General features: G+C 41.6%; 2 protein-coding genes across 3 annotated transcripts; both read right to left on the bottom strand.

The window, feature by feature from the left end:
- Window positions 1-364: 364 nt before the first annotated feature.
- On the bottom strand, window positions 365-21009 carry LOC117156810 (LIM/homeobox protein Lhx9). The gene is made up of 7 exons (XM_033334178.2): window positions 20722-21009; window positions 19885-20059; window positions 17445-17755; window positions 11965-12138; window positions 10633-10865; window positions 4005-4240; window positions 365-3343 (listed from the first exon to the last, which is right to left on the bottom strand). Exons 3-7 carry the CDS (start codon window positions 17720-17722, stop codon window positions 3089-3091), a joined length of 1176 nt encoding a protein of 391 aa, XP_033190069.1. The 5' UTR covers window positions 17723-17755; window positions 19885-20059; window positions 20722-21009; the 3' UTR covers window positions 365-3088.
- A 58676-nt stretch (window positions 21010-79685) lies between these two features.
- On the bottom strand, window positions 79686-134109 carry LOC117156812 (protein apterous-like). 2 transcript variants are annotated; one of them, XM_033334181.2, is made up of 6 exons: window positions 133098-134109; window positions 118347-118638; window positions 117492-117879; window positions 90679-91208; window positions 86256-86473; window positions 79686-81437 (listed from the first exon to the last, which is right to left on the bottom strand). In XM_033334181.2, the coding sequence occupies exons 1-6, from the start codon at window positions 133143-133145 to the stop codon at window positions 81222-81224; spliced, it is 1692 nt and encodes a 563-aa protein (XP_033190072.1). In that variant the 5' UTR covers window positions 133146-134109; the 3' UTR covers window positions 79686-81221. The 2 variants fall into 2 exon arrangements, with proteins under 2 accessions (XP_033190072.1, XP_033190073.1); XM_033334182.2 differs by having other exon boundaries at window positions 118347-118635.
- Between the last annotated feature and the right edge of the window lie 10070 nt (window positions 134110-144179).

The following is a 144179-nucleotide window of genomic DNA, read 5'->3' as shown; positions in this document are numbered from 1 at the left end:
TCCGATTGGGGGTGATTTTGGTAACTTCGTTTTTCGCCCGGGTTCTTCTTTCTCGAATTTCTGATGGTTTCTTTTATTTACTTTGTCTTGAATTAGTGGGAAAATAACGTTGACTCTTGTCTATGCGAAGATAGAGAGTTTTTGAATTACCATCCTTTAAATGTAAGACAAATAGGCTGAAAGAGGAAATTAAAAATAGAAGTAGGAACAATAATCGATTTCGCATTCACAAAATTAACATTACTTTCCGATCAGCTCAACGGGATAAAGAAAATATAATAAATTGAGGAAAGCGGAGGAAATTATGGATAATATAAAACAGGAAATGAGCAACAGCATTTTTAAAGTCCAGATGTACGTAACTATTTATTATACGATAATAGTCGCACTCGAATGCTGCACATTAATTTCATCTATACAGTTTTACATAATTGGTTCACCCATATGCGTATGTGTGTGTGTGTCTGTTTTATTTTTCTTGTTTCGATTTTAAGACGCTGACGTACATTAAATCATCGCTATGCTACACATGCCTAACATGCGACTGCCGCCACTTTGCCGACTATGCAGACTATTCCCGACTCGACGGGTGTTGTGTGGCAAAATGTGGAAAGATGTTAGAAAAACCGCTGTGGTCGGCGGTCCATCGCGATAATTGACGAGATGTTATCCGCGGGGCAAGGAAGGAAATTTTCATTTCGGTAAAAGGAATCACGGGATTTAGAATTCCATCAGAACGATCATTTATCATCGAAACGTCTTGTCGCTTGCAGTCGATAAATATCATTTTCTAATTACGACGTATATATATAAAAATTATAAGTTCTCGATTGTTACAAATAAATTTCTTCTTCTCATCATAGGAATCCTCGTTTCTATCTTTTTTTTTCTTTTCTGTCCTTTTTTAACGTCATGTCGAAAATGTGACGCACGCGTGTGTCACGCGATGAAAGTCCGCATCGATAATTCGTTTCTCTCTTTTTTTTTTCTTTTTACTCTGGTTCTCTTCTTTCTCGGTTCTCAACGTCCATCACTTTGCTACACGTTGATGATCGCACTTAGGATACTCGATAATCCCAAGCGTTTTACTATGTTGCTTACGCCTGGCTAAAGACTTTGCGATCTGTTCGCTAATTTTCATTATCTATAATATACATACCGTGTCGTCAGTGGTCGAATGAGTGTATTTCGTGTCGATCGAATCCAAAGATCGTAGATCCATTTGACTAGATGAAGAATCCTTTCGTTTCTACGATCCTTCCTTCTTTTCTTAACTTCTTCATTTTTCGCAATGATAAGCGATCAATTGTAAAATACGAAGATATCACGCTTATTCGAGATTAATTGGAAAAGAAAAATAATAATTTTATTTGAAAAATCTTGCAATTACCTTGGATTCGCTTGACACCGTACAAAAAGAACTCGTATCTTAGCTACTCGTATGTACGTACGTTTTTGGCACGAGGAGAGGAACGCCGTTTTACCACACCTGTCGTTCGCGATTCTCTAGCCCGTAAATCGCCGTTATCAAAAAGTGTCTTCGTGACACGGTTTTTGGCTAAAAAGGAGGAGTGAAGCAGCGCGCAAAGTCGGATCAGGATGCCACAGAAGAGGAACACTATCGAGATATCGATACAATTTTGGGCTATATCGATCCGTCACGATCATTTCACATTTACAAACCATCGAGCACAAAACTAAAACGCAAGATGCTGTATGAGCAAGATTTTTTTTCACGATTTAATTAATCAATGCATTCTGCAAAGTAATAACAAATTAAAGATAAGAAATGCCAGATATGTCGCCGTTTCTTTACACCGATATACCGCGCGGCGAAATAACAATTAAATAAAATAGAAATCGTTAGTGTGAAACCGCTCCAAGAATCAATTGCACGAAATAGCCATTTAAAGACTCAAAGCCGGACCAGTTGGAACAAATGAAATAATCCTGCGGTATAATATAATTACACGCTGGAGGAGAGCTACGCCCATTCTGTCGGAACCCTCCTTAGCCTTTCGATTCAAAGAACGCCATGGGACAGTTTTATCGCTGTGGAACAAGGCCGTTTCTTCCCCCTATTTCGACGAATCCTTCGATGGTACCTCAACCTTCAGCACCCAAACCCGATTCACGCTTTCGCTAGCGAGACAAACTATCGCCTAGTACCTTTGGTAATTCGGATGTGCATGGAACTATGATTATTATCACTGATTACTTAAACATAATCCGTTTCAGCTAAAACGCTGTTGGCGTAACTTTATCTGCCTTCTATCGCGAACCCTGACCATTTCTTGGTGAGCAGTGGTGAACCGATTGTATGTTTTTAGATAGATCCAAAAATTGTTTGATTCGATTCGTTTATGAAGCGATCTATGGGCAGTTGATGAATCGATAGATCGTTTTTAGCGCGTGGCTCGCCACGTAAATTCAGGTTGGTGATCGATGAACGACCGTTTGTTACGTGTAATTGACGTTTGCAGATTGTTCAAGTATAATCATTGAAAGGCGTTTAATAGTCGGTTTTGCTTGAACGAATGCGATAATTGCGGGGATTTGACAAGCTCGTAGGCAGAAACTGTTCGCAACCCATTAGCGATTGTAAACGTCTTCATTCACCACGTGTCGCTTATTAATTAAGAAACGTTGGCTTTCTAACAAACAAGTTTAATCGGGATCGTTAAACAGATCAGTATCTTTAGTATACAAATAAATCTAAGCTTACCAACTGGAAAACATTGGGATTTATTACTCACCAGGAAATTCGTCAAAGGTTCAGCGATAAATCTCATCGCCCAGAATTCGATTCTTCCGCTATTCAGAGGAGGAATCGCGTGAAACGCTAACAGAAATGCATCCTTCTATGCATCTTTATGGAACCAGAATGTGGTTCGTCCGTTGGTCAACGATCAACGTCGAAAATCTCGAGCAGAAATGGAGATGAAAATCGAATCGATTCCGGAGGAGCACGTTTTTCCTCTGAAATTGAACGCGGCGAAAATCGATCCCAAAAGAAAGACGCGGCGATCCTTCATCCAAGATGGCTGGAAAGGCTGCTGTAGCTGTCTTCCTCCATCTCAAGCCGTCGTCAGTAAAGATCGGAGAACGAGACCTGAGAGGAAACGCCGGAATGTAGGTGATGAAGAGCGTGGAGCTCCTCCATCGAGGTCGACGGCATGCTGTTGCTGTCCCCTAGGATGCTGGCTGCCGGTCCTACGTTCGGCGAGCCGGCCGTGTTCGACGGCACAGGCGTACCTGGACACCCCACGTTGCTCGTTGTCGTGTTGCCCTCCTGCCTCATCATGTTCCGTCGCCATTTCGCGCGGGCATTTTGGAACCAAACCTGCACGAACCGAGAATCTTACTCAGGACTCGTTATTCCTTCGCTTCGAGCACATTCTTAGACAGTTTTTCTATTGAATGTAGTATGATGAAAAAGAATGGTAACAAAAATGATAGAAGTAGCTAATGGATATTGTATGATAGTAATTTAAGTTTGGAAAATATGTGTCGATTTTTTGAAATTAGGAATGATCCTACGCGAATATAGGCGATGGGAATATATAATATCGAATAAAAATTCAATTATTGCATATATTATACAATTAAAGTTACTGTGCTAATTTCTTTGCTGTGTCGTGCCAATTATCTCAAGTTTTCCTCCATGATATTGTATTTCTTTTGAATATACTTAAATATAATTAAAAATAACTGTATATGAATATACCTAACGAAGAAAATGCAATATTGAAGAAAAATTAAATTATTGCATACTCTTTTTAAATTAATTATCAAACTCATTTCTATTATACGTTACGAAAAGATGCTCAACCTGTTAAAATCTTATTAAATATATAAGCGATGCTCTCTAGAATTATATGCATCTAATAAAACGAAAAAGGATATCATATCGCTAATTATTTTTCGCATAGGAGTTTCAACATGACATCGATTTAAAATTGGATTCGAGACGAAGGAAACCAAGGCTGAAATTTATTTCCTACCTGAAGCACCCTCTTCGAGAGCCCCGTCTTCTGCGCCAGTTGCTTGAGGTCCTTCGCGTCGGGGTTCTGATTTATAGCAAAATAATTCTTCATCGTCCGCAACTGATGGTGCTTGAAGCTCGTTCTCATCCGCTTCGTTCGCTGGCTCTGATGCACCGGCCCGGGAGAACCGACAGACGCTTCGTACGCCGCCAAAGATTCCATGGACGAGGACAGTTCGGTTGGGTGAAGCAGCTCTGCAACCAAATTACCTTCCTTTATTCGATATTTCAATCCCTTCCTCCGGTTTATACTGTTGGATATTTAATTGGACGGCTTGAAATTTAGGGAATATTAAATTCCTTGATATTTCTTCGAAAGCTTGATTTATTCGATTCACTGCTGCATATGAAAAAGCTATCGTAGAATATAATATAAAATGAAAGTAGTACTGGCCATGATCTATTTAAGAGCTTAACAAACCAACAAAAAGTCTCACTCTCGGTTCAAATGTTTTTCTCTGTATTCGTGCGATGATTAAAATACCAATATGAAGATCTAAAGAGCATATTCGATGTGAAGATCATTTTTTATAGTATAGAAGAGATCTAACGTGGAATAAAAGACGCTTGAATTCTAACTTTTCCATCTCTTTTTATATTTATGCAATAGCTATAGAATCAAGATAAAAGTTTATGTATCATATGTAATGCTTGGTGCACTGAAGAAATTTAATGCGAAATAAACAATGGTTGAATTTTAACTTCTTCAAGAAAATTAACGACCGATGAGTGTACTGCGCTAATAAATCATCAAACGAAACTAAATGGCCGTACACACGAGTATAGAGTTCAAGAGTGTCGAGCATCTGTTACAAAGATTTTTTAGTCCTGTCGGCTTATCGGATACGCGAAAGAAGTTCAGTCATGTTTGATGTAAAAAGATTGGACAGCAAAGCTGGAGAAAAAAGCAGACGACGATCGAACGACACAGAACGGCCGATGCTAAATGAGAAGATTCCAGTCTGATCGTTACAGAACGCTCGTGATCCATCAATCGGTACTAGGCGACTATCTGACCTATCTATCGAACGATTTGTTCTTCTGTTTGGCGACAATCGTCAAACAGCGATCTTCAAAAAAGGTCATATTTTTTTCAGGACGATAAAAGATGGTTGATCACTATTGACAAAGAAAGTTTAGAAACAGATCAACAAATTAGATACGACTCATCTTATCTTCATCTCTTTTTGAAATTCCTGATTTTTTACAAAACGCACTTTTAACCTTCTAATTAAATCTTTATATGTCAGATTGAAACGAGAAATAACGTTATATCAAGAATAATTCTTTTAAATAATATCTCTATCATTTTTCTTACGAATTACAAGGAATCCCGTTTCTTCGGCTTGTTTAAATAATTCTTTTATATTTTCCTCAAACTAAAATAATTCGTTAAAAACAGAGAAAATCTCGACTGAATTTTGCCCTACAATTAGGAAAAAAAATTACACGCTGTTAAACAGAATTATCTAAAGATGACCATCTAGTTATTTCTTTCAATCCTGATGAATCCAAGATATTTCACATGCAATTTAATGTTATTCAAAGATCGTTTATTTCGAAGTTCTCCATCTTATCGACCCTATATACGACATTTTGCCACGAAGAAAGCGAACCGGACATATCAAGAACAATCGCTCAAGACCAAATCCCAACTTTACTCGTTCCATCTATAATCCAACCCCCGCTCGTCTTATCTCAAAGCTAGCCAAAACTCTGGCCACCGATTCTTCAGCGTCAGCATGTTCGCGAACCATCTAAATCTTTCCACAAGATCGACCGATCGATCTTCGTTCTCTTCTCTTCCTCCAACCCCTGTCCACGGAAAGCCGGCGGTACATCTGTGTGCACGCGAAACGAATTTCCGCGCACGTAAGCGCTGTTGCAGCTCGGGCAACAGCAGCGTCGTCGTGCCCGTGGATAAAAGCAGCGCGAGAGCATCGAAAGAGGGACGACATCGGTGTGCAACCGTTCAGTGCCGTTGCAAGTTGCAGTTGTTGCGCGCCGGCGGAGCGAAGGAACGCATCCAATAAATAAGACGACGAGGGTAACCATTGAATTCAATCGGAGAGAAAGAACGGGTTCCAGGCGACGTTCGTGGACAGGCGAGCGCGCGCAAGGGGGATGGGGCGACGGGGGGGAACACCCGACCAGAAGTAAATCCCCGAGCACGTATCCGCCATTACTGTTTATTGTCCCGAACTTCCATTCCCTACGGACGCGACGAGCTGTTCTCCGCGTTCTGGCTCGCGATCCAGAAAAGAGAAGAACCGCTCTCGCGGACGGCCACACCGCCAGTGGAATTTGTTTTGTTCGCCGGGGTGAACGACATCGATTTTTGTTTCGATATAAGTTGGCATCGTGTTTGGAAAAGTCGTGATTCGATAGGGATTGTATAATACTTTGGGGAATTTCTTGTTAGGGAGAGGTTGAGAATCCGTAACTGAGTGCCGATGGATTGATTATAAAGTTGATTTTGTTGAGGGTAGTATGCGGTATTGGTTGCTGATGAAGCAATAATTTCTTTCGTTCCTCGTATGGCATGGCTTTTTAGTGTTATTCGAGAAATAGGCTTGATTCGGTAGGAAGATATAGAGGTAGTTTACTGGAGTATTGCAAGAAACTGGAATAGGACATGCTAAGGGTTGATGTTGATGAAATACTTTCATATTGGTGAATTTTCTATGGGTTGAACGAACATGAAGTAACGATTCTTTGTGTTTTTGATCTAGATAGGTTTATTTTGAATTGACTTGATATGTCTATGCTTGACATGATTTGCAGAGAAGAGATGGGACGATAATAACAAACATCATTTCAAAAAATGACATGACGCAACAAACTATCATTGCAATCTATGGAAGCATCGCTTATTTCTCAACAATTTCACGCTAAACTTAATGAAATATCCTACACTCTGACTCGTTACGTTGAATCACATCCAGCCCAAAAAAACCCAGTTTTCCTCCAATCTTTCGTTCCATTATCCACAAAAAAGGTTAAAGAAAATTGTGGTTCTCGGTGACTCCGTTCAATTCCCAAATGGATCGCTTTCCCTAGAACCAACTCTATCAATAAACTCGAGCGAACGGCCCTGCAAAAGGAATACGCAAGTTTTTTCATCGAACTGGCCTGGTTCCCAAGCCGAGTCTCCCTGCGTGGCGGGAGGACGAGGGGTAAACGGGAGTTAGAGGTAGGGGAATAGAGGATATGGGGTGTCGAGGACGGTTTTCGTGGTTCAAGAATGAGATTACAATTTGTCAGGTCCGGGCTAGAGGCCGAAATCACGCGGATGGCACGGATGGTCGACGACGAGGGCCGTCTTCGAGTCGGCAAGAAACTCACGCAGGCGGCATTATAGTGTTCCGCCGGCCATTCTGCTGGCTGCGGCCACGTATTGGCCACGGCAGCATTCTTTTCCTGCCAGATCGGCCAATCGATGCATCTCGCCACCGATACCCATCTGTCACTGTCCGCGGAGCCTAGCCTTTTCTCCGTTCGCGCGACCGGCGTGCCTCGAGTTCGAATCCCCCGACGAACGGTGAAATCGGCCGTACCAACGCCCGTGTTAACTCTTCTTCCGGTATTTGGGGAAATTTTCAGCGACGTCTGAGAGTCCCTTTATGGTTATTTTGATGGAAAAAGGTATTATCGGAGGATGATATCCGGGAGGAATCATAACAGTCGATTTGAACTGTGTTGTATCATTAGATATTGTACGTCATTTGAGATGAAAAATAAAAAATTAAATTAACAATGTTGTTAGTAAAAAAAGAGAGCTAGTTATTATTATTACACACACTTCTTTGTAAGAAACTTGGATATACCGTTTATTATCTTTTTTTATCTTCTATTACATCGTTCTATTGAAACTGTGGGTATCTCATATTTTCTCGCGTGTTATGTATATTCCGTACACTTAAATTCCCCATAAATGGGTAAACGTTCACAGTTTACGTACAACACGAACTTTACTCCTTCAACTTTCTCTAAAACGATTACTAAATCGCTTTAAATAAACCTCTTAAGGACAATCTTCCAACAAAAACGCACGGATCCTGTAGAAAATATACTTCGCGAAATGACCGCTCTGCCTGTTGGACAAACAGAAACGAAGTCTCTGAAGGGAGCTAATTTTTCAGCGCCGCAAGAACCGTAACCGCGGTGGACAAAGGTATTTTCGGTGGCGGAGAAACGACGGCCTTATCGTGGTCGCAATTCCAGCGATTCATCGAACGCGCCTGCCGACGTCCAGACGGAATAGTTCGAGGGATCCGGTGGATCGCCCGGCAAAAAGTGTCCCAATTATATATAAAGACAATAAAACGCGAACCAGTCGGTCGGTTCCCACCCCGTCCAAGGCTGCGCGTCGCTCAAACTGGACTCTTCATGGCCGATTTTATGGCTGTTGATCGTAAATTCCGACCCCGGTAGCCCGAAAGTGATTCTCTGTGATCGCGCGTCGATTATAAAATAACCGGGGACGATGGCGAGCGAGGCCTCGAAACGTCGTAAACATCGTGAAACAAACGAGACGCGGGGATATCGCGAACGAAAACGTTGTCGCACCGACAAACGAGCCTGTTCCACGAGGGCATTAAACGAATTTACCGCGGTGGTGATTTTTGGGGGATCGCGCCGTGCGATCTTGCTTCCGGGGGTAGTAAATGTCTCGGTGAATTAACCCTTGCATGGCACAATAAAGCGGAGAAGAATTCAAAATGAAAGGTTTAGAGAATAATTGTTTCTTTGTCGTCAAAATTTATTGCACTTTTAATATCAAACGCGGCGAACACGTACTCGTATTTCTTCGAACCTATTTGTTCACGGACAATAAATTTTAATTACCTTGTGTATAATAATGTTTGAAACTTGAAATTTATTTTTGAAACCAAGCGAGATTGCTGCGATATGCTTAGCTTCTTGTTATCAGAAACAGCCTGCATACGAATTTAAGGATTTATTACGTTACTCGTAATAAATGTCAGAATGACATAAAATGAGAACAGCCGTTTAACATCCACAAATCTTCACAAACGGTCTACTTCTTCACCTTTTTTTCGATTCTTCGTTTCTTCGTTCTCATCGGTAAAGGGGCCAGCGAAACGTTTTCCGGCGTATCGAGCAGGCCAATTTAAGCATCGAGTCCAATTGGAAGCAGCCGCGACGACCAAATGCGTGGACACATTGGCGAACGAGTGGCTGGCCGTTTGTTCGATTGGTTCTCGAAAAGGAAAACCGTTCGACCGGCTGGCACATGTCCGACACGCGAAACAAAGAGTGCGCTTCGGCCGTGTCGTGTCTCGTGCACTCGCACACTTGGATCATGGATCAATTAGACAGCCGGTGGAAATTCCGTCGAAGAATTCCGCTTGTATGTCGATGAGAGAACGCCTAACGAGGCGAGCGAGAACAATCTCCGGCCGATTCGCGGTCCGCGATCCTCGAAAGCTCGGGCAAATGTTTGCACACCGAAGGAACCAGCCATTATACTCATTGCTCGGCAAATAATGCAACTCCCCCGACTCACTTGCTCGATTCGAGGGATGGAGAGCAGAGAAACAGAAAGCTGGTACTACTAGGTGGTTTCGAAAGAGAGAAAGAGGAAAAGAGTTTCGCGCGTACACATATTGAACGGAGAGAAAAAGAGAGATGAAAGAAAACGAGATCACGAACGAGAGTACCACGTGTTCCCATGGTTTTAAGACCTACGTTTGAAAGCACACCCCCGTTTACCATCCGGCCCAATTATCCCTCTGGCAACCCCTTCCATCCCTCTTTTACGTTCTCGCGTTGTTTCACCACTGCCAATTACACGTATTTGCGTCCTCAGGCCGCCAGCCCAGCCGAGACTGGATTCTTGTGAATTCTTTATTGTTTCGACTATACGACGGGAGGAACAAAGGGCCCCGGGGCCGACGTTTTTCTTCGTCCCTTGCCTATTTCTCTTTGCCCTCTGTCGCCCGCGCGATTAATCGATCCGCGGTACGATGGCGCAGACGTCGCGTCCTTCCGATCGAACCCAGGGATCGATATTTCTCAGGAATTTCCCATTGCTTTCTCAACGATGAAACTGTATGTTTTTTGCAACTCGTTCTCCAGATCAAGTAATATTCCTCTGCCGTTCTTACGTTTAATTAAATCATTTTTATCTAAGGAGAAAATGTTACTGTCGTTAAATAAATTCATATATTGAATAAATGCTCAGCTGATGTGGTGCAGTGATAAATAAACAACAAATACACTGCGAATATTTATGAATTTATAGGGAATCTTAATGTGTGATAATATACAGGCTGCATGTAACATGCGAAAATATAAGCACAGAATACAGGAACAAAACAAGTCTGTATTTAAATTCTCCGTATTTCATTAATTATAATCGCAAGAATACTTTGCATTAAAAATCTCGCCTAACGCCTGGTCTTACATTGTAAAAATATTCTTATCGTCGATTTGGTCCACACAACGTCAATTGAGAGTCAGTTAAACAATCTTCAAAAATTCGACGAAAGGAAAATATATAACAGAAAAACAATAATCGGAAAATGATAAAAAATTGAAAAGAAAAGTAAAATGTGACTCACCAAGGGCTCCAGCGGCCAGCCTCATCGTGACAGGTAACTCGGATCCGGTGACTTCCGACAACTTCCTCTTTCTGGGGCGACCTTTCTGCACGGTACCGGATGAGGTGATCGGGCTCTGCTCCGCGGCGCTGTAATAAGCCGGAAGCGGCGACACTCCCGGCGAGCCGATGTCCTCGATATTGCTGGCTGCGCTCCCGTAATCCCCCGCGCAGCACAGCAACTCGTAGTGAGGTCTTGGGACCGACCAGCTCGTCATTCGTGAACCTTGCTGTCGAGTATTTCAGTGGCGACCCTGCGTTATCCTCCGAGTTCGATGAACGCGCGAACGCGATCACGCTCGCGAGAGGAGATAGACGAACGGCAAGACCGCTTCCCGCCCACAATCGAATCGATGGATCGACGAATCCAGCGTTTTATCATAGATCCTTTTGCAACCCTCCATTCCGTTAATCCTTAATTTTGTTTAAATAGATCACGCGATTTTCAACCTTACGCCGTTTTTTTTTTTTGTTTTTTCGACGAGTAACTTTCGTTTCGAAATTTTTCAAACTTCGTACCAGAGGAAATCATCTACTTCTATAGTTTTTAACCGCTCTTTCATTCCTACCCTTCGCACGAGAAATATGTAAATACATCCCCATTTAGCGCTTTCCACAGACATAAAGTAAAACAACTTTCAGGTAAATAAAATGTACATGCTATTGACTCTCGCGTCAAAATCTTTTTTGTATGGAACTTTAAGCTTCTTAACAACAAAGCTCGTTTCTAAATTTCCCAATTCCTTTTCCAGCCTCACTGTTTGCGCGTTGCGCGTTACATCTACTCGATATCTCTTTCCTTAGACATAAACAGTCTTAGACATAAACATAAGCATCTTGAGAGATCACTCTGTCAATCAGAGGCCCTGTAATAAACTTCTCCTACTGACTTCCAGCTTCCTATTGACGATTATTCGCGTGAAATCCTTGCCGATGGATCCTGAACGCGGATCGATACGCAATACGCACGAGCAGCGTTGATAAGCCGGCGAGAGTGGCGGTCGAATCGATCTCGCGGAGCGGCAAGCGGCACCGCGACGTCTTTCTCTTTACGAGAGCGCGCGTCGAGCTCGACTCTCTGTCTCTCTCCGTTTATTTCTCTCTTTCGATCCTGTTTCTGAGAATAGAAAAAACCGGATTCACCCGCGCCGGAGGGCTGTCATTAGGCGAGCAGCGAACGATAATAAGTGTCCTACGTCGACGCGCCTCGTGTTTCTGTCACTCTCGTCATCAAACTCGTTGATAACAAAGAGACGGCCTTTGGAGGATGGTAATTCGGGCTCGTATTTCTCACCTACAGTAGACCAGGCCATCCCTCTGCCCGAAATGATCGCCCTTGTTCAGCGGGGTGCCGCACGAGGCGCATGTAAAGCAGGCCACGTGGTAGACCAAGTCCCTCGCGCGCATCACCAGCTCCGTCGCGAAGATGCCCGCCCGACATCGCGAACATCTCGAAACGGCGAACAACCTACGGATTAAAATTACAAATCTTTTCGATTGACGTATTCTTTTATAGATAATTATTATTATAACGATCAGACGTTTATGAATTTGCATACAACCTAACCCTTCGCGCTCGGCATATCTTTTTGGTAGCATTATTAATTTGACAATAGTCGAAGCAATAAATATTTGCCACCGCCATGGTGGTGCCACCTGACTTCGAAGACAATTTTTTTTTTTGAAGGAGCAGAAGGATACAGGATACGTGTAAGATATGAAAATATGTAAAATATTCAAAGTGAAGTATGGTAAATAGTGGTGATATAAAAATACTGTTGAATTAATTCTACCTATGTTACGCTTCTTTAGTTGAGTTTATAAAAATATGCGATTCGACCAACATCCACTTTCTAATAATGGGTATCATCCTCGTTTTATACTGCTTCATAGAGAAAGTAATGAGGAAACGGAGTACAACGTGATTGCCGTTAACTACTACAGTGGCTGCAAGAAGTTTCCGACCAAAGTTTAATTTTGTTATTTTGTTGGGATAAAGTGTTTTTGAAAATAAAAGATCTACCATCCAAGTATAACATGTACTGTGTCTTACTGTATCTGGCTTCGATGTTGCTATCGATATCACGTCATTTTCGTAGGCAACGAATGTAATCCACTGTAAATATACAAACAAATAAATCAGGCCATTGAGCACGCCGCGCTGACTACAAATTTTTATAATTGAACGAGTTCCAGTACAATAACGTATAGTTAATGCAATTTACGATTGCAACATTTTCCGTTTTGTTCGATCGGAGAAATTCTAACGTGGATTACATTTTCATCCGCATCGAAGTAGAGTAATGCCCGTGCCTGGTCAGCCGCTAGTCGATATTATCTCAAGAATGTCTGCTCGTGAATATTGTTGCGATAAGTTTAAGCGTTACATGTGCTACGTCAATACTATTAATTGTTGTGCAACAATACACAAATAATTCATCATTATTTTTAAATTTCAATCACAGTGTCACTGAAAATATCCGTATACTTACCATAGAAATTGTTTACGATTATATGTCTGTATTATGTACGTTATACGAAACTTTCTGGAAGTTTATAACACTGCAACGATACGATTATCATTATTGACAGAAGATTTGTACAAGCCAAATATTTTCGTAAGCAAATTTTGTATACATTAAATTTTCCAAAGTTGCGTTTCATCTGAAAACTCAAATAATTCTTGAGTACAAGAGTGTACAAGCTACGTAGGCTAATTATCCATTTATTCGACAAAACCTGTATTTCATTTTTAATAAACTCACAAAAACGCTGTCATAGGGACACGAGTAGGAGCTACAAGAATATTCCTCTGCGATGAAAATCCTGCAAGATCCCCTTACCTATCCCATATCCAGCCATGAATACAATGACTCAACTATATCCTATCGGTATCTGTCTACCAATCAACCCTCTTAATACAACGGAACCGTTTCGATTCACCGGTAGCAACCGGCTTTCTAAGAGCGTCGCCGTTGTTCCGGGTTCCTTCGAACAGCCTCGAGCTCTCGATCACGCGTTCTTCGTAGAATCCCCTAATTACAAAATCAACGATCCCGATCGTCGCTCGAATTCATCGATCCTTGCCACTGTTCCCCGTTCGCGCGCGCACGTGACCTCCCGTTGTTCGTGACTATCGGCTCGAACCAAAATCGGAGAACAATGCAGTTCCCCCTCTGGTTACGTTTTTCTTCCACTAATACACCATAACGTCCGCGAAGGGAGGCGGCCAGAGGGGAGTTAGAGAGGGTGGAGTGAAGACAGAGTAGGGAGGTGGGGGTTTCCTCGCCAAGGCTCTCATATCGGTTGTCGACGATCGAGGCGAAGTTACAGTTTTCGAAGCGCGAAAACCAAATAGAGACAAAGGGGTTGGCCTGGATATGGATCGTTGCATATTGCATGGGAGCCGGCTGTATTCTTCTCTAACGAACCGGCAGCATGGAGTTCCAGCCTGCAGGAACACCGGCCTACGGCGTGTTCCACCCTCGTCTGGAATCTCTGAAACTCGAGGATCGCTGTGATGGCAAGGATAAAGGATGTGGCTTATGGGTGTGAGCAGGTTATACGAGGAATTGCGTTTTAACAGTTCGCTTGAGTATTTTTCTTCCAACGTGTGATATTTTGAGACATTGCTGATTAGATGTATGATTATAAATCAGGTTGTATTCCTTTGAATAAAATATGTCTAGCATGTAATGGTTATCGGTTATAATCGCTTGTAATTATTTTAAATTGCAATAGTTTTGAGCTAACACTGCTTTTTAAATTTAGCTAAGAATTTATCGTTATTGAGAATTAAATGTTAATATTTATCTAATGACATTATTCTCATGCTAATATTACAAATATGAAACGCGAGATATTTCGTCATCCATTCATAATACGTTAAATAACTTCATATCTTTTTTATAGTATACATCATGACTGATTTGCCAATACTCTAATATCTAGAGAGGTTCTTTAAAAATACGATTCTCATCTCCGAAAGAGGATGGATTCTTTGACGAGTCGTTTTGCTTGCGGAATATCATATTTCACTGGAAAAAGCCTCGTAAAGAGAAGCTTACGGCTAAAGCCGCAGCGAAATGTTGCATTCGTTATTCCGACTGTCTTTAGCTCGGCAAAGAAACGTTTCAGTTTTCTGGCTGTAACAACGTGTTCGTTGAAAAATCTTCCTCGTCAGACCTGAACTCGTTTTGTTCCCTTTAATTATTCCGTTTCACCGGGGCTCGTGCGGCCTACGTATCACTGATTAGACAATGATTACAGGACCGAAATGGGGAAGCTTGTAACATAATCACCCTTTCCTCTCATTACAAAAATAACAAGGAAACGATGCTTGAAGATAATAATATAGAAAATATCATTGAATCTTATGATTCTTATGTTTCGTTCTTTTCACAATATTTCCCCCTCCATTTTCCTTAATATCAATTAATAGAAATAAATATTTTATTTTTCTAACCACGAACTTGTAGCTTTGTTCATTAATTTATTCATACATAAGACAGTATAGAAAAGAACATTGGATTCTGTGATTCTCCACAGAATTTTTTTTTCGTTCACTCAACGATACTTCTCCCTCGCCTCTAAGATCGCTGAAAAAAAGATACATATTGGGAAATCATGTAAATTCTTTATTCTTTTCTAAGAGCAATCTTTAGCTTTGTTAATTAATTCATGCATAGAACGAAGTATTGGAGAAGTTCCACTGATATTATTCGTTGGTCAAGAATACTTTAGCAGTGAATAATTCATAGGGGATTGAATATTTAACGCTGGTTTCTCGTCGAAGCTCTCGTCAATTTAACAGTTTCAATCCGCTTAACGCCAAAAGGAAAGAACGAACAGTGGATGAGGAAGGGGAAAACCCCGAAACGAAAAAGAGAAGAAACGATTCTCACGCTTTCCAGAACTACAGGAATTATGCAACGCGTGCTTCTCCGTCGCCGTCCGTTAACTGCACTCGGAAATTCAACGAGAACACCCGTTTTCATAGGCAAAAACACAATAACAGATTCCCAACATCTAATTACCATCTCCACAATAACCACGTTTAATGTAATTAATTTCATTCATCGAGACTTTGCATTTTAATATCTTAATCTGCACCGCCCTGACGAGCTTCTGCGTTCAAATGCGTGCTTACAGAACAATGGAACATGCTATTGAAATTTTTATATTATTAATCGGAGCGCAAGGTAATGCGCATTTAAGTTTAGAATAAAATATTACATCATACATATAAATATAATAAATATAAATAATATACCTAATAAAACAAAATATATATATCTGCTTAACGAGCTACTAAAAATTACCAAATATAGGATTTACTAATCGTCTTTATTTATATGAAGAATTATTTCAAATTCATTTTCTTACAATTACTAAAGACATGTAGATAGTTTTCGCAAAATTGACCTCGACTTTTATTAAGATTGAGAAACAAGCTTTTATCCATATATTTTACAAAAAATTATTCGAATCCCCCAAAATACTCTATTAAATTTATGAGAAACGTTACGGTTTCCATAGAGGAGCTTTCTATAGAATTAATAAAATTTCTATGAAAATTAAAAGATAAAATCAACAAATTTATAAATTTCTGAATTCTTGTGCCAGAATTTAGAAAGTAGAAAACGAAGGGATGTGTATGTGTGTGCGGTACTCGTTCAAAAGACCAAAACCAATAATTCAGCATGCGTTTGATCGATTGAAACTGCACAGTGGCGTACCCACGCGAAGAAAAACGAAGTGTCATTCGATGGCGGAAAGAGGTTGTTCGCTGGAAATCGTGACCGCGTGTTTTTATCACGGTGAACGTATCACAACAACGGAATTTCAGGACCAGGTTAGGCCTACCTAGGACAAGCACGGTTTAGAGCTGGCCATTAGTAGACATTTTGTGTGGTCCTGGCGAAGTTTTGAGCGGGGTGGACGCTCCTATGCAAATTCGCGAATACCCCAATAAATACTGAAACGGGAAGCCGGCCCCGGGCAACCGACGCTCGGGGATCTTGCATTAATTTCGCGCGTCATCCCGGTAATTCGACGTAAAATACCACGATGAATGGTTGGATCCGCTTTGTGTCGTAAAACGTATGGTGAAATATCGAAAAAGGAGAGAACCGAACACGAAGAACATTTTCAATTATTACTTCGATTTAACGAAAGAATACAACAAACTAATTTCCATTCATTTTTGAAGAAATAATTCTACAAATAATAAGAGATATAAATTTTAAAGGCAAAAGCAATTCCACGTGATACAAAATCGGTGGAAATAGAAGGTAGGTAATTCAAGCTAATCTTGTAGATAGTTGAATCGTATCTAATAATCAAAAAATTGAAGAACTTGCAACAATAAGGGATTGTTTATCGAGAGTTTATCCTTTTATCGAGATTGAAATATGATAATCTTTACTGTTATCGTACCATACTTATTTAAATACAAGTATGATATTCAAATATCTACACATTAAAGGATGTTGTCTATCATAGTGTCCAATATTTCCAATATCTTACAAAATTAGAATATTTCAAACTCAATGCACTCGATACAAATACAAGCCACTTTGTCCACTAAACTAATGAAAACGCCAGTTATAAAAGAACCAGCTTGGGCAATGCTTGAAACAACTGAGTGGTGTAATCCACAAATAAAATTCCCTAGGATGGGGGTAGCTGGCGCAGTTTCGCGGACCGGATCACGTTCTAAGATTCCCTTCAGCGTCGCCCGACCCTAATCCTCTTACAACTACTTCTACCAACCTATAATAATCCTCTTTGCAGTAGATGTTGCCGTCCCTGGCGAAGCACGTCAACTCGGCGGCGAGAGGCACACGGCAATGGCAGCAACGAAGGCAGCCGCAGTGCCACGCGCGATCCGCAGCCTTTAGGTACCATCGTTCGGCTATCTCCCTGCCGCAACCCCCGCAACCGAGGCCACCATCGGTGTTGTTGTTCTCACCGGTACCGATCTGCCGATTGCTGATGGCACCATCCCCTGGCGGGGGTGTGCTGCTCCCACAGCCCACTTCCTTCAGCATCTCGAGGAGAATCGCCGCGACCACCGGCGCATTCTGGGACAAGCGTAGTTGCTTCTTCAGTTCGGAGCATGGAATTATTGCAATTTCAGGTATATCGATAAGTAAAATTCGATTATATTCAATAGAATGAAGCTGTACTTAACACTTGTTGGGTTGATCTTAAGTAGACTGAATCTATTTATATAATTTTCTTACTTTTATGATACTTGATATAATACTTTAAATAATACTTTTATATTATATGTAATGCTTATACATAATACTTATACATAATAATACTTGTGTGTGTGTGTGTGTATGCATCGAAAAGCTTCTTGAGATGAATGATTCATCAGCTTGTACTAATGCTTTACTACTACTATTGTCGAATAATGTTATGCTATTAATTTTTATACTGTTGATACCTGACCTAATTATCACGATCATTTAACAGTTTAATAACAAAATTCTTCTTTGATTTCATTACTCCTCATATAAATTACGTGTTATCTAAGGAGCTCTCCAGGCAACACTTTCGATATCATAACAATGTACATACATATTCTCTACTGTTGGTTAATATTATTAAATTGCTTAGAAAATTCACATTTGAGGATATCATATACTCGTATGAAATTACCACTAGTTACAGATTCTATTTTCAACCCTCGTTTCCCCACCATCCATAAAACAACCTTCAAAACGATTTCCAATTTTCACGCAATCTCCACATACAATTTTCAGCCGTCATAAAATGAACAGCGGTACAATGGAACATCGATAAATAAAAACGTTTACACTTTAATCGCGTACCGGCCACTGGCCCATGAATTTTCCTCTGGTAGTTTCTGCCGCCGCAATTGTATTTGGCGGGCTGACACTCGAGGCTGGTCGAGCCACTCGTCCTCGATTTCACGCGGGTGAAAATTCACAGGCGACACGAACCGGAACTTTTTTCCACGTCGTCATCACGATGACGAGAAAGAGCACCGTGGCCGAAGGACTCGGAGCCTCCTCCTCCTCCTCTTGGAGGCGGCGGTGGAGGAGGAGGAGGCAGGCGGAGGAGGAAGATGGAGAGGCGGCCCCGCATTCATTCAGGACACTTCTCGGCGGCGGCGCACGCAAGAACCGATGAATGAAAACAATTCGTGACTGCTGTCCCGTTAATGAATGACTCCCGGGGCAGTGGCTCTCTCGGTTTCGAATCGGCCGCGAGCTAATTAGTAGAAGCTTGCGGATCGCCACAATAACTCAACGTCCTTTACGAGCGCGGGCCGCACGTGATTTCCGTAAGTTAAATGGAAGGTGACGTCGCCTGGAATCACCGTACACCTCGTTCCTACACAAGGTGACGCCGTTTTGCTGCCGCTTGTCACCGACGTATTAGACCGAACGTGTGCTCCTTGATTTACAACTGTTCTACTCGCGCTCCTCTTGTTCTTTTGTTCTTTCCTTTAACTGTGTTTCTGCTTCTTTGATTTTCATATTCCGATTCGGATTTTGCTTTATTATTTGTCGTGGAGTTCGGGTGTTTCATTTGATTGCAGGATGATCGTACATGTATATTATGGGTGTTGGGGAAGTAGGTTGGGTAATTTTGGTTGATGATAAGATAGAATGAAGTACACTTTCTAGATATATTCTTAGAAAAATTCTCGTTTGATGATGCATATACGCAAGGTTATGCTTTAATAAGTTACTAATCAGCGCTGAACGGCATTGGAATTTATTTTCCATAAAAGTAGTTCCAATTTCAATACATTATATCTTCGTTATAAAGAGGAATATGTTTCACTAAAGAAAATATGCTTCTAGTATTAATAATTGATGAAAGAAAAATCTTTTCCTGTAGCAAAAAAAAGATCTATATTAAAAAGGGTTAAAAAGCTTTAATACGAATGAAAAGTACTTAACAACAATATTCTTATATTAAAGACATAATCTCATCTGTTTTGTTCAATCATTGCACATCTACACAGTAACACTAATTTAACACACAGTGAAACCAATTATCTAAATATGATCCCTATATTACCGTCAAGTAGATGCAAAGGTCTTAAATTGCAATAAAGATCATCTCAATTATCCTGCCAATCTCAGTCATTAAATCAACACCAGCCTTCGTTCTAACCTCGCTTGAAATTCTGTTTCTATGCTCCAATTCATCTTGAATCCATACTTACATGATTGTTAGTTTAACCAGCTGTAAACACGACGGTGAATTTCACCGACGCTACCGACGTCTTTGACGCTTCCTCTGTCTGCTCGTTGTCTGCCGTCGCTTCCTGTCCCAACGTTCCCACAACGCTGAATTTATTCCACGAACCTGGCTATTTCCATCTGAATGGCAGCGTCGACCTTGAATCACGAGTAGGAAGGTTTTTCAGGTTCAGTGTCGATGATCGAGAGTCGAATGTCGACGTTTTCGAGGTCCGTCGGAAGCGGTCGCGGCAGTCGTGAGGTGAGAAAGTCGAGGCAGAGCGTTGGACGATTGAAAATGCTGCGTTGGAAAGCCGAACAGCGTGAAATAGGTGTCATGCAATTCTTTCGAATCGACTAATTACTTATTATTTAATTTTCCTGCTTCAAAAATGGCAATCGCATCGGAATTCATAGAAATGGAATCTATTAAAATCAGATTAGAATCTATCGAACAATTCCCTAGGTTCTAGCGATAGAACTGAACTAAATTGTTATGTCAGTAAAGGACGCTAAAAGCCCAGCTTGTTACGTTAGTACCAAAGCATTTAAAAATTTACCAAAATCATTTATCAAACATAATACGTTTAAACTTCGCACATCATCCAAGACATCACTCACGTCGTGATGTCACTACCTATACCCAACGCGTCCACGAAACCATCCTAACATCCACACGATTCCACGAACAAATCCACGAACAACTTCACAAGGACCACTATAATTCCATGCAACATCCAATATTTCTGATCTTGCTTCAATCGTCCAACTTCCCCGGTGCTCAACCACCATCAACCACCTCAACCCTTGGATTCCTCTACCTGCTTCCCCGTATTTAGTCTCGTTCCTCTCGTCGATCCTCTCCTCTCACACTCGAGAACTTGCTCTATCACCTTTGCCCGCAGATCATCACCAGGGGTCGGGACTCGTGTCGCAGCCACGTTCTCGCGTGTCTCGCCGTTTCGTTTCGGCGACGGAACCGAGCCGGAAAACGCCACTTTCCCGTCCGACCGAGAGACGCCGCTCCTCTTTTTGCCCGGCGAGGGAAAATCGTGCGCGTCGCGGATAAGGTCGGCAGTCGAGTTGGCCGCGAGGGAAGCTGTTCCCCGTCGGCGTAATAGTACGATCCTGGGGCTGGCCAGCCAGGGCCAGGGGCGGACGTCGGCATGGCAGAATAGAGGGGCTGGCCCCCGCGTGCACCGATGTCGCAGCCACGGGGTGGGGTTTTCGGTGGCTACCCCGACGGGGTAGAGGCGTCGGGACGCCTGGCGTTTGCGCGTTCCGCGATCTCTCTCTGTCTTCGTTTACGTTACATCCGACCGTGTATGGCGTCCTCATCCACGACGCGTCGACGTAGCCGGCATCTAGTCGACCTCCGTGCCGGATGACAAGAATCACTTCGAACAACTCGCTTCGCGGGCGTCAATTATGTCATCGGGTTTGTGGGATGTCGAAGGTTCTTGGGTGCTTTGCTTTGGGTGGCTGAGAAGGATGGATGCATTGGGTTTTGGAGCGGTAGGTTCGGAAGAGTTTCACTGTGCACATCCCAGTGCGGAAAAAGAATGGAGGATGGTATTGCAGTTTCTGTATCGGATAGGTGTAATACGTGAGCTTCTGAGTCAAAAGTAATCGAACTGAGTTTTTGTAGATTTTGGAGAATCAAAGTGACTTTCAAGGAATTTAGTCTCCTTGATCCAATTCTGGAAACGATATTGGAAATCTTTAAAACCATCTTTTGCCTTTCGAATGTCTTTAATTCTATGTGAAATGTATTCTCAGCCTTTCAAATATATTTACGTGTATGTGAAAAGAACCTTCAAATCCCAGAATTTTAATAAATAGTACATTCCATCTTCTTCCCTCTGAAAGTATTTTGATCCGCCAAATAAAGAAGAATCCCATTTAATTCCGTAAATACGATATCGATATTCCATTTCCTACAGATAAATGAAAAACGAAGTTCAAGTTTAAAATACGGATGAGAAAACAAATAGTCGGTGACGAGAAGAACATCGAACGACGAGAGGCGGCGGAGTACTCGAGCGAGCGAGCGAGCGAGCGACCGGCAGGCACACGAGACCGGCGCGCGTACGTTCCAGAGTATCTCGTCGCAGGCCGCGTGACAAACGGTCAGCGATATTAAAATCGTCGCGGGAACACGTTTTTCGTCCGGCCGCGGCGAACTGGAACATTGCTGCTGGCCCGTTCGGAGCATACGCAATTTGTAGCTGTATGCGTGAGTGACGCGTGACTAACCATTCGCGTGTCATGTCATTTCTCTTTGATAGTAGTGGAACCGCGCTCTTCCCATTCAATGCGGTCCCACCTCCTCCTGCACCCTCTTCTCCTCCTAACCTCTCGCCCCCACCTGGCACGATTACAAATTAATTGAGAGTGAAACGCGAACGCACCGGTAAACGCTTTGAAAACGACGTCGACGGGAGCTAGAGGCGCTAATCATGAATAATGAATGCCGTGCCGGCCCGCCGCAGAACCCGCTTAGAAACGCGCTGCCCAACACGCGGATTTCGTACGATAATCCCGCTAAAGCCAAGGGATTTTCCGAATGTTAAATCGACCGACCAGCCACGCGCGCGTCCTCGCGAGATTAATCGCGACGAATGTCGAAACACGGTGCTAAAGCTTTTTGAGTTTTGACGAAAATGGTCATTACCTTATTTCCGCGAGAGAAAATAATTGATATTAGAATTGTGAAATTTCTTCGAGTGAGAAACTTCAGATATTTTATTACAATACGACAGTTAACGATTCTAAATGAGATCCGACGATTGGGGAAGGTTACAAACAATGACAACGCAAGAAAGACGGAGCTTATCCTCGAACCCTTCTTCACTTCTTTCCACTCAGCCCACAATCTTCAAGTTTCTGTTTGAAACAATCTCATAGAAACTTCATACTTCATAAAATCGAATTAGAAAAGGTCGTACTTCGTAACTTCGAATCGCAAGAAAGTCAAACAATTCCACTAAATAGGACGAAACGAATGGAAAGTGCGAACGGGTAATGTTGCACGAGACGTGAGCGCGTGCACCTGTTTCGTCAACGCTAGATTTTCTCTTACACGGTTTAATTGTAATCGAATCACGGTGACAGTTAGACGTATTGTCCTCGGCGGCCAGTTCTGGATTCGTTGGCCTGAAAACGGCTGACTATATTTGGCCACGAAACCGGTGGCCGCACGCGTATTCGACTGAACACGACGGAAATTCATCGCTCACCGTGCGCGACGGAATCGTGTCTCTAGAGTGCCGTATGCTCTCTTTTTCTCTTCCCCTCTTTCCTCCCCTTCTCTCTCCTTCGCCAAGCACATATATCCCATTAAGTTCGTTAACCGAGGCACAATCGTACACGGTCCCCACGAATCGAGCCTCGCCGATTTTATGCGCCGTTACCACCGATCGACAGCTTCTTCTCGCGTTTCGAGTTTTTGAGCCGCGTTTCACGGCAATTACGTTCCATGACTTTCCTCGAATTCGTCGCGCAGTCCGTTTACGGAAGGCGGAACAATAGAGAACCAACGACACGAGTCTGATCGACGGCTGTTTCTACTGTGATTGATTGCTGACCGACGCCACTTTCGATCCTCCACTAATATCGTGTATGTCTATGCCGAAGAGAAAGAGAGTGGATCGTACTTAACGAGATTCATAGGTTAACCTCGTATGGAATTGGTACATGGAATAAATATCGTTAACGATCAGATTCGCCCTAAAATTCGTTCGCCAGAGAACGAGACGAGATATCAACCTACTTTGGAAACACGGCGCTCTCGAGTCGCGATCGCAGCCACCCTCATCCCAGATGTCCCGAGTCGACTCGAAAATTCAATCCACTCGAACGAGAAGACGCGACAGAGGTCGCAACCCCGTTTCCCTCCAATGAGCATCTACGAAAGAGAGCAAAAAAAGAAGGAAAGGAAAAGTCCCACCGATCCGAGTACTCTCAATCAACGGAAGCTTCTCCGTCTCGCAATCTTTGGAGATTACGAGCACAGAGAGAAACGTAAGACGGCTTGAAGTAACCCCCATGACGCGAAGGAAGGGTGCACGAGGTCTGTCCCGCTCCAAGACTCCGGGGATGCGACGTCATATCGATCAGGGACTTTCGGAACGGCCTAGCAGAGGGAAGGCTGAAAGCAATATTAACGAAGAAGAAGACGAGCACTAGGTCTATCTCCTCTTCCACCCCTCTACAACCACTTCTTCTCTTTCTTTCCCTCTCCCTCTCTCTTCTCTCTCATTCTCTCTTGCCCGTACTCTGGTGTCCTTGTCCGATCTGCTGGAGGGGAAAACGAAGGTACACTAACCCCAGATCCGAAGCAGCAACCTCTCTCTGCTAGGCGCGGCCTTCTGACGCCCGCTCGATAGAAACCCGACCGGTTCCAGCCAATGGGAGGAACGTACGAAGATAAAGCAGTCGTCCGATTGGTCGACGTGCTATTCAGACTGACACCGTGCTGATGGGAAACGGGCGAGCCACCGAGCCGCGTGGAGATGGAACTGGTCCCACCAGCATCCACGGACCTGGGGATTCTCCGTGCCGAGAACGAGAGTCATCTGGCGAATGCCGCTGGAGGCCGTTTTCGACGGCTGATTCTACTTACGTCTCCACGAGGATTCCAAGGAAATTGCCACGGGGTTCGAGCGAACGGACCTAGAGTGTCCTAGAGCATCGAATTGGGTCGAGTATCGAAATTTAGGTTCTTTAGGGGTGAAAAATTGTCTTAGCTTGCAGTTAGTATAGACAAAGTAGTTTGACGAGGCATAACGAGTCCCTGATTATTCCTTTTTTAAATTCGTCATTTTTTAATGTGTTTAAGATAATCGCGAAGTTGAAGTGCTATAAGCAAGAATTTTTATAATAAATAAGAAATATCGTTTTAAATGTAATATTTATAATTCGAGTTTTATCTTATCTTTTATTTTAACATTAGCGCATACAACGATTAAGTTTGCATTCAGCATTTTTTTGTTTTCGCTACTTACACCGTTTACTGATTAAAATCTCTCGATTTTTCTAAAACAGATTATAACGATTGTGTTGGAGCAAATGGAAATATTGGTGAAGAGTCGAGGAGTAATAGTTTGATATATTTGCTTTGAGATTGTCATCTGTTTCTTTAATTAAGTTTGCTTCTGAAAATTCAAGGGAAATAGCGCGGTTCAAGTGATGACAGATTCTCGAGTAAGGGACCTTGATCGACATCCTGATATTGCGGTAGAGACGTATTCTAAATTTTGTAAATTGGCAATATTTCAAGCTAGATTTGAGTCGTTCCAAAACTCGTGTCCCGACTGGTTCCATCAATCGTGAGAAAGAGAAATTAATTAGCGTAATTGAACCCGAGTGTAATTTGAAGGCTTCGTTAACACTTTCTTTATGCTAATCTCGAAATACATGTATCTCGACGTCGTGCATAAGTAACTGCAGAGTTATTAGCAATCCTTATCCACTTCCCAACATCGTATCATCCAATTTCAAGGTAATCTAAGATTAACGAAGATTTACTTCATCCGTTAGCTTTGAAGATTAAACGTATCTTTGAAGAAACATAATAACAGTAAAATATTAATAGCAAAGAAATTTCTAGATATTTAATAAAATACTTTATTCTTCGTCTAACTACAATTAAATGATTTTTCAATCTAAATATCTAACTACAGTTTTTTGAAAATTGCAAATGATTAAAAGCAAAGCCACATCGAACCTCTGCTGTTCTTCGATTCATTACATACACATGTTATCTGCCGAAAGTTTGGAATTATAGCAGAAATGTAAAAAAGTATAATTTTTCTCTCCGACTTGCGATTCTTTTATCTTGGTAAATTCTGTAGTCAAAAATCCATCGAGACAAAGAAAATTACCGAAATTAGTAGAACATCCAGTACATGTACAAGTAAAGAAACGGCTGCAAATGTTTGTTTGATATTATCTGTCATACATTACAGCAATTTGTAATCTCTACACCTATCAATAACTATCAAAAATGAACAACCGATAAATCTTGAAGATCTGATCTTCCACTCTTTCCAACATGACAATAAAGAATCTATCCAAGTAATATAACCAGTCTACTCTAAATTCAGCATATCTTGAGACGTTTCATGCTTCACGGTATCTTAAGGTGAGCTTGAAGAGGCAAAGAATCGGTAAAATCGGTAACGGATCCGGGATGCTCGGTTCGGGCCCTTGATTCAGGCAGCGGTGCATCGTCTAAGCTCGGGGGCCGATTGCATTATGTAAAATACGGTGTTTCGCTCGCTACGTTATCTGGCTGGTGTAAGAGTAAATAAGTGCAAAGATATAACGGTTAATTTCCGTGTTAACCGCGTTTTATCGCGACGTCTATCCACAGCGAGCCGCCCAAGCAGCAGGATGCCGACTCTTTTCAGTGTGAATCTGCCGCGGTCGCCTGTTCCACGTGTGTCTACCTTAACGCTCGCACACGGCCAGACACGCACAATAGCCATACCTTTACACACGGACATTCTCTACGTTGTAGAGCCTACAATATTCACGGTGTACATGCACACCTGTCCACCTTTGGGTCTCTCTGATCACGGAACGTGTGTTCCACGCGGTCTCGCGTGTTACCGTGCGCTCGCTACGTTGCTCGGGCTTGCATCTCGCGTTGAACGAGGACGTTGCAGCCAGAACGCGCGGACACGAGCTGAGAAGAGCAGACAGAGAAGGAAAAAGGGGGCGGCGGCGTTGGTGGTGGTGGTGTTCGGAACGAGGACACGGGAGGGAAGAGGGCAAACGGTCTCGGTGCGTGTGCGCGTGCATCAAGTATATTTATGTGCGGCACCGTCACGTGGGGAAGGATCGTAGATTGCGGCCTGGGACATGCCGGTGTTGGTGAATGAGGTTGACGTGGATAAATGGTATGTTTCCCCGCGGGAGACGTATACCCGGTGATCTTCCGGGCCCTGGACTCGCCGTACAACGGCCGATCGGAGTGCCACGGAAACTCCAGGAAGCGCACCGCCTCGATGCTCGTCGTCACAGCCCCTCGATTGCCACCGTGAATGTCACCAACCTTCGACAATCACGCTGGTACCGCCTGGTCGTCGCTGGGAGGTTCTCTCGATGCTCAGATTGAATTGTTAATAACGGAACGACTTAACGATAGTGTCTAAAAGTTCGTGGAAGATCGAGTCCTGAGATCATAGTGGTTTTTCTGATCATCTTCCATGTAGCAACGTAGGAACAATATTCTTCCATCGATTTTACAATATTATTTCCCATAATATTAAAATATTGTTATCCTAACAGCTATGCTTTTAACTTGTACAAAATTTCATCGACAGTATCTTTGTACTTATCAGAGTCTTCTTATATTTAGATTAAATTATTTTATATTAAAATATTTCTTTTTTCCTTAAAAAGAGAAATCGATAAAAATCTACTTATCCTGCATTTTGCCTGTGTTCCTTCACATAGAGCCAAACCTTAAGTCACAATGAGAAGCCAGGAACGCAAGGAAGCGCGTTTCGATGCGTGCCACAACGCACACCGTTAAGACCGACACAAGAAGAAGCCTGGAGCTGAGAGTAGCTCGAGTTTCATTCAACTCGACACGGGTCGAGGCAGAAACGCGGGAAGCTTTCACCGTGGCGGCGTTCGAAATCTAATTAATCCGTCCGCCATTCAGGCAACGGCCAGCCACTTCATAAACACGATCAAGCCCGCGTGCAAGCTTGCGTGGGCGGTGAATCAGATCTGGCGAAGATAACGATCATTCGCGTAGCGTTTCGCGTTCGGTTTCTCCCGCTTTTACGAATCCTGTTAAGTTCGTCTCATTGTTCTGGCCGGCCTGTCAGGCGAAACGGAGGCCGAATGCTTGGCAACGAACCCACATAGACAGAGAAGGAAGGGAGGGAAAAGGTAGTGGATGACGGCGAAACAGGAGGTGGAGGACGGGTAGGAGGAATAAGAAAGCAAGGCAGGTCAGGCAAAGGCAGTAGAGGGTTATCTGATCGCGAGCGCGCGAATATCTTCTCGGCTTCCGGCGCCCAACCCGTGATTACCGCGTCGATTGTCTGCAAATGGAAGCTGAAAAAATGCATCTCACACTCTATAAGAAAAGCATAGTTCCCCTCGTGGCGAGAGCGAGCTGCGTGTTCGCGCCGGCGATATCTCGGTTAGCATCGTCCCACCTGCTTGGACGCGTTTAAGAATCCAGCATCGATGCGCCGGATCTTCCTCCGGATTATTTCGATCTATATTTCGCCGTCTTTTTTTATGATCTTAACGTATTATGTTAACTATTGTCAATTACGAATATTCGGACGCATATTTGCAATATATGTAGACATCGAAAAATTTTAATTTGTATTTAATCCTTTGCGATATCGGTGAATAGATTTGTAATATAATTGTTAAGTGTTAATAGCACTAAAAAATATTCGATTTGTATGAAATAGGTGTTAGATTTTGTGTAGACACGGTAGATATCTTAATTATCTAAATGTTGAGCAATTAAAAGTTAATCACATATTCCGACACATTGTGTACTAGAATCAGGAAATGTTCAGAAAATGAATTTGTTCGGTTAAACTTTAAATTAGATGTTGCATTTTGTGTACATTAATTGGTCTTCTTACGGATTCTAGCCAAATTAATGCAATAAAAAATAATATTTTGATAGGTAACCAACAGTGAAAAAGTAGATAAATATATTATTCTCGAGTCATATCCTAGCACAGCAAATTTGAAATTAAAAGCAACAATGCATCAGAGAATCTAAGGAAGGTTTTAAAGAACACGCATGCACATCAGAGAAATGGAATATCTAGATTCTAGATACATAAATCCGCGCTTCGAACGAGCCGCGTTCTCCTATCGCATAAATATGGATTATTCTCGACCGATACCAGAGTTACAGTTCGTGAGCATGTTGAGTTGGAGCAAAAATGAGGCGTTCCAAGGGGAGAGAAGAAAAGAGTACACGTGAAAAATAAATTTAAACGATAAGCGGAAAAATGAGACGAAATAGTGGCTGTCTCTGGTTACAGGAATCATTAACATCGCACGTATAATACATGTATATCGAATAACTTGTCTTATACGATATATATGATATACGATATACGATTATATATGATATTTCCAATATTTCATATCGTTATTTGGATCTATAGGTTTGCCATGAATAAAGAAGTATCTCTCCTTATCTCTAATTGTCAAAATAGCGATTTATTTGAAACATCGAATAATTTGTTTGAAACATTTATGCGTAAAACATTTTCATCAAAATCCTTCCAAGCTTACTACCTTGATAAATAGGTATTTTATTGAAATTTTCGAAAATACCGGCGCAGTATTTGGCCCTGATTTCTTCGTCGCTCGTTATTCACGATAGAAATTCCAGGAAATTTCGGTAGATTAATGATCACGCTGCAAAATCGAACGTGTACAATTAATTCCGCGAAAATTCCACTCGCTGAAGCATCTAATGATCTAATATTTCTCTCTCGCGATCAATTAAGCTGGCCAAATCTGCTATTTTGAAATGGACCTTGCTCGATTTAAAATATACAATACTTATTGGAAATAATCATGAAATTTTCAATCCCATCGTGGCGACTGGAGAAACGAATAAATCCCCCATCGACCGATGTACAGCGCTATCAAATCGAGCATCTGATCGCAAAGGTCCACTCCAATTACTCCCCTCCACAGGAAGGGAAGAGAAACGCAAAATCATTGGATAACACTGTGGCGTCGTAACAACGGCGGAACCGTCGTCAAACCGGAAGTAGACCGGCAAATGAAATTATAAAAGTTCCATAAGAGGCGTGATGTTTTTTCCCTGGGATATAACAATGTTTCTATGCCGTTAACTGGCGGCCATTTATCACGGGCAACACGATACGCATTTCCTACTGCCCCGTGTAAGGAAATCGACCAACCCTCGCTCTTGCGTTTTTTCTTTTTCTCTCTTTGTCTCTTTCTTTCTCGCTCCCTGCCCCACCCAAACGAACGTTTTCCCCCAATAACAAATGTGGAAATACAGGAACTGGACGGCGAAGAAAATAAAAGGGACGAAGACGAAGATGAGAATGAAACTCAATCGGAACTCAACACATCCAAATGCCAGTGTTCCACAACATTATTCCATAGAAATGGAGACAAAGACGAATAAAAAGATAGAAGAGAGTCAAAGAAGAAATACGAACGAAGTGACACGTAAAGCTTTCCATCGGCCATAAATACGCGTTCTTCCTAGTTCTTTTTCCATCCGGCAGCTTTCCGCCATATTTATGACGGTGAAACGACGCGATCCAACAGCTAGGCGGGGTAACCCCGAAGGAATGAAATCCTCGTTATTCTTCGCGGCCGGTACGTTCGGTGTCTAGCATCCGGCGGCGGCGCGATTTATTTGAGCTTCCGTCTTTATCGTTGGCCAGGATCACCACGGGTGAAAGAGGATATAGACCATAACCACTTCGCGTTGGCTGGCTTCCTTCGCTCGTGGATCCCATATCCTATTATATTGCGCGCGAAAACCGCTGGCAAATGTTGGATGAACGCGAGGAAGAGTAGGGAGAAATAGGCACAGGGTGAGAGAGGGAGAGAGAGGGAGAGAGGAAGAGAAAAAACGAAAAGAGAATAAACGCGAAGACTCATTAAGAGGCTCGATGATAAAGTGAGTTATGGTACTCGCGGGGAATCGAGCCATTCCGCGAACTGTGATTGTAACAGTGTTTCTGGCTTGCTGCACCCGCGCCTTCGTTATTTATGTAAGCTCGTCCCGCGAAAATGTAACCGACTACCCTGAAATGGGAACGCCGTTCTGTTATCGCCCCGCCATACGTAATTCGTGTTTCTTTGGCTCGTCCTAGTTGGAAGAAGGAGAATAGAATTGTCTTATAGGTGTGATTTACAAACCATACGATACCTCCTCCACGAAACTTTCCAATAGTTGATAGTGACTCGTTGATTTTGCGGCAAGCTATATTGTTTATTAACACTTTCACGGCTGCTCATACACTTTGGCGTTTAGACTTCAGTACATGTTAGAAATTACTTTCAGTCTTCGGTTATATCATTTGACTATTTCTTTCGCATAATTATATTGTATAAATACAGCAAGCCCCAGTTAAATAATTTGATATACCGTATCAAGCTTGATTTAAAGTAACAAAGTGTTTCGAGAACACGCACGTACAATAGTATTTTGAAAACGTTTCAATGATAAGAAAAGAATTTCTAATACAGTATGTAATTCCCAATTAGCAATCTAAATGTAACCTTTCTGTTCTAGTCTTTCTTTACATAAAAATATAAATTCTTTTGTAAAAATCCCATTCTCCGGGAGCTTCATACCAACCCAAATCAAAGTGGATCAATTTCAAGCTTGTATTTACACACTGCTTACAACCATTCCACCTCTTTTGCATTATTATCTTATTAAAGCGTTCGCATAAATAATTCCATCGGTGTCGGAAGCTATCAGCGACATCCTCTATCGGCCCTCGTCGTTCCTGGCCGCTGTTTAGTTCACCTGGTCTGGCTCCGGTGTAAGCCGAGTGATAACCGTCGTTAACGGCGTGAAACGGATGGATCGAACGTTTCTCAACGACAGGAATCGACGAGGAAGGCTTGGATAAACAAGTCGACGGCTGCCCCATTCGGCGGGTTGTCAAAGAGGACAAACGAGAATGTCGTATGGCTGAAAGTTGACGCGAGCCAGCGCGAGAAGCGGCTTCCCTCTGATGTCTCTAGCCAAACAATATCGTCGCTTGTATTTTTGGTTGTTCCAATCGGGGTTCGTGTTATTTTTGCGACGAGGGGGAAATCGTTCCGCGGCTTCCTCTATTGGTGCTACTTCCCTGGCGATTGTCTTGCAATTAAGGTTTAATTGCAAGGGTTTGCGATAAGGGCTGAAGTGCAATTAAAAAGTAACCGTTTACGTACGTAATGATTTTATTAAACTTTCGCGAAAGAGTTTATGCAATTTGTTTTAAACGTCAGTTTTGCATCTGTCGTAATTTATTCTAATGAGAAATTACGCGCGTCTCGACGAATCTACTGTCACAGGCGGACCGTAAGCTTCAGCTCTGATGATTCAACGTTTCCCGGCGTCTGATACACTTTCATGAACTTCATTTGTTCTTCTAGTGTAAGAGGACTTGATAAGTTTATAATAATAATATTAAACAGTGTATTTAATTACCAACCAACCTTTCTATTCATTTCAATTCTTCGTTGTTCAAGTAAACCTAAAATCTCAAAGATAATGCGATAAGTGACTGATGATAACAATGTTGTAATTAATTACTCGGCAAATGTCACGAAAATTATATTTAGAAATATCTAATTAGTACCAAAACACCGATATTCGTTTGATTAACTCAAATATTTGGGAATTTCTTTTATGATATTCTTCGACACAACGTCATACTCTATTTGGGATTTAAATCGAACGTATATTCTTTCTATTAATTCCTAGTAAAAATCAAAATTCTACTGTTTATAGATACGAACGTTTATCATAAATTTTGCATAACGACTAGCCTTATTTATGCTCTTCTAACAATTTTCATATGCTTCAAATATTCAAATATTATTCCAGGGAAACATTCCACATTACCAATGGCGTACAGCCTTCATCCCATTCACGTTTATCACTGGTGCATCGCATCATCGATGGCTTGACCGTTTCGCGGTCGCAAATCCAAGGTTTTACCTTTGTGTGTATCGGTTGGCTGGGTCCTCGTACATAATCGTGACCGCAGAATGGTTCCGGAGCGTCATATCCTTCGGCACGATTAAAGAACCGACGACTTTAATCCCGGACGAGTGTCCACGGGAACGCTGGGAATACGATTCCAGCATAAAGCGACGACTTTATGGTTATTCGACGTACGATTCGCTGACGGGTTCACTTTGTGGAAGACAACGGGGCTGGAAGGAAGAGGAACAGGGAGGCGGAGGAAGACGATGACGAGGAGGAGAACGAGGACGACTCACGAAGGACGACAAAACGCAGCAGCCACGCCGGTTTTGCTACCTGAACGCTTGCTCCCAGCGAGAGCTTTCTTTCATCTAACGGGTGACGCGTTGTGAATTGAAATATTTGACATTTTAAAGTAAGAAGCAATTCGCTTCGTTTTTCATTTTTCGACAACAATTCATATTCAGTTCTGCCACTTCAAGAATTTTTCAATTTCGGTGTTTTACTATTTGGAAAATCAGATTTGACGTGGTACAGAACTTTCGGTTTATTGAATCTGTTTGTGTTCGATTAGTTAATTTTGTTTGTTCGTGTCGATAACTTTCTCGATATTACTCGGCTTGTTTTTTCTTCCTTGTTCAGTTAATCTTTAGAATCGAATGCAACAAAATTTCTTTTTTTATTTTATCGTTAATAATAGAACCTTATCTTTCCTGATGTTTGCCTAAAGAAGACATTACTGTACAATGTAAAGTAGATAGATTTCTTTTTAAACAATATTTTTTTACTGCTTTCTTAAAATAGTATGTCTCTAATTTATTCAGTTAATGTGGTAAATTTATAGTAATTATACTTCATAGTACTCTTATTTTTGAACTGCATTAGCGGACAAATTCCTCTTTGGGCTAATCCATTTGTTATTTCGCTAAAGATAGAGATGGTTACTGTAAGGGAATTTGCTGTATCCAGAGGCTTTCCATGGAATCCCTCCTTGATTGCGTGAACTGACTGTTAACGTAGCGCAGAAATAGCGGAGAAACATTTCAGAAATAAACTGTGAACTTCACCGTCAGGTGTAGCCATGAATCAAGCCGAACTTCGCCGTTTCTCATTCCTAAAACGAAGTCCTCCGCCTATCCAATGATCCAATCGTTTCCTCTCTCTTACTGAACCCGATATTATGGTACCAGCACATACTGTTATTTTGCGATTTAGTTTCACGATACTTCTGCGTGCCTTTAAATACATTTTTAGTATCTCTATAAGGCGAATAAAAATTTGTACAAATAATTAACGCAGCGTGAAATATCTAGGTACTACATTCATCGTGTTTATCCTCATTAATTCTCCTTGCCTTGTGCGTTCGTTTTAAACTTATCTTCGATTACGGACACATTTATTACAGTATTTAAATCTCTCCCAGCGCACCACTTACCTTTAGGCATAAAATATTTCATAAAATCACTCGTTAATATTTTTGTATCACGATCTTTTTGTTGTTCTTTTTCCTTTTTATTGTTCCTTTTATATTTGTTATGCAGAGCGGTTTAAATTTTCTAAGAGGAGGAAAAGGAAATTTTTGTAAGATTGAAAGAGGGTAGCTTAATATTAATTTTATCAAATAACCAACTCTTTTCTCCTTCTTCCTCGGTCAAATTTGGTAGAATTCTGCTCTTATTTCAAAGAAACGATATTCCTATATTTTATTCGACGAAATATACCTTCCTCAAATCTTACTTAAATTTGTCTAAGAATTTTCTGAACAACCTTATACGTTAGTTTAAATTTCCTTCAATTTTTAAATTCACAAACTTTCGGTGAAAGAACCAAAGAACGAAACAGAGACTAATTCGATTTCCAATCGTCCGCGAATGCTCTTCTCCAGTAAAGGGAAACCTTAATCGCGATTCGACGCGCGTATCGGAGGAGGAACCTGAAGACGACGGCAGTACACCCTATAGAGAGACAACAGAAGGGTCCTGCGCGCGAGAGGCGTAGACCACAGAGAAAACGCGGCGTGCTGGGAGTTGATGTGTGGCCATTGTGACGGAATTTTGATAACGACAGGGAACGCCACGGGGTATCCCGCGGCGCTACCCGCGATTCGGACGTCGGACATAATTCTCGTAAAATTCTCGGCTTTATGGTAATGTCCCTGTCTCTGTATTGCCATGGCAGGCCGCGTCAGCTTCGAATTTTCTCCCCGAACCGGCTCGATGATTTTTTTCTTATCACGATCGGCCAAGAGCTGCCAGATGATTCTCTGACCGACCAGTAATGTCCCTCTTAACTCTGGAATCATCGTATAAAACATCGAACGTGGAACTTTTAGTTGTTTCGAAAGATACGAGCGACAGATATTTTCCAGCTTCTTGAATTTTTATTCTTTTCAATCGAACCTTCTCTAAATCGTCTGGATTTAGTGTCGATCGTTCGAGGATGATGTGCTAAGTATCGATATGTTGGCTGCTGGATATGATTTTCAAATATGTCAAAGCGTGCGATAATAAATTTGTCAAACATGTCTACAATTGAATTAAACGAATTTCTAAAATCATCCACTTACGTCGTAATGTAGTGTGGCCTATTCTTGTAATTTAAAAAATCATGGCTATCAGATGTAGCCAGGAAATAGGAGTAATTGACAATTACACGGTAACATAGAAGAAACATATTTTTACTCGACTGGTGCGACGTATGTTAAGATAAAATTCATGAATGATTTTCTCAAAATTTACGACGTTAAAGTAATGTTATCACCTGGACATCAATATGCCATAAAAAATTCCAAACTCTACAAGGTAGCATTCGGATTACAACTTCACTAATGAAAGAAGCTCGAAAGTTTCGGTTGCAGCATTTTCACACGACAGATACACGAGGATTTACCGAATTTCTCACAAGGTCCCGACTGTGGCCGGGGCTGTAACAGATAAGATCTTGCCCGGTTATACATAACGCCGGAAAGTCCGCGTTCCTAGCGTTCATCGTCTTGATTCCTGCTCTAACCGCGAGTATCAACTTCATCTTTATCATCGTCGTTATGGCGTCGCCGCGGGATGTCGACCCTTTCGGGTTCTAACCTCCGAGTCTCCTAGCGATGGGGCAAGCTAAGGAGATAAGCGCAAGCAAGATTAAAGTACGCCACTTTTGTTGTCTGCATTTCCATTTTCCTCAACGAAACAGGGAAACAATAGAAGATTTTTAGCGTTTTTGCGCGAACGCAATTCGTTAGTGACGTTCACTGTTTGGCTAATGTCAGACAGATTGTCGAAGCGTCTAGGATTGATTCGAATTGATAAGTTGAATAACTTTTTCTTTCTTTTTTTATTGGCTAAAAGATTTTTGAGAAAGAAATAATGCATCTTTAATTCTTTATCTATATAGATAACAAGAGTATTGCGTTTATTCAACAAGTGAGATACTAATCTTGCATGAATATCGACGAAATATGCAAAGAATCAGCATTCGAGGATTTTGTAATATTTTAATTAAAAAATTGAAATAATGCTTGGAGAAAATAGCAACAAGTAGCAGGTTATTCAGATATCCATACTAGGGTTAATTATTCTAGAATTCTGAGATTCTGTTTAAGCGTACGTATCTTTAAATCACAGATTATAGATCATCAACTATAATTTTTAATTTCTGCTATGATGAGTGGAAGATTAAGAAGGTTTATAAATTTTAGATGGAATTTAAGTAAGAGATTGCGTCTCTCTTGAGATGAGTCGAGATACCTTGCCTTTATGTTTATTAAGTTTCTTAATATTTCTTGGAGAAATATTCTCCAAACTTCAGTCGTTACACATGCTTTCATCGTCAAATTACGTTCTCATCTACAGTTTGTCAGAAACCTGTTGATCGCAAAGTTAAACTTTCATTGCGTTTTGTTCTTCTTTGTCGTAATATTTTTAATGCTTCTACACAAGCCTGTGCATGTAATTCGATGCACAAAAGTAACTTCAACGAATGGATTTTCAATGAAGACGTTTAAAGGATAATACGATGATTTCTTGCGTTCTAGCCCCGGACCCCGTTGACGTACCAGGTTCAGGACTGCTTTTCCTTTTCCTTCCTTTGTATGGAACGGGAAAAATCACAGGGCTGATTAAAAGGCCGCTTAGTATGCTCGAGGCGGGGCCACTGATAAATAGCTCTGCTTCTTTCGTGTTCGCAAAAAGCTCGCTAGCGCCACGACCCATTCATGCCACATACGAAACCATATGTGGCGTTGTCCTCGCCGTTATACTTACACGGGATTCCAGACTCACAGGAGTCTGTTGCACAGGCAGAATTTACATTCCCTGCAGATCCTCTTTCGACGGAGTTAAATTCCTATTTTGTCTGATTCTCTACTACTCCACGTTTTATATTACTCTTGGGAGTATATCAAATTAAATCATACTGGTTGGTTTTATTCGAAATAGTTACAAAAATTCTATAATCGTACTGGTTGGTTTTATTCAAAATAGTTATAAAAATTCTATAATCGTCCTAACAATTTAATAAATATTTCAATTACTGTTTGAATAGTTATTGTATTACTATATAGTTTATTTAGTAATTTATTTTGTGTATTCAGGCAAATATCACATTTTTATTGTAATTGAAGAGCGCAGAGATAAAATAAGTCGACTTCGTGGGTTTTCTGATTTTTCTTTGATTCCTGTTTTAATTTTCTGATATTTGAATCATCTGATAAAATAAGTGGAGAAAGTGATCAATTTAGAATTTTTCACAAGAATTTTATAAATTTGGAGTTCAAAACCGTTTTTCTACGAGGAACGGGAGACATACCTTTTTTGGCGCGGTCTTGAACCGAAAAGACGTTGAAAAATCCGAATCAGTAACACGGATTCGAAGTTTTCTCGAATACTCTCCATTGAAAGGCGATCCTCTTGTAACCTGATTACAACTCCAAGTGCTTCAAAAAGTCAATTTTCACCGATTGTCAACCTAATAAAAAAAAAGAGCAGAAGAAACTAAAAAATAGAACGGAGCATATTTCGCGTTTTTTCTCAATCGCTCTTACTCATCGTCGACTGGAGTATCAGAAAACAAAACGCGGCGAACAGAAATAGTGCACTTGCCGTGTGTCCGCGTTGAAAGCAACGTGTTTCGCTGCACCGTTTGATGCCGCGTAGAGACGAGTTTCAAAAGCGCCACGGAAAAAGGTGGCTGGAAAGTTGAAACGACTGAAAAATTCGTATAACTCACCGATGGAGCAGCGACAAAGAGGCAGGAACGAAGAAAGAGAAACCCAGCGGCTTCCTTTTCCGCTCGTTTCATCCGCGAAATTGAAACGCGCATCTGCAAATCCTTTCCTTCTTTTTTTTTTTTTTTTTTCAAAGCTTGACCGTCACTCGACTCGACACGCATTGAGGACGAAAAGTGGTAGCTAGTAGCGTGCAAAAAGGGGTGGATGCATCCATGTTGGTTGGCGAGAAGCGTGATCGTTTCGAAAGCAAGTTAAAGTTGGACTACAGGCGCGCGTGGAACCGTGTGTGCGCGCAGTAAAGCTTCCAAGAGGGTTGGCCGTTTCGTCGAGGCCAATAATTAAAATGCATTCAGCCGAGTTATAAAGCCTTAACGACGTGCGTGCGCGACCGATTTTTTGCTACTGTATCCCCAGACTTTACGATACAATTTATTGCTTATTTAATTCTCCCTTCCCGTTCCATCGATTTAGGCTCGTCTGGCTGGCGAATCCTGGCTGGCGGATATCAACGCTGTCGACGATTCTGTCGAGTATTCGTTTCTAACGTGGGCATACGATGCTCTTTGAAAGATAGTGAAAGCTTTGGTTTATTCTTCTGGTGCTAAGAATTTGCGGAATTTGTAAATGGTTGATGAACAAGACGATAAATTCGAAGATCTTAGCTTTTAGTAAAGGATATAGGTAAAGTTCGCCTTTTCTCTTGCATCGTGTCTTTTTCTATATAATATGTTTTTCTTATAAAACAATGAACGATCAAGTTGGCGATCCTTGTAGTAACATCGAGAGACAAAATTATCTTTTCTATTTTTTAAACGTTGGAAAAACCACGTAGGGAAGAATTGGCAAAATTCCTACATCCCTGGATATCAAACGATCGATACCTCGTACAAAGAAACCCTTCGAGGAGCAGGGCAATGTGACAGAAAAGTCCGGAGGAGCTGCAGGAAACCGGATAAACCGCATAACAGAAGCGTCTCGTATTTCCCACCTAATTGGGAAGCGTGGCGGGAAAAAGGGTTGCGTGGCATAACAATGCTTATCTTTCCGTAATCCCTTCTGTTTTCTACCAACGTAGAACGCTCGTATACCGTAAAATACAATTATAATTCTACGAACAAAAAAATGTCCCCAATGGATAAGCCAGGATCGTGGTTCGAGTCATAGATATTTGAAATTCTTTAACGACGCGGATCGACGTACATATGTCCGTCGTAGAACCGGACGATTTCTAGTTAAACGCCGAGGATAATTCGTTCCACGTAGAAATAAAAGTTTAGCGAAATACTTGGCCGGTTGGCCTGGACAGATTTCCAATAACGCAGAGAAGTGCAGCGTCGATAATCTCGTTCGGCGAGTCGTCTTTTTTCCCTGGCCCCACTCTGCGGAACTCTCGTCGCGGCCTCTCGTCGATTTCTTACGGATGCGTCTCGACGATACGATAAATCATCTCGTTTCTCGAACGCAGGTTCGGGACGAGCATTTTTATTTGACAGCGGCAGCCATGCAGCAGACTTTCCAAAGGCTACGTGCACGGTGAATTAAGTATCCGCCAGCATCCGCCCTCGGGAGAGCTTGTCAGGTGTTCCCGATAGAAACGACAGCTTATTAAAAAGCTGTTCCCCTCGAGAGGGACAGAGATGTAGAGAGGAAGAGAAACGAGGTTCGTGGGAAGCGTTTTTCACGTGGAAATTTCGTGAGAATCGTGCTTCCTCGTTCAATCGATCACGCGATGTATCATATGTATGTATTTTCTTTTTCTTTCTCCGAATTCATAGTTTCCCATTCTTGTACGCGTACTAAGGTTGTTATATCATTGTGTAATTGATTTGTCGATGATTAATATGATTTATAAAGAAGCCCTCGGACGATCGATACTTCTATATCGTCAATATTTCTGTTGTCAACGTTGTCGTACGTATAAAGGGATTATCAGACGATCAATATAAATATATTGTTAATACGCGTACAATAATGTTGAGAAGTCTGAAATATTGATAATATACTCGCATATCGATCTCCTGAAGCACTCTCAAAACAGTACTTATTCGAGTTGCAATTTGCTTAACCCTTTCACAGTTTAGCAGGAGAAGGACTACGGCGAGTCGTCAAATATAATCGAAATAAAGAAAATATAACGTTATTACGAGAAACATGGCGAAAAATGTATATCTGGGTTAAAAGTACGATCAATGAACTCAGACCAAATCACAAATCAATCGTAAAGATCCAGTTCGCAGTGTCATCGAGAAATCGATTCTCCAGCTCTCTCACGTAGAAGAAGAAAAAAAGAGAAAGAGAGAAATCAGCGGCTGATGCAGTCGCGTTTCCCTAGCGAGTTCTCGCCCTTTAATTAAACGACCCGAGCCCGCGAGGGGAAGAAAGAGGGCGCTATAGCGGCGCATAAAAGAAAGAAAGAAAAGAAGAAAGAAGATAAAAAGAAAGGAAAGAAAATAGAAAAGAAGCAGGAAGACAGAAAGGGGGAGGCGGTGAAGGGGGTGGCGAGGCGCGAGGAAGGAGAGGCAGCGGAAGGAAAAAAGAGTAGAAGGAAGAGGAGGGGCAGAGCAATAATTACTACTGGGCTCACAGTTTCCAGGCCCGATGCCGTCGAGCAGTCATGTAAAAAAATCTCAACGCCACCCACACCGCGAGTGGAAGGGCCAGAGGTTAGTTATTCATGCGTCAAGGCGCCACCGCTACAAGTTATTCGAACCAGACCGTACGTCTCTAATGTGTGGCTACGAATTTCTAAGCGGTCCTTGTCTCTCGTTCAACCCTTATCCTCTGTCTTCACGCCGCGAGAAAGTACCGACAACTCTTACCGACCAGTTGGAATCTTCCTGATCGTTACACCTTTTGTTTCATAGCAGGGGTTGTTTTTTGAGTTCAGTGAATTCTCGTCGCTTCTTGTCAACGAATGTACGGTTTTTTTCTTTTTGCTGTAATTCATGAAGTATTGAAGGTGTTGGAAGAGGTTGTTGTTTTAATTGTATGGTTTGATTATGAGGAACGGAAGTGGAGTTTTGTTAAAAAGGAAACGAAGTTACGCTTAAATTTTTGGGACACTCACAACCTACTAACGATTCAAGCACGTAACGTTATCTTGCTTAGTAGCCAACAGCTTAGCAGCACCTGAGAAAGTCAATAAAACTCACTGAATGTAGAGAAATATCTTTTTATATATCTTTACAGCGGATTTCTTATACGTTCACAAGGAAAGTACAAAATTGTACGAAATACACCTAATATGAAAAAATATATAAAATATCCAAAATACAGTGTTTGTTGTAATACTATATTTGGTATTTAAAAAAATATTGATTTGCATAAAAATCCGCAGTCTACTAATAACTGAAATACGCGCTTCTACTTTACTTGGCAATCAAAGATCAGAAAAGAGTCAACCAGAATCCCAAACTCCAGCGTATCGCTTCAGTCTCGTTCAAAAGAGATTGGTCGCGCGCGACTGGAGTGACAGTCGCGATAGCGAAGCATCGAAAGGCGGACGATAAAGCATTCAGCACGATGTATCGCGCGGAGCAGTGGTAATAGACGCATCTTCATAAATCACGGGCGTCTCTCCCTTTCGACGGGTCCGAAAACGGATGAAAAAGGAGGAAAAAGGAGGACCCAGATGTAGTGGGACCAAGAGGGCCGCCGGGACACGGGGTAGGATAGTAAATTGAAATAATTCTCGGCCGAAGAGAATAGCCGTCGGCCAGGCGAAGTGGAATCGGTCCGGCTTGGCTGGCGAACGTGTTGAGCCAGCTCACTCTCTCTCCACAGAGGAAAACGATTCCGTAGCTCCGGCTCCGAATAGACCTCGCGACGATGTAGCCGTAAATCGAGGCGAGTTGATGGCGCATTGATTGCCTCGCATCTCATCACGTTCGAAACTTCCACGTTGCCCCGACGATTCCTATTTAGTCGTCCCAGTGCTACTTTTACGACGATGTCGGCCACGAGTTGCCCACTAAGATCTCGAAAAAGAAGCGTTTACGGGGTTAAGGTTTTTAACGTACGACAGAATTTAGTGTCGGTTACTATTGAGTATTGGAAATTTAATTCTCGAATGTACTTGTCTAACTATACTTTCGTACAAGCACATTCTGTAGCGGATTTGCATTTTGTACAAACACATTCTGGCAAACTCGATTTCCATCAAATCACTATAAAAATTACAGCCATGATCTCTCCCATCCTTAAAAATCAACCACCTCTTATGCGTAAAAGCTACGGAATCCCTTAACGCACAAAAGGATAATACGATCATTGAGCCTTTGCAAATGAGCTCATTCCATAAATTAGCGCATCGACGTGATCCAAGCATGTTGCTCCGTGGAGTCTAATCCATGCATAGCCAAACCGGAACCCAGGGGAATCACCGGTTGCAAATTGAAATCTGACCGCGATTCGCAAGCGACTATAGCCAGAATCAACGAACGAACGAACATAACGATTGTAGAGTAGAAGACACCTGTAACCACGATCAGGTTCGTTCGTCAAGAACTCTTTTCTGTGTTCGATTCCTCGGGCTGCATTTGCCCATTCGCCGGTGCGGCGCGTTTAACTGGATCGGGCGGTTCAGTACTCGTGGCCATTAGCCCCGGCCCGTAATTTACGTATTTGTTCTTCGGCTTGTAAATCTTCTTCTACCTCTTGACTCACGGCCGTTTCCCCTTCTTCGTTCCAATCCCGTTCCTTCTGTCCTCCTGGTTCGCCAGCAGGGTTGGAGGCGCCAACGAGCAAGCAGGGCGAGCCAGCCAATATGGATAGGAATGCGTGACGTTACCATAATATTAATAGTTTATTTACCGAGGCCCATACGTCACTATGTCCCACAGTCGGCTTCGTGTATTAGTTAACGTCCGTTGCTTTTGCTCCGGGCGACTATCACTAAATATTCCTGCTCGCGATGATGCTGACAGGGGTTGAGCGTGTACGCGGCTACGTGCACACCGTTTCTACTCTGTGCACACGATAGCAATGTACCGGTATACGTGTGTAGCCCTTTTGGTTCGCGGGGAATAGTCGTATAGAAACGGTACGAATGTACGGACTAGCTTCGAGTGTTCGACGGTTAATATTGATGGCGGGACGCGGGAACGGGCACGGTTAAACGATCCAGAGAAGAATCGGCATGGTAAATAACCTGTTGGGCCTCGTAGGCGATTATTTATGTTCCCGGTGGTAATTCCGATCGGGATTTCGTGCGGCGGCTACGACGTTGCTCCGAGCTTGTCGCGGCTACCAGAGTAGCGTCTGTCGATCGGACCGTAACGTGGAAATCCGTCTAATTCTTAGGTTACATGTGAATGAATTAAAAATGTACCTTAAAAAAGTGAAGTGACTTATCGCAGGGTTACGTTCGCGAATATTCATTTACTCTTTATCAAATAAATGCTCCAAGTATTTGGAAGTATCCAGTGGATCCATATGTATGTGGATCCAAAATGTATTCTCATTTCGTGAATTTTTTGGAAGATGTATAAGAACGAGATTTTGATCATTCCCAAAAATCGACATAACACGAACTAATCGAACGATTTAATAATATACTAAGATATTTGAAACGCATTTAAATGCTTCAAGATTTGTAGTGACATGACAAAATCCCGCCGATATTATACTAATCATGTTAACAAACCCATGTCGCGAGTCACGAATCACGCGAATTCCGGAAACGCTCGATCCGAGAAGCGAAGGAGGCATTTTTAAACGACAAAAGAAACCGTGACCCATATTACAAAATGCCCAGCCAGAGGCCTACAAAGGACTTGGACAATGATGGCAATTCAGTGTCGTCAATTTCACAGCCGCACCCTATTGTTATCCCGCCGACATTGTTACAATCTGCTTCTCTACGTGACTTATTTCGCCTCGAAAAAATATCCTCGAAGCATCAACCATCCTACGTCTCATGTTGGTTTGTTTATCTATCGTAGCGGTGCAGAGCCCCCGAAGCAAGCCGTGTCTCGTTCGAAAATCGTCGTTGCGTGCTTCTGAAACAAAATGGTGGCCCTGTTTCCCGAAAATCCTTTGCCGGCTGTAGGTCTGTTCCTTCAGGTCGCCATGCAGTTTCCCAGAATACGCGATTGATAATTGACGGGGCGCCGTGGTAACGGAGAAGGGGGAAAAAGCAGTCGCCCGATAATGATACACGCCGATACGTTCAATTACAGTGCGGTGCATCGCGTGTGCGCGTCTAATGTGTCGCTGTGGTATACCTATGCGCGTTGCACGATCTTGAAACGCGTGATTTCTAGACTCCTGGTCTTTCTACGTGAAGTTCCTAGGACTCTGAATGAAGTTCAAATTGAATTCCAGTGAATAGAGAAGTCTTCGATACTTATTTACCGAGGCGATTAGAAGCGTGTAAAATATAAATGGCAACCCTTCATTCTGTAAAATGCGCGCTCGATGTGCTGAACCCGTAAATTTACGGATTTCGCGTAGCGTATAATCAATTGCTTGTAAGATTTATTCAGCACTGAGTATCTTTTGTCTTGGAATATATATTCAATATCGAAAGGGTCAAGGTGGTTACCGTGTTTGAAATTATAGACTACAAGAATTTTATGCATTTACGACACTGTGATATACAAAAACAAAATATCTAAAGTATTCGTTGCAACATCTAGAGAATAAGGCAAATCTTTATTTGCATTCCATTGCTGTACTTGCATTCACAAGAGCGTGAATCAACATCCATAATCTAACTGTCAATTTTCTATATAAGCTTTTATTAATTTTATTAAAGATTGATTAGTATCGATCATCAACCACAAATCGATCAGCTTTCCATATCCCCTTCTAACGAATCGAGTCTGAAAATTTTAATAACACGAATAGCATCGTCGAATACTGAATGTCAACGAAGGATTTCGTCAGAGTAGCCACGACGGTGGCAGGACGGTAGGACATACCGATGACTGGTGACCGATTGCCGGTCCGCGGCTAGGAACCTGCGGCCAGAGGAAGGAATTTGCCGAGTAATAGCTTCGAGCCTCCGACTATTAAACTGCCCGGTTACCGTCGACTTTTCTCCGACCGCCCTGTCCCCCCAACCACCACAGCTTCGTCCTTTTCTTTCACACACGAACAGGAACCCATGGCGATGGAGAGGACCATGTCGTTGCCACGAAGCGCCAACCGAGCAGGTAGTCGCGGCCACAATCGCCGTGTGTGCCCTCTCACCTCCTTTCGTGTCACCACGGATTCGAGTGGAGATATTAAAAGGCAGTTTAAGAATGACTGGAAGATGACTCATGACGCTTCTGCCATCGGCGTGGATATTCGTTCTTTTATCATCGTGGAGAGAGACGTCCAACACGGAGACGCAACAGAAACGAAGAGAAGAGGAGGAGGACCTGTACGGTACTCGTTGACATCCTCGCAGGATATGCTAGTCACTCCCGTGGCCGCAGCCGGGACCCGTACGATGACTACGTCGATTCCAGCCAGGCAAAATGCGTCGTGAGAGTGGAATCCTACGTACGGAAGCACCGATTGCCGATTTTTGGCCGCTCCAGAGAGCAGAGATTTGAAGCGAGGGTCTTATCGAAGGTCGAGCCTTTTCGTCTCGCCTCGTTTCTTCCTTTTCGTTGGACGCGACGACTCTTTGGCCACGGTCGAACGAGGGTAGGGTAATAATTTATGTTTGCCCGGTGATGGGATAAATGCTTTTCTGGATTCCCCCCACATCGCGATCCTTTCTTTTTGAACGGTTCCTTGGTGATGCTGCGCCGCGTGACGATGTGTGCTTGGATTAAGTTGAAGCTCGAAGAGTATGTTTTATGAATACGTCTGAGTATTTGGAGAGTAAGATTAAAAATCGTTGGACGAATTGTTAATTACAAATGTATTGAATTATATGCCTATACTTAAGGTGAAAAACATATAGGTATACAAGAGTATAATTACTTAATAATCTAACAATTTATTTCTTTATAAATACACTCCAAAATTACAATTACTCTTTTCTTCCTTCATTTTAAGTTAACACAAAATTCGCCTGTCATTTCTATGAATTCTCACCGAAATCCATTATTTTGCAGTGAAATCGAACATACTTGTAACGATGAAGAGTCATAGTAAAACTATTACTTTAGTATATCGTAAGAAGATCCAAGAGATATGAAAGATTCGGCTCGACTTGAAGAACCAACTATCGCCAATTTAAATCGATCTCAGTGCCAGCAAGTGAGTGTCCATGCGCCGGTAAATGACCGAATCGAAAGGTCCATTTGTAACTCGGCCGGATCGTCTTCGGCCCCTCTGTCCAATGATCCACATCGAGTACCCCTTTCTCCATGGTGAAATCAAAGGAAGCCGACCGTTCTTATCTCGCTGCGGGGTCAAAACGTCCTGGGTGGACCTGGAACGAACCCCCTGCCACGGTACAATGACGGACTATCCATGCTGGCCACCGTGCGCCATTGTTCTTTGTTGCGACCACCGTGAACAGCTTTCTGATCGAACACAGAGAAGACAAACAGCGATCACGATCTTTCAGACTGTCTAGGATAAATCTTGTTCCTTTGTATTTCTATTCGTCGTAATTGTGGGTTAGGTTTGAGTCGAAAGGAACCTGGAAATGGGTCTAAGTGGTTTTAAGGCGATGATTTAACAGCTGGAATCTCTACTTCAGTTTAATTTTTATACATACGAGTCTCAGGTTCATTCAATCATTAGATACTTCATGGTGCTAAATCTAAGTGTAAGTTCAGCGTACAGTATGATGTTTTTCATTTAAACAGAATTTCAAAGGGTACAAAGTTGACTTTGATATTCGATCACTACATGTTGCATAGAACTCAAGGTAGAAGGCAGCTTAGAATTAGCGAATCAGTAAAATTGCGGAAATGATTCATATCTCTGCTATCTTTTCATTCCTAAGCGTATTTTAGAAATTAATTATTTCAAAAAGAAAGCTAACTAATTCCTTCTGTTATGTGCTAACAAATTTGTACCCAAACGGATTAACAATATATCGGATCAGGAAATTATATTCTTTCGTCTCCTACTTATACATCACTTGCTCTATACGATTTCCATTCTTAAAAATCGCACGCCACATCCAATAAAGAAACTTCCTTCCCCAAAGGAGTCCGAAGCCTAACCTCCGATCTAACTCCTATTGCAGCCACTGGAGGCTCCGTTTTATTTTCAACGTGACAGTCGGCGATTACCAACAAACGCCACTGAAACGCCATGGTCCATATTCGGTGAGTAATCATCGTGCACCGAAAGCGTACAGCCAGGCAAGACGAAAGTGACATCGCGCGACACAATCCTCGTTAAAGGCTGATCGGGTCCATGGAGCGGCAAATCGGGTCGCGTTCCTCTCACCGTCCAACAATGTGATTACCTTTCAAACGGAGCACCACCTCTCTGTACGCGATTCGATCGAGCTTGTCGCGTCGTCCTATCGCTGCTCGACCACCGGATATTGGCCCCCGACGATCGATCACGGATGCCGTTCGCGTTCGCTCCACGCATCGTGATTATCGTGATTTCTCAGTGGTCTAGTTTCCTTAGAGCCGCGCTGATTCATTCGAAATCGCGCGCGTCAGGAGAGGCTCGTTCCCTTTTTCCGTTCTTTTGTCGCTCCTGTGAAATTGCACGGTATTTAGAGCGGTCACTAGACGCTTATAGGGACGAGTACGTGACGCTGTCACGCGCGAGAACATGGCTGACGAGTGGAATATACTGCCTCGAAACGTTTACTGCAGAGAAAACGCTGAGTTTCCACGCCGCGAGTAGAATGTCGGTATTGCACGATTGTTCGAGAATCGTTGATTCCAACCATTCCGTCTCTGCATTGAAATAGATCAACTGAATGTGTTGCATGGAGATACGTTTTAGGTTTAGAGAATAATCATCCTCCTTTGCAAAACTGTCCCTTTGTCGTGGTATTTTAAGAATTTGCTTCTGCAAGAATATTTACTCATCGTAGTATTTGAATTTGATGAAATGAGAATGTAGCGAATATAACGTGTATGAATGTAATGAACGTGTCGTATAATGTGGAGTACCTATAATTCTGTTAGATACGTTGTACAAAACCTTGAAGAAATTAAAGATAATCTCGCACAATGTAACAACTGATTCCATCCCTAAAAAGGAACAGCTGGAATAAAATTGGATGAATTCAACGAACGTGCAATCATGCTGTTCGAGACCGAATCTTGACCAAGCAGACGCACAATCGAAGCCCGAGCCATGAGCAAAATAAGAAGCAAGAGAGTGCAACGGTAGTCGGTGAACAGCAAAGCAACAGCGCCGAAATCCAGCGCAACCCTTGGACCTGATCGACAAAAGGTGTCTAACGAACGACACGCCTCCGCTTCCTTAGCTTGCTGCAACCAACACTGTGTACCATGGTATATCGTGTACTCGTGGCACGGAATCGTTAAGGCCATTATGTCGCGGAATTAAGACGTGAGCGGATCCGCCGCAGTAACATTAATCATTTCGGGACGCCGACGATTCTTCCGGCGCGGAGGCAGCCGCCATTGTGCGATCGCGTACCCCTCAATGCTGTGTGATTACGCGGTGCGAAGAAGAGACTAGCTCGCGCGAGTTGAACACACGCTGCTGTCCGTTATTATCGCGGCGAATCGGTTCTACGAAGTTCATCGCGGTCGATTGCGCAACGTGAACCAGCAGGTGGTGCGTACAACAGATCGTACAGACGGTGTGAGTTGTTTTCACCAGTCGATGTCGGACCCAGAAGAGAAAGGAATTACAAAGGAGGCGCAACGGGACGAACGCAGCTTGACACGAAGAAAATCAACGTGCATCTTCTGTTCGTTTCGATGGTACAATAGTAGTCAGCGGGGTGGGACGAAATAATTAAGAATTGTATATGCAGCTATTTCCTAATATCGAAGGAAATTTATTCCTGTTCCAGATTAAACATGCAAATGTTAGTTTGCTGACAAATAAATTTTTGAGGTGTTCTCGTCGCAAAGTTTTTTTGGTTCGAAATAAGGTTTCCGTATCTCTGAATGAAAGCCACCTGAAACATTCCGGGACAATATGAGCTACTATTGGAAAATTAAAGTTATCGAGGTTCTTTGACCAAAATGTTTAACGTGCCTGTAGCAAAGTTTCTTAAAAGAGAATACGAAATCTCAAGTGTATGAAAGAATTACGAAAGTAAGAATGATGAAAGGGAGGATTCCTCTTTAACGCAAGCAAAGAAAAGAAACGGAGCGAGCTTTCTTTGAATGTCATAGGAATCCGGTATATTCTTTCCGTAACTCTTGTCCCTTTGTACTCTGTTTTAGGAATTATTCCAAAAGAATGGTTTGATTTATCAAAGGGGGAATACAGTTTTCCTGCTTGATCAAACGATTAACGTATCCTCCATCCTCTCTGCCAGCAACCCCTTATACCCTATGCTATTTATCTACTCCATCTATATCCGTCTATCGATTCCTTTGTCCACCTGTCCATCTCTACATACGTACGTCTGTCTTTCGATTTCAATCGACCAACTGACGAATTCATAAAATCGTAAAGCCTCGTTAAACCAATCCCATGCATCAAACATATAGACCCTCGCTAGTTCTGTATGATAACTCGACGATTTATTATCGTTCGTGCCAGCTCATTATTTCACCGTAAGCGTTAACGCGATTGTCACTGTAATAAATTACATTACATTATCAACGGTTTCAGAATATCGACACCGGCGAGCATAAACGTTGAAACGGTATAACGAGTGGAAATTGGGCAATTGACGGGTAACGATCGGTCGCCTCGAGACACAACGGCGACGGAATCGTTAATTAGCCGTTCATGAACGCGACGACGCGGCCATAACAACAATATTATTATTCAACTACGTGAGAAGGGCGTGACGTAATCCGAAAAAGGTTCGGCCGGTATGAAAGCCATAGGATGGACGTGGAGCAAGGTAGCCGCGTACCGATGGAAAAGAAATCGTTCCTCTCTCTAGCTGAGATCCGCTTAGACTGATTTATAGCAAAGGAATGATGAGGCATTGCGCGATGTTAAACGCTGCCTTTATGACCCGCTGCTGATCCTCTGACGCTGACTTTGATTGCGCATCATTAATCAGCGGGGTTGCTCTCGTCTTTCGCTTCCTCACCTGCACGCTGGATCCTGCCGCTGTCGAAACGGCCCACTGCACGATACAGTTGCGCCATTTTTCGTTACGGATCCATCGCACGAGGATCGCCAAGAATTTTGCATAGAAGCTTTTTGCAAGTTGATAGTGAAATAAAGTGGGTTAAATATTAGACGCGTGGTATGTGGCATTAAGTACGTGAGTCATACTTAGCAAGCTACTTTCAAAACCTATGCCGTTTTATATTTTAACCTAAGCCTAAAACCGTTTTATATTTTCATATTTCGATAAACTTCTCTTGGAAGATTGTAGAATTTTTAAGAATTATGAAATAATCTCGATTAACGCAAACAAATCAACTAGATATATATAGGTAGTCATTTTTCTCCTTCCATCTTTGAGATACTGATATGTGATATCTCTGTCTAATATGAGATACGAAATTTGCACATTTACTCCGTCAACGTTGACATATTTTTATTAAATTAATTTGTAAAAGAAGAAATTTTATATACGTTAATGTTGGAAAGAATCTAACGAAATAACGTAACAAAACTAAGTCAATGTAAGACAGCAACGAATTGAACACCCAATTTCCATTAAAACCAATCTCATCTAATTATTATCTAAACACTTAAACTTCTCGGCAACTATCGAATGTTTAAATGAACACATCATTCACATAACTCGGATTGGATTCTGTTGGCAGGAAGTGTGATCGACAATAATTAACACGGCAACCACCGCTTAGATCGTACCCGTGCACGTAGCAGCTAACTATCGAGCACACCTGATCGCAACCTGTGCGTTAAGTATCGCGAGCGTTATAACTCGACGTGGTCGACACCTTGCCAGCATCGGTCGACTGCTCCCGTTCCGACGATTATCTCGATTACTCGCGTCCGCTTCTTAAACAAGCCACCCTTCTACGTAGCGTGTTTGCAGTACGGATTAAAATGTGTTTGGCCAAATACTTAGTCGCGCCCGAGTAGTCGTAGAGTTGTTTTCCATGCTTGTAGCACGCGTATATCGCTCGTCGATCTCGTTCCCCATGGTCCGATTTATCAATGAGAAATCGTAAACTGCATCGGTTGTGTTCCGCTTTGTGAATCGCGTTTAATTTAATTCGCCGACGCGACAAAGAGAAATGCAAGAGTCAAATCGCCGAAATTTATTTAACTCTGAAGCTTACGTTCACATTCTTAGGGTACTCGTTACTTTGTTCATAAGCATAGATGATTTATTTTTTAAAAGATAGTTTTTAAATCTTAGTTTCCGGAATAACGGCCATTTTAGTCTATGCATTTAACTGAAATTTTTTCTACGTGTGCTTACTTTACAAAAGTTTCTCGTAGTAGCTTCTTAAACCATTTAAATATTTCTAAAATACAGTATCTTATCTTCCGAATAATCATTACGAGATCTTCTGTGTCACATTGAATTAAATAGGCCTTATAAACACAGAGAAGTATAAAATTTACGTTTCAAGAAATATCAGCTGCCGTTCTTCCCAAGATGCCTTCCATCGTCGAAAAGTCTTGTTATTCCTCAAATCAACACTCCGTCGGCGTTGGTCGTTAACGACGACCCGACATGACGCTTCGCAGCAGGTGTTCCCTGTCGTGTATCCGAATCGTCCTCGTTCCAAGCTGGAGGAAACGACACCTTTCAGGCGAGCGGCACGGAAAAAGAGAAGCAGCTCGCGAATGGAATCTCTCCAGGGAAAACGCGTATAGAAAAAGTGTGCTTCCAAGGAGAACTCCAGGTCTCCGCAATGATAGTGGCGTAAAAACAAGTCGAAGGGAGCAGAGCGCTATAGTTGGGGTGCAGAGGCGCAAGCGATTCGTCACAGATATTATTTGAAGGGGCTGTGTCTTTCTTTTTTTCTTTCTCTCTTCTCGTTTCGGAGCACCGGCACAATACAAGTCAACACGGCTGTCTGCGTAATGAAGTACTTTCAGGAGGGTCGATTCCGCCCAACAGAGTCGAAGAAGAGGCCAGAGGGGAGCTGGTAATTGGGGGGGTAGCCCACTCTACCCGCAACCCTAAGCAGGGGCCACGAGAAAACCCCTAACATATGCTACCCTCGATCGGGGCTATCCTCGTTTCTCCCTGTTCTCCGTCCACGATTATGTCCGTGTATGCTCTAATCCTCATCCTGATCTCGATGTCGAGCCTTGTGTAATAGATAAATAAAGGTTGCGAGTCCCGTGCCCCGAACGGTCGAAATCTGTTCCGCGTCGAGTAGGGAGACCAAGTGAGCAGCAAACGGTGTCAAGGGTTTTCGAGATTTCCACTCGGATTCCATGGGGACTCTCGACAGATTTGGCTGAATTCCATGGATTTGAAGGATGGCGGAAATTTGTATCGCGAAAGACGGATTGATGGGTTGGTCGTTTTCTCGGTTTAGAATTATTTCGGATTCTCCTTAACTCTTGAAAACGTTGGTTTAATTAATATGATAACAGTACAGATTTAAATAATTATTAAGAAATTTCGATTAAAGAATCGTTTCTTCTAAAGACGAATTAGGGATAAAAGTCGACTCTTCCCTGAATTGAAGAACGCTTTGAATAACTCGTTTCCAGCGATCGTTATTTTCACTGAACACTCGACGATTCTGTAAATTCAAAAGTTCGCTAACAAATCCAGAAATCTCGTATCTCAGGATCACGAACGTTATCGATAAACTTTTTCAACGAGGAAATTCACGAAGGATCACGACAGAAGGTTTGTTTATATTTCTATATCGATTCGTGGAATCTCGAATTCAGCAGCGTCACCCCTAGCAATTTATCGTGCCCCAACCCTTCCTGATCGCCAACATATGAAGACATCAAGGGAATTTATGTATACCGCAATCAATTGTCACCCGGCCACCCTGCCTGTTTTTTCTCACCCGCGTGACTTTACCGCGCCGTCTGTCGCGCGTCGTGCTCCTTGACTTCGCCAATTATCGTCTATTGTAAGGCTCGGTTTCACGCTCAATCGCGTGAAAGGATTTGTTCCGCTGGCAGGAATAATTTCTAAGCTTTGGTAAGTATATTTCTTTCCTACGAATTGTTTGTATGAAGTGGCAATAGAAGTAAGAAAATTGTGCGACTACCGCCTGCCACTTTCTAATTTATAGTCCTACTAAGAATCAGAATCTGTGAATTATTATAAATTTCTCCAAATTTTTATATCACTAATACAGTTCGTTTTCTGAGGCTTCTCTGTAAGAAATAGTAATAGGAACAGAAAACGTTACTTCTCACTGTTGCCTGATCCATAATTCTACTTAGATCTACTTGGAACATCGTGGAAGAAAATAGAAGAATCCTCGAGTCATTAGAAACTTCATTAAAATTAAACCACTACTGATTTTGTTCCTTTTCTGAAGTTTATTTACAAATATTAGCTACGGTAGCTTATAATTCATAATTATTATAAACATCAAGATAGGATTAAACAGCTTCCCACTTTATAATTCTACTCGGAATTGCTGAAAATAAATTGAAAAATCTTTGTAAACGTCACCAAATATTCTCGTCTGAACCATCAAATCTTGTAACTCTCTTCGTTCGCCAATTTCAATCTCTCAATCCTCCGAGCGCCAAGTTCAAGAAACATCTATCGAAAGTAGAATCTTCCAGAAAGAAACAGGCAATCGATTGTCAGTTGGGAGGAGCTTTATTAGCCCGGAAACGTGTACACGTACAAAGCTCGCAATGGAAGTCGGTGGCGCTCACCTGTCAGATCCACGTGACCGTCACGACTTTTTCACAACGGGCGAGGAGCGGCATACAACCGTTTCGCCCCCGTTTTCCCTCCGGCTACATCCATGTCGTATTTCCACGTGACTTCCATGTGCTCGTTAGCGTCGGCTTTGGGTGAAATCGAGAGCGTCTACGTCACGGTCGCTCGAAACGGAAAGAGAGAAACGTCTCGTTGGAGGAACAAGGATCCAGGGAAACACGGGGACAGAGGATGCCGTGAGAGGGGAAGGAGAAAGAGAGAGAGAGAGAAACGTGGGCGAGAAGGGTGGAAAGAGGGTGAGAAGAAGAGAGAAGGGAACGTCGGCGAAGTTCCTCCCTAATTGGGGTGGAACTACGACGTCGTCGACGACGACGACGGCTGCTACCCTAGGATAAAATCAGAGCTGGCGTCCTCTTCAACAGCCCAGACCCTCTTCTTCGTGACCGATTGCGCGGCTCGGTGAACGGGATTTTCAATTCTACCATCCGCGTCTCCTGGTTGCGGAAGAACCACTTCGATCTGCGCCAGGATGGAACGCTTGTTTCCAAGATTTGCTCGAGGATCGAACTGACTTCCTGGTTCGCGTTTCGCTCTTCAATTGGGACCGAGTATTTGGGACGCGACGTACCGACCCGGTAACAAAGGCAGTCACGAGGGGAACAGTTATGCCGATGAATACCGCGATGTAAGCCTTCCTTTGCGATTGCTGGACACTATCATGTTTCGAGGATATTTGGGAAATTTGTGATGGGGAAAATTGTTAGTCTTCGTGAGAGGAGATTTGTCTGAACACCTTGATCATATTCTACTTAATATTATTACCAGTGGAGTAAAATGATCGATTCGTACATTTCCATAGAAATTTTAGATCTGCAGATTTACCACGATGGATTTTTTTTGAGGTTTTGAATGTTTGTTGTAAAATGCATAAACAAAAGTTTGTTGTTCTCCTTCCATTACATATATCTATATACTAAATATTATAAATATAAACATATATATTTTTAGGAAAACCTGCGAAAAATCCCAGCTAAAGAGAACGAAGGTTCGTTATCGACTTCACCAGAACGAGCTACTTGTTTGCAATCGTATTAGCGCGTCTCGTTTATAAGGAAAAATAAAATAACCATGGCTATTGGTAGTCTAAAAAACGGTGATTTTTGATTGACACCGGAAGCTGCAAAGCGGCTGCACAAAGTCGCTAGCGATTTACGCTTTGCAGTGAAATGTTTGCACGGCTAGCTAAGCCAACCGTTACGAAAATGAGCATAATATTTGGCCACGTAATCAATCAATTAGTGCGGGCACCGAACATCACCGGCGTGCATTAGTTTACCGCTGACTGGCCACCCCCTTGCGATCAATCGAATAAACAACCCCTCATACGATTCGCTTCACCGCTACCTCGAGCATCGTGCAAACACTTTAGATACTGTTGCCGCTGGAAACCACGCGATCCTTCAACCGAACTGTTGCGAAATAGTTTCACGACGTAAATGAGAAAATTTACTAATATTTAGAAATATACCATAATCAGCGAAGGAAATATGTCTTTTGAGACTTTATACGAGGTTTAAATATCTTCGTATTGACTGAAAATTAATAACAAGTCCTATAAGTATTTTCAACGTTTCGTTCTTCACCATCAAATAATATCTTGAATATCTTCACTGTTTATTTCAATTTGCCAGTATCTTGAAATCATCAGTATCAAGGAAAAGCTTAATCAGATCGAACTTTTCGATTTGCATTAGAATCATTAAGATACATTTGAGTAATCTAATTTAATAATCCAATCGAAATAAAATATATAAAACATACAATATAATCTAATATATTTCTATTTATATTTATTAATCTACAATATAATAAAAATATATTTCATATCCCGTAATATAAAATTTCAATAAAGGATCATTCCTCCATTAATCAACACCATCCTCGAAGCTTCAATTTTTCTCAAAATCATCGTCTAAAAAAAAAATCCATAAAGCCATCGGAATCGTTCATCACCGGAAGTTCATCGTTTTCGTGAAACGTCAACGTGTTTATACTCGGCTGTCGGCTCGATGACCGAGCAATAATTGCGAGCGATTCGGGGCGCAAATCGTCACGGATGACGGAATACGCTCTCACGACCCCTCTGGCGAATTCGACCGCCTATTTATAAACACACGTCGGCCCGCGTTAACCGACGGTACACCTTTTGTGAATAGCCCGCTACACAAAACCAGTGTAATACCTGAATCCTGGACCCGTCTCGTCGTCTGGTCCTGGGGAGCGTGGATTTGCAGCGGTTAACACGTGGACCTAATGCGATCGCTTCCGCCATTTATGTTAAATAAACCTCGCGAATAACGGTGACTGATTTTTTTGTACAGCTTTGAAACCGCGCAGCAAACGAACCGCGACGATCTCTGAATAAGGATGAGTCGCTGCTTCTCTGCCTCCTTTTTTTACACTTCTTTTTCATTTATGTATCGTTTGAGATCGAAAGGCAGATGAATGACGTACTTATTACCTATTGGGATGTAATTACGTTCGAACGAGGAACATTTTCTGTGCGGTTGATTTTTAAAAGATTCGTTTTGTTTTACAATGAGAGATTTTTCGGACAAGGCGTATCTCCGAAGTTGAAAGTATTGCTCAGCGTATTACTTTTTCGGTAGGAAAATTTTCGTTTGGTAAAGAGTGAGTGGAATTCTTGAAAATCGGTACGAGTCCATCTTTATTCAATGATTGACTTATACTACTATTTATGCATCCTTGAGAATAGAATGTCCAATCTGTGATATGTACCTGTGTATTTGATTTGTGAATGATTATAATTACAATAGTATAATGAAAAAATTAAAGTTATATTATAATTACAATGATAGGAATACTTAATTGTTTTATGTGTAGCAATGAATAACAGCCGACAACAATTTTACGAAGGCATCTACGTATTTTTCATAATTGTAAAAAAAGACAAATCTAATATCTACTATTTTGATCATTCTAGTGTTAAATAGAAGTAATAGGTGAGTATTCGTCTTCTTAGGTAATCTCCATAGAATACCTCATGCTGAAACATCGGATCTACAACTCCGAACACCTTCGAACCCTCCCAAAGGATCAGCTCTATTCTCATTCTTTCACCTCATCCTCCTTTTTTCTCTTCAAACTCTCCTCTAAAATGTTAATTCACGGGCGTTTGTTTCTCACGCGCTTCCCTGCGCCACGCTGCGCGCGCAGAGGCCGTATCCTTTGAAATCCTGCGGTTAGGTGTCCCGCTGGGACATAATAAGGCGTATATCTATTCTTTCCACGGCCGATAATCCAGCCAAGCCACCCGCAAAACCTTCGCGACTCGTCGACGACCGAAGTTGCCGGCCCCGCGTACGCCCTCACCCCCTCAAGGCTTTTCCCTTCCATTTTTCTCGCAGTTTGTTATTCTGAAAGTCGCTTTTTAGCCGTAGAAACTCGACACAGCCTGCCAGCCTGGCACCCCTCGCTGCACCCCGCCCCTTCGAGTAACCTCTTTTCTCCTCCTTGCCACCCCATCGCGCCGTCCTCCCTCTCTTTTTAACCCCGCTGTCTTTCAATCGCCCCTCGTCGTCGCTCCACCTCTCTCTTCTTTGCTGTTCCGGTCTACTCTCTCGCCTTGTCGCTTTCTCGTTTCACCCTCTGCCTCGCTACCTCTTCAGATCCACTCACCCCTTTTTCCTGTGTAGATTTCTGCCCCGCTTCTACACCCCTTACCGCCCCCTTGGCACCAGCAGTTCTCACCCTTCGCTCCATAGAGGCTAACCTTCCTTACGAAGAATGAAATTACCTTCGTTACGCGAAACTCCGTTCGCCCCAACCCCCGAACCCGATTCCTACTCCTCTCTTTCCGTCCTTCGGTCTCACCCTCCCACTTTCTGTCTTCCTTCCTCTCTTACCCTTGACTCACCGCCTCTCTACAACCGGTAGCTCCTTCCAGAGCCGAGAGAAACGCTATGTACATACTACCGGCACGGTATATACTGCACCAACACGTAGTAGGACACCCGGTACCTTCTATGTGTACATGGCTGTGTACACGTCAGAGGCACGATTTTATTGCGCCATTTTTCCCACCCCCTTTTCTCTCCGCGGGGCCGAGCTCCTCGGGGATGCTACGAAAGTAATGGCTCCTTCAGAGACCCGCAACTCAACGCCACGTGACACTCGGGATTTATGGTCACTCGCGTGGTGTCTCCGCAGTTTTCTTTCGCTACCTCCTCGTTTCTTTTTTATCCATGATTCTTACCCTCCCTGCTTTGCTCCGCTCTTTGTGCTAGGGTTTTGTTCTAACGTGGATTCTTGCGAGAATCAACGATGATTGTAGAAATAACAAAGCTGAAAGAATAGTTGGAGATTATAGTTTGCGAGTACATGTACGTTTATTTGAATATTTTAATCCTTTAATAGCACAACACAACGGAAGATTCGGAACGAATAATTTAAAAAATGATTATCTTCTTATCGTGAAAGTTTCTCGTATTTCTAGTATCGGGTACAGAACATATATACTGTCGATTCTCTCCTGAAATGATCCTAAATTTTCTCAAAGCGAAGATTACAAAAATTCCTAAGTATCCACTCGTTATTGTAGACATCATGACACATTTCGCGAATACACGGTGAATTATAGCGAAATAAACATCTATGAACTTGCATCCCTCGTATTCGATACACCTGGGGTATCGTGTACCAGAGAAAGAATTATTATCTGTTCCTCGACAAGATGAATGCAGTTCATTGATAGAAGATCAATTGTATATCGAAAGGGATCACGGCGGCATTGTCCGACGGAAGGTACCTTGTCAAATCTGCCGCACGGAGATTTGCTACGCGATGCTTTTCTCGCATGCTGGGGTGAAGTAACGAGCCCTTAGGGGGTGATAATCGTTTCCTACCCGCCGAGTTATATCGACTCACCAGTTGCTCCTCCTTTCCTGCTCGACCATGACACTCATTATTTTCTATATTCTAACTAATGCCAATATTCACGTCCCAAAATCCAATAAAATCAACGATCCACTAAAGATACTTAAAAATACAAAAATAGCTAAAATAGGATATTTCATGCAAGTGAATATTTCACAGAGATCATCAAAGTATTTAAATGATCAGTTATTCATTATACATATTAGCAAGCCATAATATTTAGTGAGATCACCACTGTGTATCCTCTACACTAATTCTGTACTAAGTACATGTTTGCAATCAGTATCATGTAACTTCCACATACATTTCCAGATTAATCTCAAATTTTACCAATATAATCGAGTCATGTCTCGTTATAGTATTAATGATGTTTTAAAAAATTGTCTATGGTAAATGTTTGAATAGTTTCCTGAGCCACTGTAAGTCTCATAAACCTTCCAAGAATCACAGGTTGCGGGGGTGTTCCATTTACAAGACCAGCGTCGATCGTCCAGTGGTACAAGTGCTTTTGAAAATAGCTCGAATTCCGCAACGGATGACCGGGTCTTCCTTCCTTGCACGCGTCATTAGCAGCGCTGCGATGACGATGGAGACCAACAGTGGCAAAGAAGAATAAGAAAACGAGAGAGGACGAAGTAGACGAAAGAGGGAAAAAAAGGGCCGATGGGGGACCTCGTGTTTGAGCTTACGTGGTTCACACCCCTGCAGACGGATCACGTGTCAGCCACGCAACGACGTGGCGCCAGGGCTCATCCCGTTCTACGCGGCTCCCTTTTTCGGGGACCTTTGAGGTCCCGACCGCAAAAATCATCGACTCTCTGTGAAACCCTACGCAGCCAACGCGCGGAACGATCGCACACGTGCTCCTTCGACCCGTTTCGGAGCTCCTTCGGCTCCCTCGATCGACGAGCAACGCGACCGGCGCGGCGTCGACTTTCATTGTTACCAAAGCCAAGACGCCGGGCGTGTCGTCGGCAGACGAGACGACAAGCTGTGGAAAAAAGCTGCAAGAACGCGGGTTTCGGTGTTACTGTCGCCTGTGAAACGGGATCTCGCTTAGAGTCGACTTACTCTGACGAATGGGTCCATCGATGTTTGTGGTTTCGTTACTTTCACGCTTTGTTCTGGGACTTACTTTCCATTTCTCATAGATTAGGCTTACTTCGTTCCTGTGGCAGTGTGAACGTTTGACGTTGATCCGACAGTTATTTTAAAGATGAAAAATATTCATTTTTGCATCTAGATTTCTTTTTTGTTGTGCCGATTGCTTAGATTGTTTTAAATTGTTTAGGTTCGTGCCTTCTATTTGTAATAAAACTTTCACGTTAATTATGAATATTAATTGTGAACTATTGTTGAAATGTTTAATACATTAGCACTTTTATACATTAGCTACTTTCACTTCAAGTGTTTATTTTAATCCTGGAAGTTATTTCATTGTTTATTTTACTTTATTTAACGGCTCCCTGCTGGCTGAAATCGGGTTATTCGAATCTCTCTATTGCTAGACTTGTAGTACACGACGTCTTTTCATTCTTCCGCTATTTAATTTAATTCACTGTATTAAGATAAATGGGAAAACCTCCTTTACGTTAAAATCATACAAAAATATGTGTGGTTACATAGATTCGCAGAGACTTAATATAGCATAATACAAGAAAATGGAAGAAAATACATGAGAATATTAGTATACTATTATTATCAAGATTAAGGCCAATGGTGTCTCATAATACACAAGACGTTTGATTATTCTGTGCAAAATTCAAGATTAAATTTTAAGATACTGAAGTTTATGGCTAGATGATTCAAATCACCCTACCCTACTATACCAGTAACAACCTCATCGCCTAAAATTGTAATTGCTTAAACGTCACCTGCATCGATCGAGGAAGGATACCGTGCTAATGAAAGAGTGCATGCATCGTATCGTTGGTATTAGAATAAATATTTCATCGTAGGAAATCATTAGAACCCGGATACGGATCGATGTCGTGTCGGTTCACTTGATACTCGGCAGACGTACGGTGCCTATAGGCCTGGCCAGCAGCGAATGGATCGTAAAAGCGAAACATAAAAAACGAAGAAACGCCCACCGTACTCGGCTTGCGCCGAGAAACATTTCTTGCGACCATTATTCATAAAATGCTGGATACCTCCGTGCCGTTTACTGCGTTTTCTTCCTACGTCTACCAACCCGTCGACCCCGTCCTCTTCTTTCGCTTCCTCGCTGCCCTTGCACCATCATAAGTAAGTTTCGAAGAATTTTGTCATTTTTCTCCAATGATTTTTTACGTGGCTGCGTGTTACTCTTCTATGGAGTACTTGTATAATTCATTTACTTCCTGTTCGGTTGATAGAGCTTATATAAAAACGTTTTTTTTTTTTCTATCGATAGTATGACTATTTTATATGCGATTGAAATAACTTTGTGGTGTTATTAATAGCAGTAGATACGCTATTCGATTAATTGTCAAAGAAAGTTTTAGTATTTGAATTCAATACTCGCAATTCTGACGATATGTTTAATTGAAATGGTGTTCGATTTCTTCTTTAATGTAACGGGACATTTCTTCCGCAATTGAACAATTAAATTCCTATGGAATAAGAAGCATTTAGTATGAAGATCGCAGAAAGAACGGGACATGTCTAATTTTGTTCATTTTTTCAGTTTGAGTGCTATTTGGTAAATGAAAAGAAGTATTCTAGCATGATACGCGTGATACTTCATGCAGTTGTTCTTTAACGCAAAGAAACTTTCATTGCGGTTACCTTAGAAAATATTGTATATCTGATTTTCTATGATGAATAAGTACTTTCGTGACTAACAACGATCCCTCCTGACAAACAGCGAAAGAACCACATCATACCCAGCTAGCCACGAGTCCCCACAGAAGAAACACTCGTAATTCATTCAAAATCCGCGATGGCTGTTCGCATACATAGCTGTTCGAAAACTATCGTGAAAATCAGTAGAACGGACAGAGGGCACTCTGAGGGGTCACCGATCGAGGAGGGCACAGCAGGTGTTCCAAGCCGATTTTACGACACCCTTTGACCTCGGCTAAGCCGATCGGAATAAGTTTTCCGGTGCAGCCGAGCGATATATTCCTCGGTCACGGCACGCACGCCCGCTATCCGTGGCCTCGCATCTTCTCCTCGAACTTATTCCGGGCCCCGATTTATGTGTGGCCCCGATCAGACGAATAACGATCTGTAAAGAGGTTTGTAACGTTGGCGGGTAGCAAGAACCCCGTGGCGTGGCTAAGCCCTCCCTGTGTGAGATCGGTTTGCCATCGATGTGGGCTCGCGCCTCGTCTGAAACTTTGTTGGGACCCTATTCCTGCCGATTTATTTCGCGCATTATAGTCGAACACATCAGAGACTACTTATACGAAACGAAGTGCTTTGCGGTGTCCTCTTTTTAAAATAAAGCGATGGTTTAATGTGCGAAGGAAGTCGTGGTAGGTGGAACAGTGGTTCAATGTGTAGAAGGTTATAGCTGAAATGGGCTGTCTCTTTAAATGAATTAAGTATTTTTTATTTGAAACTTTGTATAGAATTAATTGGTTTTAGAATGACTCCAATTTGGGGAGCAAAATTGCTGATTGATCTAGTCATTTAACTAAAACGTGAAACATATCGGGATGTTCCGTTAGTGAAGAAACATATTCTCTTTCGAGGAACTGCACATGTATCGTAATATCTATATCAATTTATAAATTATATTATAACAATTTCAGGCTCTTCCACGATCCAATTAGCACGCAGTTCCTAAAACCGAATCTTTTGGATGTATATCATATCCTACTGAAGCGACCAATATGCCATACGATCTATAAAATGGCTAACTGTAACTCTCGCAAAAGTTTGAAATTTTCTCCCCCCGAAAGAATAATTAAAAAATTCTGTAAATCCTAACTCTAATAATTGAAAATTTATAATTTCTTCCTCTGACGAAAATTTTAATCCAAAAGTCATTATTTCGAAAATTGCCTGTGTTTCATAAAATACATAAAAAATTCCAAACCATTAATATTTTCAGTAGTCCACGCAACCAAAATTATAGCACACAGAGAGCCAAGGCCTTCTGAAAACACACGAGTTCTAAAGTTATATTTGTACAAGTTTTAGTCCTTTTGGCTTCCTTCAAACCCGGAACACAGCCAGTCTGGTCGAATCGAGAATACTCGGGTTGTGTGTGGTCCCTTGGCGACGTCGCTCTCGTCTCTTTCTTGCAAATTTCTCCGTAGGAGAGTAGCGCCATGCCGAGTAGTACGCGACGGCCATTCATATTCGCCGGCCCGTGATCGATGATCTACCGTCGCTTTCCGGCGACACAAAGCACTATCGTACTCGATCTGCTTCTTATCACTCCCCGTGCTTCCTACGAGACCCTCGTTTATCGTGTCTGAGCTTCGAGTGGGTGGCAGAGTCGCGAAAAAGAATTTGACGTGGACTTGTAATTGGATGGCCTCTCGTTGACTATTTTTGACAAGGGGATTTACAAAGTTGTGATATTTTTCAAATAATCTGACGACGTGAGAGACGAATGAGGTAAAAATATTGAAAAAAAAGAATATAAAACACGGAGATTAATATAGGAAATATTTAATTATTTGTTTGTAATAGTAAATCTCAAGTGAGTGTTATTGAATAATCTTTCCAACATTTCCATTTTTTTTACTTTGCAATTTTGGAATAGAAGTTGAGAATGTGGCTTCCGAATGTCTAACTAAATTTCCTACATCACAAAGTTATCCTTCTTCGTTTCCTTTATCTCAAAACTGCTAATACACGTTTTGCCTCTTAAGCCAATTATAATCGAAACCTCAAACATAAGTCATACGTCCTGTGCAGCATACATTCAATGAAAAAAAAGACTTCTCAAACCTTCCACCATAATCCTTATGCTAAATATAGCACACAAGACCTGACTTCTTGCCTGACGAACTCTTACAAAAAATACATTTAGTCGAGGATAATAGCGTCTAAATGTCAGCTTTCTAATTTCAACGTTTCGCAATGTACGTGAAGCCTGTCAGGAGACGAACAATCGAAACGCACCCTCACGTCAATTCTTGTTCAGGATGACCGACAGATCATGCGATCGACGTAGATTCCGGCAAGGGCAAACGCGAAGTCGAGCTTCAAAAGTCGTTGGTACCCCTGAGGAACGCGAAGAGGTGCCGGGCCATTTCTGCACACCCACACGACGTGCAGCGTGGGCCCCGAGACAATCGCCACCTACGAGACCATTCTTCCGCGGCGGGCCCGCATGCGCAAGATCGGAGATTTACGATTTTCCTGAGTTATGGCCAATTAATTAAACCGAGACGAAGAAGAATCGGCCGAGTCGCGCCATAATGATCCCCATAGACGGTTTCCAGTGCTCTCCACGGCTCTCGATGACGAGAAACCTTCCCCGTGATCGAACGCTTGCCTGTCTTTCGCAATGTTGGTGGCTCGATTCTTCGACGATATCTATAATAAATAGCTAATTCTTCGAATATTTCCAAAATTATCTGACTTGTTTTTTAATGAGGGAATCGATCGTAAAAGATAGTTTAAAGTTTATTTTGGTTTCTTTTTGTATGTTTTTTGTTTTATTAATATATTATATTTGGAGAGATCCTTTAATTCTGCGAGTCTTGGATCCTTTTTGACACAATCATGCTTTTTTATTATTAAAAATTCCTCGAAGGAAATATGAAAAAATCGTTCTTAACGTGTGTCAATGCTTGTTTCAATTTTATACCAAAGTTTTTCATATCAAGTTTATTTCTTAAAATGAGAGCGACAAGTATAAAAATTAAGTAGCAGGTTATCACGATTTTACTCTTTCAGCAGCTGTTTAGTATTTTTACTCTATGAATGTATTAGGTTGTCCGAAAAGTTTCTTTCGTTTTATAAGGAAATAATAGACGCACAATGGTTTTTGTTTTATATTAGTTTATCGAATTATGCACGAACATAATAATAGAAATATAACGAAATGGATCATATCTAATTCAATAAAATAATACAAAACAGAAATTGTTGTTCATCTATTATCATCTTATGAAACGAAAAAAACTTTTCGGACAACCTAATATTCTAATTATATCCACAAACACGTTTCCAGGAATCTTTCACAAATCAATTGTATTTTCCCTGCAAGGAAAGTGTATGGTGTCTCGAATGACAAGCATACAGCCTGTGTAGCAACTCAATCTTTCAGAAGCAATATGTAATAATACACCACATATGACCAATATACTAAAGATAAATAAGTGATACCGGAATACATTACTAATACTATTTGCAACATTATTATCGTGACATCAAATGCTGTAACACCAAATTTCCTCATTACTGTCATTTGGAAGTATTTCGTTCCAATAAGTGAATAGAAGATAAATGAAGGTCTACCATATATTATCCGCCCTCTCAGCCTGATTATCAGACTCCCAACGCGATCAGTCGGAACATCGTCTCCCTATTCAAACTGGGTGGTCGCCGGAACGCGAGTATTCCTGTAACTTCCTCAATGGAGCGGCTCCTTACGTAGCGGAGCATGTCGCGTTTTCGGGGATCGTCGGATTTCGGATGTGGGCGCGACCACGTCTAACAGCGAAGTGCGAAGGTCCGGTGACGACCTAATGAGCAACAAACCCGTTGCCATCTGGTCACCAGCTTCGCCGTCACTGACGTTGCTCGTGCTTACGGGAAATTAATGTACCTCGAGAATTAATGATCCGGTCGGCTTCCTGGAACGAGAGCACCGGGCCAGATTCGGTCGCTCGTCATTCAGTCTGGACGATAAACTGATTCTTGTTCACTCACTGCTTCGGATCGCTTAGCTTTCTAATTAATGTTTTTGGGTGTCTGTCTTATATTAGGTGCTAAAAAGGTTGAATGGGTTACGAGAGGGAAATATAATATAGATTTTGTTACAGGGTGTTGAGAATATAAAAAATTGAAGAATATAATTTTGGGTGTCGTTTTATAAAATAAAATAATTATCAGATAATTATGAGGAGACGGATTTCATACAAATTTTCCTGTGAGAATCTTCAAATTCAAATATCAAATTTCAATTTCAAATTGTATAAAAAATTGTGTCATCTGTTTAATACGAGGAACAATATATGTATACGTATATTAATCATCAATAAGTGAAATATCTTATAAACAATAAAAAATATTACATTTTCAATTCCAAAATGCAAAAGTACCAAATCCCATATTTATCTCAACAATTAATCATCAATAAGTGGAATATCTTATAAACGATAAAAGATATTACAACATTTTCAATTCCAAAATACAAAAGTACCAAATCCTATATCTATCGCAACAATTCTATCCCTGAAAGAAAACAATCGTCGCGCGAACGAAGAAAAAAAGAAACGAGGTCAAAGGATACCTCCAAAGGGAAAAGGTTAACACTGTCAGTTCAGAACGAAACAATAAACGCGAGCCGGAGAGGTAATAATTTCGTTTATTTTGTTCGATTTTCAGGATCTTCGGTCGGTTTCTCGGGCAACAAATCGCGGCTGACCGTTTTCATATGTATATGTATGCAGTGTGTAACGAGTTTCGCGATGATTTACGTCCCCATGGTCCCGTGGAACTAATCTGTATTTGTTTATTTAGTCAAACACTCTGCGGAGAAGATCACTAGCGTGGTGGGTTCGGCTCTTCTTCTCTTTCTACCTTTATAGAATCCCTTGCTTCGTTCTCTAACCATTTTTTTTTAACCTTGCACAGATCTACGCTGTGATTTAAGGTTTCGAGTTTCGATGCACTCGCCGGTCCGTTGTGTTTACCATTCCGCTGAATTTATTGCCGGAACACGAAGAAGATAGCCGGCGAACGAGCGAGAAAGCAATTGGATTTGCACTCCGATTCCGCGGCGCTACGGCCGAGCTGAACACCCTCGACACGCTTCGTTTCTTAAATTAAACAGTCTCGATATGCGTGACTCTGCCGAACACGGAATCTAAATCTTTTCGTTACAAGTTGACGAGATCGACGTGTATTGGCGGTTGAAGAGATTTCGATTATATAAAACAACTAATCTTAAGAGTTTTCCTTCGTAGAGGCATTGAGCAAAGATTTCCATTGTTTTATTTTGCGAGAAATAGATATTAAACAAACAGAGATGCAAAATTATTTTTTATTTTATAAATTTTATCTTTTATTTTCTTATTCTACAAAAGTGGATATTTTAGAGCCGCACGATCATTTTACACATCATGAAGGCTTTTCGCATTGAATAGACATCTTGCAAACGTTCTTATCTCTTTTATTTTATTAAGAAATAAATATTTCAACATTTTCTTTTATTTTACGATATATTTGTTTCGTAAGAAGTAAAAGATTTAAAAAGCAAGAATTTTTTCTATTTCCTGCATTCCTTCTGCATTTTTCTACAAAAATCCTTACTTTGTTATTATTTGTACACGATTCACAAGTCTTTCTCTGTATCAGATGTATTCAATTGGTATATACTCGTCATCAAATAGTTGCAGATGAAGAAACCCAAAGGGTTTGACAACTCCAAGAATATATACAGCTCAATGATTATCAAGCACCATTCGGATCTGTAATAATGCGACACTCTCTACATAATTACCAAATATCAAATTATTTTTCTTTTAACTCTCGACTCATTTTTGTGACACTAAGCCAGACAGTGCTTCACGATTGTCGATACCTTTTCTAGGGTGCATTGGTTGACTTCAACTGAAGCGTGAAGAAATATGTACGATTTTATACAATATTTTCTCCTATCAAAAGCATAAACTTATAAATGTACAGATATAAACACAAATTACATCTGAATCGAACACAATGCAAAGAGATAACAAAATCCGTAACTACCCCGTGCCTACACCAATTTCATATTTCTATCATATACAGGGTGGTTGGTAACTGGTGGTACAAGCGAAAAAATATAGAAAATATAGAATAAAAATTTTTTTTTTTATTTTTTTTTTTAATTTTCCCATCGAAACAACGATCTACAGTGAGATCCGTTATAACGTACCGCACGCGTACCGAGCGAAAATTCAAAGTCGATTTTCTCGAAAACAAAGCCTCGAATGGAAAATTTTTATTGCATATTTTCGACTTCTTTTTTCCCGTAGAATCACCCCTTTCCGCTTGTACCACCAGTTACCAACCATCCTGTATATATGTATGTTGAGTTACGACATAAATTTCTCCTTTTCTTATACACACATTATAAATATTGCTTTTATATTTCGTTGTCTTTCTTTCGCAAACGTGCCTTTTACAACAGTGTTTTACAACCTTCATAGAAACGTGAAACCAAGTCCGTGAAATGTCGCGGTGTTTATCTCAACAGAAGAAAATAGATCGTACGTAATTCGGCAAAATAATATAAAACAAAAAACCTAATACATATATTGTACAAGATGAATTTCTGTTGCAACCCAATACATACGTAGTACACCAATTATACATTCCTCATCATCCACATCCATCAACTATGCCATTCCGTTGAAACCACCACTGGTCACTGGTCGAAAGAAAATCACCTGATTCATAATCTCTTCATTACGATCACCATCGCTGGAATCGCGTCGAATGGAAAAGGTTGCGATACGCGATAGAAAAGGAGCGACGAGACGAGAGGGTGGGATTATGTCATTAAAGCGGTCACGGTTCACCGAACTGTCATCCAGGATCGAGCAGCTTGTGTGTACAACGCGTGACAGCCTCTGGTTGTTGCACCTGTGTCGCTGTTGTTATCCCCGCTTTGTTGCATCGTGTGCCCGGACCCGGTCGACTGAAATAACACATCCGAAAACACGTGCGGCCGCGCACGCATACGATCCGCGTGCACCCGCGTTACTACGCGTCGCTAACGAGCCTCGCTCATCTATAAGCTGCCAATTAACAGGCTATGAGTCGCGGACCAGATTGGCTATCAATTAATTTACATTCTGCTCCCCTGTCGATTCATCCACCCTCTTCAAAGCCTGTGTCCACGTCTACGTCGTGTTCTACCCTACTGTCGATCGAAGGACAATCGCAGGTGGCCATGCATTTAGATGCATTCGTGTCTCATCGATGAGTATCGTTCGCTGCTTAGATTGTTCGATGTTCATGCAGGTGGTTGTTTGGAGGGCGAACATGCGAGGGAGAGCTCGAGTCGACGATTCCGATGGCTCTCGTTAGAGAGAATTCCACGGTCGTTTTGTTATCATTTTACTCTCCACTGAATATTAGCTGTGATACACAGCACTATTGATAATTACTCAAACGATACATCACGTATGATTCGAGAAGTTCTACTGGAACAGCAGATACTGGTTTGATCGTATTATCCATTAGAAATTGTATGTCTCAAATTTAAATTAACGAAGTAGTGTCCATCACGAATTAAAGTTAAAGTGTGACCCGACAAAGGAAGAGTTAAGCAAGAACATTTAGTTCCCTGTATTAGATGCCTCGCACACGCAATATTAGATACATTTTTTAAATAAATATACCAAACACATAAAGTTTCTGACAGCCAAGAATAGAACTAAGGATAGAAAAGAAGCCTTAACTTTTGAAAAAGTTCGAACACATAATGCTTCAGTCGTACAATTTGCATAGCATAAAAGGACCATAACTACGAACAAAGTATGAGAATCATCCCCTATATGAAAGAGTTAAAGTATCGAAAGGAACGCCGGTACTAAAGACACCGTTTATTTCCCAACTTTACCACCCATCAATCATCCGGTACAAAACAGCCATCCGCCATTCTCCTCGCCCACGATTCCTCCCCGCGTACATCGTGAAACGAGATGGAATATTTAACCGGTTACGTCGTCGGAATTATCGGGAGGTCACCGTTGTCGTGGTCACGCACGAACGAATGAAAAGAACGGTCTCGCCTTACCGGCGACAGTCGGCCAAGATCCTCGCAATAATGCATTTCAATTAATTAGCTAATAAGCCGCCTCGTTAAAGATAAATGGCCGCGGCGTTGGTGGCGCTCGATTGCGTCGCATGCATCAATCTTCGCTGGTCCCGGATCGGAAAGGCGAACGCGTTCGACCGTTTCCGTACCAGATACTTGACAGGATACCGTTACTTTAAATACTGTTACTTGCATGTCCATACGATAATTGAAACGTTTGACGTACGAATTTTGCGCTGACAAATTTTATCGAATAATGGAAAAGCATTTAAACTACAGATTTTCTCTCCCTGAAAAGCACACTCCTTAATTTCAATTTTTTAGAGATCATATATATTTAATGAAGCTTTTTTACATTTTACTGAAATAGCGGTGCAAGATGTCCTACAAACGATACCCACTCTTGTAAATTATATAATTCCAATTTTTACAGCTTATGATTCACCTAAATTCCAATGTCCAATAATATCCAAACGAATGTACGAATATCTTTATTCGTTTTAGTGCGAGACTACCTGACTGATATCAAAATATTTAACATTAAAAACGACGAACCCCTAATGTGTATTTAAATATTCAGTCTTTTCCAGCATCGAAATACTTCAAGTAGCAGTTTGACAAGCTTGCCCTAATATGTAATTCGGTTATTGAAATCATATACAATTTACTGCTTTATTAATGTTACTAAAGTCTGAAAATATCGCAACGTTCGATATCTAAGTATGACAGTTTCGTTGCTACGACAAACAAACAGGGATATTGAATATCCGTTGGTATAATTCATAAGTAAACAGTCTCAAAAGCGGTTTCGCCGCGCGTTGTCGGCCACTTCATTTTCTCCCTTTGCCGCAATTAACACGTTAATTTGACTGGCAGAGGCGTGCTGAACTCCAGCCCGTGATAAAGGAGAAGCGAACGAGAAGCGACCGCCCCGCTCGTGTTCCTGTTATAATCCCTGTTACGGTATCTCGGGTATCCCAGCGACCGGTTTCTCGACGAATCCATTTCGATTTTCATACGTTTCTATTGCCCCAGGCTTATCAAGGACCGCGACCACTCGTAAAACGCTGTATTTACGTAACGTCCAGCGAATATTATTAATCGTTAATTAAACCGGTACAAAGCGGCTCGATAAGATATCGTTTAAACAGTGGTGCACTCAGAGGGGGTTCTATCTTTCTCTCTCCTTCGAGGAGACACCCGGATTTATGCAAGACGTGGTTGTTAAACGTCGGCGAGTAGCTTTTAATAGACATCGATTTTTCTTCGCTTTTCTCGTTGAACCGATTTTATCAATGGTATGTTGGTTTTCATAACATTCTTTAATTTTTTATTGGGAAGTTAGAGGGTGTAAGAATTTTATTCGTTCTTTTATTTTCGATTTTTTTTTTTTTTTTTGGTTGAATAGATAATGTCAACGATATTATAGTTTCTCTTCTGTATCTGTTTTTCCTTAACGGTAAGTGAAATTTTATTCGTGTTTTTACGCGGACAAGAAAACTTTTACTCGGAAATACGACTTTTAAGCGGAAAGGAAGGCTTACATCTTTTTTGTACGCTACAAACACAATCTGTCGAGTAATTTATAGTTTACTTTATATGTTGCTCTAGGCACTTGGATTAAGTATCTGAATTTCCTTATTGCTGTTTATTTTTTCCGCTAATAAGAAGTGGAATATAGGAAGTAGGTAGAAGAAATTTAGTCGTGATTTTATTTTGGAAAGAAAAATGCACTCAGAGGAGTAATTCAAGGAACGATGCGTTTAAATCTTCTGTACGATACAAACGAGGCAATACTCTGTTAAAGTAAATTACAATTATACCATATCCGGAAACGTACTTGCACTTCTTACTGGGAGCAACATGTTTCAGCGCGTAGAAGTAAAGCTTCTACTAATAGATGTGCTTTCTTTTCCCTATTCGCAGGAATAAATGTCACTAAAAGCTTCCTTTGAACAGAAAACAGTGGATCAATTAGATAGAAATACTAAGATTCACTACATTCGTTTGTAAAAATATTCGCATAGCTACGTAGTTGACAAATACGCGGAGGATGGAACAAGTGTCACTAGAACATCCAAACTCCGCCTACTAACTTTGTATGGCAACGATGCGTACATCCCCCTACATCCAAAACATCGGTACATCTGTAAGCTACACGAAAATGGCTATTAATAACACTTATCCAATAAAATGTAAAAGATAAATTAAAATAAAATGTCCCAAAATTATATAATCTGAATCACATCTAATCTTAACAAATGTGACCACCCATGATCCAGTGATACCAACTGATGGTTAATATACGTAACTTTCACTTCGAACCATGTGATAACTCTGAACCACTCCATACGAATCTTCGCAACGACACTGACAACCATTGAAACTTCATTCCACAAATTGAAATTCGAAATGCCCTTAATACTCTCCGACGTGTTTCCGTCACCGTAACCACCGTCCACAGATCACTCAAACCGATGCAAATCCCGTTTTGAAGAAGACATCCCTGCCGGTCCATCCACCCTACGTCGCGACTCAACTCATCCAACTAATCGTCCATCCGGCGCGGCGCGTTCCCCGACGCCGCTCGTCGAACCAAAAAGAACACAGATCCACGATGGTGTGCAGCCACGAATTTTGCTCGCACATGTACCATGGCGTGACATCTCGCAGCTATTACTCTGACTCGCGACGGCAGGTGCAACATCGCTCACTGTCCCCCGCCGATATATTCAAATAGCCCGCTCAGCCTGCCATCTTGCCCCGCTTCTTCTATTTTTTCTCTCCGCCCGTACGCTCAACGCGCCATACGGACGTCTTCTTATTCGAATTTTACTTTCTATTCCTTTCTTTCCAGTCTCCTCCTTATCCTCTGTCCTCTCAGAGTACACCGTTCGTCGCGCGTCGTCTCTTTTTCGGCACGCTCGTGAACCGCTAATTAGCGCGGACTTTGCGCGCCGCGTGGATCCGTGGAATCCGTGCAGTTGTTTGTCACCCGCGCCAACCCGTGCAGGAAACTTCCACCCTTTCTCTCGCCTTCCGTCTACATTCTACCATCTGCCTTCTCTCTTCTCCTTTCTTTCTTGTCGCGTTTCTTTTGCTTCCATTAGACGGAGGCTTTCGCCGGAGCTTCGCCTCGCGCGAACTTCCGAGACGAGGAACGATCTCTGTCGTCTGCGATTTTTGGCCATGCGTTCAACCGCAGTTGATGTAATGAATGCGACTAGCAAGGATGTTGTTGTGTACTCGAGATTTCGAGAGCCGGGTTAGTATCAGACGATGCTTGATCAGATGCTTTGTATTGTTGCTCGATGCTTCGGTAGGTACTTTGTTTCAGTCTGGTTCTTTGACGTTATTATTTTCGCTTTACTGGAATTATCATTTTATTCAGATGATTATTAGAATATTATTCTATTATTTGTAGAATTATTATTTCATCGAATCGAATTTTCATTGATTTATGATCTAGATTTCTAGATTATTCTTTATTTCGATGTATACCGCGTCCAACTTTTACAGTACATCTTAATATTTTCACACTTACGCAAGTATCTTTGCGTCTAAATCAAAATTCATAATTTTTCATAGAAACCTTAGTTGCAGTAAAACGTGGATTATTTGAAAGATTCTTGATACTAGAACCACCAATTCTGAATTCGTCATAGAAATTTTATTGATCTACGACAATGCACTTTTGAACAACTCGATGATTTTTATGAAATATATAGATGAAAATACGTTTCAATTTCGCTTACACGTTTTATATACCAATAATCATCATTGATTATATCATTAATTTCTACTTGGAATTCACAAATTTTCGTAAATTAAAAAACACTACATCTACGTATAAAGAACACGAAACGTTCTTCCGGTTTTCGTAGTAACGAGTTCCACGGAAAATTCTTAGTGCGGCCGGGTTCCTCTGAAGGGCGAAGAACGACCTCTTTGAGCGTGGAGGAACGAAAGAGGCAAGGAGAAAACGGGAAACGCTGGTCCGCGTGGCTTTTGATATTCCGTCAGGGTGATCTTCACGCCCGCGCCTTGAAGTTTGAATTATTGGCCACGAAGAGCGGCGCCGCTTGTCGAATGGTATCCGAGCGTGATACAAGCCGTCGAAAGTGCTCAGTGGCAAAGAGAACCCGGTGCCTGAGTAGACTTTAACGCGAAGTCTACGGATGGTTTCGCGTCCTCAGAAGAGATTCCACGGTAGACTCTTGGAAATTGTTCAAGCTACGACGTCAGGTTTATTAGTTGTGTAACTTGCCGGCTATTTTTACCATTGCGAACACTTTGATCTAAATTGTAAATGTGATAAATATGTCATCGATTCCATTGAAATTTCGTTTGTGTACGAGGAAACAAAACTTTTAGACAAAACAAAAATCTTGAGGTATAATTTTAAGTAAAATATCAAGTTGAAAATTAACTTCAAATATAGATGAATTTTTAATTACCTTGAAATTGAATTGCAATTAAAAAAATTGAGAATTAAATTACACTCAAAGTTTAAATAAAATTGTCACAGAAATTCTTTCTTAGATACATTATAAATTTTATATAGATAAAATTGTTATATACGTATATTCTTTGGAGTTTCTATATGTCTCTATATATGTATCATCGAATGACTTGATCTCGACGCGACTCCTTCGCTTCCGGGGCGTACGATCTTCCAAAGCGACTTCTCGTCGCGAGAGCAAAAATGGAAAAGAGAAATAAAAAAAGAAAACGGGAACGAACCGCAGAAGGGAAGAAGCGAACGGGGGCGAAGAGAGCGTGACGAACCGAACGAGGAAAAAGAGAAGAAAAAGCGGGAGAGTAGAAGAAGAAGCGAGGGAAAAAAACCTTCGTCGCCTCCCGAATCCTCTTGTCGAACGGTATTCAAGCGTATCGCGGGGCGTCAAAAGTCCTTCGGCAAAGGGTTGCGGTGCTCGGCCGCGTTCAGAGGAAGCGTTTCTCGGAGAGGAGCCGGCACACAAACGTGAGACGACGACGACAAGTGAGTTCCGACCCGAAGTCTCGTGTATATGTTCAGTCGAGATTCAACGAGAGCAAGAGACGTTGGAGAGGACAGAGAGGAAGGGATATGCATCGGGGCGTGGACAACGAGCCTCCGGAGAACCGCGTAGGCACTAAAAAAATCAAGGAGAGGAGTTTAATGAGCGGGTAGCGGCGAGAAATAATAACGTGACGAGGTTTATATACAAAAAGAAGAAACGACGAGACGATGGCGAAAAGGGGGCGGGTTGGCGGCGGAGGAGAACGGAGGGGTAAAAATCGACGCGCGGAGCACTCGCGTTGTCGCGCTTCATATTTTCGTTTCCGGTGAAAATAAATGCGGCCTCGATAAATTGGGAGCGACGCTCCAGTGGAGCTCGCAAACTCTCCATGTTTCGTTACGTTTCGCACCGGCGCAACTGGAAATAGAGAGAGCACCCACAGTTGGAATTGCCGTCGTCGAGAGGCTCCTTCCCGATCTTCAACCCATCGTGCACACTCGTCCAACCGCGCCTCGAAATGGGAATCGTCGATAGTTTACGTTGGCTGGCTCTTTCGGGTGTCGCGGTTTCCCTGTTTCGATGTGGATGTTGCCTCGGCCTGGTAAAAGAGTACTTTCCTTCGATGTAGATTGAACTGTCGAGCTGTTCCAAGATCTTTCATTTCCCTAGATTTTTCTTTATAATAATTACTGTGATTACCGTGAAAAAAATTGGCGCGTCATTGTATTAATTAGCATTTACGTAGATGCTAATTAATTAAACTAAAGTATATCAAACTTCGTATTATTTAGTTGTGTTTTCATACGAGTACAAAAATTCGATAATATGAAAATGAATTTGCAGAATCCGATAAAAACACTGTTAGATAATAATGTAGCCTCTTCTTTAGAAAACTCTTCGGTTAACTCATCTTTGATAAATTAGACGCACACGGAAAGATCAAAGTCGAATGATCGAGCAGAAAAAAGTTCGACGTCAAAACTGTTTGAAACATTAGCAGATAATTCGTGTAACAACTTATAACATGCAAATTTGTTATCTTTCCACGTATCGAACTTGTTATTTCACATGTTTACACTCATTATAGTCTATTAATTTGTAATTATACATAATTTAGATCTAAACATGCACAAGTTGTTAGTTTCAATTACTTCTCACTGTCCCAATCAAATTGCATGTAATATTCCAAGCATCGATGAAAACAATTTACGTTATAATCTTATATACGTATGTTTAAATCAGGGAACATTGGAGTTAATAAAGCACTGTTCATATTTTTCTTCCATTATTTTAATGAATTCTGCTGACACGTCGATCGTGGATCTATACGTTTAGAAACTCATATATCGGTCAAGTCATTGGCATATTATTTCGAGGGCACATCGAGAAAAATTTAAATTCAATCAGGGATAATCAAGCGACTCGAACCGATCACGAAAATGTGATAACACGAAGAACGTAAATATCTGTCATTTAATTTTTGTCCCATTATCACCCTATCGATATAACACGTTTCTTCTTGAACGTTTCCATAAATTCCTGGGTTGAACTCATATTTTCCGAAATCATAAAAACAATCTTCATCCTTTTTTCAAATGGAAACCTGCTCTAACTTCTACTTTTAACAGATTGATTGGAAAGCGAAACGAAATCCTCGATCGAATCAAAAATCATCATTGTTGTACATTAGCGAATATTTCACTAACCGTGAAGTATGTTCAAAGAAAGTGCAACATACTAGGTTATAAAAGATTGTTTATTATAACATTGCTTCTTCTGCCACAAAAGACAACAACTACAACTAACAAAGAGTAGATTTCTCAATGAAGCAGTTTGAGACAAAATGTTTGAAATAGAAAACTATCAATGTATGTACTTCTCAAGTATGTATGTATGTATCAAGTATGTACTTCTGTCTTGAATGTATACTCTTCTTGGCTGTTCGCTCTTATTCCAACAATTATTTTTCATACTATAACACCCAGCACGATCGCTTGTTTCGCGACATACAGTACACCACCGTCATCGGCGACAAACATCAGAAACGAGTCGTGTAACCGTCAGAACGTTCCCAACTTAACCATCCTCGCGGCTGTATTAATTAAAAACCATCGAAATGGCCGACGTCGGAATTACAAGGCTCCGACGTTCGTTGCAGCGCGACCCATTGATGGGCCAAGGTTAAGCAGCGAATGGAGGCGGAGAGGCGGCGTGGCACCCGAGGAGGAGCAAGGGTTCTCACATTTTCTTCTCACGTTGGAAACAATGCTCGTGGAACCGTGGTGGTTTCATCGGACGATAAAACGAAAACACACGCAACAACGACGAACATGCGCCATTCCGTTCGCATTCGGGGACCGTTCATTCTCCTGTTCGATCAGGCATGATCGAGGGACGAACGAGAGATTCCTAGATCCTCCGGCCCGATGTCCGTGCCTGGCGTCTACCGTGTCCTCTGACCGGTTCGAAGGATCGAGATGTCGATAACGCGAATGATCGATGCCAGGTAACCAACGACACCGAGGAAACGACTGTACGCCCATTGACAGTGTTCCACCGGTGTCGATCCTAGGCTACGTCTCATTTACTTCGTTAAACGCATCACGACTTCTTCGTGCAGCCGATCCCCCGTCCTCCACCGAACTGTCTTCTTCGTTCGTACACGTCACGCCGGGCAAACGTCCAACGTGTCCTCGACTCTGTGGATCGTTTGTTAAACGAGCACTCGCTTTCCGGTATTTTTGGATATTCTCGAAACCTTCCCATCCCCACTGACGAGTATTTTCGGTGGACGGGGAATTGATGTTCTTCTGGAATTTTGATGTTTGATAGGCGGTTCTGGAATATGGCAGGACTGGATCTGTTTGATGGAGAATCTTGAATATCTTTGAGGGAAATTTCGTTAATCCTTAACTAGTACTTTTGGGATTCTGGAACAGCCCAATTGTATCTTCTTGTTATGAATAAATTCATAGAAGCAAGTTACTTAATCTTTTTTTAAGAAATTGAACATTAATTATGCATGTGGACGATGAATTTCAAATGAGATATTTTCTTTTCACCGTAGTAATTAAAGGATTAGTTGTTGAAAAAGTTTCACAAAAATATTTCCAAGTTTCGGTTGACGTTGATTTGAATTCTGCTTTCGATTCTTTTGTTTCTCGTTGGTCCACGATTTTTATCCAATCAGAAATACGTGCAATGAATAATCTCCTTTCGAAATCGCACAGGTCCGTGCGTCAGCCGCTTACTCAGCAACTATAATGCAACTGAATGCATATTGTATGCACCTTCCTATCTTGCATGTTAGTTTTTTGCATTTCCGTTATCCTTCTCTGTGTTGCAGCTTCCTACCGCAAACAGTTAATATTCTCCCAGTGTCGAAAAACTAAATTATACACCTATCAAGCATGTACGCCAAAGCTGTTAAGCTCTAAACCCACATCTAAACGTTACTACTCTCGGGAAATTAAACATTGATTTATGGCGGTGAATATTTTTATAGATTTTTATTAATTCATAATCTACGTAGAAATATTTTCTTAAGTAGGTACATGAACGTCTGTTATTTATAGAATCGATTTGTTTGACGTACCTATAGAGATTTTAATAACAATGGCGTAGACTGTAGCCATTTCTAATATCAGACAACGACGATCTGGATGACTCAATTAATATAATTCGATTCGTTTTTATTCCGTTTCACTGCCTGATTTATCGTTTCGTAATCATCTCTCGCGAGTAATCTGATGTATTTGACATAATGTATATAACTTTATAGCAGAACATAGTCAACGAACAATCAAGATCCTAAAACGGAGTCTCCGTGATCTTAATCCACGAATTCGCTCCAGAATCGATTCCAGAATTCACTAATTTTTCCTAAGAACGTTTCAAAAATCAATCGTCGTCATTGTCATGAGCAACTGGAAAGTTAAATTATATAGAATTACCAGCCTTTGACATAGACCTCGATATTAATTTCTTCCACCCTCGACAGAAGCATTATTCAGAGTAAAAAATTATTCATTACGAACAAATACTTTACTCCACGCATCTTGTAGTCAAATAAAAATCCCCAAAATGGTAGCACGTTAATCTTTTATTCTCAGGCTTCTTTGAAGGGTGCTAAAAACGTTTCAAAAAACCAACGAATCTCACGAATTCATCCATTTCAAACGAACACGCCGTTTGACACACCTCGTTATCAAATTGGAACAAGCAAAACGACGACGCGCGCGTTCAGGCCGCACCGTATCATCGTTTCGAATATCGCGAGCGAGTAGCACGGATGCTATTAAGCCCCATTAGAAAGATTGCGGCGTTGAAGATGTGGAAAAAAAAATGGTAAAAAGAGGCGGCCCTCGACGCAGGCAAAGTTAACGAGAAATTTCTTTTCCCGCGCGTACAAGAGTCGAAGATAATTTGCACGGAATCAGCCTTGCGTAATTCGGATTGACGTGCAACGTGTAATTTTAATTTTAATGTTCGCCACTCACGGGATGCGCACTGCTCCTCTAGTTACGCGTAACAGGGTCGTTAAATCGGTTGCCAGCCTTATAAAACCTCGCCCTCGCCCCGCCAGTAAATTTCAAGCGCAGAAAACGCCTGTGCCGTTGATTCGAATGTTTCCTACTTTTCCCTCGTTTCCCTCCATATACGCATATGCATATATTCCGCACGAACGTTTCGTGAAATCGTGTACTTTTTAAATATGCTTCGTTTTTTCTTTTATAGAGATCAGTTTTGTAGATAAGATTTTACGAAGAAGTTACTTTCCATCGAGCGAAATTTTTGTTTTTACGGAGGATCTTAGACCTTACATTTGCTAGCTAAATAAATAATTTTTTTAAATAAATATTTCCTTTAGTTATTATCTAAGTATTTAGATCTTAACCCTTTCGTCCTTTCTTGAGATACGCAAAGAAATTTTTTTGTCAGCTATCTTGTCAGTCACAGAGATATATTTTCTTATCTCTTTGCGAAGGAATCAATTTAATATTTTAGTTTTTTTGTTTCTCTAAACATCTGAGAGTTGGTATTTTAATACGTAATCGTATTAAAAACTGTGAATTCGATGTTAAGGATAGACAAGGCAAGGGATGTGAAACGGTGGCAGAGGGTTTACAAAGAAAAAGTCGAGAGAGGCAGCGAGTATATTGTCAAAATATATTCAATGAAAAAATCATCTTGTAAAATTAGACAATCGTTCCATTCGTTACAAGGGTATTAATAATAGGAGTGATAATAATAATAATCGACGTCATCATTATTACCTTGCCTAACAGAACCGCTACCGAATGCAATTAGAATCCCTACAACCTATAGCGGTGCCTTAAGAAACTCGAGGAACGTCCTTTATTTACAACAATTATCGTGAAATTTACGCCAAGGATTCGCGATCGGGCGCGACGTGAGCGGCAATTCATTCTATTCCTCATTCTTCTTCGATTTATTCCTTCCTCTTCTCATTCTTTACTTGAGCAATAATTACAGTCACACTCGTTAAATTCACGCTCGACGCGCCCGAATTTATTTATAAATAATATATATATTTATATATTTATATATTCGTATTTATATATACTCGACGTTAAAACCCAACGTTTCGCGCGACACGAAACACACTGGAGTTCTCTGTTTAATTATCAATTTCGATAACTCTTCGTTCACGCGTTTCAACACATGAGTCAATGGTTCGAGACGCGTTGGATCAAGTTAATCGTAACGATACGGAATCCCTCAATCGTAACCCTTCATCATCTTGATTCGCATAACGATAACGATTACGAAATATTATTGTGTACGTACATATAATCGTTTAATGCATTCGTTTATTTAAACACGTAATACCAATAGGAAAGTATTACGTTCATCCTCCTTCTACTAACCCCATGGAAACGTTGGATTTTCACACAGCACTGGTAAGGTTTGTTACCTTTAACTAGGCTTACCTCAAAACGCTTATAACCAATAAATAGACATCGACAACTAATTACAAACGCTTCCGAACCGGGTGTACTACATCGACGTGTCCCATCGAAACGTGCACCCTTCGTGTGTACGTATTTCCGTGTAATCGTTCGTGCACATGTGTCGCGAAATTCACCATAATGTGACAGAAAACTGTAGTAGATCAAGCTCTCTTCGCTTATGCCTCGCTTACAATAAATACACCTTCTATACCGTTTAACTAATCGATTCTTCTTTATTGTACAACCTCCATTCTCCCCCAGATCGAATGCCGCTCGGTCCACATGGAGAACATCCTTGCTAGGAAAATCTTATTTTCACCCTTTCACTCGTCTCACGTTTCTTATTATTGTTACCGTGTTCCGTGTAGGCGTAGCGAGCTACATTGTATTGGATCAATAGATCCACGTGGTTACGGGAAAATCTCGTAAGAAATGATTCGTCAAAAACGAAACAACTTCTTTTTCATTACACAGCTTCCTACCGAACCCTTAAAACGCGAGATACCACTCGTTTCGACGAATAAATTATTCACAGTGTCGTTGTTCGCGCGTTCTTAAGGACAAAGAAAGTCGTGGATTCACGTAATAGAATAAAACAGTTCCTCGTTTCGTTGCGTGGCGTCGAACTCGCGAATTCTCGACCACGTTAACGACGGGCGTTTTACGAATCGTTCGGCTGGCCTGTCCCGGAAATGGAATTTCAGAGATCACGCGCAGTCCAAGGACGCCAAGGACGCTGGACTGTGCGGTCCGCCCAGCATGAATGGAGGACTCATCGGCGGTCCACCGCTTCCGGTGCTGTTCCCATAAAGCTCAAGGTCGCCAAGGGAACCGCCGTCCACGCTGCCGTCGCATTTGTCCGACTTCCCCTCCTGCTTCAGCACCATGCGCCGCCATTTTGCGCGGGCGTTCTGGAACCAGACCTGCGAACACATCGAAACCACACCGTTGAATGTATATACGTATCGCGTACCTTCGCGTATTCGATGCTTCAGCCGCGAATGCTGATCGAAGAGAGAGTGCGCGGAGAGACTCGTGCACCGGATACCCGATGAATGTTACTATTCTTCTATGCTTTCGAGTGAATTTTTCTAGTGTTGTTGATATATTTGTACGTGGATACTTTCGAGTGTTTGCTCCGAGCCTCGTTAGAAAGTCGATGAAATGATATAATAGATTATGGAGAGCTTGCAACTCGCATATTTTAGGTGTATTAGACTGTAGCATGGAGTGTTTGGTTTTGGAGTATCAATTTAACAACGATTTCAGTTCTTAGGAAATATTTTTACTCTCTGTACATCAGTTTTCTTAGATTCATTGAAATGTAAGAATTCCTCTTTTCATGTATAGTCGTAGCTTTTCAGATTTCAGCTGACAGAAAACGCTTCTTTTTGGGCATTTAATCGAATATGTCTGTTTAAAAATCGGACATTAACGCCGGATTAGTGATTGCTTCCGCCATTTACCGCATGTATTTAGATTTGCAAATTGCAAAGTTGGAAGGCGTGTTTTTGACCCTCTACACTTTAAAACCTCCTTTCCTCCATTTTCCTCTGGATGCGTAAGTTCGCCATCCTCGAAAGAACATCGCCTAAAAAGAAGCACACCCCAATTTCTCCCGTGCCTTTACCACGTCTCGTTGCACCTGACGACGAAAAGAAACGCGGGACAAAAGGAGGTGGAGGACAGTCGCAGTGAAGAGAATGGTCGAGGAGGACCAAAAAGCTCGCGCGCCACCAATATATCTTCATCGAGGGGGCGCACTCGGAATACAGTGGGAGAAAGAGCGTGCAATTTAAATGCAACCACACGCGCAGTGGCACGTCAACGGGCCAGGCCCTGGCTAGGATAGCTACATCGTCCATACAATGCAACAATATATAATGCCACGATACACAGCCTCGAGCCTCTCCCTTTCGCCACTCTACCCTCTGTTCCCGATAGATAAAAGACGGCCTCGATACACGGATCCGGCGTCGCCATTTTCAAGAGAGTCTCCTCCCCCGCTAACTGAAAACCAGCAGAGACTTCCAACCGACACAACCTGGGTCTCCCCTTCGTGGTCGAAGCGTGTACGAGTGTTTCTCCCTGTGGCGAACTCGCAAACTCTCTCGCGCGCGCATGTTTGTATTATACATACCTATAACGTGGTTACCACTGTGTATGTTGTGTGCACGTTTGTACATGTGTATGTATGTTTGTACGGAGTTTGAAAGTGTCGGTGGGTTAGGTACGCGCGTTCTCGTGTATTCGCACATGTATACATAGAACGAAGTACGTAGAGAGACGAGAGGAGAGCGGCGACGAACGCAGCCGCGGCGAATGAGCGAGTATTCGTGCGTTTCGCGATCAATATCAAGCAAGATGGCGACCAAGAACCCTACGCCGCACCGAATACAATAGGCCGGCTCTCGCGCCTCCTCCCCTGGCCAACCCGGCGACCCCCAAGCCTTTTCTCTTTCTCTAGATCTTCTGCCGGTTGCTGCCGGCGCCATCGAGTCACCGCGCGCTTCTCTATGTCTGCCTGGATCCACGTGAAGAGGCTGTGCTTCACGGGTGCACAGAGCCGCACAAGGATTTCGAGGATCTCGTTCTTTCGCTAGAATAGAAGGAGTCGCTTCCGCAGAAACGGGTTAACTTTATTGGGTGAAGATCGGGGATGGTGGGGTGGGACATGGTTTTGGTGCGTGCAGAGGAATGTTTCTAAGGGGAACTGGAAATCGTTTTTGTCGTAGATTGAAAGCGATTATAATGCAAATTTTATGGACTATGTAAAAGTAGTTTGAACTTTCATGCTGATTTCTCTGATTGTTTTCGAAGAGCGCTAATTTTAAGGGATGGAAGGAGTTCTTTAATCTTCAACCTCTTTCTGCATTGACGATGTCATTCACGTTTTGGCGATCGATTCCTTTCTTTGTAACGAAGGAAAATAATCTTCAACGGAACGTGACGTGTGATAAATTACATCGTGTTGCAGTAATAAGATCATAAATGAAGCAAAGATCAATATTAAGGAAATCAATTCATTGTCCAATTCGTGTGCAATCTATGGCTCCGACATTTGACGGTTCGATTTGTCGGTTATAACTCAAAAGGGTCGAGATATATGAATTTTCTACGAGTAAAGAACCAGCTTATTTCAAAATCCTATCGCAATAAAAATGTCTCCATACCACCAAAACCCATAAACCCTTCAAATCTTCCTGGAACAATACCAAGCTCCATAAACCATCCTTCTTAAGAGCCTCTTAACCTGAAAACGAATCCGATTAATTCGCCATAAAAACTGCGAAGTAACCACAAAATAACCGGAAATGATTTCGCCCATAATCATACGTTTAGGTCCGAATGTACAGAAGTCAGTCGGGTCTAATCGGCCCGGTGGCAACGATTTACGCTCAGACAAATGCTCGTTCACGACGATCTTTGATTCGGCGGATCGATCGACCGAAGTTTCGGAGGTTGGTCTTAACGCGCTGAGACGTGTGTGTTCACACGTTACACCCGTCCCGATTCACGAAATAGATTCCTGGCCCGTGTAATTTAACAGTAGTGGGTTAACGAGGGCAGAGCGCGGCGCTCGTTACGACAAAACTTGCCCGGCCGGAGATTTTGAGTAGCGGCGGATTGACGGAGGGCCATAATTACGGGGAAAGGCCACAGAGGCTCGTCGACGGAAATATCACCGTGGCCCATGCGGTTCTTTTACCTCAACGCGCCGCCGGCAGCACGCACTAATTGGGAGAAGCGCGCGCGTACGTCTCCACCGCGCGCGGTTCGCCCGCCACGTGAATATTTTTATAGGAGTCCCTGGCAAGCGTGGCGACGACCGAACGCCACGCACAAGGGGTGCAGGGAGAGACGGTGAAAAAAGAGGAAAAACGATCGAACCACCGGCTATCCATCTTCCAACCGCGATTTTTGTCTGCACCTTTTTTACCCGCCTCTGGAAACCTCCGCGACCCTCTCGAAACCGTAGGCCCGGCCTCTTCCCTCCTCGTCTACGGACACCGATAGTTATCTATTCGAAACAACGTCTTTCCGTCGCGACGATTTTTTTACTCCGTTTTTCGTTTTGCTCGCGCTGCTTCGTTTTTTAAGAAAATAATATTAAGGGAAAGAAGAGTTTGTATTGGAAATGGGGGAATTGAAAAGTGAAAGTTTTTTAGTCGACTTTCGACTCCGAATACTGCTGTGTTCTTTGAATCATTTTAGGATCATAATAGAACTTGGATTATTTCACTTTTCAATTCTTATATAATATGTAATCGCTGCTTGCCTATGATCCAACGATACTAATCGATAATTAAATAAAATCGTCATCAACGTATGAGAGGAATTATTTTACAAGAATGAAGAGAGTACGAATTTATCAAGAATCTAGTAAATTGTCGAGCGTATTAAATGCTCAAAAATATGTTCAACCTCCTTTTGATTAATGAACTTATGCAGGTCCAAACGAAGATGAATGGAGAAAGCTACAGACATTTCACCAAAGTAGGAGGATGATCGATACTGAGAAAACAATCAGCCTATTTATCTTTCACGCAAAAATGAATCACCGTCTGGCCTAGATCGAAACGTAGGATCTCAGGGAAACGGTAGGGCGACGATTTTCCCCGGGACCTTCTCTTTTCGCGTACTAACAATCTCTTCTATCTTTAACCTACCGCCGCGTGTTCCACGTTTTCAAGTGCCGCCGAAATAAACGTAACACGGTCGCATAAATTCCAAAGACACCGCGGCTGGATCGAACAACACGAAGAGGGAACGCAACGATACAATCTGTCCGAAACGACGTAGCCGAAAAGGTCCCGGGGACAGTTTTAGCTGGCCTATGAAGGGCGTCATGCGTCATTGACGGCGTGCACTAATTGGAGGAGGCCGGTGCACGCCCGACGCGAATACTTTTCCCGCGAACCGACCCTGTAAATTTCCTTTTAATTGCGCATCAAGACGATTCCACGCCTCTAAATATTTTGTCTAGCGTGGAAATACGATGGAACGTTCAATGTGTAGACGATTCAGAAGATTGAATTTGACAGAAGATGATGTGCTTTATACATAAGTACAGTCATTCGTAAGAATTTTTGTATGTTCTATAAGGGGACTGTTTTTGTTCAAATGAATTCAATCTTCGTATAATTTTGATCAATTGATAGTAACGAAGAACACATGGAGTTTGATTAAACGTACAAACTCATGATGAATTGGTAATTAAAAGTAGCACTTACTATCATCTTCCTATGGTAAGTTTTTCTATGGTTCAATTCAAATAACGAAGTTGATAATTATTAATTGCTATAAGGAACGCGGTATATATTATAACGAATAATATAAGGGCAACTAAATTATATTAATTTTCAAAAATCTAATTTTAAACCCGAGTCGTTAAAAATCATATTGTATTATGAAATTAAGAAGTATCCAATGTCTCGCCAATACGTCTATACGTTTCAGGAAGAGCATAGTCCCAATTAATTAACTCCGAAGAAAGCTACTCTTAGACCAAGAAACCGATTATATATTCCACAATATCAATGTGCATCGAACCTCCATCCAGAGCACTGTCAATCAATAACAAATCTTCCCAAGACAAAACCGGACACACGTGCAAGTAACGATGACATATCCCGCGAATCATCAAACGTCGCAAAACTCGATTCCACGATTAAACTCGAGTAAATGTAGCACGAAACGAAGATTATGGCTATGGCTTCGTCACCAGATCGAAAGCTTACCTGTAACACCCTTTTTGGCAAGCCAGTTTTCTGGGAAAGTTGCTTGAGATCCTTCGCGTCCGGATTGTGATTGATCGCGAAGTAACTCTTCATCGTCCTTAACTGGTGATGCTTGAAACTCGTTCTCATTCGTTTTGTTCTGCTATTGGCACCAGGTATGCCGGGAGTCGCCGGTCCTCCTCTACCGAAGGGCATATCTATGTAGTCCGCGTTCAAATCTGCAACATAAATTCCCAACATCCGGATTATGCGTCTTAATTAAACACCGGTGTCGCGGGCTATTTTTGAAGCCGCCCGTATCGCCTGTATCAGTTAGGGGGATCTTTTCCCGGCGGCGGTGGACCGAACCTCTCTTCGCGCGCTAAGGGTTGGACCCGGCTTTGGATTTATGTCTCGCCTTCCACGCAGTTCGTCTCGCCGATACCACGGAACGTCAATATCGCCGCGACTTTATTTACCGTCGTTTATCGTTTACCGACTAATTGTTTAAACGAAAGGGTTAATGATATGGAGGTTTGATAGGGAAGATTTGTGTTTACTCGGTTATATTTTCTTTCGGTTGGATTATTTGGAAGTTTGTCAGTCGTGGATTTTCTAGATATACTGTACAGTATTTGGCAATCCTTTTGAACCGATTCTGTCATTTGTTCTATTGTTTTTAGAAATCAATAAAATCGAACGAATGGAATCTTTTTAATAGTGCATTCAATATCAGGTGAAAAGTTATTAGTTGCAATTCTTATAAATAATATAATGTTAAAAATAAATACGCATGGAATGAAACTTCCTTCCATTAAGAAATTCAGGGAAACTGGAACATGTTTTCCCTCCCAAATTCAATCCAAACCTATCAATTTCACTGCTTCACAGCAAACACGCTACCGAAAAATCTCATCGAAAATCAAAAGCGATAAGGGGGCGACGTTGGTAACCGACGATCACGCGTCTCGATCGGAAATAAAGTTATCGTGGCAACAATTGCGGGCTCTCGAGGCAATGCGAAGAACCGTCGGAAGCGGCAATGCGGCTGGTCGCGACTCTAGCGCTGTTTGATGTGTATCACAGCTCATTAGCTCCTCGAGTGCAAACAAGAAGGGTGATAGCGTATGCGAAAGACCAGTGGATACACGGCCAATTACAACTCTATGCAGCAAATAGTTTGCAGGCACGATACCTCATTCCGGTATATCTATCCTGTCCCCGAGACTTCGCCAGTCCACCAGAGAATAAAGCGACGCTCCGACAGCCGTCCAGCCAGATGGCGGATCGATAAGATCGAGATCGATCTTCTATCGCGTGGAAATCTACGAAACCGCTGACTCGTTCACGATGAACGACCGTTCTTACATATTTTTTCCCTTTTTTCTCTTTACCCGTTCATTCGCTACCGTTCGCTATCTGAACTGCATCCTGCGAACTTCTGCCGCTCAGTTGATGAACTTCTAGATCTCACGGAGATCTTATGAGAATCTCTAATTACCGCGTTAGACGATTATTTGGAACCGTGAGAGAGTATCGATATTCTCTATCCTATTTTTATACTATTAAAGCATTTTACGACTCTATACTATACAATCATGCTTCATGATGTATTTTATGAAAAAATGGAGTTCAGATTGTTGAACAACATATTTTCATTATTGTAACAATCACTTCTGATAAGATCAAATTTGTTACTGAATAGATTCAATCTTTTAAATCATCGTATCAGACCATCAATCGTATCAGATAGTAAAAAGTATAAATAGCTGAAGTAGGAAGAGCTAGCATATCTTAGAAATTGTATTAATTCCAAGGTTAGACGAGTTGGAAATATCTCGCAAAAAAATTCAACACAACCTCGTCTTCTCGATCTGAAACATTGTCAAACGACCGCCACACGTTCTAAAACCAAGCACACCTCGAGATAAAAGGAAAAACTGGAAGAAATTCTAGTCGAAGAGGCCCGACGACGACGACCTTGCCAGCGAAAAAGGTCCAATCGACGAAGGCCCCCCCTATCAAATTATTTTATTTCAAACGATAAATTCTCGCGCGAGGCTATCCAACCAGCAAACAGAACAAATAATTTCCAGTCATCCGTGGGTCCCGTGTCGAGACATCATCGTTCGCGGACACGAACCACGAGATCTTTTTCACAGGAAACAGCCAAAAGAAAAGGACCCAGAGAAGAAAGAAAGAGGAAGAAAATGAAGGAACAAAAAGAAAAGCAGAGGAACTGGTCCCGGGGTAGAGAACGGCGCACGGCCGGTGGTTCGTCGAGGCGACTCGTCTCTGGTCCCTCCTCTGTTCCCACGGTCGGTCAACAATCGAAATTAAGTTCTCGAAGGCGGAGAAGGAAGCTGCCGCGGCGCGCTGCCCACGCGCGACACGTACACGCTTTGTTGGGATTGGATTCGTGAATTTATGTCGCGGCGACAAATTTTATCAGGGTTCGGTGGCAAACACCACGCGCCCACGCGCGCCCGTAAATCACCGGCGGAGCACACACCTCTCGGGGATTCGTCGTGTTACGTGCGCGTACCGCGCGATCTCTGACCGCGTGGCCGAGGCCCTCGTACCAACGTCCACCGATCCGGGACCCTGCAGCTCGTGTAAGAATTTTCGTGCACGCGATCGCGATCGTGCCCCGACACCGACGATTGAAAATCCTCGGACCTGATCTAGGTACACTTTGGAACTGTTCTTAAAACATGGATGCAGAGGAATGGTTAAATGCGAGTTGGCATGAAGTCTCTATATAGTGATTCGAAGTGGTTATGTGGACAATTTGGATTGCTACGTAGTTAAGAAGAACGTCGATGAAATTCAGATGAAGTATCTTCTAAGTCTTAGGTAACATTGATTGTTTGGAATGAAGAAATAGGAGTTGCTCGTAATTTTATGTGATATCTACTTTATTGCAGGCGGAGTCTTCCACGTTGATTTGATTAAAGTCATTAAGTTAAGTCGAATATAATATGAGGCAACCTTCTGATAATTAAGAAGATCGTTGGTAATATTAAAACTCGAGATATATCTTTTAAATATCATTACTTGTTCGTAATACAGCAATTGTGTCATTGTCTTATCGAGCTATAGCTTTCCATATTCATCATTAATAACTCGTTTTGTGCTGCGGTTAAACGGAACGCGTTCTTTCTTATCTTAGATTAATTAAATACAGAGAATATATGAATATTAATTGATCTTATATCAGGGACGACTCAAATTTTGATAAATAAGATTAGCGTTATTGATTGTTAATAAAGTTAGATTGCCTAATTTGTATAGATAAAAGTGGTTCAAAGGTTAACACAACGATAGAGAGAATTTTCTGGCGTGTGTTTCGGTATAACAACGTTAAAAGTAATAAACGTTAATTTAATGGAGCAAAAATAATGACTCATTGACGAATTACAATGTTTTAGCACAGCTTAATTGAATTGCGATAGGCACGCAGTTTTCGTGCTATTAATTTTTCAAGATGAGAAGTTCAACAACACTGAGCGCCTCGTTTTTCAAAGCTACTGACGCGGTTTGCGATATTTTCTTGTTAAGCAAACATTCGACCACTTCACGGTCCAAAAAATCGTACAGCAATTTTGCGGAGTTACACGTCTCGTGCTTTCTAATTGCAAACCATGATTATTGCGTGATACATTCCAGCACAATGCTCGTACAACGTGTTTCTATTCCAATTTGCATCTGTTCTATCGGGTACGTTTCACCTTCATTTGCGATCGAATCTCTGAAACGTGTCTACACATACGTATACTATTCGCTGCCAGAATGTTAATTCGCGCGTGAAGAATTTCTCTAAAATAACTTTTGCATTCCTCGAGGGACAATGTGCAAAGCTTTTTATAAATCTGGTACGTGGTGCAACCGAGAAAGCGATGAATCACTTTGCAGCTGTTAGGATGCCCGCAAAATCGTCCAACAGCATGCGATACAAAACAAAATAATACGCTTCGGAAGAATAACGAAAAACAATGCGACCAAGTTCCCTTCGAATATTCTAAAACACTGGATTATGCTCGATGGAAGAAACGATCCAGATAATTCGCAGACACAAATTCTTCTTTCTAAGTCACATAACTCGATGGAAGTGACAAGTGATCGAGAAATATAGCTATCACTGTATAAATATATTTTGCTGCTACGTGTTACATGGAGGCTAAAAATATAAAGAATCAGTTAATTTAGAATTACCTCGGAAGATTGTTTAGCCAAAAATTTAAAGAAATTAATCATAAAATTAATAGGAGATTAAGCGTAGCGCTTAAACACGAACCTATACGAGAATTATGACTTAGAAATTAAGGATTCAAAAAACTACGGCTTTACGATAAAACAAATTACTCTGTAGTTCGTTTCTTCCATCAAACACATCTTCGTTTTCCTCCAAAACTTTTGATCAGATACGGGTAACGACACTCACCTATGTTGGCGGTCATAGCTTCGAGATCCTTGGGTTTCCTCTTCCTAGGCCTACCCTTCTGTCTTGGCGGCGGCACGACGGCGGCGCCATTGAAGTACGGTACCTTGGGTGGTGAGCCTGCGTCGGGTATGGATGGCGTCGAAGGCTGAAGCGGTACAGGGCTTACGTGGCTGTGGGGATGCTGAGGATGCATCGAGTGATGCGGATGAGACGGATGGGAGGGATGATGATGATGGTGGTGAAGGAATTCCGGCGAGGGGAACGGTTGTCCGGGATAGTGCGGACCGGGAGGATAAACCGGAACTGGAGGACTCTGAGACGGGTGCAGCTCCGCGCCCATCTCGTAATGCAATCGACAGAGCACTGCACCATCCCTCATCCCGAAGTGATCGCCCTTGGTCAGCGGAACCGCGCAGGCGGCACATGAGAAGCAACGGACATGGAACACCAAGTCTCTGGCTCGCATCACCAGCTCCGAGGCCAGGATCGCTGCGTGGCATCGGGCACATCGTTTCATACTGCCAAACATTCTGAAAAAAGTTTAGATTTAAAGTTATATATGTGGAGACAATGTATTTTCTTTTGAGAATAATCATTAAACAAGGAAGATTAATTTTCTGGTACTTAAAAGTGAGGTATTTTAATTGATTTTTATACTTGAATTTATGAATGAGACATTTCATTCCTTAAAATGTAGGTAATTTTAAGTTCGTTTCTTTTTTCTTCAATCATTATCATAAAAACGTTCATATTTTTCAGCAATATCAAGTGTTCTTTTATTAAGACAAAATCGTGATTATACCTATATATTTGCTTATTTTTGTTGTGTTGCTTTAGCTCTAATTAGCTATGGATAACATATTGAGGTAGATTTGAAGTATCTTGTTGAAAGCGCCATATGAACGACTGTGCGATAAAATATCTCATTCATATACATATTGGGATGGTTTAAAAGAATTCTTTTGTAATTATCGAATAATCCCTGTAACGTAAGTGACAGTTTTAAATATATATGATAATAACGACATAAATGTTGTTTTACATACATATAATATATCTCTAAAATAATATGATGTTTCAACGGGCAATAACTTGGCCTAAAGTAGCCCGATCTTTAAGCTCCCAATTTGCAGGACGATCACACAGCCCGGTTAAAAAGCCAGGGTAACTAAACGTTCTAGCAAAGTTACGCCGCTTTTGGTCCGCGGGGCATATCTTTGGAACTAAACCGGCCAATTAACAGGGCAAGAAATCGGGCGACGTTGGTACAACGCCCGCCGACACCGGGATACATACAAACAGATCGAACCGGCGGCCATGACAAAAATAACCAAGAAATTATCGTAACTGCGGGATGCAGGCGGCGCCCATTTTTCCATTCACTTTAAACGATACAAACACATCCGCATGGGGAATGTTTCTCATCGTCCGAGATATCCACCGTGTCCCACAGATAGGGTTCCGTTAAATCGAGAGAGAAAAAAAGGAGAAAAAAATGAAAGAAAGGAAAAAGTCAACCAGCAAGCAGATAAACAGCCACCGCCAGAGAAGTGTCCGTGGCACGAACGTGGATCGAAGTGGAACAGAGACAGAGGCGACACATAGAAACTCAGTGATATCGCGAAGGTAGGGAAGGGACACGTATGGTAAACCGCGGTGAAGCAAAAGGGCGGAAAGGGAAGGAATATGCCGATGCAACGGGCACCGTGACATCGCTACTGCATTAGCGGCACCCTGCAGTCTCCATTACCGAAGCCGGTCGACTATCTACCCGACATCCACCACGGCTACCTACCTAACCACCTATCTCACTCTCCACCTCCTCCCAAATATATTACGTCGCCTCGCAGCCGTACTAAAGAACCTAGATAGAGACGTGCCCGATCTTATAACCCTGATGCCACGTCGGATCCAGTCTCCGTTAAGTTGCTCCGCACCATATAGAAATATATGGTAGGCATAATCATGGTGTTTCAGACGTATGTAGAACGATTCTCGAACCTGGGTCATTGGTTAGTCTTTGAGGTGTTTGGTGAGACGAATGTTTGAAGGATAATGAGAAAAATGGCTTGGTCGTAATGTTATACACAACTGTCGCTGAAATTATTGTTCGTGTATATCGTTTAGATATTTTTATTTGTATCTGAAATAAAGAGAAACGTCTCTCTATTACTTGGGACCTGAATAAAGGGAACAGTGCATCGCTTTGAAAAATATCGCAGAGAAAATCGAGTATATGCAAATAAATTTAGGTAACGTTACAGATTACTAAATTTTCTTACAATATATTTTAAGCTATGATTCAAAGAAAGGTGAATTGTGTAAAAGCGTGAGGTTGAAGTAAAGACTATTTTAAAGAAGAGACGGTTTTTCTTTTGATCTCCCTGGAATCATGTCAACACGCGTAGCCAGACAATGATTTTTCTGAGATCGACGCGATATTGATGGAATGAATAGGGAAATGCGGGAAAACAAAAGGAGGATGTGGCCACGAGAAATCGTGCACGCACTGCGGAGCAACGATCTCAGCAATTGGAAAACGAGAAAATGGGGAATAACGATCAGATATCGCGTAACGGAAAAGCAAGCCAGACTCCGCGTAACGAGTTTCGTTGTTTCTCGATGGAACAACGACTCGGTTTGCTCGGTATTCTCGTCTCGAAAAGGGAACACGTTCGATGCATACCCTGTTCGATAACACAATGAAATGCAAACAAGATTTAAAAAACCCATTCATCTAGTATCTCCATTAACACGGTCTGTATAGTGCATTAAATCTACATAAAGCTTGTTTAAACTGTCTTTACTCTACCAAGCAATTTAACAAATAAAGTTTCTTCTTAATTAATATACGTTACATTCTATTAATAACAATAAATGAACAACAAATCAAATTACTTAATATTATATATTCAATTTTCCCGAAACAGATATTTACATCCAAAATAAAACGAAAAAGAGAAAGAAGGAAAAGGAGGAAGAATGTAATCTAATTGTCATAACGTTGCATGTACGCAACCTCTACACGTTATCTCGCTGTATAATTCTAAATGAGTTAATAAAGATTCTAACATATTTGTTTTATTACATACCTAAATTTTGCAGAAAAGCAACGAGCGATAACAAAAGCTTTTTTTCCCCTAACAAACACCTTCAACAATCCTCAGAGGAAGAATAGCAAAGATGAAACTGCTATTGTATAACTCGAAAGAGGGCCAATCGGTTACCCAACATGCTCGAATGGATCCGATTAGGCAAAAATACGCGGAGTTATCCTGCTGAGCGCAAACCAGACTACCGCAGCCATTGTATTCTATATGTGTAGCAGGATTGGGGCTGTCAATAGGATCAGAACAACGATAACAATGTGTCTCGAGTCAAGAGACCCTCGACGACTAGTAGATACGCCGCGCCTAATCCATTAGATTAGGTTTAGGTTTTACCAGGGACCAGGTTAAATCCCTTCGACTCGAAGACTATGTTCTACTGTGCAACGTTATTCGTCGAAACCTTTGGCACCCATCGTTGAAGGCAGGGTGCCGAATGACTGGCTACTTTCATCGCTGGCGTTCAAGTCGTTTTGGCCGTGTCCCTGTGAAGAGGTGTTGACACGGCTTGACGCTAACTCCCGTCGACGCTTGAATGGAACTTTGAATCGAGTCTACTTGTCGGACTCGCTTGGGGACCGAATATTTTTCTAACTCGATTGGAGGAGCCTGTTCAGTTGAATGTGAAATTGAGGAAGAGGATTAATTTAGTTTGAAGTGCGGTGTAGTTTGATGTTGATGGTATTCCGTAGGGGTTGAGGAGTAGTTTGATTTGACATAGAGAAATTATAGAAATTGTTACAGCACTTATAGAAAATTTCCATCGATAATATATTGATGGAAATTGCAAATGACGCGTATTATAAGTAAATATTTATCAATTATTCAATTATTATGAACTCGAATGATTCTGTCTTGCCATCAATCTCTCCAACTGATCAGAAACCCAAACTTTCCACTTCATTAATCCATCAGTCTTCCTCCATAAGACTCGTACATCCTCTTCAAGCCCAAACACCTCACGAAACTGTCAGAAACCCGCAAGGTATTTACAGCAAAGAGAAAAATCCGTGAAGGTAAGTAGGGTAGAGTTGGTTTTGGCTATTCCTTGCCGTTGGTCGACACTGTCTTCAGCCTCCCCACGAGGGCTGTCCCGCCGATGGATGAATGAACGAGCTCCACGACCGGGAATAACCTCATTCACGCGCTTCCATCCGTCCTTCCACGCTCATCCTGGTTCCACAAGGCACGGTGGGGGGACGCCCGCAGAGTTTTACAAGATGCGCCATATGCGATACATTATTATACAATGCGAGTTGCCGCGGTATTCTAAGCGCGGCCAGAGCCTCGCTTTTTCGCCCGGCTCCTAAACGGATCGTACCCAGTCCGCCACAAAGAGTCGGAAATCTTTTATAATACGCGAACTACTCGCGCGGCGCTGAGACCACTTGCCGCGCGTTCGCACACTCGTTGCATCCGTCGACCACGTGGATATTCTCTCCCTCCGTTTCCATTTCCTTTTCTTTCTTTCTTTCTCTCTTTCTTTCTTCCCTCCTCGTCCAGCTTCTTTTGGTTCGTAGCCTCGTTGCGACCGCTTTCTTTTCGGTTCGCTTTCTTTGGCCCTCGAGAGATGCCCGCGAGGACACGAGCCCCGCAGAGGCCGCGATTTCTCACGTGCCGTCTCGAGAAAGATGTAAGACTCCACACGTCTTCATCCTTCGACCTTTGCACCCCGCGGTTCTCGTTCTTCTCGCACGCTTCTGAGGGTGATTTTTTTATACACTATACAATGTTGGGTATTTTCTCTTTTTTCTTTTTTTCATTTTGGTTCCTGTTTCTCTTTGTACGATTGTTGGTAGGCACAAGGAGGAGATCGTGTTGAGTTTGGTACAGTTGGAGAGATGTTTCTGAAGGTTTGATTATGATTACTTTGCCAAATAACTTTTGATAGAGATTTAGTAGAAATGGAGTTAAGCTTGAATAGTTTTCATAGGATTGTAGCTTATTTGGATTATATTAACCATTATCTTAATATTTCTCTAAAGAAGTAGTTCGTAAAAGTTATGATCTTGTCCAGATTTTTACTCTTAAACAGTTTTTTCTGTACTTGGTTGTTATGTTAAAACTTTTTAAGCGTTTTGTATCATGTAAATTTTGCCTACAGGCAATTGCATCGCTTACACTTGTGATACGAGTAGAAACATTCCAAACTACTGTACGAAACACTTAACATATCTCTAATGAAGATTCGCCATTAAACGAAGAAGCGTGCAAGCCAAACGTCGTTAAGATTTCACAAGCTGCAACCTGCAATCCAAAAATTGTAAGAAATTCAAAGTCCTTCGCTCGATTAAACATTCCAGTAATTTCTTTGTAATGTATTCACAAATTCTAGCCAGCCGCTCTTGCTGAATTCTCATAACCACATCGTTAAGACTCTTGCAGAAATGTTAAAACGAAATGGTAAGTCGTGAAAGTAATCGACGTTTTATCGAAAGAATAATTTCGCTATGAACAATGACCTGTCATCGGAAGTAGAAGATGGAAAGAGTGATCATTTTCGCCAAATTGTATTACTAGAATTCGCATCCAACTTTACACATCGCAATCAGAATCAGATTACTTTTCATACGATGTCAACTTTTCTGCGTTTTTCCTTTTTTAACTATCATGAAACTTTCTATATCAAAAGACAAAATAAGTGTCCTATATTATTACCATATGCTTTACGTTGGTTTGAAAAACCTAAATACGATAAGAATAATGACTTAAGAAAATACTTAAGAAATGAATAAAATGTGCCAAGAATATTTCTAAACAAATATCAATGTGACGTTATCATTGAAATGTTGACTTCTCGAAAAGAGTATGTTCTCGTGTAAAATTTTTCGGAATCGTGGAAGACGTTTTCTTCGATATTGTGTCGTGTTCTCGTGGCATTTGTCAGGCCGCGTGCGGACATTCAAAAAGATCCAGTCCCGCTTCTATTCGTTCAGCAGCGTCGTATGTTAAAGCGGAGGCCGTTGACAAGCCGCGCAGGGATTAAGAGGACAGGCCTCACGATGCTGTAAATTATTATTTTCACGATAAAGGCATGTCCACCTCGACTGGAATCCCGGGTGTAATTAATGCATCCACCGATAAACGATCTGCTTCTGTCCTTCCTACGGCCGCGAATCTAATCGACAAGATTCGACGATCGTGGCTACCGTCCTCACTGGAAACGTGACTGGGTTGTTGAAAGAGAGAAGTAGCAGAAAGGAAGATTTTGAGACACGCCAGGTACGAAACGCAACTTACTTCGATATTTCTTACACTGTAATTTTAATTAATGTATCTAATTTAGTACTGGGTAATTTAGTAACATAAGTTCGCCTTGTTTCTATATTTATTATACAGGGTGGTTGGTAACTGGTGGTACAAGCGGAAAGCGGGCGAAAAAAGAATTCGAAAATATAGAATAAAAATTTAAAAATTGAAAAAGTTTAAAAATCAAAAAAATAACGTCAATCGAGACAACGATTTACAGTGAGATCCGTTATAACGAGACGTGATAAAGTGCAGTACCGAGCGAAAATTCAAAGTCGATTTTCTCGAAAACAAAGCCTCGAACGAAAAATTTTTATTGCATATTTTCGACTTCTTTTTTCGCGTAGAATCACCCCCTTTCCGCTTGTACCACCAGTTACCAAACACCCTGTATAAATAGAGAAAACAGGACGAATATATTCATATTACAAACTGATATTTCTTCATAATGGTTTTTATTTGTTTATCGAATGCGCGACGTACCCGTACGATAAATAACTTAACCAAAGCTATTGCGGTTATTCTGTTAAAATTTTGTACCAATAGATATCGTATCTTACTGTATCCTACAGCTCTCTAGCTCCTTACATAAAAACAAAACCACCCTTCGAATAGCAGAACCAGTTCCCCATCACACCATACATTTACCATTTTCCATATATACCATTCTACGCTTCATTTCTACTCAAATAGAGATCGTTACAGACCGGAGTGGCAGCAAGTGAAGCGAGACGCGCGGCAATGAAAGTCGCGGTGACAGGAACGCGGTGAAAATCTTGTCGGGATAGGCCTGTCCGGTATCCAACCATCAAGGAAGATGAACGATAATGCAAGAATACCGTGATCCAGATTAATGCTCGAACACCGCGCCGCGTCGCCGCCGGCGACCCACGCGTGTGCGTGTCCTCCGCCGTCGGGGGAGATCCGCGGCGTATCCGCCCGGTAGCCCGTAGCTACATTATTCATAAAATAAAACGCGCAACCATTGGTTAGTCTGCGCGCAGACGACGCGAGAAAATCAACAAGAAAATGCAGCGGGCCGAGACAAGCCCAGCCGCTGTTACGAAAAGATTATTCAGCGAATCATTCAGTAAACCTAGCCGTTACTTCCGCTCGCGGGCCGTCTGTAATAAAATGATATACACTGTCGAACTTCCGCTGACGAGGCACTTTCTAAAATGAAATTTCGTTTTTTTTTTTTTTACAGATTTGTCGAAGAAGAATTATGTGTATTGAGATTTGTGATTGGTAAAGGTTGGAGATTAAATCATGAATGGTCATCGAATGTTGGAACGTTGATAAATGGGTTATAGACTAAAGAATGATAGTTGAATGAATGAAATTTTCTAGAGTTGATATTTTAAAATTATACACACGCGCTTTCTTTCAGTAATTATAACAGAATGATACTATCGACGAATCTGCAGTTCAAATTCCACCAAATGATCTCAGTCAACCTCTGTTACAACACTTCATTACGTAACTCTCATTGCGTCTTTTAGACAAACTTATAATTCATCATCCAACGACACCCAATAATTAGGAACAAAATCACAGTACCTCGAGAGATACATATTCTAATTCTCAATCGTGGAAAACTAAGAGTGTTGAGATCGAATCAGTGAGACTCTTAGTAACTGGAGATTCCCTGAGTCGAGAAGCATACGAAGAACAATGTTGCAGAGGTACATATGGAAATCCAGAGCATGATATTGTGAGAACGAGGAAACACGCAATGTTCTCGGTAGATAAAAGAGCTTGGTCGACCTTCTGGTTACAGGAAACACGTAGACTATCCAGGTAAAGTTAGCATCGGTTGCGTAGCGGAACCAAGCTCTTGGAAACGAAAATTTCCAACATGGAAGAAGTATCCCCAAGGGCAAACGTGTCGCGATGGTGAAGATCCCCCGGCTGGATTAGACATAAACATGTCATACCGGCGATATCAACGCCAATAACGTTGCAAAGCGAACAAGTCGCCACGATATCGCTGCTTCCGATCGCCTCCCCACGGGGGCAGCCAGCGGGCAACAAAGAAACCAAAAAGGGAAACGTCTCTGGAATCGCATACCGTGAAAACTTCGCGGCTGATGTATCGATAAAACGCGTTGGCAACGTTAATCAAGCACCTACGGTGCCATGGAACAATCGTTGAGAAAACGGTGCGCAGTTGCGTCGATGGTTGCGTAATATAATATACAGTGCCGTGCAAAAGTCTTGGCCCTCTCTTAATAGTAACAATCATATTTTTAAGAAACATTTCCATACAGAATTACCTGGAAATCTTTAGATATTTTAGTTATGTAAATGGTAAGTAAATGGTAAGAATTGAGTTTGTTGAAAAATTAGCGGGAACACTTTTGCTGTGGAGAGGACAAAACAAGTTCAGGTGTCAACTTCGATGTTTCAATTTCAAGTTTTAAAAGAATTTGTAGCGACAGAAAAACAATCACGTTAAAAGTAATCGAAACGACACGGTCGGATTAATACGTGTCGACAGACTTAAAATAATCTGAAGTATATTTATATTTATCTGTAAAGACAAAATATTTATTTGACAGATCTTATTCGATATTATTTTTGTCGTTTACTGTGTATCACGATCTATATAATTATCACTGTGTTTGATTGCGCAGCTAAATGATTACAATATCATCGTGTCGAGTACGACGAAAGAGACAGCGAGGAAGAAGGGGACAGTCTTTATCGATGCAGAATTTGTATCCGGATTGTCGTTTCGCAGCCTTTCGCGGCTACCGTTTCATTTTATTCGGTTAACGAACGAGAATCGAACGCGAGAACCGACTCGATACACGACTATTGGTCTCTAAGGGTACAAGTGGAACAAGAGCGGATTACGAATTGATCCGGCCTGAAAATGGCCAGAGATATCCATTTACGAGCACCCACTCGCCAGATGGGGAAAATTTATGTCCCCGGTTTCTTTTCGCTTTAGGAATTATTAGCTTCGCAGTTTGGCGCGAGGGCTACGCTTGATTTTCCGACCGAACGATTAGTCTTTGAAGCAAGCAGCCTCGATTAACGTCCTGACATCCATCATCGAATGGACACGCGTTGGATCACGGTCGTGTTTGTTCGGGTTGCGAAAGGGAAGCTAGAGAAATGATTTATCTAGTGGCCCTCGAAGCCGATTTCCGGTTATCGTTTGTTTTTGGTGTGGACGTTTGACTATAGATTGATGATTCTTTTGCAACTGAAAGTAGGGAGATGAATGGTATCAATGTTAACCTATTAACAAGATCACTGCACAGAATAAAACGAAAGAAATCACGTGTCTTCGCAAGCATTCACGATAGACAATCCATTTCAATAAAATGATTGAAGTATCATAACACGTTATTGTGACGAATTATTAGAGTATGAATAATACAATTGTCAAATTAAGACTGCTAAAATCTGATTAACGACTGGAAAAAGTCAACGAAATAACCGTTGTATAAAAAATACACTACTTAACTTGAAATTATAATAATTTTCAAGTTCAAAGCAGAAATATTTTACATTTTACAAATTTCAAAAGAAAATACACAAAGAAAACAATAATATTCAGTGGTTATCCATGAGCTACCAATCCCAGAAAAATCGTATCCCATTAAAAAATTCAGTCCAAAAGGACTCGGATTATTTTTTCTCCTCTTTCTCAAATAGTAACTCGCCCAAGCCCTAACCATCGGCCATAAAACCCTTTCTTCCCCACGATATATAGTAATAATCACGGGATTACCTCGCGAACCGGTGCTTATCTCCCGAACAGTCTAATCTGAATATTGATCTACGAAGAACGTAGGAAAAAGGGAAAAAAGAGGCGGGCCTGAGGAAATATAAACTCGCCGGGAAGACACGCTGCGTCCTGTGATATGTGGGGTATCTAGCCAGAGGGTACGTAGCTCATCTCCGCCGGTGCAATAAATACGTACGATTACAATGTTACGCGGCTGTAACTCAGCCGCGCCTCCGCTGCGCCTAGCAATGCGCTCAGCAATTTACGACGAACTTGATTCGACCATTCCTAGTTGTATCGAATCTTCAGGCACTAAGACACTCAAAATATAATGTTCCACTGCAATTTGGTTCCATTTCTTGGTCCCTCGATACCTCTTTATTCGTACTGCTTGGATTAGTATTTACATGAGGTCGAATGATTTAAGATTCATACGGTATCGTCTAAGCATAGATCGAGATTAGAAGTTGTTTTGTATAAAATCATTCGTAAGAGAAATATCGTGATTGGATCCAAAATTATCAATCATTAGGAATTCCATGTAAACCTATGCAAGCCTATCCAAGCTGGATTAGGCTCTGAATTCTAAATTAGAAATAATAGAAGTCTTTCAATAATCTAATATCCAAAATTCTACTAGCCCAATAATAACAATAAAGACACAAAATATTTGTCAAAACTTCTACCAAAATCTTCATTGATCTCAATAATTTAGCTCATAATACTTAAACTTCTAACATTCCTCCCATGATTCCCTTTAAAGAGACGAGAATTCCATTTAAAACCTCGAAACCTATCCAAACCTCTAAACCACCAACAAACTCTCCGTATACCAAAACAGAAACGCTGAATCGTTACTGGTGGAAGAACACCTCGACGAGCAAGCGCAGAGAGACAATCTATCTAGTCGTTCATCTGCACATGTCCAAGGATCGCTGGAGACGGCACACGGAGAACAGGAAGAAGAAGGAGGGTAGTCGAGGGTCGAGAATCGCAGTAACCCGATACTTTTGCGGGGATGGTTTATGTGGTGACACTCGCAATTCTGTGGTAGACACACGACTCATCGTGACCTTGCGGGTCCCTCCAAGATGGACCCCCTGCCGGGCTACGCCGAATCCTCTTATGAAGTAACGATGACCAACAGCCGAGCCACTCGTAAAAACTCCGTACGAATACGAGGCATATGCAGAACCAGGTTTACACACGCGAACGCGTCTCTGGCATGCGTACGAATTAAGGACCACTGAGCTTCGACTGCCGCCTCAGGGTATCGAACAGGGGACCCTTTCAACCGTTTCGACTGTCTCTGAAATTGTACACTGTAACGTTGGTAGAGTTTGATAACGGAGAATACTTGATGAAATGTTGAGTGAAATTCGTGACGATGATGGAGGATTCACAAAAAGAATATAAGATTGTGCGGCTGTTTCATAAGTTTTGTCGTTCTCTTTCTGGGACGAAATGTTTGCATAATGAATACAATCATCAACATGTTGTTTCTGGCTTTTTATTGCTAATTAATTTTGATCTGAACCTTTCGGTGAAAATTTCCTGTCAGATTCTTGAAAATCATTTTTGGCATATTTTTACACCGAGAGCTTGCAAGTGAATCCAATTAATATTTTCCTTTGCCACTATTGCTCCTTTCTGTGATATTTATCAAGTGTAACTATATATAATTTTGTATTTATCAAGTATCACGAGTGCTTTTGATATCTCGACGCATTAATTAAATTTTAATCTTCAATAGATATCTTAACAAATAAAAATTTGAAAGTAAATGAAAAATAATCTGGTAAAAAGATAAGAGATATGTTGTAATAAAGGAGAAAAAGTATTATTGAAGAATATTACGAGACTACGCGGGCAAATTTAAAGGGGACATGGAAAATGATCGTCATCGCAGTTCGAGGATTATTAAAAATTAATAGCGACCAACACCAACAGGTGAAAAAAGTCGATGTGACGGTAGTTGTAACGCAAACGGACAAGTGACTCTTAGCGGGGCGCCATTGCTGGCGAATCTGATAATGGCGAGAAGGTATATCGCCGCTCGGAGGAGCTATCATTCGTGTTCTCGCTGCGTCCGTTCGCATCCTGCGGCTGATACATGAAGTGTCCTACGTGCAGGTGTCGCGAGACAAATACGGGCTGGTCGTGGTATCTCACATAGGATCTACGACATCGAGATATCCTGGCGGTCTCTTTTTTTCAACCTCCGAACGAACGAATAAACTATTTGTACCATACGTATGCTCACTTCGTTTTGCGTATCATTGAATCGTTATCGTTATCTGGATCCGTTTCGTTTACTAGATAAAATGCCAACTAACAGGTAAATACTTTTATCTTTCATAGTTTATTTTATTCCATTTGTTATTTTCCTATAATTCTAACTTTTACAAACTTTTCGTGTATTTTTTTACGATCGATAACGATTGATTCGAATCGATTATCATTTTATACAATTCCGTCAAGTATTTTAATATTTACGAGAAGAATTACACTGTAAATCTTAAGAGATCATTCAAGAGGATTAACACTCCCACCGTGACTCAACGTTCGATCGTCACCGTACTCTTCACACCGTTCTATCCCGCGAATACTTGCTCCTCCGCCATCAGAGGCGCGAATAATACCTCTAATGAGCGTCATTCAATCTGTCACTCTTTTCGTTGTCATTAAACCAGCCATCGGCAACAAGCACTCGTTCCAGCAGCACCCGTGTACACGGTGGACGCATGAATAGAGGTCGTACAAAGACCTCCAGGAGCATCAATCCTCTCCCATCGATCGTTCTACGATCTTCTCCTCTTCAAGTAGCTGAAAATCGATCGCGCGACGATCCTTTCCCCCGGCTACCAGAAAAAAAAGCGACGCTTAACGAGGCAACCGGGGCGATAACCCAGCGAGTAGAGTCGGCCAGCTGCTATTACACTGCTGGAATGCGAGGGTATCTTCGAAATCGGCCCTTAAAGTACATCGGAACGGCGACTTGTTCCTTTCTCTCCCTAATATCGCTCTCCTCCGTTCGTTTTCCTACATACTGAGGACTGATTAGACACCGTGGCGGAGATAACCGAACGTCCATCGAAGATCCTCCCCTTATCTGGTCCCGCATCTAAACCGCGTTCCCCCGGAATTTCGACGTTCCCTCTGGAGAAAACGGCCGACCAGGGACATAAATATGATAGAGTCACGACCTGGTGTGTCGGGACGCACGTACGGTACGGAGTGGTGGTGCGTCGCACCGGGTAACATAATACGCGTGCACAGCCTCTCTCGGCCACTTCTGGGACATGCATCATCGGTAGCCGTCCCGGTGTCGCAGTATTTCTCGGCCCCTTTCTTAGATCGTAACACGGTGGACGCACCGAGTTATGTCCCCGTGCCTCGTTATCGTTGCACCGTGGCTCCGGCCACCACGCCGCCCCCTACGTGCTAGCCTGCGTCCTGATTAATGCAACACTTTTTGCCATCACTTCGCGAAACCGGGTTCCTCTTCCGCTTGTTGCTGCTATACTACACGTAACTAGGCGGGAAGAGTGTTACGGTGGTTTAGATCGGTTCGCTGAGACACAAGGAATAGCGTTTACGGTTATTTCACGAGGGTAAGTGCAATCTTCGGGCGTTGAGAGTGTTTAGACTGGAAGGTTAAATATCTAGGCAATCGATATTCTTGTTTGGAATTCAATGAATGCTTCTCAATTCTACACGAGGTATTTATTTAATTATTTATTTATTTATGATTATATATCGAAGTAGGTGATTGATGAATGGATTGCGAATGCCTGTGCTTTTAGGAAAAATTTAAATAGACAAGACAGATATATATATATATATATAATATAGCGTACAAGGTATCTAAAGTACAGTATACTCTTTAAAATATTTAGAAGATGAAGGAAATTCCTATTTAGGTTCTACGTATCGTTTTCGTTATATCCATGAAAGTTCGGATTTGCAAAGCAAGAAGAACAAAGTAATACATATGAGAAACCATCATCGCGTAGAGATAAACGATTCCTGTCAAAGTATCGTGTCGGTTTGTGAAAGTGATTCGGAAGAATTCGTTCCGGACTGAGTCGTATCTGTTTTCGTGAGGATGTTTCGGGACGACTGGTTGTGGCCTCGTGCTCGTTCTTTTTCGAGCAAGGATTCTCGCGCGTACGACGCGAGCAGGGGGTTCCAGCGGGTCCGGAGTCTGCGCGGCGCATCTTAATTATGAGGGCTAAATTATGAGCGAGCTCCCGGCGCTGAAATATTTGTGTGTTCGCCGGCCGAGGGTTATGGCTCAATTACCACTGGCTATTTCCTTTGCGAGCCGTTGATTTAAGGCGACCACTTCCTGCGCCCGAAAGGACATCCTCCGCGATCGTTTCGACCAGTTGAAACCACGAGAAATACTCTTGTCGCTTTTCAACGGCAGACCATCGCTTGAGCGTTCTCGATATGAGGTCCTTGGTCATCTCGATTTCATTCCTGACGCCTCAATGTTTCACTTTTCAAGCATTTTTAAATCGTTCAGCGTTAAACAATGAACTTGGATTTTTTACTCATATCATATAATTTAGATAACATAAAAGAGCCATAACATACACGTACATATATCATAAACAAATTACGTATAAATATTATCTCCCATTCGATGGAGCTGAAGTATCGAAAAGAACGCCAGTATCCTCGTTTCACCTGTTTTCTATAAAAAAAAGTTTGTAAAATTCAATGAAAGATTCATAAACTATTAATTGGATGAAATATTGATCTGAAAAAATCGTGGATGGAAAAAATCTGAAATGTGAATGCATGTTATTAATAAATCTAATTAATCAGTGCATGAATCTATGTCTTCGCAAATGGAAACTCGATCAAAAATGTAATCGTTGTACGTGTGTCTGATATTATATTCCATTCTATTCTATTCTTGCAATGAAATTTAGCGACATTGGCTAAGCGATTATTAACAATATACAACGTTACGTGAGACGAGTGGATGGAATGGAGAAAGGGATAATCGTTGCTTTTTCGAGTGCAACAGCCAAATTGCAACGGCGACTTCACGCGAGCGCATCATTGGAGGATTGAGACGTTAAATGTGAGATCCTAATCAAAATTTAATGCGATCAGATAAGGGCTAATTGCAGTCAGACCACTTCGGTAGTCTCATCGAGAGGAAATCGTAAAACATAGTTGCTCGGTGTCGAGCTGCACGCACCGTCTTCCTAGTATCGTAATCTATACCCTGCGATCTTGTCTTTGCCCATCGTGAGACGTATTATACATGTGTATATAATGGAAATTAAATTTCATTTAATTATATATAATTTATGAAGTTATTGCAATGTCAAATATATAAATTCTTTATAACGATTTCAAATGAGATATCTAATATGTAATTCTAGAAGGTTTTAATAATTTCCTAATGACTTCACTTACAGGTTTTCCTAAATTTTCGTACATGTCGTACGTATTCGTACGTATATTGATATATTTCAATATATGTTACAAAAAATGAATGCTATATAATAAAATTCCAGTCATTACGTTCCAATACAACCCGCCATACGATACGCCAAATATTCTTATTTCAAAAAACTATCGATCGTTTTAGCAAAATTACATGCATAATTTCCATCCCAGCATCCTCAGAGGATTTCTAGTGATCTTCACATCTAAACCTTGAACAAATTGAAAGAGCCGCAAAATTCATTTTTCAAACGCATTCCCACCATCTTCTGGTTGTACGAAGAAAAAAGCTGAATGATCCAGAAAGGAAAAAGTAAGCCGAGGAAATTTCTGTCCTCTAATTAGTCCTCTGAAGAGAGACAGTATATACGCGAGGACAGTATCGTGAAGACAAAATTCAGCAGGTGGTGGTACGCACGCGACCCCGTGGTTTATGAACACGCACGCTTTGCCGCTAATATACCCGTGCGCAACGAGACACGCACGGGCCGCGCGAGGAGATGCGCTTTGAACGCCGGTGAATCGCGCGAACGTGAATCCTGACGTACATGCAAGTCGTGGCCACGATGCATGACCGCTGCCACCAGCCAGAGAGCCAGCCTCCAGAAAATCCAGGAAGTCGAGCTCACCAAGCCCGATCCACGATCATTTCCTTAGTGTTCTCTCTCTTCTCTCTTCTTTCCTCCGATCCCTTCTTTTTCATACGTAATTAAGAACGTCCTCCTACACGCTCGTTATCCGCGCCAATCTCGAATAACGTCGTTTAAAAGATATACGATTTTGCACGAATTTTAGATGATCTTGGATGTATATAGAAGATTCGTAGAGAAAGGAAGTTTTTGTCTTGTTTTATATTCTTTTTCGAATAAAATATTGCTTATGTGGTTTGGCATTAAATAGAAGTAATATGAATATGTAATGTAATTTTATCAGGTAAGATAACGACACTCCGACATTTAAGAAAATATATGCCGCTTAATGTCTTGCAGTTAACGATTCTGTAGATGCTACTCTTTTATACAGGAAATTAACAATATGAAGAGGAGAAAATTGAAATATTAAAATATAGAAACAGGGGCGTTTTAAGCGGAAGATTGAAATTATAGGGTTTGTAAGACTCGAAGGTAACCGGAATCCGAAGAAGATAAAATGAAGGCTAAGAGGTAGCGACATTAAGTCGTTCGAGTCCTGAGGAAACGGAGCCATCGGCTACCAAGCGGTCGCAGGATATTCCGGCGAACCGGTTCAAACGTATCTCTGGTTGCACAAGGAATAAGTGAATTTTATGCGCTCGTGTATCTTCCATCGTGAAAATATAACGACGCATCAAACATTTTAATGAACATCGTAATATAAATATTGGTTTATTAATAACAGAAAAATCTTCGAATCGGTCATCGAACGTGACTTACTAACTCATCTACGAAACACGTTCATCGAATTCTTTGTGGTAAACCACAAATATTGTATTTCAGTAAACATGCGAGTTTATAATTAATGAACCGCTTGACCTCACCTTCCCGAAACAAATTATTATAAATTTCAAAATTCTCGAGTGAATATTAACATGCGTTTTTATAAATCACGTTCCATGATTGTCGAGCAATTTCAACGAACCTCGAAAACATCCAATTCACGAAACACGTTCGCGTGGTTGCTCGTCGAAGTTCATACATTTCGCTGTATGCAAAAACGTTGGTGATAAATTATGCGTGTCCAGCGTCCCACGTGGCAGTGCTGCGGGTTTACTCGATAAATAATGAGTAGCTCGGTGCGGACATCTTATCTAACACCGCTTTATATTTTAGAAAAATTCATCAAAAGTGGAAGAGAATGGAACAGTGAGTTTCACCAATGGCTTTGATCATCGAATGATTGAAAATCAACAGAATTGAATAGATTAAAATATTCCAAGTTTCTACTAATTTGTGTCGCTGAATCAGCAGTTTACTTCCTAATCGGATTTAGCCAAGAAACCAGGCATCGCAAAGTTACTATCCTATGACCTCCATCTACGTCAATATCCACAATTAAAGAAAAAAAAAGAAACGAATTGGAAAGTTTTCTGAAAAAAGAGCTCAGAAGATAAGAGAGTCAAGTGTGTAAATTACATCGGAAGGTCTAGTTCTAGTTTTTCAATGCGACCTAAGGTCCCAATTTAAAATTCTAATAGTCCTCAAAAAACACTATTTTTCTATATTTACAAAATACATGAACATTTCGTAAAATGATATTTTATAAAATTATTTCATTAAAAAAAAAGCGTCTATATATTTATCACATACCTAAAAGCCCTTCTTTTCAGAAAGCCCCTTAGTTTCAAAGACCTTGTTCCAGTATTCACGAAGAATTTCCGAGAAAGACCTAAACGATCCTCGTTCCATTCATTTTGCACCCTTAATCCGGGCATCCGGTTTCTTCCATCGCCCACGTAACGAATCTGCATGGTTCGCGGACGAATTTGCCGTGGCGCGGTGTGGGCAAGAAATTCCAAACGGTCCCCGAAGCGAGACGGAGCCCCGAATTAATTACCAGCCGGCATTGAACTTGGCCGTGTGTGAATACTGAATACTTGCGCGCGCGAAGGAGGCATCATCGAGCATGCTCGCCTCGAAAACATCCGCGAACGTGCGCACGGCTAACTCTTGTAGCGGGTAGTTCATTAGTCGCATTAGAGCAATTTATCAGCGATCAGGGGGCTGGACACGCTTCGATTGCCGACGCTGCTCATATTAACGGCGATACTAAAGCTCGAACAAACGCGTCTGACAAAGACGGAGGCCGAAGACCAACGGGCTAGCACCGCGAAGTAATTTCAGCCCGAGGAACACACAGAGGCGATTCCGGAGGAAAAGAGGAGGAAAGAAGAGAAGAAAAAAACTTGAACGATCCAGGAAGCTCTTAGAGCACGGCGAGCAACGATCTCTTTACGCGCAAGCAATTTTTACGACGAAGCCACCGGGCCGGGCCGAGCTAACACGCGAGGTGACCAGCCACTTTCGACGTTCTACCGTCTGCCAGCCAGACGTTCATATTTCGCTTGGAAAGTGGCTCGTTAAAACATTCAAAGCTGCTTGACATTCTCGTCCGAAAACGAAATGGATGAGCCGGATAACTCGAAAAGCACCTGTGGCGATCCATCGCTAAATTGTAGCTACTCTTTCGCTTCGTCTTTCTTTTTCGCTAATTGCATCCTGTTCGATGTCAAAATATCAAGATCTGGTTAGCCACTGGATAAGGCGCGCTCTTTGTAACTTCTCGTGCTCGGCCGAGTTCTTTCTGAAGGCGTGTGATAAGAAGAGATTACTGAGAAAGCGAGACTGTGTACCAATGATTACATCGATTCGAAATACGGTTATTTGGCCTGGAAAAATATTACACAAGAAGCAAATTGAGTTTGTGTATTTGATGCTATTAAAAATATGGCTATTCATCCCTGAAATATCATATTCCAACATACATGTTCACTACATAGTTCGTTTGCGTCCGAAATACACGAATCTACGTCTTCAGTATCATCTAATATATATCAAAATATTAGAAAATCCTAAGCTGTCTTAACATCCAAATATCCACTACCCGAACACTATTCAACATTCCATCAAACGTCTCCAACACATTCTCCAACACAACAGCATTATTTAATCATTATTTAACACATATGTCATAAGCATCTAACGTGTTAAAACTCCCAAGAAACCTAAGATCTACTTTAACTTACCAAAGATGACCTAACCTATCCTAACAAGCAAATAGTACACAGCCACTACTCGAACGCTACCCAATATTATAATAATATACACCAAACTGTCCTAAATTCCCTAAAGTAATTCTTCCGCTTCTCGCCATCATCTTCGTTTAACGTCAACGCCTCAAACCCAGAAATCGACCATCCATCCAAGAGTCCATCCGCGTAACTCGATCCTACAAACCTCATAGCCACGTGTACGGTTGGTCGCGTTAGATCAATCGATCGTTGGGTCCGCGAGCTAGACGAACGAGTTCGGGCCCGCTGCTGGAAATAATTCCTTCCGATCTAGAGCCGCGACGCGGGAGTTACGAAAGGGTGTCACGCGCGTAAAACCGAGTTCACTGGACGGACACGCGAACGCGCGTCGCCTAATAACACCGGTCGCGGCGACAGCCAGCAGCCAACGACACGCTGGCTATGCGGCAACGACGGCACAGATCGCACATGCGAGCCACCGAGATAAGAGTTTCGGGCCCAAAGCCGTGTCGTGACGGGATGTCTGCGCTATTCCATCTTGGCTGTCACTCTTGTATGACGCGGTAAGCAACTGTGTATGCAACCGTGTACACGCGTGTACAGTGTACCGGTTCGCGAGGACACACCACGAGGAAACGCGTCCAAAGTTGTCCGCTCGCGTGCAAGGGCCGCTTGCAGCGAGAACACGGCCCCGCCACACCTTCTGCTTCGACACTCTTGGTCACCGTTGTCACTGGTTTCGACGACTTGCTCTCTGAATTTTAAACGGTTAACTGAGAACGAGTCGAGTTGTTGGACGGTTTCGGTGTATGTTGCTTCGTTAGAGGGTGTGGTGTGGACTCTGGATTGTCATATCGAGTCAAATTGGCTATATGTGTTATGGACTAAAGGCAGATGGCGATTATATCAGAATTTTAGCCTTGATGTGAATTTCAAATTACTGAATTGCGAATTAAAGAATAAAAGTTACGTGCAGTAGTATCGATGTACATAATCTGGAACACCAATTTCGATACATCGAATAGGTACGTTACATGGAAGATTATTTAGAGGAACACATTGTCATTTGTAACGAAATATCGTAATTCTTCTTTTCTAAATTCTTACGATTCCCAAATGTAAAATATATATCGCTCCGAAAGTTTCCATGTCTTCCTTGTATTTCATCATCGTGTTTTCTTTACTCGTTCTGAGGAAGAGTCGCTGATCTCAAAGGCCCCGCCGACTGAAAAAAAGCCCACTATCTGGTAAACGAACGTTATCAGAAGGTTCGTCGATCCTCCCACACTGGTTCAAACAAAGAGACAGAGAGAACAAGTCGCGAGTACTCGCGTAATCGGCGACCACGGCATTTGCATCTCAGGCACGGAACGACGAATCCACGTGATCCGCGCGCGTGCAAAAAACCGGGGGGGCTCGTCTTACACAATCGCATCAACGGGAAATCTACGTTCTCAAATTTCAAGGCTTAATTTACGAGTGCCGCACGAGTAAATCACGAGGAATCGCAGCGCGCATCGCAGCAGCGACAAATTTATTCCTTTTCCTAGTAGATATCGCGTAACGCCGACACACTATCCGGCCACGAATAAAGTTCCTCTACCTGGGCGACAATAGGAAACGCGTCCAACTTTCCTGCCGGAAATCCCGAAAACCTGACTAGACACTATGCCATTTTCTACTTTGATCGAAGTATCATTGCACAAGATGAATTTTCGTCCGTGATATTTTCATCGAGATATTTTCACTTTTATTTAGATTCTTCGATATAATTGATTAAAAAAAAACATAAATTTTATATAGATATTAAAGGTGCCATATTACTATTAGCCTTGCTGAATCTTTCGAGGCATTTTCAACTCTATTTTGTTTAGTTTTATGCACATATACCTGTTTGAAGCGAGCACAGTAGTATGAGCCGGCGGAATACGAAGTCAGACAGTCGCGGTATCACGCTGGTGCGAATAGGACGATGTTATAAATTTATTACGACGATTTTCAGTTCTGTTAATTTCATCTTTATACCTCAAATATCCCGATTATCCAGCAAAGTTGCTCGCCACATTTTTGTAAATTATTCATCTAAGAAAAATCATCTTAGGTGCTTTCCATTTGATTCAGCGAAAGAAATATTTGTATAAATCAACAACGATAAAAAGGCAAACGTTAACCAATCCACGACGATCATCATAATTGCTCAATTGTGAAAATACCAAATTTTGATTGATTCCATTCAATCTCAAATTTAATCTAAAAATTAATCGACTAGACCAATGCAATATTCCGTTAATTTTAATCTGAAGAATCTCACACGGCACAGGGATCGCCGAAACGCGTGTGCAAGAACGTCTAAACGACATTCTCCCTTCGCGAGTTCTAATCTCGTCGCTGTCACGGGTGTCTTCACTCGCGCGTCCTGCTTTGCGCGATAAAACCAGCTCCTTATCCAGGGGGATCTCGACCGTGGCCTCTGAGATCGGCTGGCGTGATTTTCGAGGCATACCACCGCGTCCACGAGCGAGCAGAAAGCGTGCAGACGAAGCGGAGGACGGAAGACGAGCAAAAGGAACCTCTGTTGGGTGTCTGGCTACCGAAATTGCAACGCGGCTTCGAGTCGAGCGACTTCAGCTTCTGTCACGCGTTTAATGATTTATGTAATAATGAATCACGGCTATCTACGATCTTCGTGACCATATGTTGAATCACGAATAACTGTAAAATTACTATATTCATGGAACGCTTGAACGTTTTAGAATATTTAACCAATCCGACCAAGCGCGATTCCACTTTTCTCCGACAGTGGCTGAAATTTGATTTTAAATTAACATTCGAAAACCAACGCTATGAAGTTTTCTTACGTACCAGTAACAAATTTGGTAATCAAACAAATAAATCATCGATTGTCCTCTTCGATGTGAAATAATAAAATTGAGCAACATGAATCTGTAAACGGCAACTTATTTACCTATCCGCTAATTTTATTAATTAGTAAGACACTGTATAGGAGAGCCTAGAATACAATTCAACCGCTAATAATAGCCTCTTTAAAAATTCGTGAATACCAAGCAGCCTACTTAAACTTCCTCCAACAACTCTCATCCGTCATTCAATTAAGAAAGCGAACGATAACAGAGAAAAGAAATATTAAAATTCGAATGGGAAACAAGGTACGAAAGGTCGAAGGTCGATTCAAGAGTCAAGGAGACTGAGAATGAAAGGAAAAAATAGAGAAAGGCAAGTGCATCGAAGGGACATCCGGGGGTTGACGGCGCTGGTGCACCATCCGCGATGACGTGCAGCCCGGTGCACGTGTATATCGTCCGTCGCTCGTGAAATGTAGATCGACGGTGATTTACTTATCAAGAATCGACGCTTCGCCGGAGGTAAATGGTCGAGTCGTGACCATTAGTCGATGGACTGGCCAGTCCGTACGTACGGCGAACAGCCGTGTGTGCGAATCGAGCAGAGCGAGGGAGTACGCTAATATCCGCGCCGTGTGAGGCCTACTCCACGGCCCAACACGATGTTCCCTGTCCCTCTCGACCATGGTGCCCGCAACGATATTCTCTCATGAACCTTTAAATTATTTCGCTCGTCGATCGAACAAGAACGATCGGAGCATGTGGAATGAGGCATCGCGATACGAGTAGGCAACTTTGATATTTTCATTTCTGATGTGGGTTGCAAAGGAAGATTTATGGATTTGTTGATACGTGGTTGAATTGGTGGTTATATGGAGCTAGTTTAGTGGTTGTTGATTTGAATAGTTGTATTGGATACTTCAGAATAACTTTAGCGAGTTAGATAAGTTTAAATAGCCGGAAATCATACATTCAATTTTCTTTGAACTTGGATGAAATTGAATAAAATTGATGAAAGAACAACAGAAATACAATTTGACGCTATTCCTTGACAGAATTGGTCAATATTACTTCGAATCATAACTTTTACGATAAAGAATCTGACAATATATGAAGTTCTTGATCGAAGCAAAACATTTTTTACTCTTCTATCTCCCTACAAAATCTTGACATCGGGAAATCGACATTTCTCCAAACGAATCGCAAACACGGCGCGAAAGTTTCACCCGAAAGCATTCGAAAAGACTCGCGAACGATTTTCATTCTAAAAGATCGTTCACCAGGAGGAACGATTGACTTCTGACTCCCTGCTAGACAAGGATTAGTGTCTGAAACCGGGGCACGAAATATGGCAAGACAGGTGATTTCCGTGTACTGGAGCGCGAACGTCGAGGGCGCAATTGTTTCTCGGAATGGGAATCACCAGTGCCGGCTAAACGTGAGGGAATTCTTACGGAGCTGTGCCAAGTTCGCTTTTGGCGCAACACGAATAACGGTCTAGGATACTTTAGGTAGAGATGGACCAAGTATTGCGAAAATTTATTTGACAAGTACACAGAGCATCAGTGCCGCTGCATCTTTAAATCCGTTCCTATAAAATTTCGTCGGAAATCAACTACTGATAAGAACTGAAAGAATAATTTTCTACGCTATAATTTGCAAACTATAATAGAAAGCTTTCAACAAGTTTAATGAAACGATTTAATAAAACAATGTAATTTTTGTTAAAATGATCCATTTTATTAGTAACAACAGCGATAGCATAAACTAAAGCTTACAATTTTATCTACTTATTTTCATAGCTATCTATGAAAATATCTTTTATGCTTCTCATAGATTTAGAAAATTACAGATTGCAGAAAAAATAGTTCGTTAATCAGAGTGTTAGGTATTGAAGTATTAACTTTCAAAATAGTTAAATAATATATAAATAGGGACAAATTCTAAGTTTCTGGAAATTATCCATCAGATTCGTCTTTCTTATTATGACTTTATGATTATGAGAATTTCATTGTGTTTCTCATAAAAATCACGTAATTCTTAAGGTGATACGCTTGTCGTCGTATCCCTAACAATACGGAAATCACCACGGATTGCGTAACTTATTACGGATTTGCGTTTATCGTTTATAATCCCGATAGGGAAAGTTGACTAATTGAGGAACCGCTTGAGTAGAAATCTGGGGAAAGGTCTCGCACATCTGCAAAAGAGGACGATCGCATCGATAAGCTTTTTTTCCTGGTTCTAACGTTGTTTCGGAGTATTAGGTAGATTAGGTAAGACGAATACGCTTGTGCACTTTATTATCCTTATACTACGTGAAGCTCTTACGCTCGTGTATTGCTTAATGGATCAATTTTCTATGAATAATCGTGTATGAATAGTCTATGAACGTTGTCGTGAATAGAAATTATCATTTTTACTTCCAAAGTAATAAATTTTATCCTTTCATCTTCTAATAGTTTCTAATAAAATTCTAAATCGCTTTATACGGAATCGATCTTCTTTCAAATCACTTCACTTTACATAACCAAAAATTAATGGATGAGTGTAATGTCAAGTCGTTAAATAATACGTAGTCAACACATAATGTCAAATAGCTGTAAAACTATCAAAAACTTTTCAATTCTTATATGTTATGGTTAATATGATTTTATCGTATCGGAATATAAAATACAAGAATAGAAAAATTCAGAATATAAAAATTAGAAAGCTACACTAAAAAGAGGCTAGAAATAATTTCCACATACCTTCATTTTCCAATGAAACGTTTTCTTATGAGATTTTAGATTTAATTTCCATAATATGAAATTTTTATAATAGTATGAAAGTACTATTATATGATACGAAATTTAATATACTTGAATCTAATTAATTAGTATGCAAATGCTACCACAGGTACAACGATATGCAGATACTTTTCGTAACTACTGTACATCGATGATGCCTGATCGTGTTTTTTGTAAAATTTCAACACGAAATACAAAGTTTTTCTTGGAAGAGAATGCACGTTCTCGGAATAACGTGCATTTCAGAGGAAAAGCAAGTCGACTTATATAAACGCATGGTATCTTATTGTTTTCCGCGAGTCGCTCTCTGTAACGATAATTTTTTGTTATTCCATGCGTGATTCGCCTCGATGGCTAGCTACTCGGTGCAATGGTAATTCACTGTCAATCGCGTGCACGTCGATAAAACGAGCCCTTATCATCGTGACCGAGGAGATTCGAGGCCTTCGTTGCGCAAACGCGTTCGCCTACTTTGAAATCACACGCGCTCTCTGAAATCGCGGATGGTCTCCTCGAATGGTCTCTGAAATTACAGAAATTACCGCTTTGCGGTTGACTTGCTCTAGTGACAAGCGACCTAGCATTTTCTTTGCACCGTATAACATGCCCTATTGACGTGAAGAAAAATTCAAAACGAAAATATAACGTAAAAATATAGGAGAATCGAGCGAACTTAATTTTTGACAACATCGAAAATTTAATATGTTAGAAAAATTTTAAGTATTGATTGAAATTATGTGATTGAGTGTAATTGATTAATTAAATGTCAGTGGAACAATGACACAAGTGATACATTATATTTTATATTTTCTTCAATAAAAACTGCCTTTGAGCTTCTTAATTATGTTCATTAAAATGATTTTAATCTTGAAGGAATAAAGAGTAGAATTTAAGATATCGATACATTACTAATCTTTCATTCATATTACTTGTAGCGAATAATGACGAATGACTGAGATCTGTGAAACACAAAATTTGACTATAGCTACGCGAATATCGTTGTTTCACTATAACGATAGGAAGTCGACCACTACGGATTTCCTCGGGCAACATTGTCGATAAAAACCAAAGACACTATACTTTGTGGTTTCATTTTAATTGCTTAGCGGGGAAGATTAGCAGTCGACCGCATGAAGATTCGTGCAGATATAAATATAGTTGTAAACCATGGCCGAAGCTATTAGAATGGGTGGATGAGAGGAATGGATCGATATAGGACATGTACCTAATTTATTTAATGCGTGCAATCCCAAGACGTTTCACTAGACAAAATCATTAGAAAACTCGTTAACGGGAAGGTCTACAAACGTTCGAAACTTCGCTTTTATGACTCGCCTCGACGATACTCATTGGCGATCGTTACGAATCTTTAATGAGAGGTAGTGACTTTATCTTCATGATAAAAAGCCAACTGCTTACTAATATAGATCCCTATTTTAATTGCGTTTTTTTTTAAACTCGTTTTCCATCTACGAGCATAAAGTTTTAAACGAGCAATTTCTAAAACGAGCCTTTATAATATAAAATTCTTTGTATATTATTTTATAATCGGTTATTGTCAGCAATTTAAAGCTTTTAATCACTGACAACGAACAACGCATAGCTCGTATTAATATCTGATTGATAAATCTTAAAGATTGGTAAATCCCAAGCCAAGACTGGTAAGTATGATCAACATGATCACACATGATTAACGAAAAGATAAGAGCTATTCACAAAAATATGGATTTGCATAAATATCTACAGTCTGCCTATTACAATCTCTTATAAGAAAACTCCGTTAAATCGACCTCGACCGCTTACGTAACGTTCCTCGTCGGGCCACCAGTCGAGGGTTAATCACCGTAACAAATGTCTGCATCGACTCACCGATAGTAATCCTTCTTGCAGTAAATGTTTCCGTCTCTGCTGAAGCAAGTGACTTCGCCATCGAGTCCTTGACGGCAGTGAGAGCATTGAAGGCAGGCCGCGTGCCACCGCCTGTCCACCGCCTGCAAGTAAAACCTGTCGGATATCCGTAGACCGCATCCGGCGCAAACCACCCCCGGAACATCCTCAGACTGTGCGGGAGGAGTGGGTGGTGGCTCCAGCTTTGGGATAGCGTGCAAATGGTCCGTGGTTTGTTGCTCCTGCGAGTGAGTCTGCGGGTGCAGATGCGAATGGTGATGATGGTGATGATGGTGCGTCGTATGCGGAGGCATGGTCAAGTCGCTGGGGTTCTCGAAATTACTGTTGCTATTCCTGTATTCTTGGCCACCTGACAAGCGTTTCAATGGGTAATGAATTATGACGTTTAATTTACAAATTAAGATTGTCGATTTAAAAATGAAAGAAAATTAAGAATCATCGAAAACAATTTTTACTTGAATCGCTAAATGTTATTACGGGTGTAAATTAATCCGATGTGTCTTTAAACAAAATTACCGGTTTGTTCGTGGTACGTGCAATGTAAATTCGATTACCAAATAAAATAATTTTCCTTATTCGATCAATTCACGCGAAGTTGCCAATACGAACACGCGTGAGGTTGTTTTTAAATTGTCGTGAAACATTAAAATATTTCAGTTTAAGATGCTTGTTAGAAACAAGTAAATCTAAATGCATCGAATTAATTTTCGCATTAAATACTTTAAAATTGTACGATATGAAAGAAAGTTGGAAATACTCGAAATATTTCGATGTGATAAAGAATTAAATATTGCTAAAGATAATACAAACACGTACCTCCGGGAGAATCATAATCCCTAGAGTCGTAGGGGGTGGTAGGTCCGTCGTAGCAGTTGTTGTTTGTTCCACAGTGGGTCTGATGCAGGGGTGTATGATGGGGCCCGTGATGGTGGGCGGCAGGAGGACTGCACGGTAAGGTGGTAGGTCGTGCAGCGTCGCCCATAGACGCAGGGAGGCAGGGACTTAGGTCCCTCGCCTGGTCCACTGCTCCGGGCCCCCCCGCACTGCCGGGCCCCCCTTGACGCCCCACAGCCAAGCCGCTGCCACGCTCCTGCGAGCTGGCCGGCTGCTGGAACAAACATACAATCATACACTTTAGAAATTTTCACAATTTACAATCAATATCTTATAATATTTACGTATGTCTGAATTAAGAATATTTATACAAAATTTATATACCTGTGATCGCGATCAAAGATATAGGAGCTAAACATAAATTTGTTTTATCTATTAGAAATGGAGAGCTCACGGCCAAAGAGTGAAAAATGTATTTTTTATTTATTTCTCTACGATCCGATATTTTTAACAAAAGCAGATTGTAACAGAGTATAACTTTAGTTTACTGCTAGAGAATTACATAGTTACAAATTACGAATAATATGTCCATATTTCGCGGCTAACAAGGTGTAAAAACAGCGATTAACTAACGCTAGCTTAAGTAGCAATTAAAAAGATCATAAGACAGGAAAATAACATTAGTTCGATGGCTTTAATCTTATTGTACGATAGGAATGGCTAAAAGGCTCGATGACAACGGGAATGCAAATTTCTCCACGCGAATGGAGCCTAATACGTTAATTGAACTGTAATGTTGCGGTGTTAAACGATTGTTTTACGCGCCTGTATTTTGCAACGCGGTCTCACGCGACACCCGAACGAGCATCGACGGTATTTCACCGTTCACGGTTCAGTAGTCGTATCGAAAAACCGAGTGGAAAGAACCTAATCCTTCCGATCTAACCGCAATTGCGTCGAAACAAAGCATAGTCGATTTGCTCGAGCGAAATTCTCACACCTACGTTGTGCAGTGTTCACAAAAGTCGCTACAAACAGTGTCACCATAAATAAAACGTCGATCGCGAGCAATCACCAACCAGAGAAGAACAGAGGAAGGATAGAGATAGGGTGAAAGTAATGAAAGGAGGCTTCCTTTCATTAATAGTTCGGATAGAATCGAATCGATTCTAAGTCAAAGGGACAAGGGACGTCGAAAAACGCCGCGTCAACGTGGACGCGTCGTAGACCAGTCTCAGCTCAAAAACCTATATAATTCGCAACGACGAAGGGAGGAAAAAAGCTCGCCGGTAAAAGTAGCCGATCTGAGGCAGAGCCGAAGAAGGAGAAGACACTTTCCACCGAAGTCAAAGAGGAGGCACCGTAAAGGACATGGTCGGAAGACGTCGCAACCGCGTAGGATAGGTACTCCTGGTCGTCGTTGTCGGACCGACAACTGGAATAGGCGAAATAGGACAACAACCTAACAGGCACGAAGAGCAAGACGGCGACGGGGACAGTATCCAAAGTGACAGCGGATTACGGCTCGGTTGACATCGGCAAAGGGCAAGGGGTCTAGAGAAAAGGAGAAAGATAAAGAGTGGCATGCTGACGGCAGTAGCCGGTCGCCTCTGATGGATGTCGTAAGGCGGTGTGCGCATGCGCGCGACCCTATAAGGCGCCCGGAGCCGACCAATCCGAGTCGCCGCCGTGTTTCAACTGTCAACGCGGTTGCGGCGTACCGCGGTGCGCTCCAGACATAAATTACGTGGCGAGCTGCCCTGGTCCTCTCCTTCTTGTCCCTCTCTCTTTCCGCCTCCCTTTTTTCCTCTACCCCTCTTTCTCGCTCTTTTTAATACCTTTCAACTTCTCCTTCCCTTCTTCTTTACCCGGGAACCCTTTCTTCCCCATTTCCTTCTCACTCAGGTCATAGAGACCCTACGCTTCCTTAGGCTCTCTCTCGGGTGGAAAACCAATGCCGCACTTTACGACACCAGATACCGGTATTTACTGCATCTCCGTTGAAGCGGCACGTTTGCGATCGAGCCCGAAGGGCGGTTAACTTGTGCGCATAGAACGTCGTAAAGATCGCTACTCTGAGCGGTGATGCCCCACTGTGACGAATTTAAGCTCGTATTCCAACGATCGATGCTAAAGTTGATGGCACTTGCAGTTAGTACCTTCGGTGGATAATAGTCATGCGTCAAGGAATTTTTCTTTTGTCGAAAATCTTTACTCTGAGCATTAAGTTATTAAGAGGAAACGTTGCTTTAAATCTTCTCTCAGGTAAATTATGAAAACTTCTGTTGGAACTTAAAGTTGAAAAATATATCAGACGAATCCTTGAAATTCCCTTTCGTAACCACTGTATGACACAACGTTCAATAATGTAAATTAATTGAAAAACAATTGCAAATGTAACGTAACACTTGTCCCTAATAGGTTAATCAACTTTTTAATTTACCTAGATAAAAGTAAACGAAGTGTATTTCAACGAAAGCAAAATCTTCAATAAACAAGTATATTTTTTCTTTTTCATTAAATAAACATGATTTAGCAATCTGTGGATAATACTAAAGGAAAAAAGATATCTCTACGACGATCTTCTTATTAAATTCGCGTTCCAGTTGCGACATAGATTCTGATTCTCTAAGTTGGCTAGCGACTTCTATCTTTTTCTGTTCTATTTCTTTTTTTCCATTAACTGATTCATCGAACGATAATGGTCCTAGAAATGGCACAAAAGAGATCGATCGGATAAAGCGCGCATGCGCGGCGCCGCGTGTTTCACGACGAGGGAAAACTAATAGAAATTACCAGGTTCGTTTGTTACGGCGGATTTTCACTGTGCAACGTAACGATTACGCGGCGGCCGTTGTTTCTTATGTAATAAACCGGGTCGCGGAAAGAATCCGTGGAACGCGCATTTCGACGTGTCTCTCTGGTGCTTCTGGCGTGCAACCTATCGCGAGTCGTGGCTCGTTTCCTTCGAAGATCATTGATTAAGCTTCGATTGGAACTTTGATTGGGCGACTTTCTTGCCGCTAACAGTAACAACGACACCCCGCGGTGGTGAACTCGATTCTCCGAGGGAATATGCTGGTTTCTAGCAAAACGATTCGAGTCGCTCACCGCAAACGTTATCCGAATATCGTGGAAGAAGATGAAGTTAATTATAATTTTGCTCTTTTTTATTAATTCCCTTGATAGATTTAACTAATATACTTCTTTCTTCCTCTATTTTCTCTATTATTTCTTACACAAAGTTATTGATTTGACAAAGGTCTTAATTTCACTTATTTATAAAGATTTGTAAAGATTACTAAGAATTTCTCAATAATTGTAAGTTTTAATTTAACGGGCTTCCGCTCCTATTCCTGTTTTTTATTTATAAAAGTGGACAATGTCGTCATGTACTTCCTGTCATTGATAGCATCGTGTCTACTCAATGTCAGTTTGTAAACGCAGTTTCTTTCATTCAGTATTTAATTAAAACACATATGTACATACACTGAAATATCGATTTATATTCTGATCGACATACAAATAGGAAACTACGTTTCTCGGAAAAGAAACCTCTACTTTCAATATATTTTTTCACAAAGAATCGTTCTTTTCCCCATTATTTATTATTATATTAAAAACTAACATGTTGAAATTTAATGGATTCAAATATTTCTACCATATTCATAGATACACATATAAAGACATCCTGTACATCTGTTACATGTATATGTATATCAGGCAATCACAATGAAACGTTCTTTTAAATGTTACATCCATAACAACGGATCATCAAGACCTTCAGTCTTGCCTTTATTGGTTCAACAACGTTTGTTACGTTCGCCGATAACACCGGCGCATCATGCAAGAAATCAACCAGGTTTTCATACACTGTTCCACGCTTAATGTCATTATTAACCTCCGCTCGAACAATGCACAGCTTTTTTAACAGTGTAGGCGCATTTCTTAACACTCCATTGTGCCAGGTCGCACTCCTCGAGCCGCGAGCGAAGATGTTCTTTGGTATCAACATAGGTCGCCGCTTTTCTTTTGACGTGCCTCAATGAGATTTCCCAACCTTCCCCTCGTATCGGGCATCGCGGCGAAACAAGCGCCAACAACGAATGCAAATAGAGATATTTCCTCGAGAGAATGCGGCTGGAAATCTCTGTTTTTCCATCTGAACACGCGTTTCTCACGAACATTTTCGCCGAATCCCGTTTTGGTATGCGATCATACTAGAATATCTTCTCGGATCGTAACCTAACCTAAATTTCGAACCGTTTCCACCGTTGCAACAGTTAGAATTATAAATAATATACGGATCTTTCGTCAGTTTCGACAATAAGAAAGGATTGATTATATATTGAGGATTACAGGAAGAGTAGGTGAACAGGAAGAACAACGCTCTCATTCTTCAAAGCAGTGTACAATCGCAAGATTTATGAAGTATGTTAACGATTGTGTGAACTCGACACAGTGTGATATAAAGAATAGGAACAAAGAATGGATATATAGTATATGATTAACACTAATAGCAACCATTCATGAGAGTTAATTGAGAATTAACACCGCAGATTGTGATGTATCGTAGATTTAGTCCTTTGCCAGTCTACTAATCCCAATCCTAGACTCTGTTCTCAGAAACTCCATTGATTATTCTAAATGCAAAAGGAGCATCCTCGTTTCGTTGCCTTCACCACGGAAAAGGTCAATCGTCCGTATTTCATTGGAAAATTCCTATCAACCAATGAATTCCATTATCATCGGTTATCACTATAAACCACGTACCAGAGATTTTTCAATTCCAATCGCAGAACTCTGCTTTCATGAAATTCCACGGTTATCCTAAATATCAGATCAATAACTTCATCTTCCTCCTTTCGCCGTGAGATCAATCAGCGATGCTTCACTGAAAAATTTCGTATTGGAAAATTTCAACGACGCCAAATGCATTCCGGTTGGTTATAGAAGCTGAACGAGTTCCATTTCCAGAATTTGCCCGATGGTCGATTTCGTAAGAGCGAACGCGACAACCGGCGAGTAGCTCGCGCGAACAGACGAGAGATCGATACGGGCATCCTATAAATTTCCCACGAAACGGCACGACCGGTCGATCGATCTTCACTCGACTTCGCGAGATCCTTATCCATCTCGAGAGTGGACCTGCCACAGGCGGCCGGGTGCTCGGACTGTAAAACAGACTTTCACCGTAGCTCTAACTTGCACAAGACTCCGCCTTTTTCATTTTCACGAAACGTGAAGTAAATAACGAGCGCGGAATCCGTCGGGATGCCGGCACGAAAAGCCAGTAGAATGCCGCCAGAAATGCCGCTCGACGGTCGTTCGATTGTGCGACAACCTCTCCGAACTACTGCCGAGATATCGACTGTCGATTACATTGGTCGCCATGTACATCTACTTTTGTATTTTTTTCTTTCGTCTGTTACTTTACTTTTCCTCTTTCCGTATCTTTTTTCTTTTCCCTTCTGTTTCATTAATTTTTCTAGGGCAAACAGACGCGTGGACCGCGTGCACACCAAGATAACACGATGTATTAAGTTCGCGCCGTGACTTTCAGATTGATAAGTAATCGATGATTCATCTGTTTCGCGTCGGGGTAACTTGCGTCGAGCCGTTAACGAGTTATCAAAGCAGAGATACGCTGGTCCATTAGATAGAAAATACGAGGTCGAGTTGGAAATTTTTATTGAACAACCACGTTCTCGTGGAACCTATAAAATCTTTCTTCCCAAACACTTTCTTCCCAGAGGCTGTTTCCTCCGTCTGTTCGCGAACAAGGAATGGGGTAATTGGAGCGTGATTCTTTTTGTAGCGCGACACGATCTCGTATGATTTACGAGAAGTCATCAGTATGAATCAGACACGACTCGAGCCGAGAATTTTTCTACGATCGTTCCCCCTCGTTTGGAAAACGCCGAGCCGCCTGTTTCCAGACGGAGAAGTTAACTGGAGACTGGAGACTTAACCATGGGAAAATGGATCTCAAATCGAATGGAGTCTGCAGTCGTTCTATAAGGAGGATGAGAAACGAGTCGGTTTCGCGCGGGAAAAGTTCCAAGGACCATACGGTCCGAATACGGCAGGAATAGGAGAGCTGGTAAAATTTATTGGGGACGATCTCTCGCTGCGTCGCCTCCATGACGGCTCCGGTGCTTAATCATTTTTCGGGACAAAAAGAAACGCGAAATTAACCATTTCTTTATCACTCTTGCGAGTCATTACGAAAAGCTTAGGAGCAACGGATAACGATTAACGACGGATAACGGAAAAACGATTTGAACGACGAACATGGACAATGCATTTGGCCTGAGTAGAAACTGAGTAAAGACGTGTAGAAGAAAGAGCATGATCCTTGATCTTGTTGATTTTGAAATATTATAAGTGTTATAAATAGACCAATTTACTTTTATCAATACATTAGCGTATACATAAGGTATGATCAAATAGAACAGTTAACGTATCAATGTTAGACTCTGTAGAAAGGACAATAGTTTTATTTCTACAAATTTATCAGCCACGAATGTGCTAAAAGAGATACTCAATGACGAATCTGGAATGTATATACTTCCAACCCACGATTCAAATTTTTAAGGTCCACAATTTTTATCTCCTATTGTCCATATTTACATTACATTAAAAACCATAATAAATTATTAATTACTAGAAATAGTATTAAAAGCAATAAATTGCTGATTATGAACATCTTCAGAAAACTGTCACCAATATCGCAACTATAAATCTTGTAACATATCCTCTCAATTTTTTCAACTTGCAAATTTCCGAAATCCTCAAGCTCCAATGCCAAGAATTCTCAGCATGTCCTATCATCGATACTAAAAGCGAGACCACAAAAAAATCAAACCAGGAAATTCGCTCGCAGTCCGAATCTGGCATCTCTCTTTGTCCCATTTCTCTCTCGCTCTGTCGATTCTATAAACACGCGCGTCCCGTGTTGGCCGCGTATCAGCTTCCCTTGGCCAGCCATGATAGTGATAACAATAAACAGCCTCGTCCACTCGGCGGACGGGCTGCAGCTTGTGGTTTCTCTTAAAACGCGTGGGCGACGCTTAACACCGCAGAGAACCGATAAACTGCTCGCTATCTGCACTTCTCCGCGGCGACCGGCTACCAACCGGCCGGACCTCGAGCTACTCGCGACCGGACAAAAATATTGGATCGTGGCTGTTCGTGTGCTACTGTGCCACCTCGGTTATTCGGCTGCTACGACGACAGCCAACTGAGAGAAACAAAAAACGAGAAAAAGGAATAAAGAAGGAAGGTGTTTTCGAAGGAAGAAGCCACCAGTCGAGCTCTAAATATAGATTCAACCCCTTTGGATCAGAGACTGGTCTTAAACAGTATTGGTGTATTTTACGAGGATTTGATGAGAGCAGGATTTTGAAGGTGAATGATCGAAAATGGTACATAATGGTCGATGGTACTTTTACCACTATTCAGTGTTTATTTTCTATTTTCTTATTCCTATTTTACTTTTAATTTTTAATTTCATGTGGAATTTTTAATTTTATTATTAAACTGTTGGTAATGGATGACAGATTACTTGCGAATGTAAGGATTAATTATATTAAAAATGACGCAAAAAAGCTAATGTTTTTTGCTTGGTATAAGATACGTACTTTTTTGTGAAATCGAGATGGTTGTTCTCGACTCGATGTTGAAATTATTGTTTCGCTTCTTTCAATTACGTCGCGTGTCATGTATATGTAAATATAAAAAATTCTAATTTCAAGTTCGATAAAATGTCATGTAAATTCTTCCGCTCGAGAAACTTAACCGACCCAACTTCAATCTTCGACCTCCCACGTTATCGTACAGAAACACTGTTTTCATTCAACAAGAAGAAATTATCATTTCTAATTATTTTTAATCTGTACATATTATGAAACGAGTTCGACTATCAATCCGCTCGAATTTTCACGAATTTCTAGCACGACTTTGATCGCCATGAATATTAAACGTATCGCGTTTTTGCGTGTGATTGCGAAACCTGCGCTTTGCAAATTTTATGAATCACGACACCGAACGAAATCGCATATTGTCGGCCTCGAATTTTCCCGACCAATTCTCGCTATCGACGCTTTCCACGCGATTAAACGATTTCTTAATGACAAAAATGACGAAGAATCAAAACCGAATCAAAGTGATAAAAGATCGAGAGCGAGAAATCTACTTGATCGAACGATACTACGATATTCTGTGGAAATAAAAAAAGAGATTGAAAAAATGGAAAAATATGGAGACGAATATTATCGTCCTTGCGTCACATCCGGTGCGTCATTGCACAATCGCCAGGACTATCGAGATCCGAGGGAAGCGACTCGTTTGCAGTGAGGCAAAGAATACGTAACGATAATTGAGAAATTATGAATTTGGACGATTGTTCCAGGAAATCGGTGATCTCAACTGCGTAGAAATATCGTATTATCATACTACGTGTTCAGTTTTGTTTTCTTCTTCTGGTACGATGTTTGCGAAGAAGATTTTGATTTAACGACGCTCGCATAATTTCATCGCTCGTTTCAATGTTACGTCTACAATGATCTTATGTTTCCTGCGACGTGTGTATTTAGAACAAAAGTTCCGCTAGATTTCTTCCTTGTTCGATGTCAATCCAAATGAACGTGATTAATAACTACTAACAATCAAAGAAGTTTCTTTTTTCACATCATTTACGCATGGGTAGAAAATAAAGACAATTAACTCCTATCTTTTAGAAAGTCTTAATCTTTGTATTTCATTGGTGCTACTACGCAAAATTGACCAGATGAAAATTGTTTTTTTTTTGTATCGTTTCCACTGAGACAAAATAAAAGAGAGAACGCTACTGTATAAATAAAAGTATACTAAAATTCTTCGTCAATCGTATAATCTCTGTATATTTTCAATGTTATTTACAATTAACCAAACGAAGCTTTATTCACATAGACAATTTTTCTTTTTATATTATTCTAAGAAAAAAAAAGGGATGTGAAAGAAAATGAATCTCGCAACTGCCTGGCAAAGCAAAGAGGTGTAAGAGTACTTGAAGTAAGAGATGAGAAAACAGTTATTTAAATACTAAAACGAGACGAGATACCGGGGACACAGAACGGCGGCACGCCGAGCAGGCCAAGAATCGCGACCCGACCCCGAGATACCGCTTTCCCTCCCTCTGTGGCCACTTCGCGTTCCGGGAAAATTCAGATCGCGTCTTCGTCTGCCAACGACGCGACGCCCGATTCGACCGCTATTAATCACGTGCAAAACCGTGATCGGCCCGCTGAAAGCATGAGTAAACGTTTCGACGTGCCGCAACGAGGACCGTTTGAAAATTTTGCGAAACGTCCGACCGACAGATGATGCATTCGAAGAAACACAAACGGACAGATTCAATCTTCTTGCGACTATTCGTGACTTTGATGTATTCGGGAATTTTGAAAGGGTCTCGTCGAGTATTTAAAGAAAATGGAACAATCAATGAGACAACTATGTTTCCGAGTTGTCAGCAAGAGTGAAAATCGGAACGTTTGACGATAGACAAAAAGTGAAAACAAAGAGAAATTTTCCTAGAAGCTGTAAAACTGCCAGTGGGAAACGAATTTCCTGTTCGTCGAATATAAATCATGCGTTCTTACGACGGAAAGAGCATAGTGGAACGAATTAATTTAGGAATCGCGATTAAAAGATCTATTCTACCCAACGTGTTTTTTATTCCGAGAACCGCCAGTGAACAGGCTGTTAGGATATTAACAAGTTCCTGTGCAATAAATTAGCCACCTAGAACCAAGCTCTACTTCATAAATGTCTATTTATTCGTTCTTTTACTTGGTGATCCCTTATTCGATGATTCACCGAAATTCAAACGCATGACGAATAAAAATCTTTATCTTCTAACGTGTGATAGGAAATTCATTTCGTTACATTTCTTACGTATGAATAAGAATCAAAAAGAAGAAGGGGAATTCCGTTCCACTAAATTTCACTAAAAAACTCATATTCCTTTATAACGTTTTTCTATATAATCAATTCTAAACAAAATATTTGGAAAGTATTAAATGTTCGTGTTTAAAGCACAATCACGAAACAGAATTACGAGCAATTCCGTTTCCTCAAATTTCGCCGAAAAGTTAAAGAAACGCGGAAGAACTGACAAATTTTTGCCGAGAGACGAACGTGTCACTCTGGAGGACAGTTTCGCGAGCCACGATAGGCAAGAGCATATCGCCTCCAGTCCGTACCTAAATAAATGACAAAAGATGGAGCACGGCGCGGATTTATTAAACGTTCGTCCCGCGATGACCGCCGCCGCTTCGTGGCGGATATATCTCAACAGGCCCGGCCAATAAATTACGCTCGACACAAACGGACCACTATCACGGACAGACACGTTCGTGCCACGTCGCGCTTATCTCATCGAAGTTACAATAATCACACTCTCTTCGGCCGGCTCCATGCTGACGCACGCGTCCGGCTGCATGCATAGAAAAAAATCGAAAACGTCCAGAGACTAAACGACGCCAAATCCGTGTGACGCTGATTAGATGCGTTCCACCAATATCAGTTTCAACGAATGAATTTCAATCGACCGACTACAGGTCAGAATCGATGAAAGCTTGTTTGTTGAATCACCACTTGTACGCCACGGATGTTTATGTATATTCATATTTTGATAACAATACTAATCATATTATCGTAATGACTATTTATGTCATATCACAATGTGTATATCATAATGATTATTTTGCTTTGAACATCATTCTTCGAACAATGGTTTAATGATTATATACGTACATAGTTGTCTCGATGATTTGAACGAAGGTTTGGAATAATTTAAGATGGTCTGAGTGGGTTCGAAAGGCATCGAAGCCGAGAAAGAGAATGTGGAACAGTTTAAGCGCAGGTTACTTTCAGAAAATTTCAGAGCAGACGTAGAATAAATTAACGTCAATATCTTCTGAGCTTTTGGAAGAAGATTCCTGTCGAATTACGCCAGTAGGAGGAAATATATAGGTGGAAGAGTAACATCGAGAAACTGAGTTCGATAGGGAAGAAGATGTAAATTTCACTCTTAAAATCTGCAATCTTCGAAATATTCGAAAGTATTAAGCTCCCCCTTTAATTCCTCCGATCTTAATTATCTTAACATTGCTTCAGATTTTAGATTCTTATATCACCACTTACATTTCAACAACATACAAGGACTTTTAAATGTTTCAAAAGAAACTTTGACATATTAACGATTCTTTCGTGTTCTCCTTGAATTTAAGAAATATTTTAATAGTAGGAAAATTTGTGTCAAAGATTACCAAAGAGCGTAACATTAATCGTGGTATGAAAGAAAACGTTCTGTAACTTGCAAGTTTCGGCTCAACTATCATTCAATCACGTTATAATGCAACTGTGTCTTAAAACCACCTCTAACCACGAAGTCAACATTGTTCCAGTGGCAAGAATGTCTGCTCAACCCGACGAATAACTCCCGTCAAGCATACGAAACGTCTGAAAAATCCGTCGCAGACCCGAACTCGTAATTCACGCAGTTGTCGCGGAAATTGTTATTTATTTTCGCCGCAGTCGCGGCCCCTGTCGCGAGATGAATTATTCGATCGTGCACGCGGTCACAAAGGAGCGTAGGAAAATCTCGGGTTGCGCAACGAAGAAACAGAGAAAATTAAGCCGGTTGAAAGCCAAACTGATCGACTCTGTTTTCCGTAACAATGTTTTATTTTGACAGGTAATGGAATATACGATTAAATTTTTCATAAATACGCAAAAATATGTAATCGATGTACGATAAACGCGTCAACTCAGCAAAAGCTAAACGATTAACCTCGGTTGAGACGATCAGTTTGACTCTTGTGTGATTCAATTGCGCTGGCCACTCGTCGCCGGCACGAAAACGGCGCGCCATTCCCGCGCCCCGTTTTGCGTTTCGTGCGATAAAATAATCGCGTCGCTATAAGGAGACTGGGACATTTAACGCACGGCGCCTCTTATACGATACGCTTTAATCAACCGCTGATTCTTTGGTAAACAAATTATTTACGTCGTGTTCCTTTCAATGGTTTTCGTTGTAAAAATTTCGAAGAATAGCCGTCAAATTAAATGAATAAAAATTACAGAATAATTGTGAATGACGTATCTCATGATTTGAAAACTTGTATGTTCTTTAAAAAAAAACACAGCACACGACGCCATGAAATATGGTTTACAGGAATGATCAGGAAGATAATGAAATATACTTCGTCGTGAATAATTCCGTGAACAACGGAGAGATAGTTTTGTTTGAGAAAATTCTCATGGAATTTTTGGTGGATTTTTATAGTAGCTTTTTGTAAGTAGATATAGGAGCGTGAAAAGGAGGAACGATACGTATAATTAAAAAAATTCGCATTTTGATGTAATAAGAATTTCCGAGTATTTATACGGAGTCTGAACAAAGTAAGAATATAAAATTAACATAAGGTATATATAATTAACATAATGTTTATCACGAGACAAACAAAAAAGCAAATAAATCTTAATATAACGTATAATACAGCGTTAATATAATTTTATAAAAAATGGAAGTCCTCGACTATACATTATCGATCTACACTAAAAATAATTTATATTCAATTTCTACGATATGTATTACTTTCTTACTTGTATTACTAAAATATTTCCAAATATGTATATACATTGAAACGATACAACAATGTAACTTAAAAAGATCAGAAATTAATTCTGAGAAAAGTTTCCGCGAACACAAGTTAATCGAACGAAAGAGAAAGAAAATAATGAAAGTTGATCGAACTCTCGTTTGAAACGGTTTATATCGATTAACACTCAATTTCGGTGGAATCAGCGAAAATAAAGGGAAAAGAGAAGGATTGGTAAGCGATGGCATGCGTTTTACATCCAGCTCGTTTCGTCGGCGTAGCCACGAGTTAATGCATCGGTTCAATTAGCGGCCATCGTGGTGACACCGAACAATCAATTACGTTTGTTTACAAGGTGTACCCGTTAACGGCACAGCCATTCAACAGTCGTTTAAAACGGAATTAACATTCCTTGAAGATGAACGCCGGTTTCGCTGATCGTACATTGCTCGACACCGTTCGAACCATCGTGCAATGGAAAACGAACGTCGCCGCTAAAAATCACGAGCATCCACGTTCCGCCGTTTAATCCGACATGATTTCCTTCATGACCAAAACGGTTTCGCGAAATGTTCGTAGTAAATATCACGAAGCAGAGGAATTTCGATTTCTCTTTCGAAAATTAACTTGCGTTGCTAAAACACGAGTATACGTACACAGGATTTTCTCGAAAAGCATGGCCAACCAAGGAATAACTACGTTAAACGAAACGAAATGAACGTAAACGAACGTAAGAATCTCCTTTTATGAAAAAATTCAATGAAAATCCACGGAAAATAAGAAAAATTAATAAAACGAGAATAACCCAAAGAACACAACAGGATTAAATAATATCGTATAAAAAGTATAAAGAAACGAGATCAGTGTTTAACATTTCGCTTCGATCTACTAAAAATAGTAATCGCTTTCAGCAATGAACCAAAGAAAAATCTCTGTCTAAAGAGTTCACGCAATATCAACCCTTCTCAAACAATGACAAGGAGAAAGAAAAATGTATACCTTTTAACCGATCGAAATCTCCAACCCCTTTCAGCCAGGGGAATCAATTAACAAATCGGGGGCGCGACTCGGGTTCGCGTGTCGCGATCCATTACACCGGTGACACCCGAAAAATTCACAAGCTTCGTGGCGATCCGTCAAACCCGTGGTTCATGTACGCACGCAGGTCTGTCGTCGAGACGGGGTTTTTTCTGTCGGCGGCGATCTACAACGTCGTCGCGAATCCCTGAAACCCGTTCCGCGCCACGGCCGGCGAATATATCAACCGTTGCGTCGCCGATAAGCGTCGGGGCTCGTCGGCGACTCGTTCGCCCAGCAATATTCCAATTACGGAATCGCCGGCAATAAAATCGTTGGATCAAATTATCCAGCTAGGATTTGTTTCCATTAACAGCTACAACCGGACACCGACAGCCGCCATCGAGCGGCTCCCTTATCCCTCGCAACGAGAGGTTTTAATTAGTTTGTCGAGCCCGAGAATTTAGAATCTTGGAGATTGGACGTTTCGAGCGATCCTAGGACGTGGATTAATGTGTTTTTCGTAAAAAATCTGTCATACTGGAGTTGACAGATACTTAGGAAGTAGACTATGATATTTTGAAGAAAAAGATCGTCGTATCGGGGCACGTTGACAGAAATCTAGAATTTTCAAGTTTGTGGGATACGACTATCTAAAAGCACCCATTCCAACTCGCAGAAAATACGACTGTAATTCCAGAATTTCAGCCAGTCGAAAGAAACCTACTTAACAGAAACCTGATAAACCTAATAAGAATTATGGAAAAATGTCTGTTACAACTCTCGAAAATGTAATAATTTGGGAATGTAGGTCGCTCGAAAGTAACCACAGAACCAAATTGCGACCCTCTCCCCTCTTGTAACATTTTAAAAAAAGCTCTGCTCCAGGTGCAAGTGTCAAGTTGCAAGAGTTGCAAACTCGGTGGAGATCAAAGGGTCGAGGTAAGGATCATCATCCACAGATCATCGAGGCCTGCGTGACAAAGGACCGGGAGCCCCTCTCGACGGTTTCGTGGTGCGTACACGGCCAATAAGCAAAGAACCGAGGGAATAGAGGGATGACACTCACCCAGTGCATGCCGGTGGTAGGAGGGGCGCGCTCCTCATACACTCCCATCAGGGTGGCTGCTGTCGCGGGGTAGTTCCCGCCGAGGGTGCGCGACGCCGAAGCTGCTTGGGGGGGAGTCCCGGGGGATCCGCTTGCCGATAACGCGGAGATGGCGTCCGCTGCGCAGGTTCCCTTCTTTTGCCTCCTCTTCTTCTTTCTCCGCCACCGTCAAGCTCGCTTCACCCTCTACTTTCCTTGGTTCGGCAATTTTTTCCGCACTCAAAAACGTCACTGGCACCTCCGCGCTGCTCCTTTCCCCGGACTTGTATCAATATTTGTATATATCGAATATGAAAGAAAAGTCCAGGAGAGAACTGATAATCGTTGTCTGGTGAGTGGGTAACGCGCGCCCTCGCGGGCACATTTCGCTGAAAAAGAATCACTCCGAGAATCCAGCAGCTAATTCTGCTCTATTAAAAGCGAAGACACGGTGTAACAGTACGGAAACACCGAGCAGACAGTCACGTTACCCCAGAGAAGAAAGTACACCCCTCACTGATACACAATCACTATGGACGCAACGGACAGTCGTTTATCGACGCGACGAGTTGGGGCGACGGGACGCAGTCCTAGAACCTTGTCGCGGAATTCCTGGTTCCATATCGAACCAAATGGTTCACAAGCACTAGGGTAGTCGGAGAAACGCGCGATGAAATAACACCCGGCTAGTCCGCGCACCTGCACTCGAATACTACCACCGTCCTGGTGTCCTTGGAGCATCGACAGTTTGGTGATCGATCTCAGTTCGTGCTCCTTCGAGTGGACGACCGGACACGCGTCAGACACGTTTCATGGCGCATGTGCCCCGTGTGGTACAAAGGAACGACGAGATCCAACGACCACGACCACGGCCACGGCGACGACACGTCGAGAGGAACGACGCCAGAAAACGAGATTCGCGCGAGCACGCTGCGCCACGGTAAATACAGACCCGTCTACCGAGCCGAAGCCGCGATGCGGAGTGAGGGAACCGGCACAGCTGCAACTGGTTCCAGCCAGAGGCAGCGCCGCATCGCGGTGGAACCGTGAAAACCACCGCGTCACAAGGTGGGGCGGACACGGTTCCGCGAAGAACCGCCCACTGGCACCCCCTCCCAGGTCGGCAGTGGAACGACAGGCCACACCCCTACACGAAACCCGATACTGTCTTTCCTTGTCTGTTCTGCAATTCTGTCTGGTCAGACCTTGTCTCGAGCACCACGACTACTTTGCTCCACGCCGCGCTCCTGCTCCAGAGAACCGTCTGCACGAGAGAACAGCGGCTCCGCTGCGGTACACAGTGGCGTAGCCTTCTACGTATATGTGGTTTCGTAGAATAGACGCTTTAAATTGGTGCCTCGGACGGCTGAGTTCTTTGCCGTTTTGTTATGTCACCGCGGAAATGAATGTATCGGGGATGTAGGAATGGAAATGGTGAACGTTCGTTGTCGATCGAATGATTGTTCCCGTGAAAGAGATAATAATGTTGGATCGTGAAGAATGATAACTTCGTGTAAATATTTCGCTAATTTACTGGTTTCTAATAACTTATTCCGCTGCTGTATTGAATCAAAGTAAGATGTAAAAAGTAAGTTTCTGCTGTCAAGGAGTCCATTATCCGAGCGGAAGTGGCCAAGATCAAAGCGTTAGAAGTACTTTAAACACCTGAAAACCCTAGACACCTCGTTTTCATGTCAAAATTGAAAGTTGGCTGTCCACACTGGGCCATTACCCTCGTTTTGAGTATATTTCGAGACGAAAAAAGATGTCGTAATTGTTCTCCCAACGATCCGCTCAACCATCTGGCATTTGCATGAACAACCAATTTACACGTTGCCTCTCCTCACGCGACGCCTTTAACCGCGATTGTCGTTTAACTACAATTTTTTCATCACGAATGCGTCGCCACAAAAGGGCGCGTTTTGAAAAACGTACAGCGCGATTCCATCGAAAAATTTGAGAGGAATTCACAAGTCAAATCGAGCGACCGGTTGCATCCGGCTTTCCGCAATCTTCAGAAGGTCTCGGTTCTCTTTTTTTATTTCGCTCTTTGGAAAGTCGATTCGACGGGACACTGACGGCCTTCGTCTTTTTGCCCCGCGTCGATGCTTTTTCTACACAGTATTGTTCGTCATTATATTCGTCACCTGGAACTTTTTGATCGGGATTTTCCTGTCGCTACGCAACAATCGTCTTGTGTCGAACTGGTGTCCACGGTAGATACATTGTGTCCTTTGTTTTTTCATTTGATACGTCAACCCTTTTAGTGTCTAACACTTTCACTGACATATATGACTCATCGATTCAATTATTCTGTTTAGATTTTAAATGACGTTATCGTAAGCAACTATCGTATTTTCAAGTTTGTATCTTTTAACAGAAAGCTTTAGGATAAGAAACAAAACAGCAAGTGCATTCAAATAAATAGTTACTTCAAATAAAACTTCTCATAGTGAGAGTATCATCTTTTTTAAGCTATGTATGACTCATATTTGGTGTTTCAAAAAAAAAGTGAATTTAGTAGTATTCTTCGTGATCTTTTACATAGATTAAGCATAATGTCTTAGTAGAAAGCGGAAAAAACTAGAAGTGTGAAAGTTTTGTGACTATACGAGTGTTACAGACCTCACCTTTGACCACGAACCGGAAGTACGTGTATCTACGTGACAGTATAATTACAGAAGAAACATTTTTATTGTTGTCTCCTTAATACGAGAACTACCGATCTGGTATATGTGTGTAGCCAAATATGAAACTATTTGAAGTTTCCTTCACTAATATGAAACTTAAACCTTCTAGTAATATATTTCGCCTAATTTCCATCGCATCCTCCGTTCGACGCAACATTATCGATTCATGTTACGAGACTCTTAACCCGGATTCTTCGGAGAGGGTCAACCTCAAACGAAAAATACAAGAAAAACCGTTTGGTTTTCATCGTATTTCCTTCGGCTCGAGCTCAACGCCTCCTTCCTCCTGTTCGCGGTGTTGCGTCTCTCTGAAAAAACGACAGGTTTCAGCGATGGAACAGGCTAACACAGACGTGGTCAGATAGGAGAAAAGAAAGAGAGAGAAAGAGAGAAGAGACAGGACGAGCGACCAGCTGAAACCGAACGACGACCGTCCGTCCGATATTCCGTCATAAAAAGGAACCGGTTTCGTCTGCAACGTAGACGGAAACCGCTGCTGTTGCCGCAGATAACGTCGTCGAGTGATGGAATTCGCGAATACGTCGCCGATGGTCCGTTCGTCCGGCATGTCGTCTGACTGTTCCATAATTGTGTGAGAATGACCGTGCTATTAGGATCGTTCATTTAACACTAGAACTATCAACATAATCGAAACGATCAATTTATAACTTAATCCAGTGGCAGTTTATGAACGATTTTCGTTATTCATGTGAACAACTACGACACAGAGGACTAAGATTAATCTTTCGCCAAAATAAAACACTCCTTTATAAAAATATTCTTTTCATAGCAAAAATCAACGAATTAAAATATAATTTATTGCCACATCTATCTTATTCGTTAGATTTAACTGCTTCTGATTTCTATCGTTACTTATGAATAAAGATGTAAACGCGCTAATGAGAAATTGAAATATGCCAGAATTTATAGGATTGCATGTTATGATAGATATGTCAATATGCTAGTTAAGTAGTAAAACGAATCTGTACTGTAACGATCAATTCTAAGCTTTAATTACAGAAGAATCGTGTCTGTTAAATTTTAATAGAACCAACTAACGAGACGCTTTTCACAAAAACGAGTGGTCAGCATTCAGCTTAAGACAAAAGTGTTCTTTAAACAACCCATCAAGTCTTGCAAAGCAGTGAATCGTAAAAGTTCACGTTTCTATTCCTAGCTTTCACCAACTCAATTTCACAGATTGAAAAACAGGCGACACTAATAAACTGCATGTACTACCTTCTAAAATTTACTGTGTAATTTACGGTTATTCTTAAGTAATTAAGCACTAGTCATTAAATTATAGGTAAAGGATAATCAAATGTAGAAGTGTCTTAGAACTAAAAGCATCGATCCGTTTCTCTTTCAAGAATCTCGCATAATCTCAATATCAAAGAACTAGACTGATTAACCGAAACCAACCCTCTTCTAAACTACCCCTATAACAAAAATCTTGTAAAAATCCCTTTAACCTTCTCAGGCTCTTTCTCAGTCAGTCCAAGTAACATATAACAAAAACATACAAACCCGAGACCATACTTAACAGTATAAAGAAACAGTTGGCGATTATTGGAAGGCTCTGAGAAATTCTTAATCGCAATAGAGTAGCCGCGGTAGTTGAAACGCGGAATACAGGGAAAGAGATCGTCGAAAAAATATAGAAACGAAAGAGACAAAAGAAAAGAAAGAAAGGTGAGAAGGGGTGGGGTGCTGTTAACTTGACGCGTGAGTACTAAACACGCAGTGACGGTACAATAAAGAGCGGCGCCCCGCGGAGAATGGGGCCCCGCCCGTTGAGAACCCCCCATGAGTGGGACTCGACGAGACCCATGAAAGCCCTATAGAAGCTCAAGGAAACCTTGCATTTCGGGGGTCGTACCGTGAAACCGCTTATACCTTCGGGATCAACGTAACCGGATGAACTGTTAAAATTTGTGTTCGTTCATTGATAGGTTCACAATACCACGTCTCTATGGAGCGTTAGAACGCGTCCCGGGAAATCCCCTACTGGTTTATTTGTTACGCTTGCGAATAAATTGACCGATCACTATGGTGGCTCATGTTAAGACGTAATGGTGTTATTGATATTCTGCAATGAACGTTGTAACGACTTGTTTAGAAAAAGAAGGGATGACGAAGGTTGGGGCTGGTAAATCTTAATAATGATCGCTATATTTCGTGGTCTTCAATCTTTGTTATTCCTTTTAATTCTGTCGTTGGTATACAAATTTAGAATATTCATAACATATAACGTCCATTATAAATTTATGTATTCACATACAGATTTATAATTAGAATTGTAGCATTGTTGTTACATACGTATGCATGTATAATGATCATCTTCCGGACAAAAGATTTTGATAAATATTGAAACATAAATTTAACATAATGTTACTCACTCGTACAGGGGCACTATTCGCAGGATTAAGCTTCTATATCCAAAGAATATAAAAAGGAACCTTGCAAATGTCGCATGATTCAGTTCTCTTTCATAGAAAAACGTCTGAAAGGCAAAGTAGCGAAAACAGTGCAGCATTATACAAGCGTTTCATTGTTCGTTGCAACGGCAGGTAGAAACAGAAGAGAATCAAAGACGAACGGCGAACCTTGACCAACTTTTGCTTGTGGTGACGTCTGTTTTCGTTCTCTGAGTTAGAGGAAACTGTTTCGACGGTGATTCACGTCGAAATATTCAACGAGCACGAAAGCTCGTGAGTAGCATAATCGGTGGGAAACGAGCGAGGCGCAACGCGATCTCTCGCCGTGAAAATCCGTTTCGCGACTTCTGTTTCCATGGACAGAGGTTCGTGTGCTCGGGGAGGCCGCCGTTGAAGAAACGGCGAACAGCCCGCGTAGAATAAAAGCAAGCAAGAGGGATCAAGAAAGAAATGAAAAAAGAGAAAGAAAAGGCAGTGCTCGAAACGAACAGCCCAAGCGTTTCCTTCAACTCGCGTTCGTGAAAGTGGATTTTTCAGTGAAAACAACGTGCAACGTTGGCACGCGAACGAAATAGGAAAGCTTTCCACTCTTTGACCCGGAATCCGCGTTTCCAGCTGGCGGACGACGCCGCGCAACCCTTCCGCTTCCTCTTCTGCCGCGTCGACATTTTCTTCTGGGTATATGCATATACCGAGTAGAGTCAAAGACCGCGGCTGAGCTGAAACCAAGCCCCTTCAGACCCTCAGTCTTTTTTCCAATTCTAAGCGTGCTCGCAAGAGCGAATAGCATTGTGTCGTTCGCTGACGCGCTTTTCGCATTCTTGTTTCGAATTCTAAGAGGAAATGACGGGAGAGACGAAATAGGAAATAGACGCGAGATTGCGTGATGGATATCGGTGGTCCAAAAAAAATTAATAATTGGTGTCTGAATAAAAGAGTCACAAATCAGTTGTTCGTAGACAACTAGAATTTCATCCTTGAATTTCTTTCCACCAAATTTTTATTTCTACTGGAGAATATTTCGAATGTTTAACTTTGCGTACACCGAACGTTGTACATATTGTTGTATGTCGTTAGTATTGCTTTTATTGAAATAAATTTTTAATACATAAATCAACGAAGAGTAGTATAGAAAATCCCTCCTTTTACGCATTATACATAACACCAGAAAGATCAGGCTTCCGTATAAACGATTTAATTGACCTACGAAATGAAAGAAGACAATTACCTACGAAAAATTAGATACACCAGGCCTCTCTGTGTGTTTCACGACAAACTGACAACATTTCCAATTTCACAAAGCCAAATTACAATTTCTACAAATACAACTTAAAACTACCTAATAACCTTATAGATCCATTTATGTACTTCAGTTTGTAGACGAAAGCCAAACAGAGATCAAATGGTCAGAAAACGAGAGTTAAATCGCGCTAACGAGACCGTCTGATCTCAGCACGAGACTCAGTCGGCGACAAGGAAACGACACAAGAGAGGGTGACCCGGGGTGCACCAGGATAAAGAGATCATAAAGGAGAGCAAGGCCCGAGAAATGCGGCAATTCCGATCGGGGGCGGTCGTTTTTCACAAAGCTCGAGGGGATGCAGCCCTAAACGGTCCACCCCGTGCTCATTGTGCGCATTGTCGTGGATCGTGTCTCGCCCACAAGCACGCGTCCAAGCCTAGCACCGAGTCACCAGAGAACGATGAATGACCAAAACCGGACTGGTTACACATGCACGTTCGACAACCACGTTACAATGAAAGAAGGGCCTATTTCTTAGTTCGTCGGTCTCTTCTGGGCCTGCTGAAAAATGTTTCGCCGTCATTGTGCCTTGGCGGAAATCCACGTCGTTCTATGAGCATAGAGGTGGATAGGAAACGCGTGCTGATCAATGGACACCGCAGGGATTACAGGATTTTTCGTCGGTTCCCCAAAGTGGTCAGTCTCTCTTTGAAAAGTAGAAAGTATCCTTTGTTCCCTGGAGGTTTTCCAGTTGTCGGTTGGGTATATTGAATCGCTGGACACGAAATTTGAATAGTTGTAGGCGTGCGTGGAGTGTCGAAGTTTGCGAGTTAGGCTCAATCTGTGTAGATAAACAAACAGAGGAATCATTGGTAAATTCACGATGTTGGAGTTTAGCGTTCTAAATATCGATGATTATCGATTTGAAGTTTCTGAACCATTCATTGTTCTCTGCTGTATTTTTATCGTAACTTTTTAATAAAACTTTCTATTAACTTTGAATCAAATTTTTTCCTAGATTATGCCTGTAGAATATACTGACAAAATTTAGCTGTTAAACCCTGCGACACTCTGTATTTGTCGGTGTTACTCTTATAATACACTATGAACAAATTTAATTAATAACACTCGAATTTTTCCAAATTACCAACTACCTTTAATTGCAATCACTCGAAAGCTGGAAACAGGACATCAACCGCAATACAATTCGTTCTAACGACCCATTCGCAGCTATAATCTCTCGAATACTCTATTATAATCATCGTAGCCATCATCAACCAAGCATCGCCAGGACATCTCAAAAAATCAATCAAGCTCTAAAAATCGGACTCGACGGAGGATCGTCGGTCCCGCGTACATGCGCGAGAGCATCGAAGCGGCGACAACACGAGTGGCTCTCTTCTTTTATTTTCGGCCCATTCTCCCCCTGTCCGGGATTACACGGTGCGCGCACGTTGAAGAAGAGGAACGCCGCAAACCGAAGACGAAGAAGGAGGCAGAGAGCACCTGAGACCAGCGAACGAACGAAGCCAGTGCCCCCTCGTTCCGTCTTTTTCCCTTGAAGGCGGTCGCTTAGGGTAGCACGGACGGATATCCTCTTACCGACACGTGGCCTGCACGTGCCCCCATTTGCAGACCAGTCCTGCGAGCAACGCGCAGAGGGTCCTTCGGGCAACACGGCGCCCCTCACGCTCCTATAAGGCTATTAATTAAGCGAGATTCGGGACACGTCAGATTTTTCGAGTCTCCACTTGCGCGATGCTATATAGTCAGATAGAAAGAGAGAGAGAGAGAGAGAGAGTACCTATAGGCTTTGAAATTCGGCACGGGGGATTATTTGACTGCTTCCTGCGAGTCCTCGTTGAAGTGGACTTTGGAGAATAGTGATTTGGAATTGATTTCTTTTTTACCTTATTAATCGTGCTTTCGAGGGCTATAAAGATTTCCCTTCTTGAATCTTTGGATTTGGTGGGTAAATGCGCATTTTTAAATTTCAATCTTTAGAACTGTCGTTGTATTTTTTTGTTAGCCTTTCATTGTATTTGGCTGATCCTGTCAGTCTTTGTAGATGCCGCCTCTCTGGAGAATAGTCATTTGGGATCGATCGCTTTTTATTCATCGATCACGAGTTTTGAATTTGATTCTCTAGAACTGTTCTAGAATTTTTTGTTGGTCCTAATTGTGTTTAGTTGATTCCTGTGAATTCTTGTTGCATCGATATATAGTAGGAGTGGAGTTTGGTAGATAGCTATTTGTAATCGGTTGATCATAGATTATAGATTTTTTAATTTGCAACTGTAAGGTCATTCTACGATTTTCTCGTAGGCATCGTAACTTGGTTAGATAAATAGATTTTTTAAATAATTGTAACATTCTTGTTGAAACATCGGATAAACTATCAAAACAAAATATTTAATCCTGCTAATTGACGGTATATCCCTGTATTATCCTTCGTATGAGAGTTTAATCATACTAATCCCGAACTCTTTTTACGAAATGAAGGGGACGTAACGTCGAAAATTTGACGAAGCATGTCTGTTCGAAGTCGCGCGTTCAACAGCTTGACGGTTTAATCCTCCGTGCTAAGCAATACGAGACGTTGACGAGAGTCGATCCGACGTGTAAGGGATACCCCGTAAAAAAAGCTACGTCCCATACCCCACAACGAGCTCACGTGTGCCTTTTATTGTGGGAATCGCTTCCAAAGCATACTAGCCATTACCCTGATTACGCCATTTCTCTTACTTCTTCCCCCCCCCCCCCAAAAAAAAAAGAAAAACGAATAGCAATTTGCCATACGAGAGAATAGAAATATGAGGGATCATTATCATGTGAAAATAATAAAAAAGGCAACGTTAGGAGCAATACATTATTTTTCAATCAATACTTCATGAAATAATCGTTCGATGTACCATATAAAGAAACAATTGTCATCCATTAGAAAATAGCTATGTTAATAAATCTTTAATCGTTTAATATAAGATACTATCTTAAATGTTCGACTAGTCATGTTTCTTAATAGACGTCATAAATATTGCTCCTAATTACAAATGGTCTCCAAGAGTATCAGACACGATGCTATCAAAGCGGTACATAAACGTACGAGAATTCTCAATTAAAACATGAAATACTATCGCGTGTATCTAATACGATTGATCAATTCGCGAAAAGCTATTATACAATTAATCCTTGGGAATCATTTTATCGCCCCCTTAATTTCTTGCAGCTATAAATTAAGAAAACGAGCTAAACCTCTGATAAGGCTAACGATTAACAACCTAACTATCTAACTGTGGTATACTAAAACACGTATATGATTGGAACGAATTCAACAGGTTTGTAGGAAAAATGATCGATCATCGAGGATCTTTCTCGAGGGGAGAGAAAGAAAATTCGCGATTCTCTAATTACGAATACCCGAGAGAAAAAGAGAAAGAGGGGGAGGATGGAAAAAATCGGGGGTTGCTGATTGCTCGACATTTTATTATCCGGTTTATCGCGGGAGGGTGCACGTTTTTTCATACATATGTGCGTGTAGAGCGTGTCGTCTCCATAAAAATCTCATAAACAACGCGATCAGCCCCCATGCGCGGAGTGACGCGCGGTATTCCCACCCCCCGAGCCACGGTCTCGTGTTACAGACTTCCAGAATTCATCCATCAAGCCAGAAAAAGCCGTGCAACTTGCGGCCTAATGAAAGTGACAGCTCTGGCAGCTCGTGATTGATAAAACGTCAAAATGCTCTAGGAAAATCCGATGACGATTTCGGGCTGGTACTTGGGAATGGTGATTTTCGAAAGTGCAAGGAACACAGTGTTCATACTTCGTTTAGAATATACCTAAAATTTGCCCATATTTTCTAAACATTCCCCTATTTTCCACCAATTTGCAAAACCTTAATGTTGTTATAAATATAAAAAAAAATTAAATAAATCGCACTCTGCAAACTTGACCTTTAAAGGAACAGAGAATTTATACTTGGTTTATTTAGAATATAGCTGAAAATTTTCCATCAAATAATACTGAGAATTTAAAGGGCAAATTCCCAATTTGCCTCCATTCTCGGAACGTTTAAGGGCAACTGAAGAATCACGAATAAACGATACAAGTTACAGATGACAAATTGTAAGGAAAAAATATTTGGATGGTCGTTCCTTTTCCCTAAATCCTATTTAACGCCGTCTATTAGTTGCTAATGACGCGGCATTGTGTCGAACCATGTCGGAGGAATGCTGTTTCGGCGACAAAACGACGTATTCGACGCGTCGATGAGGGCGCTTAAGGGGAAGGATTTAGCAAATTTCGAAGAGTTTAAGCCGTGGACGACACCTGGATCGTAAAATTGCAGGTGTTCCCTCCGCAGAGGATCTCTTAGAGATGGATTAAATGGCACGAAGGGCACAAAAGGGCGTGACGGCATACCAAGCGTGTAATGGATAAGCGGCTGGTTTCACACAAAGTAACCAAAATGTGCTCACTGTATTGCTCCTGATTTGTCAGCTAGTTTACCATTTGCTTGTTCTAAATTATTTGATCCTTTTGGTATTTGGATATAATGGTTGTTTGCGGATATTGAAACGAAGAATAGTTGTTTGAAGTTTCTTCTTGTTTGGTGGAAGATTTATGGCGATGATTTCGATCAGTATCTTCCTCGACAGAGTTCTTCTTCTTGGCTTAATAGAAGTTCGTGGAT

The sequence above is a fragment of the Bombus vancouverensis genome, chromosome 4 (assembly GCF_051014615.1).
Source record: "Bombus vancouverensis nearcticus chromosome 4, iyBomVanc1_principal, whole genome shotgun sequence".
Classification (NCBI taxonomy): Eukaryota; Metazoa; Arthropoda; class Insecta; order Hymenoptera; family Apidae; genus Bombus; species Bombus vancouverensis.
The sequence above is the reverse complement of the archived record's forward strand: the minus strand, read 5'-3'. Positions and strand labels throughout refer to the sequence as shown.

Bases quoted from the DNA above. Each gene is read 5' to 3' on its own strand.
- LOC117156812 (XM_033334181.2), bottom strand. From the start codon at position 133,145: ATGGGAGTGTATGAGGAGCGCGCCCCTCCTACCACCGGCATGCACTGG. The intron at 91,209-117,491 runs GTGAGTCGATGC...AACTTTTTTCAG, and splicing joins TGCAAGAAGGATTACTATCG to AATGTTTGGCAGTATGAAAC. The intron at 81,438-86,255 runs GTAAGCTTTCGA...ATGTGTTCGCAG, and splicing joins TGCCAAAAAGGGTGTTACAG to GTCTGGTTCCAGAACGCCCG.
- LOC117156810 (XM_033334178.2), bottom strand. From the start codon at position 17,722: ATGCTGAAGGAAGTGGGCTGTGGGAGCAGCACACCCCCGCCAGGGGAT. The intron at 12,139-17,444 runs GTTGGTAGAAGT...TTTAATCCGTAG, and splicing joins TGCAAAGAGGATTATTATAG to GTTGTTCGCCGTTTCGAGAT. The intron at 3,344-4,004 runs GTAGGAAATAAA...CGGTTCGTGCAG, and splicing joins TCTCGAAGAGGGTGCTTCAG to GTTTGGTTCCAAAATGCCCG.